Here is a 131,745-nt window from a genome sequence, read left to right as displayed (position 1 = left end):
TCAAATGTTAAGACCAGAATTTCTGTGAAGTAACATCTCAAGTGTGTCTTTTCATTATTTTAATTTCCTGGATTAACACATGAATGATCAGGAGATGCTTGAGGCATTTAGAAGCCAGAAATAAACTGAAATGTACAGCAGTTTGTTCTGATCATCACTTTCCTACTGCCACCCCTTGCTTTCTGTCTCTCTCACTTCCAACTCGCTGTTCCTTAAAACTGCTTTTCCTCATTGTGATCATGTCACAGTCCTTCACTGATTATACAAGACAGTTCCTATGCATGGTTTCTGATTCTATCATTTTTCCTGAATCCTCATTTCTGATTCTACCATTTCTCCTGATTTCTCACTAGCCTTTAATGAAAGTGATATTTCTCCTAGCCTCAGGATTTCCTGCTTGAAATAAATTCTCAAGTAGCATGTGTGTATTAGCCAGGCTGAGTGAAGACAGAGGAACTATGACAACTGGGAGGCCTTTTAATGAATATTTTCAATATAAAAGGATTCATTTTAAAGGACTCTGAAAACAAGACATTAGCAAATCAAAAATTAAATCCCATAGACATAATTTTTAAAAGTTTTTACTTAGTTTAGTAGAATCTCTTTGGTTCTCTTTCTTAGGAGTGCTGTGAACTTTTGTTTTTCCTATTTCTTCTTGGCTCACTGTTTGTATTCTGATATTACTTTGCACAGAAAAAGATTGCCTCTTGCAGAGTTCAGTTACATGTGCTGTTCAAGTGATCCTGACAAAGATGAATGGTAATAAAAATTGTTCATCTTTTGAATGTGATTTGGATTACACTGCAGAAATTGTATATCAATATTGGATAGAGCTGTAAGGGGGCTATACACAAGAAATATAGGGTTATATCTGGACATGATTTGTCATTCCCTTCTTGACACCACTCATTCTACATGCGTGTTCTTTATTTATAGGCAAGAAGCATGCTGACATTTCAATATTCCTTCAACTCAGCAGCTCAGAGTACAATCACAACAAGAAAAGCAACATGTGTACCCACGAATAGCCAGAGATTAATTTCACTGGATTTTCCAAGTATTGAAGGGTAAGCCACAATGCTAATTTTATAGACTTTTGATAAGGAGAGGTGAAATTTTAGGATTAAAAAAAGAAAATACATTTGAATAGCATTCATAAGATAATGAAGATATTGGGAAAACAGCACACAAAATTCCCTTTACATTTTAGTAGTAACTACAGGAGAAAACAGATGCTGTCCTGTCATGCAACATAATGTTTTATTTTATTTAGTTCTGGGCTTTAATTGCATTACTAGGGACAAAAGTCAATCTTAGTTTATTTCTGTAAATTATGTCTTCATTACTGACAGAAACAGTAATGATTATGTGTAAACAAACAGATGCAAAAGACACAAATAAAAGTCATGCTATTGTAATTAGAAGGATGAAAAAGTGTATTAATTGAATTAGGCTTCAGTTAATTTAATTAACATGCCAAGGTATTGTGATCATGAGCACATTAGAGACATCTTAACAGGATGATTTTCCATCTCTCATGCCCTCTTCAAATATATATTTTGTCATACATATGAAAAGTGTGAAATGTGAAAATTCATAGTTATTCCCTGAAAGTCTTGACCAAGTAATGATGCAGAATGAACGCAATACTTCTGCTGATAGAAGACTAAGAATGTTGAAGAATTTCAGAATATCTAAGATGAAGATTACATCTTGCAAAAGCAAGATATTTTAGTATTTCAAGCTAACAAGAACCTTTGCACTCTTAAAAAATTTCACTTCCCAGGGAGAACAGGAAGTGTAATCAGGCCAGTAAATTTTCAGAAGCCTTGAACAAATTCCAAAAAAAGACTCAGAATAGAAACATTCAGGCATATAACTTTTCCTGGTTTTAACATACCAGTTGTAATGTTGGCATATGTGAACCTGTATAGAACTAAGCAGTGACTTTTTTTTCCCAACAAGATATTTTTCATCAAGAAACAAAAATAAAGATCCTACTAGATTCAGCAATCTCTGGTTCAGCCAACATTATGTCAATATTATTTGGCTTCAGTTGCTAACAACTTGCAAGCTGGAGAATTAATAACTGGACTTCAGTTGCCACCATTCGCTAATGAGGCTGGAACGTGACCTGTACACCTAACCAGCTGTGAATAAAACAGAAAAAGCACAAGCTCACTTACAACTGTCAAACCTAGGCATTTTCTTTAGTGCTAATGCAAAGATGGATGAGCCCTAGTGCTGCAGCAGTATATCAACATTCAGCCAGTGTAAGCACCAGAGTAAAACAAGACACTGTTTACTCCAGAAGTTCTCAATATATTTTTTTCTTTTTGCTGTGAGCATTTCCTATGTTTTGCTCTGGGACTGGATTATAAACCCATATTAATCCCCTTGGAAGATTGTACTTACTGTAATTGTGTGAGATGGACCAAGGTCTTATCTGCATATTTTATATTGTCCTTTTGCAAATTTTTGCATTCCTTTCTCAGTTTTAAATCATTGCTTTCCCAACAGTAATTGTGTATGCCAGAGCTATAAAAGTAGAAAATGCCATATGTTGCTGCATAGATAAAATACAGACAAGAGAATATCTCAAACCTACCTACTTTATATGCACCTCTCCAACCTGAGCAAAAGAGAGGGTGGTCTATGTAGATTGCATAGTTGAATCCTAGATCAAAAACTGTGTTTTAATTATATGTTCAGTTCAGTCAGAACATCACACTTGCCTTCTCTCATCTTGAAGGAAGTCAGAAATTGTTTGTCCAGGTACAAATTTGGTGCATGACCACATCATTGACTTTCAGAATACAAAAGCTTTCTTAGAATCCTGAAGGTTTGTGGAATAAAGTTGTGACTGAGAAAGCTGCTTCAGGACTGATAGTTTGTTCCTGGCTCCAGCACAGTGCTGAACACATGGCTTTTGTAAAAGCATCCCAGAAACTCCTTCTAACACTCTCTTCCTTATTTTCCAGACCATTGAACTCTTACTGATCGGGAATTGAACACTGTAGAGATCCTTTAAACAACTTCTGGCGTTTAGACAGCATTGGGAGGAGGGGAGTTCACAGTAGACATGAAAGAGTTTTTCTGTGAAGCAGTTCATGAATTGATAAAGTTATCCTGAGATAAGCATTTAGGGAATTTTGTCAATAAAGACAATTTACTTTGTAAATGGGAACAACCATAAAGAGTGCAGAAAGCACAGGTGGGTGTATCTGGAATTCTTTTTTGCCCTACTAATTCCTGGATACCACTTCCTGTCCTTAGAAACAAGAAAAACCCATGTAAATTGGAGTGAGGCCTTTTTTTGGAGAGAGGAATGCCAATACTTTCTTCCATGGGGTAAAATCCCAAGAAATACTACACAGGCTTTTCTCTGCTTTTCATGCTTTCCGTACTCCTAAAGCTTTCTACTCAGAAGCCCCTTGAAGAATGTGGCATTTCCTTTGATCTAATGAAATTGCAACAAGCAGCTGTAAGATTTGGAGTATATAAGGTGTTTTTCTGTAAGGAAAGAGTCCATTTTCTTTATGGGTAAAGGACTAAACACTGTGAAAAATAAACAATATAAGTAGCTGTAGCCAAGGAAGACAGAAGTTTGGGACAGGCTAGAGGAGTTACGATACATCCACATTGGGGAAGAGTAGGAGAGACAAAGTGCCGCAGAAAAGAAGATGTGAGGGAAGTCTAAAAAAATTTGAAAATTATTTTCCCTAAGGGAAAAATGCAAGTTGCTTCAGTTTTCAGGTGAGAAATGTTGTATAGAGAGCTCACACAGAAACCAGCTACTGTGAAGCTCTGATTCAAGGTGTGAGTTTGCTGTGAGAAATTTTCCATCCTTGTCAGGATTTTGCCAACTGCATCTTGCAAAAATGCTGCTTCATCAATCCAGACCTACTGGGAGCTCCAGAAGTTTGGTAAATATTAGGATTTCGCTTCACTGAATCACAAAAGAGTTAGAAGAGAGCTCTGGACATCATCTAGTTCAGCACCCTGCCGAGGCAGGGGTACCTAAAACAGGTGACACTGGAACATTTCCAGGTGGGTTTGGAATGTCTCCAGAGAGGGAGATTCCACGGCCTCCCTGTTCCAGTGCTCTGCCACCCTCAACATAAAAACTTCCTCATGTGGAGATAGAAATTCTTGTGGTTTGGTTTATGGCCATCGCTCCTTGTTCTGTCGCTGGGTACCACTGAAAAGAGTCAGGCACCATCCACTTCCATGACTAAACCAGGAAATTTGGTTACTGCTCTATTATCACATTATGAACTTTAGCTTTGTATTTTTTTAATCATATGAACCCTTTTCTTTTGAATGATGCAATCCTATGATCACAACTTGGTGAAAACAGAAAAGATGCTGAACCCAGTGAATGTGTATATGTATACGCAAAGTAATTGGGAGACAGAAAAAAACAGGATAAGGCCTCCTTTCTTGCTATACTGCTAAGAAAACTCAACATTGACGAATTTAGCAAGAGGTCATTGATACCAAAAACACCAGATTGTTTTGTAGTAGCAATGTATGAATAACATGCAACTGTTTCTGGGAATCAGAAAAAGGAATAGTTCTGGAGCTCAGTTTTTCATCTATCTAAATAGTATGGATATGCCTTTGGAAGTTGTCACCTCAGAAACTATAGTTGTTTAAATAAATATTTTAACTGGAGTGAAGGACCCCTAAAAGCCTAGCTAAAGGGATTCTTGCAAGCATGAGTGTGAAATACACAAACCCTTTATTTGATGTCAAGTCTTAGGCCTCTTTAAAGCTACTATGGAGGCCCTGATGATGAGGACGCTTGTCATCATCTATTCCTCTACTGACATTTGGTGATTAGAGTAAGGGTTGTGGTGTAAAATTGAAAAAGACAGGAGTGACACTATCTTGTATGTTTATTTTTCTTTTCCCTTTAATTGATACTGAGATATGCAGGTCCTTGCTTCTTACCAAACAAATTGAAAAATAAACCCTGTTATATCTTACATCATGTTTGGCTGTCTGGCTTAAAATAAGCAGGTGTCATCCACAATTTGTCAGAGGTCCTAGCCAAATACTAGGCTAAAACCATCAAACTGGTTTTTCACTCAACTTTTAATAAAACAAAATTGTTCTAAGAAGTTGTGTATTATTGAATGTATGACTGAAACATAATATCTGAAACAGATCAAAGTGATTTATTTTTAAAGTTGGAAACACATAATATTCTATTTGTCATAGGAAACATAATATCTGAAACAGATCAAAGTGATTTATTTTTAAAGTTGGAAACAACAAAATAATATTCTATTTGTCAGAGTGTATTTTGAATTGTTTTAAAACTTCTACATCAGAAAAGTGTTTTTCCATTAGTAAGCACACATTAATGCATCTAGACAACCTCATTAATATTAAACTTCTGAGCACTGAATTAGTAATTATCATACAAATATTTAATTGCAAAATTATTCTGTTGCTGTATATTAATGTTGCTTTGTGAACACTTCTGTTAAGTGTGAATTCTGTCAGTGTTCAGCACAAGAAAAACATGAGAGAATGCCTAAGTGCCCACAGGTGGTACAGTGGAGGGGAAAAATACCCCAACCCAACCAACTAAACACACACACTTCCAAATAAAGAAAAACAACCAAAACCAGGAGGCTGTAAATTTTAGTATTGAACTGCAAAGATTCTCTACCAGTATGTCATATATATTTCCAGTGTAAGGCAGTTTAGGTGCATTTAATGACAGAAGAACAGAAGAAAACAAAATCAGAACTACTCATACCTTTAGCCCATTTCAGTACCATGAGAAACTCCTAAATTTACTTCTGTTGACAAATTACTGCAATAAACTCCTAAATTTACTGCAAACAACAAATTTATGACCCCATTTCACCTTTTGAAATTTCTTTTAGGACTCTGTTGCTCTCTTCCGTAAGTTTTTCCCTCATCAGCTCTTTGCACTGAAGTGCAAGCTGCAGCAGGAAATCTGCTGGACTCTCTCCTGGGGCTAGCATTGTATGTTCTTAGGTATTAGACTCACGTGTGTCCAATGTGGTAATACTTCTTACATCATGCTGCTGCCAGCTCGCTCAGCACTACATCAGCTTTGTCCTCTGATAACTCTGTGGTTATGGAGCAAACATGAGCATATTTCAGCACTCAAACTGTGAATCAATTTGGCTTTGTCAGCCTCTCATTCTAAGAAGTATTGACCTCTGAACCAGCTCTTTTCCCTTCCACATTTTCTCACTTTTTTCTACTTCTTTTTCTTAGTCTCTCTAATCATGAAGGCAGTAGAAACAAATTTATTTATTACCCCACAAATGGGGTAAATTAATAAAGGGGAATTATACTTAAGAAATATGTTTGTTGACAGGACAGGAAAGGGTTCTTTTAGCCTACAAAATCTGGAAAACAGCAAAAGTAACAAAAATTATTTGTAAAAGTAATATTTAAAACTGAAAACTGTAAGAATCTTTCTCTGAATAGGTTTTCCCCCCCCTTGACTGCCAATTTTTGGTCTTTTGAAATTATTTGATTTGCTGCTTTCATGCAGAGAAATCCTACTCATTTTTTGAGAGCAGTCTCAAAATTCCTAGTTTTGCATCAAGGTGATTTTCCAGGGTTTCAGTAAGAAAGGTCCTTATTCATGGAAAAAAATACTCTTTTCTTTTAATTATCTTCATTCATCACAAAACCACTTACCTTTAGACTGTCATCATGCTGATATGCTAGGAGCCACAAGTAGTTGTAAAAAATGCAAGGAAAACCGGCATTTAGCTGGAGACATTTCAGGAAGCCTGCAGGCTCCTGATATGTCATTCTCCAGCTACACTAGAACTCATTGGATCAGCTGAACACAAATGGAGATCAAATTATCAGATCTTGGCCCTCACCAATGTCAGCTTCCTACACTGGCTGTATCGCTAACGTCATTCGTCTATTGAACGAGACCCTTGCTATTTTTACCCAGAACAAAAATAATGTTGTCATGTCCAAGGGCTACATTTTCCCCTTTGAAAATACTCTTTTTCATCCTTTGCATTTTTAAAAAATCTTTTGTCTGCATTCTTTTGTGGTCTGAGGCTCCTGTATCTCAGCCAAACACTGATACATTCATTGCAGGCTTCAGCTGCTTTGCAGAGCCTAAATAGACGTTGAGGCTACATGGGCGACTTCAATTAAGTAGTTCCATAGAACTGACATTTTTGTTGAAAAACAGTGTCTTTTTGCAGGGCCAAACAAAGTGGCAATTCCAAAGATGCAAATCAGAACAAAATACTTATAAAATAATAACCACCAAGGCAACTAATTGTAAGCATTCAGCAGATGACAAAGTTGCATTTACCCAGTTATTTCCTTCTTTTACTCTACCATTGTGAAATTACAAGTATGTGCATTACAGCCAAGATGCATATGAGAAAGTAAAATTTCAGTGAGAAATTTCCAGATTTTAATAACCAAATAGCAGGCTTTTTGAGACAATAAACTTCTTTTACTTTGAGAAGTGTAGCTATGAAAATATACAAAAGCCTTTTATTCCTACGCACATGTATGCAGCAGAGATTCTCACTGAAAGAGAAGAATGCAATTATTTTTCCTTCATCCTGCTTGTAAGACACAAACACACAGTACTTCATGAAATGCCTTAGAGGAACATATATGCTAACGTTTTCCTTTTTAACCACCTTAGACTACAGCAAGTGTTTTCCTTCTTTTTCAGCTCTTTTTTTTTAAAAAATTCAACTTCTGCGACTTGCATCTATACCAACCACCTTAGACTACAGCAAGTGTTTTCCTTCTTTTTCAGTTCTTTTTTTTTTTTAATTCAGCTTCTGCAACTTGCATCTATATGTACTTTCTCTTCCCGTTTTGGTTTTTTTATAATTTCTATTGGTTTATTTGCTGAAAAGTAAAAGAGGTGCTTGGTTTCTTGACTTTCTGAAGAGAATTTCCCACATTTAATTTCTTATGCACTTGAAATTTGGTCCAATTCATTCTCCCCTCCTCTTTGTTTCCTACTTCCCTTGGGCCCATCAAGCAAGCAGCAGAAGTCTGTGTGTGTGTGTGTGTGTGTGTGTGTATTCTGATCTGAGCCAAATGATCACAAATTACTCTGTCTGGCCTAAGCTATTATTAGACTTGCCAGCAACTGTGGCTCTTTTGATAATTTCAACAGCTGGTTTTGTTGCTTGTCTAAAGATGCAAAAGCACAGCTCTCTCCTCCCTGTAGAAACTGCTTACCTGAATAAAGGGCTGTGTCAGGATCTGTTCCAAGACTGCTAAGGTAGATCTGCCCAATATTGCTGCTCAATCTACCTCCTGCAGACTTGTTAAAGCCTACCTCCCTTCCTAGGTACCTCGATTATTTACACACCTTTATCAGGTATCAAGCCAGTGATGTGTGGCATTTGGCAAAAAAACCTAAAGCTGTTTATCACGTGAAAATACCAACATAAACTAGAAGTGAATCAAAGCTCACAGACAGAGCATGGATGAATGCATCTGGTAAGCACTCACTAGGAAAGAATTACTTGCAAGTAATGGAGGCATTTAAAACCTAAAAACCACTTCCAAGATTGAGTGCTTGTGGCATTCCTCAGGGGTTCGTATGGGAACTCATGCTGTTTAACATCACTGATGTGGACAGTGGTACCCAGTGAGTTCAGCAATGACACCAAGCTCTGTGGTGTGGTTGACAAGCTGGAGGGCAGGGATGCCATCCAAAGGGACCTGGACAGACTTGGGAGGTGGGCCTGTGCAACCTCCTCAAGTTCAACAAGGACAAGTGGGAGGTCCCACACCTGGGCTGGGACAATCTCAAGCGCAAGCACAAGTGAAGAAGCAATACAAGAGAATGGATCAGGACTACCCTTTGGGAGCAGGAAGTGGGAATGTTAGTGGATGAGAAGACTGACATGTCTCAGCAATGTGTGCTTGCAGCCCAGAAACCCAGGCATCTCCTGGGATGCATTAAAAGACAAATGGCCAACAGGTTCAGGAAGGTGATTCTCCCTCAGTACCATGCTCTGGTGAGAGCCCACCTGGAATGCTGCATCTGGCTCTGGGGTCCTCAGCACAAGAAAGACGTGGACCTGTTAGAGAGCGTCTAGAGGGCCACAAAGATAACCCAAAGGCTGAAACACCTCTCCTATGAAGACAGCTGAAAGAGCTGGGGTTGTTCATCCTGACAAAGAGCAGACTTTGGAAGGACCTCACTGTGGCCTTCCAGTACTTTAAAGAGGCTTAAAGAAAGGAGGGAGAAGGACTTTTTAAATAGGCAAATAGTGACAGGACAAGGGGGGATGGCTTTAAGCTGAAAGAGGGTGGGTTTCAATTAGATACTAGAAAGAAATTCTTTAATGAGAAGGTGGTGAGGCACCACAACAGGTTGTCCAGAGAGACTGTGAATGCTCCATCTCTGGAAGTGTACATGGCCAGGCTGGATGGGGCTCAGAATAACCTGGTCTGGGGAAGCAAAGGTGTCCTTGCCCATGGCAGCTGGGTTGGAACTGAATGTCTTTTAAGCTCCCTTCCAACCCAAACTATTTTTTTGTTGTATTACTGGTACACTGGCAGTGTGAGGATGCCTGCAGATAATTACCCTGAAGAATTCTATCTACTAGTAAGCTACCTCCTTTTACGGGGATTGAGCATTATTGAATATTTTTTGCAAAAACTTCAGAAATATGAGTCAAGTACTTCAATGAATGCTGCCTTGCATTTTAATTTTGTTTAAATGTTGTGACATTTCTGTGTTTCCAGGAGTACTGACTGGGAATTGTTTCCAGTACTGTTTACAGTAATATGTTGGTTATTCCTACCTGAATGTTGTATCAACATATGAATTGTATCTTAGTTTGATCTCTTCCTTTCTGGTGAAATCCATCTTCAAACAGTTACAGGCTTTTTTTGAATGGCTCCTCTAGCCCTAAATACAGTCACTGTCCCATGTGCATTTCCAGCTGGCAGAGCTTGATACATGGCCAAGCAGTTGCTTCAGGGACTTTATCACTTTCTGTAATTTGATTATTGCAATCCCATTTTTAAATTGGACTTCCATGGTGATCGCTAAGGAACTCTAGATGATTGTCAATGTTAAACACTCATGATCACACTACACTCTATTATGTGATATTTTTGGGAATGTTTTCTTAGTAATAGCTGGAGCAACTCTGTTCAGCATGATTTTCTTAGGCCTAAATTTTGTCCAAATGTATTTTTCAATTTTATGTGCATGGAAGCCTCTGTGTCGATTTCATCAACAGCAACAAAAAAAGGCTTAATCTAGTTTTTGAGGGCTCTATGGTTTATTTCTGGTTTTTCCTTCTTTAGTAATTTTACATTACACCAAGTTCCCTTTCTGCCAATCAGCAGTAAAACACATAGTATAAAAAGGAGGCATTTGGGAAGTGAAAAGTGGATGGTCCTTGTTCTTTGTGATTAGTGGAATTTAGGAGCTGAATACAGGTGCTGCATTTTGGTTCCACAGTAGAGTACCAGAATACAAACAACACACAGTTTGTTTTACATGGGAGAGTCTCCTCTGTCTCACACACATGCACATATCAACAGCACGTACCTGTGACAGCAGTGCTCCACTGAAGAGTTTTGTATCAGCTCTAGATCACGCACAAGACATCTTGATCTTGCACTGAAATTTTTAATATGATTTCCTTGGACTACCATGCAATCTATCCATGCAGAGGTCATCCAAAGCATGAGGCTTTTGAGAACACGTACCTGTATTGGAAGGTTTCATTTGTCTGTTATACAGTCCTGCTGTACATTCAGTTTTATTCCTGGCTTTACATCTTTTTACAGTATAAAGCCTTATGTTCTTCAAAGAATAACTATTATACCACTTGAACACTAAGAGCTGCAGTGGAAAAAAGCCTCTGTTAAGGAACAATGATTGTAAAGTCAAGCACTGAAATACTAAAAAATGTACAGACAATCATTTGTCTTCATGCATTATATATTTTTCAGTTTTGTGATGACTTTTTCTTCAACCTGTACAATATGGTTTATTCACTGTGAGCATAGAAGGTCCTCAGTGTGTCAGCACAGATATTGCTCAACATTAGGATTACTCACTGTTTAGTTGTACTTTCCTGCTCTAATTTGTGGTCATATACTTTATGGTTTTACTGTTCCTTATTCACTTGCTCTGAAGCTGAATTTATCTTCCTTATATCCTGTATTGGTAGTATCTACAACAGAATAATATGTAAAAACATTTATGATTAGGTTTTACAGCTACCATATGAAGAGAAGAAGCAATATAATTTCTATTTAGATATAGGCAATTGAGGGCCCCAGGAGGGGTGGGGGAGAAATTAGATGTAAAACCACACAGGTGTCTGACTTGAAACGTGGCCATATTTTTCCTATCACTTCAGTGGTGTTAAGTGTGTACCTCGCTGGTTTCAAGTAGGTCCTAAGATAACTTCTTAAGTAGTTCAAACCACAGTAGTGAACTCGGGCCAAGACACACATCCTCCTAGCCACAAACTACAACTACTGCCGGTCAAAAAGCTGCCTGCCCCCAGTCCTCAGCCACTATCAGGGCCACAGTCTGCTGCACCTACAATCCACAGCTCCCGGGGCTCCCGACTTCCCGGACGTGCACAGCAACTGCCCTTCTCACCTCACAGGATCACAGAATTGTTAGGAGGCCATCTAGTTCAACCCCCCTGCCAAGGCAGGGGCACCTAGAGCAGGTGACACTGGAACGTGTCCAGCTGGGTTTTGAGTGTCTCCAGAAAGGGAGACTCCACGACCTCCCTGGACAGCCTGTTCCAGTGCTCTGCCACTCTCAACGTAAAGGAGTTCTTCCTCATGTGGATATGGAACTTCTTGTGTTTTAATTTATGGCCATTGCTCCTTGTTCTGTCGCTGGGTACCACTCCTCTTGGCATCTTTTTGCTCTCGTCACGAAGCGAGGCAGACCCCGCACCCTCTCGCCGTAAGCCCCTTCTCCCCTTCAGCAGGAGGCCGCCCCGGTTCGCACACGCCGCTCGCTGCCGGGCCTCGCCCGCCGGCCCATCCCCGCGCGGTGCCCGGCGGAGCCGCCCGGCGGAGCGCGGCTGCCCAGCGGCGGCAGCCAGGTACCTCCCCCCGCCACCGCCTCCTCCGCCCCCTTTTGTGGCGGTGCCAGGCGGCCGCCGGGTTTCCTGCTGACGCCGGAGAGCCGCGGATGGGCAGGAAAGGCCGCCTCTCCTCCCGCCTCGCCCCGCCAGCAGCAGCGCGGAGCGGTCTCCGGGTGAAGCGCGGCGGAGAGGGCGCAGGTGCGGGGCGGGCCCGGCGGCCGCGAGGGCCGGGCGGCCGCGCCGAGGAGAGGGCGCCGGTCATGGCAGCCCCCGCTTCTTGAATGCTGCCAGCCGCCCCTCCGCCGCCGATGGCCGAAGCCTGGAGGCTGGAGGAGGACGAGGAGGAGCTGCGGGAGCTCGGCAGGAGGCACCGGAGGGTCGCGCTGAGCTCAGCAGCAGGTGAGCGGAGAGGGCGCGGCGGGCCGTGGCGTCGCTTCCTTTGGGCTGGCCCTGGCCCGCTCCCCGTGTCTGGATTCCTGTCGGGGGCAGGGCGGCTTTGGAGGTGCCGCCCCGAGGTGTGCCGGCCCCGGCGGCCTCGCCCCAGGGCAGCTGGGTTCAGCTCAGGTGCATCCGAGCCGCAGGCGTGCGCCCGCGGGCCGGCCCCAGAGCCTGCTCCTGCTCCGAGCTCATCGTAGTCATACAGTGGTTCAAGTTAGAAGGGGACCTAAAGATCACCTTGTTCCAACCTCTCTGCCGTGGGCAAGGACGCTTTCAGCTAGACCAGGAGTCCCATCTAACCTGTCCTTGAGCACGTCCAGGGATAGGGCATCCACAACTTCTCTGGGCAACCTGTTCCACTGTTGCACCACCCTGGAGCTAACACGGGCACGTGCTGACTAGCACAGACATGTCCGGGTGCGCAGGGTGCTCCATCAGGAAATTAGCTGCCCATGTTTTTCAAAGTACCGAGGTAGAGAAACATCTAGATAGCAAAGTTGTTCACATTTAGCCATTTCTGTGTAGGTTTGGACAGCAGGCCCCTGTGAACAGGCAAGAACCAGTGCATGTGAGAAGGAATGGGGCTGGGGAGTGAGCATATTGTCATTGTAGAGAGACCTGGACAACAAGCTTTTGTTTGAAATTATTAACTCGAGTGGGCCCTGGCAGCAGCTGAAATTATTTAATTTGGACATCATTGTTAATTGAGGGTCAACATGCATGTCACTGTCCTGTAGTCACTGAGGTGTGAATGCAGCATTTATTTTTCTATCAGTGTAAAATCCTTTCCAGAATGAATTCATAAGGTCTGTTTCCAGTAAAATCTCAACCATGCTACATAGTTGAATTCCAAATATTTTGATTTTTAATAATTATGGTACAACTGTAATAATATAGCACCCTCTGCAATTAATGTGAGTTTACATCCATTTGAGCAACAAGAAATTGAGTGTCCCTTTTGTAGTTGATAAAAACACAGCAACATGGGGGATCCTAGAGGAAAACTTTCAACAGGCAGGCCCTGTGGCCTTCAGTTGCTCAAGTTATGTCAGTGCCTCTCTGTGCAGGTGCAGGATTAGCTGGATCCTATTGAAACCACTGTGGTTTGGGATGTCCGCAGGGTTTCACGTTGTCTGGGATAGAGTGCAGAAAATCAGTGTTGGTTCCTGTATGGTTTCCTCCACAGCAAAGTGTTCGTGCTGCTGGTTATGATGTCTGTTTTCTAAAGGTTTTTCTTCTCGAGGTTTTTATTAGCGGAAAACAGAATTTGTTCTACAGTTCATATATGTGTATAACCTTTGCCACCTTCTTGTGGAACAAAGCTTGTTCCCAGAATTTGTCTTTGGCGCAGTGCTATTAACCAGTAATGAAAGGTGTTTTTCCAATTTTTACTAGTATTTTTTCCTGACAGCCACCCATTGAAATGGGGCCAGCACTGTTTGTTTACCTCACCGGTGTAAAGTATGTGTGAATGAATAGCATTCTGCTTGAGCAGTCTCGCCTTCTTTCCATCTGTTTGCACATCTCTACACTGGAAAACACCACTAAGGCTCCCAGCGGAGTATTCTTAAGGCATCAGTGAAGAATACCATCCAAAGTGGATGAGTTTGCTGCTCTTCCCTTACTTGACCTTTATTTACATACTTTTATTTATAAACCTTTTGAAAATCCGTGGGGCTTTTTTGCATGTAATGTGCGGTTAGGCTGCCAAAATGGTAATACAAATAGGTGTTAAACAAGCCTGCGAGATATTCCGTTGTAGGTTTAAAAAATGTAGTGGCATCTTAGCAGACTGTCAATTTAAGTATTTCAGTCTGTTAAACTAGTTGTGAATGCAAGCAGCCTGATTTTCTGCTGTGTTCAGCCTGTGCATGGAAGTGCGTAAGAGCAGTTGATCACCTTTGTCCTGCCGGTGGGAGGCATGTGTGCAAAGTGGGAGCTGAAAGGTGAAAGTTCACAAGTGCTTCTGACTTCCTGGAAGCTCAGACTTAGTTAGCAGTGGTTTATTGGAGAAGCAGAGCACAGGAGGCTCTGCAATGAAGAAGTAGTATTTTCCCTTGAAGCAGGTGTGCTGCACCATGGGCTGTAGGATGAAGCCAGCTAGACTAAACTTACAGCTTGCTGCTGCTCTAGAGGTGTGATCTCCTCTGGGGATGTGCACTTCTACTCTTGTGTGTCAGCTCTGCTGCTCATCCAACCTGTTGGTGAGTGAAGTCACTGGAATTGTGATTTGGTGGTAACCTGGGCTGATGTAGTGGGTGGCTGCCTCATTTGGAGCCCCTGTGCTTGCTAGAACCTGCACCAACCTGTTCTGGTGCACTGTCCAAGCAGAGGGATATTTTTCTAGTTCTCTTCAGTGGCTGGGAGTCTTCTGATTCAGCTCACTGTAATGGTTTTGGGTGAATGTTGAAGCTGGCACAAGGGAAAGAATAGGAACATGCAGCCAGAGGGAGGTAAGAGCCTATGCCAGTCAGAAGTTAGTTTGGCTCAGATTGCTGTGAGACTGCATCCTGAGAGCTATTAGAGACCTACTCATGATATGGTTTTTTGGATTTTTTTAAGTTTGATTCACTGGAGGATTGATTTGATTTTTTGCTGTGTTGGGGGCTTTTTTTGCTGGTTTAATGAGCTTGAAGATCCTTTCTTAAGCAGTGGACTGCCAAAGGAGATCTTGGAGCAGGGAAACTTGGAGGAATGAGATAGGCAAAAACCATTTGTGTCCATGGGGTAGTTGTAGATAGCTCAGGTGATGTGTCTGGCTGCCTGTGCCTACCGCACTGCATGTCATGATCCCATGGCATTATTTTCTCTGAATTCAAGAAAGCTTTTATTTTACATAGTCTGGAAAACCTGTGAGAAGATATATTAAATAGAGCAATTTGAAACTCTTCTAAAGAAACTATTTTCCCTTTGAGAAAATGCTGATTGAATTTTATATATATATTTGTTTTTTAGGTTATAGGGAGGAGAACTACAACATATTCTTTAAAAATAGAGAACAATGAAAGTAGGTGCATAGGTTCATTAAAACTGAATCATCTGGTCACCTGCTTTGGGAAAGGAAACCACTTTTATTGGAAAGTTTTAGGGTTTTAAACTGCAATATAAATAATGTGATCAATTTCCGCCTCCCTTGTTGCTTATTTCTGTCACATGCATTATTGTTCTGGGAAGTTACAGAGACCACAGGATCTTTATTGGATTTTTTTTTTTTTTTTAGAATGTTAGTATTTTACTTATTTTGTTTTCAATAAAAAAACCCATATTTTTTGTAAAATAAATAAACTTTTCTGGTAAAATAAATAAACTTTAAAAAAATTCCAAACAAACCAGAACAACCTCACTAAAATGCTATTTCTCCATAGACTTACAGGTTCTCTCCAGTCTAACTCTAAACCTTAATCTGGTGTGCTCTCCTATTTTCACTACCTTTTTATTCTGTGACTACTGACTATCTTGTGGGAAAGTTTATAGTGAATGTAGTAAATTTTAGTTATGAACTGCGTTGCTTGGTTATCTGTCCTTACTGTCACATTAGAGCTGACTACCACAATATTCCAATATTGTCTAAAGCATGCAAGAAATTTTTAACATATTCAGTATCTGCATTATTTCTCTTTGATTTCTGGCCAGTGTTCCCTGAGAAAGAATAGCCCATTATAGATGTGGCAGAAATTTCCTTACTTAAAAATAAAATGAAATGATCAGGTATGGAACCCAGTAAGGAAATTTACTTGAGTTGATAATGAAGACCTATGTGATTTTTACTTTAATGTGTGGTCAAGGCTTTGGTTTAATTTACTATTACTGTGTTTTACTTATCACAAATGCTTGTCTGTGATTTGCTCTCACACAATGGCTGTAAATTTTGCACATGAGTTTAGCTGTGCTGATTGAAACATCTCTGGGTTGAGTTTTGTTGGATTTTTTTCCCCTACCCCTATTTCTGTTTCTCCATAGTAGTTCAGGTGTTTCCTGGAACTTTTTCAACACTAATGAGCAGTTTTGGATTATGGGTGAAATCATCTGGTTTTGATTGGTTGATTGACTGAGTGCTTTGGGGTTTTTTATGCCAAAACAAGATTTAGTTCAGAGTTGGATCAATTCATTACACTCCCACAACTCCCACATCAAACTAGCACTGACTTGTTTTTGAAGCTGAGAACAATGAGCTGTATCCAGTAAAACAAATTAAGGTTGAACTTTTCACTGCTCAACATGCTGAGAGGTTGTGGGGGTACATTTCTGTGGTGTGTCTGACAAAGTTCAGTGAACACTACTTTGCATGGACTTTCTACAGATAAATGAAGAATTCAGTACAACAATACTCAGCAGTTGTCCCCATGTTAATGCAAAATTATGTATCTGGCCTCAAGAAGTATAGAATAAGATGGTCTGAAATTCTTCTCTGAGGCTGTTTTGGTGGTGATGTCCTTTAGGGTTCACTGGATCATAACAAGGACAGCTCAAGCTTAGTCCTTCCCAAGAGGTGCCAGCGACCCTGGAGCTAGGAGAAAGCATGGTTAGGAAAAGGGTAATTCGAAGACTTAGTTGCTTAACTGACTCTTATATTTAGGAAGTGGAAGGATTGGCATCTTGCAGAAGAGAAGTCAGGATTGCCTGTGTCCTTCAGTGCTGATCTGGAAATTGTTCTCTTGTCCATACCAAGTGTAACCATTTATTGAGAGGAGAGAAGAGGTCTCCATCAAGTAGATAACGTGTTTTAAATAAATTAATCTACCTATGATCTGCTGGTCTGCCTGTGTATACAGAGGAAGCTCTTAAAAAGAGGACTAAGAGGAGCATTCAGGGTAGGGGAGTGAGTGCCACTCTTTTAATAATTTCTTTGTTTCATCAGTTAGCTCACAAATTCAAGAAGTGGTGGAGTTGATGGCCAGCTGAACATCACTTCCCTCTTTTCCCTGGAATTCAGTCTGTTTTGTTTTTTGTTTCGTAGTCCTGATGCAGATTTAGGAGCTTCACTTTTAATAACTGCTTCAGGCACCACCACAGTAAAACACTTGACATCCAAAGAGCACAAATAATGTAATTCTCCTGTAATAATCTCTGACTGATGCTGGTATGTTGTATCTTTGAAGTATTAAGAAGATTATATGATTAGGCATTTTTCACAGCCCATTGAAGTTACTGGGCACATTTCTACTATATTTCATAGTCTTTGACTGTAGCTTGCTTGAGGTAAATACAAATAGTAACTAAAGCTTTTCTGGAAGTTAGATAATATAGCCTATACATGGACATTCTCCAACATATCTTGAGATTCAGGTTAGTGGCAAGAAAAAAACCTGCTTGTGGTTACTTGGCCAGGAGTATAGACTGAACCCCAAAGAGTGTTGTACCCTCGGAAGAAACAATGCTTCTAAAAATGAAGGCTGGTCTTACGAAAATAATTAAACAACTTCTGGTAGTCAGTGGGGTGATTTCCTGACCAAAAACTGTAGAAGGACCAAATGATAATAAGTATTATTATTAAGTTATTAAATGGACCTACTTCATTTAGGTTAGAGCCAAAGCAAGGCACAGAAGTATATAATTGCTTAAGGAGAGATGAGTTTGTAGCCAGAGAATGACCCATAGAACTGTGATTGTACAAAGACCTTGCAGTTACCTGTGTTGTAATCAATCATTTCCTGTTGGGACAACAAATGATAAGTTTGGGTTGTTGCATAAAGAATGGGGATAGACAGCAAAGCATAAAATGAGTCATAACCTCATGGCAAGAAGCTTTTACCAAAGTGGTTGTTGTTTAGAGATGGAAAAAATTGTAGTATTTGTAAATAAATCTGCTAATATTTGCTATTGAGAGTATAGCCTTTGCTGTCCCAAAATGGGTTCCTTCACCCAGTGTGCAAGAGGCCAGTCCATATAGAGTTGAGGTATTTGATGTATTTAGTTCAGCTCAGAAAAGGGTCCTAGCTGGCAAATTCACAAAGCCAGTACACCAATTATCAAAACTTTTCATTAGTTATACATTTTGACAAGCAAAGGCATTCATGTTTATCAGCTATAATTTATACAGTTCTCTTGTTAATTAGTATTTTTTTTTCTGTTAGTTAAATTACTTTCTTCTTCTGCTAATCAGCCCACATGCTCACTCTTTTGATTATGTGGGTTTCTTGAGTTGGTGGCTGTGAGTCAGTGGTTGTGGTCTTCCCCTGCCAGAGTTGCCTTTTACCTAGTTAGTGCATTAGTTTGATGAGTTGGCTTTGTTTATTCCTCCTAATCTGGTTCCTGCCAGCCTTATCGTGGACATTCTGCCCAGTGTCCTTGCAGTCTATCAGTTCAGCATTCTGCTGTGATGCTGTTTTTCAAATTTTGTACTCTGAAGTTCTCTCTTTTTTTCCTTTCTCTATAGCTGAAGTCACTGAGGCACGTTAAGCTGCAATTACTGAGACATTAAATGTAATTTATCTATTTGGAAGCAATGCATCACCTTGATTTAAAATCTGGAAACAGCAGGGTAGTGGCGTTGATGCTCTCCATTAAAAGCTTATGTAGTTCTGTGTGTTTTGTTTCAATAAGCATCTCACACAATATGTACCATATGAAATTTTATTTTGATAGCACTAAAGTAATTTGCTGTGAACTTCTTTCTGATGGTTATTATCTATATACAATGCTTTAGCATTCTTTAGTCTCTTTGCTATGCTGACTTTGTTTGTGGCCATGGAAGTGTGGTCTGGAAGAGAGCTCTGGGGTCACTTAGTCCAGCTTCCTTGAAGCAGGCCTATTGCCAAGGCTGGATCCGTCCAGCGTAGGCTTTGTATAGCCTTGGAAAGTCTCCTGAAAGAGAGGGATTTACCGCCTCTGCAGGCAACCTCTTTCAGTGCTTTACTTATTTCTAATGGAAGAACTTTTGCTCACCTACAACCTGAACCTCCCAAGCTACATTTGTGACCATTGCCCCATTCCATATTGTCCACTAACACCAGGAAGAGTTTGCATTTGTGATCATTGTTGCTACCCTACAGGTAGCTGTGTGCTGTGGTTAAGTAGCTTCTTTGCCTTCTCTTTTCTAGGATAGAGGAGTCTTGCCCCTTCAGCCTTCTTATTGCACTGCTTGCTTATTCAGGTCCTCTGACTGTACAGAAAAAATGTAGTGGAAGTGTTGTTTTCATTGCTGGCAAAGATTTTTTACTTTGCTGTTGAAAAACAGTATGCACAAAAGGCACTGAAGCATTCCAACAGCAGATTTGGGAACACAGTATATCATCTGTTGATCTGTGGTTTATGCTTGGCAAGCATCCTTCTCTTTAGTGAAGGACGAAAATAAGTTTTGTGGGAAGGCATGGATTTAGTGGTTGATGGCACATACCAAGAAAAATTCCTGGTTTTCCCCTCGACTTTGTATTTTGACAGACACAGGATTTTATGTATATCAGTGTTTTTAAATTGACCACTTGATGTAGTGCTGTTACACTAATTGCTTCAGGTGTTTTAAATCTGTAGAAATTTGTATAGATTTAATGTGTTATTCTAAAAACATCAATTTGACATTCTGACTTGAGAATTTAGAATCTTATAACAAAAGTTAATGGAATGCTAAATAAGATGCTTCAAAGATGAACTTAATTGGTTTAGAAATTCTTGCATGTGTTACAAAACAAATCTGTCCTTGCTTTCCTGCTTTCTATGGCTGTATTTGGGTCCAGCATGAAGGGCTGCATGACAGCAAGGCTGAAAAAGTTCACATTTGAGTAAAAGCTGAATGAAACAAATTTTACTGTTCATTTTTTCTTTTCCCTAAGCTTTTAAAGAGGTCGTAGCATTTATTTTGTGTGTATGTGTTGCTACCTCATCTTGTTCAGGCTTTTGAAGAAAATATGATTGGATCAGAACATGCTAAAGATTTCAAATGACTGACATTGTTACTCCTGTGGTTAATAGTGGGCATGCCGTCAGCCTTTCAGAGCTGTGATAGTAGCTCGTGTGTCACAGCACACAAACTGGAAAAACAAATGTCTTCAGGAAAGTATGCAAGAAACACCTCCCAGGGTTCAATTTTTACTTCCAAGAGAAATTCCTTCCTCTCTGCAGTCAATTTCTTAGCAACTTCTGGGAGGCCACATATGAAAGGCCCTGCTAAATTGCTGCCAATGGATTTATCTTTCATTAATTCAATTCCTTTTTTTAATCCACTTAGACTTTTAGTCTTCAAATCTTGCATGGTAGTAAGGAACACAGTCATTATGTGAAATCAGTTACTGCCTTTTGCATACTGGTCGGTATTTCTGCTGGATAATCACTGGTTCTTGAATTATGATGATAAATTTCTTATCTGTATTCTGCTTTTTAATATGGTCTTGATCATGGTGATTTACTTCCTTAAAAGCTTAGGTAAATTTTCAAGCACTGTGTTTACTACAAAAGGCTTTCTAGTCCATTCTTCTTCTAGACAGAATATTGTATGTATAAAAGAAGCTGTTTGATGGTTTTCTTCAGTTATAGCATTTAGATTCTGTTTATAAAAGATAAGCTAAAATTAATATAATTTGTTTTCTCAAGGTGATAATTTTGTATTCATCATTAATTCCTTCTTGCATTAAAAACTGAGTTCTCAGTATCACAGAATTGAAAATTGATTCAGGTTGTGCACATCTGTGCTAAATAATTTTAAATAATTTTTGAGTGTACAGTGTGTTGTGGTCTTATTTGTTATTAAAATGTTCATTTATCCTGTTGGAGAGATGGGACATAAATATCTGGAAACAAGCTCAGCATTTCAATAACTTTCTCATATTAAATTACTCCATTGGTGTGCTGTATCCATTTTATAGCTGCACGTTAAGGTTAGGGTACAAAACTAATAGAAATGTGGGACTTGGGATCAAAGTAGAAACTTCCTAAGAAGTCTCTCTCCTTCTACCTGGTACTTGAAGAACAGCATTGTCAGGTACCACAGTTCAGCTGATGCCAAATGCTGTAAACTTTGTCATTTGTCTTAAGTTTACCATTCTTGCAACATCCAGCGAACTCCAAACTGGCATGATGAAATTCACCTGAGAATGGAGTTCCTGAGGCTCAACACCTGCCACGTCCTACCTGGACAGTTTACCACATCCAGTGTTTAAGCAGGTCAACTCCGTGCTTGGATGAGCATCACTGCCAGCATGGAACAAGTATCACTGAATGATGAGATGGGATAATGCTGCAGACCTCATGTATTCAGCGCTTATCAGCTTAACTTTATGAAAAAAAAAGAGCTTTTTCTGTTCTAGTCTGCAAAGCTTGCTGCAGATGACCAATATTATCTCTGGGAAATACATGATAGCAGCTGCCATGACATTAGGCACATTTCATTTGTGTAATTGCTGTCCACTAGCTTGATGTTTGTGGATCCATTATCAAGAACTATTTGAAGTGTATCATTATGGTATTTTGGCACTATAGCAATGTAGAGGTACTTATTAGTATGTTTACAGAGGCCAAATGCCTCTGACAGGATCTGTAGGCCTTTTTGGTGAGTGCACAGAACTGGGGAGAGGTCTGGTAATACATGGGAGGGTAGTTATTTCCTCCAAGGTACCAAACAATTGGAACTGTTTCTGCCAGCATTACCCATGTCCAGAAAAGCTGTGTTTATCTTTGGTAAGCACAGGATTCTTTGTTTTGAGGGTTTTTGAATGCTTAATAACTTTGCCGTCCTTTTTCTTGGTCAAAGCAGATTTTTAAAGCCTTTCATAGACTGCAGGTGAAACTGCTTTGTGTTGCCATGAGTAGCACCTGAATGGATGAAATTTGAATTTAGAAGACTGAGAACAGGATGCAATAGCCTTATGTAGGGTAGAACAGGTAAAGAATTAATTTTATAACAGCTGCACAAGGTGACGTCACGGTGCAGGGAATCCAGCTGTGCATAGTGACTACTGGTCAGGATGGTCTTCCAGGACCCAAGGGCACACGTATGCAGATTTCCATGCACACGTTAGGCCAGTAATGAAGGACTCTGAGGTACCTTAAAGGGGATTTGGTAGATGTTTAACACCTTGGAGTAGATGTGGATAAATTCAGTGCACACCTCAGTAAAATGTCTTCAGAATGCCAGGTGATTCACGTCTTTAAAAACTGGATGCCGATCACTACATTATTGAATAATATGCATTGAAACATTACTTGCTTTAATAACAGCAAAGTGCTGGGCTTCCTGTTCTGCAGAATAGTGGCAGGGAGTTGCACAACTTTTAAGCATGTGCTCAAAGCTGATGGATGAGGGTTATCTCAGGGTACAACAATTTATTCATATATGCCACCATCATTAAATAAATCAATTTTTTGCACTTTCACATTAATCCCTTTTATGATGTGTCTAGGTCTTGTAGTCTTTGATGATAAAGTGCAAGAGCCCTTTTTGGGAATAATCCATTTTATGGTACTTCAGAAGAATCGTGTGCACATGAGAAGCAATTGTTACATTCAGTTTCCTAGAATTTTTTTATTTCTGTGTTGGGCAGAATTGCCAATGTCCCTGGAGGGAAAATATTTTGTTAATAAGCTGATTTTGAATGCACTTCCCTAGGAAGTTAGGATTGTAAAAAAATCAGTGATATTTAAGACTGTTCTCATTAGATGAACTGGGTAAACAGCTTGGGGATTCTTTAATCATAAATAGTGACAAAGGACCATAAAATATTCCAAGAACAAGCTACTGAGTATTTCAGCAGTATCTTAAGAGAAATAAATACTTCCATTTACCTGGTACATTTCTTCTATTTTTAGAGATACTGCTTTTTTTGTGGTTGAGTGTATTATAGTCCTTTCTTTTCATACATTATTTTCTTTCTCTCTGTGTCATTTCATCTCCCCAGTCTCCAAATTCCTCCCACAGTGCAGACCTATGCACTTACTTGCATTCACTATCATGTCTGATATCTAAATTGAAAGCACTGTCACCTTTATTCTGTCAGTGGCTCCACAGGATAAAATAGTCAAGTAGGAAATTTTCTTGTTTGTTTTAAAGCCAAATTAGTTTCCTGATGTACAGAAGGGGGAATATCTTCTGAATTGCTATTCAGCACTTTATTGTGAATCCATGTCTTGCCCACATTGAATATGATTTAGCTTCCAAGTGCTTAATCTGTAAGATTACACTGGGGACTTTAGTTGTTGAGGTTTGCCACCTCAGCAGTATGTTGTGACATGTGCATGAACCTACACAGAGGTGTTCAAAGCTGGAGGTGCTTTAGGTGCTGGATATTCTGGTTCTCAAGCAGGACAAACCCCTGAGAGGAAAATAATGGAATAAATTTGGATCTTGCATATTGTGTATGAATGCTTATAAGATAGTCTGTTAATACAGTGTCAGAAGGACAAGTTTATTCACACATCTAACTATTGCATTTTTTGTATGTGTATCAGCACCCTTTGACAGGCAGACATAGGTAGGACTGGGTGAGCTCTGTGGTCTAGCTGAGGAATATGCAGAATCTCTGCAGGCATGCTAAATCTCTGATTCAAGAAAAAAAAGGTAGTACAGTGCTCTTGAAAGATAATTTCCTTTTAATGGCAATGCTAGCAACATCAGAGTATTATTTTTCAGAAATGTGGATTTAACATTTCAGAAGTGCCTAGAGAGAAAAGCATTTTGTGGTTATAAGTCTTTTGTTCATCAAAATGTTGAGTCAATTGATACTTTCCTTATGAAAGTATAAAAAAAATTAAGTAGTAGGGCTCATCTAGAGTAGCTCCCACTGTGATTCTGGTGGTGTACTGATACCTGTATCTAGTTACACCTGAAGTACATAATCTAAGAATTACATTGCACTGATCAGCTATGGTGTCTTTTATGAAGATGCAGGGATTTGCACTTTCAGGAGTTGCTAATTTTTTGGAAAAAAAAAGCTTTACAAGGAGCTGTGTCCTAAATTTCCTTCTTAAACAACTGTGGTAGAAGGCAAAAATGTGGTAACATATGTATGTAGTGGGTGTATTTGATTGTTTATATTCTTTGTTTATCATTTATGGCTTAAGAACAAGCCCAGTTCCCAGTGCTGAGTTTAGTCTAGGTTCTTACAGCATGAACCTTTTAGAGAAATGGTGAGAGCTTACACAGTCTGTTTCCTTTCTCTTTTGTTTTCTGCATCAGCCCCCTCTTTTGCTGGCACATATGTTCACACTGATGCACACACACTTTTGCTGTTGTGGTGCAGGAGAAATGTAGGAGCAAGAATGAGGGGGTGGAACTTCAGAGTCACAAAAACAAATCAAGAGCATGTGTAGCATTGGCAAATGTGGCCTCTGCTGTCCAGTAAAGTCCTTTTTCACTTATATGCTGTGCACTTAAAAGTGCACTAAAGGCTTTAAAGATGATTATAGTTTATTTTTAACCTTTTTTGCAAGGTAAAGATACTATAACTAAAAGTCTTGGGATAATTACACGCTTTATGATGGTCAGTAGGTTTCAAAATTAAATACTCGACTGCAGAGGTTCATTGTGTTCTCAGCTGTGTGCTGGGGTCCATCCCCAGCTATCTATCAGTTGTGTTTAAGAGTGGGGGGAAAAAAGCATTATCCAAGTATAAAAAAACTGCAGGAATGCTTTGTGCTTACAGACTCAGTTACTGTTTAGCACTAAAACTGACAGACTACTATAATTTCATTGTGGGGGATGTTATAATATTGTTTTCTTCCTGGCAGTACTGCTCTGGAAGTCAACAGCATACTGTAGAATTTAAATTGAGTATAAAAACTGTCTGCCTTTAACAGTTAAAAACTCCGAGCATGTCCTGATTTTGTAGCCTTTTGCAGTAAAGGGAAAGCTATACGCAAAGTAAATTTTAAAAGTTTCTTCCAAGCCTCTCATTAATCTGTGCTTGAGCCTTCTGCCTTTTAAACAACTGATAAGGGACTCTGCTGTTAAAATATTAAAATACACAAACAAATGTTCTGTCTTACGGGTTTTGCGGTATGACAGTTCCTAACAAAATTGACCAAAATTTACAGTAGATTCTACACAGTGGAATCAATTTGCGTTGTTCTGATTCCTTACCTGTGGGAAGTGCTGAAAAGAAGGAAGAGTGGCTTTGAGCCACAATATGCCTTAAGAAACAGAGGCAAAAAGGTGGCAGTATCAGTGGCAGTTACTGCTTGTTTCAGTGCAAATAAAGCAACTAGCATTGAAAATCCTGCACAAATGCAGGTCTTCTTCCCAGAAAATGTGTGATTCCTTTGAGTGTGGGCCCCCTCTACACTGGCAATTGGAAATGAAAATTTGGGGGTTTTGACTCAGTTGTCTGGCAGGGACCGGTGCACCATTTAGCTATGGTCACTGGGTCTAGATGTATATGACTGAAATAGTGGCATCACATTTCTGCACGATGCCTTGTAAAGCTGCTGTGTTGGTCTTAGTGTCTGCCTTTGTTAAGGTCTGACAGCCTTCAAAGCTCATTGGGGATTGATGCATTCAGGTGCATCATAAGGATGAAAGTTGTACAGCCTCTTCCAATAATTTTCTTATCCTGAAAACATCACTTCTCTCTATATTTTGGTGGTGCCAGCACTGCTTAAAAGCGCGTGGTTTCCATTGCTTGGTTTGTCTAGAGGTTTGCCATTGTTACAGTGTTGTGCTTGCTTTCCTTGTGAAACCACTGCTGGGCCATTGAGGGCTAAAAACTGCTGGGATGGAGACTGCTGGTTGCTCTGACTGTGTCTTCCAGAAGAGTGTTAGTGTCCTGCCTCTTTTGCTGACTGGTCAAATTCAACAGGCATAGTTAAACTAAGATACAGTAATTCCCAGAAATGGGTATGTGCCCCCTTTTCTCATTCAGCTTTTAAGAGATCAAGCTGTGGAATGGGGTTAAAAGTGGGAAGTTACCAGCCTCGGGGGGTAATTGCATTGGAGGTTCCCCAGCAGCTTTGCAGTTTGATGCGGCAGAATGTGTGTTAACTTAACTTCCCACTCATTTCTCAACAACATTTTGTGTTTATACTTGAATTTTTTTCTAGTGAGAGCAAACTTTTCAGTTGAAGTCACTCTTAGCAACAAGATGCTTTGAAGAAGCTTGCAAAATAAACAGAGGAAAATAATGGCTCTACTGAGTGTGAGTTGCCTTTTTCCTTTTCTTTGCTTGTCTTCCAGAAGCAAGAGTGATTGCCTTAAAAGATACGGTTTTCTGCATTGGTGGTCTTTTTTGGCAAAAACTTAGGCTATTTCGGGTTTTTGGAACAACTGAAATGATGTTGACCCAGTTATTTTTCTCCCAATGATTATATTTACGTTTTTCTTGAAGAAAAACTTTTCTGTCATATTAAAAGCAAACAACAAAAGAAGCTAATTTTCCCAAACTTGGAGTGTAAGAGAATCACCTTTTTTTCTGAAAGCAAGTGGAACATGGCATTTCTGTCTCTCACTCAGCCTTTGCATGTTGAAAAAAGGCATAAGGAGTCCATGCTGCTGCTGAAATACCCAGAGCATGATTTTGTAAAGAAACACTAGATTTGTCAGACAATTGCGGTATGAAGAGTAGATTTTTATGTCTTAATGTTTTCCTGGATTCTTCTGCTCTGCTTAGAACTGGGCAACAGTCTTCCCAACTTCAGCCAGGAGACCCTGACTTCTTCCACCTTGTCTGCTCCACCTGCTAGCTGCTTGGCTTCTCGCACTGTGTCCTGCTTCTAATATATTTCTCTTGTATGGCCATAATATTATGAGGGCAACAAAGGTTTTGTAAATAGTAGGTGTGAGTATGAAGTGGAGAAAATCTCAAGTACAGTCAGCAGGAGGTTGGAGCATGGTCGGTTCTTACAGATTGAGAGACTGCAGATCTCTGGCTATGCAAATTGTGGATTGGAGGACAGGCAGAAAGGACTTCATTAACTAAAATAAACTTAGGATCGTACAGTCCGGTTCTGTAGCTCGTGAGTACTAGCTGCTTGTAAATTCCTAGCATATTTTACTACAGCTATATACACAATGAAGAATTTTATTACTTTTGGCAACAGAAGGATAGGGAGGACAGTACTGGTGTCTTGTGTCTGGAAGGTAGTATCTGTCACTAAAAATGGCATTTTTTCCTGTGCATTTCCTATGCCAGAGTGCAGACAGGCTTGTTTGTTCATTGTAAATGCTAGTCCAGCAGCATTCAGTGTTTGCTCTGATCTGACACACAGTCTTGGCTTCCAGAGTTTAGAATTGAAGAATATACAGTTTTCTGCTAGAAGGACATAATGTCCTGTAATGTTTTACAGTAATTTATATCTTTGATATAGAGGAAAATCTGTAGTGCAGGATTTAATTTTCAGATATTTGTAACTATACAGTCTTCTTGCTTATTTCTGTTAGAAAAGATTACGAAGGCATCTCTCTGCTATTGAGGTAGCATATATAGAGAAAAGAGAATCAGTTGTGAGCATGCACTTTTGAGACTCAGCTTTTTTTCAAGTCAAGGATTTGCCTACAGAATGGAGAGGCAAGATCTCTGTGTGTGTGTGTGTATGTTAAAAAAAATTGCCTGTTTTTTCTAGGCTTTCATATTCTAGTGTTTGTAGAGGTGTGTCATTATTTGAAGTGATGCTTGTACCTAATGCCAAAACACCATTTAGAATTGCAAAATTTACAACCTAAATTGTAAATCAATTAGGTTGGAAAAGGCTTCTGAGATTGAGTCCAGCCTTTGAGTTCACCACCTTGTCAGTCAGACCATGGCACCAAGTGCCATGTCCAGTCATTCCTTAAGCACCTTCTGGTGCAGTGACTTCACCACCTAATTGATCCCAAGCACATAACTGAAAGATTGAGCTCTTTGAGTCTCTCATTATGCTTGAAACTAAAACAAATTTGAAAGGCTAAGGTCACAGCAAACTTAATGAGGTGGAGGTTTTAGTTCTATTTTAAAATGTCAGCTCTTTGCTTGTGGGATTACAATTTCTTCTTTTCAGGAAGATCAATATGCATGTAGGTGATACACTCTCACTAAGTTTATCAGAAAATAAAATGTGCAAAACCAAATGTAGTATTGAAATGCTGAAACAGGAATGAAAATAAAAGGGGAAAGGGAATCACATTGATTTCCTGAATGAGCAGGTTGCAGCGGTGTGGCAGGCTGTGGTGGATCTGCTGGCTGGCCATGGCTGTGTGGGAGAGCTCCCAGACGCTGTGCTTACATGTGCTGCGGCTCGGTTCCTTGCTTTGCACTGGTTCATTCACACGCTCGTTTCAGCAGTGGGGGGACTGTGTCTGAGTACTGTTAGACTGTGGCTGCTTACAGAGCGGGAGACGCTTTCAGCAAGCAACAGATGGCAAGCAGATTTCAGTAGGAAGTCCGGTCTCATTTTGTTCAGTGCTCCCAGGTAAGGAGGTTCCATGGTAAGAATGGAAGGAGTGTGTTTGTAGGGCTGCTGCTGCAGCTTTGGTTTGAGCTATTCCAGAGCTATACCATGCTGCTTCTGCTAGCAGAGTTGCACACAGTGTGGTGAAATGGAGATCGCTGTGAGTCAGGAAGACAATAAATTATAACTGTGTGGCTATGACAGCTCAGTAGGAGCACCTATGGATGGAAAAAGCATTACATACTTTTAAGCACTGTTGACATGAGATAATTTTTTTACTGTAATGAAAGCTTAGTCAAATGAACACATAAAGCTTGGAGAGGAAAATATTTCTTTTACACAGGAAATAAAACTTCACAAACAAATATGTACTGTTAATAGAGTAAATTTTATTTCAAATGCAGAGCTTTAAGATTGAAAATACAATCTGTGAGCGTGAAATTTTTTTTAGGAAGACTCTTCTGTATAGACAAGCTTTTCAGTAAAGTGTTTATTAACGCACGAAAAATAGCTTTCTGTTTAAAATACACAGAGATCAAATGAGAAGCAAAATCACCATGGTCAGCGGAGATTATGTGCAGCTGTAGGAATGAACTTCTGCTTGTATAGTGGATCTTTCTGCATTAAAATTTTAAACCCCTCCTCTAATTTTAGAATATATGCATTTTAGGTGGACAGCAATCTCAGCTTTTCAGTTCATAAGTCATGCAGTAAAAGATACTCTGGACTTAAAATATAAATGACAATACATGAATTCTAATATCATAGCAGGCAGTTAATTTATAATGCTTGTACAGTAATCATAACTCTTGAGAGAAATATTTTATACTTTTGGTGCATACTGGAGCTTTATGTGTAGATTTTTATGGGTCAATTTCATTAGTCCAGATAAGCTACTTGAAATACTTACAGGATAAACAAAACCCTTTCTAAAAACCGCAGGAAAATTCAGTATTTGGAACTCCCAGAAGCTGAAGAGTTAATGGTGGGGTTGCACTGGATTCAGTGTATTTGCAGATGTTGCTGCGACCAACTGCTGATTTTTCTCCCATCCTGTCAGGGAACTCTGCCAGCCATGATTCATGGAATGATTTTTTTGCGCTGAGTAATCTGTGGTTTTTCTTTTTTCCTCTTCCCTCTCCCTTATTTTTATCCTGAACTAAAGCACTGTTCATTTCAGCTGAAGGGAGGAGAAGCTTCCAAAGCATTAATACAAAACAATAAATACACTGTGTTTTGAGTGGAGGAATTGTAACAAATGTTAAACTTGCAGTAATTTTACTTGGTCTTAGACAGTCTAGTCTGGTGTGGGAAAACAGTTTTAGAACAGAATCAGCTTTTGGTTTTGCTAGTCATATGGTTTCATAGTTCTCTTAAGACTTCTGTACTAGTATTGCTAAAGAGCATCCAACTTCTGTGCTGATATTATGCCTCCTTTCTCACAGATCGCTCAGAAAGAAATAAACCAGACTGCCGCTCTTCAGGGTAAGAACTGTATTTCTCTATTTATTCTTCCCTTCTCTTTCTTTTTTTTTATCCTAATTTTTTCCTTTTATTGGGTGAACTAGGAAATTGGCCAGAAATATAAAAATGTCATTCTTCTACTTCTCTGTTTTGGTAACAGTAATGTAATACCAAAATAAGTTTGTGTTAAATATAATTGTTTTATATTCTTTATGGGCAAAGGTTGGGGTTTTTTTAAGAAATTAATAGGACTTGCTACATTGTGATTGTGCACACTGAAACTCTAAATGCTTGTTTATGTGTCATGCACAGGGTTGTTTGGTAAAACCGTGGTTTAAAACAAGAAGCCCCTCATGTCTTTTACTACTTTGAACTTTTTGCTTCTATAGCAAGGGAAATAATTCTTGGTTCAGTCAAAAATAGCAACACTTTATTATTTATTCCATTAACTCTGATCCCATCATACCCAAGGTTTCACAAGAACGAAAGTGTTTTAAACAAAGCCCATGCACACACACACCCAACACATTGTGTTTATTTAGAATTTCCATCAGGACTTGTCATGAACTTCTAGGCTATTGATTTGCAAGGCCATATTTTCCCTTAAGCTTATAAATATTCTGTAGTGCTTCTTATCCTCTGATTTTTAAATAATCTCTTTCCCTGTTGCCTCATTTTCAAACTGTCTTTCAGTTCTCTACTGGGAAATAGGATTTTGTCCATGTCATGTGGTTGATAGTGGAATTTTAATGAACCAAAGTGATAGGGCAGACCAGCGAACCCTGGCTCTCCCATTCCTTTGTGAAAAGTCTTTCCAAAATATTCTCCTGGCGTCCAGGCTTTTGACATGACCTGACTTTTTAATTTGATTTTTACAGTCTACATTTTCTTTCCTTTTTGGTACATTTTTGCAGTACAGTGGGCTAGGATTTATCGCTGGAATAAGAGTGTAGCATTTTCCTACAGCACACTTGATGTGTTGTATCTGCTGTGTGATGTGATGGGAGAGGATGTTTTTCCCTTCCCTCCCCCATCTGCCACAGCCCTGTAGCCGATTCCAGCAGCGTGTTTAAGTTGCAGGGTGGTATTGCCTTTGTCTTTGAATACTTTTATCTGCTTAAAAGCTCAATCACTGCATGTGCTGATTTCCTTTAATACTTAAAAATACTGAACTTTTTTCTTCTCTTAAAATTTTGTAGTTACAGTCCAAATGTTAGAACTTTCATTAGATCATGTCATATTACAATAATGTCAAACAAATCCAAATCATTATCCAAAGGAAGCCTTATTTTATCAAAATGTTTAGTTTAAGGTTGAAATAGCTTCAATCTCTTCCCCTTTCTTCTCCCTAGTCATTCTCACCAGTATGTTTTTGCTCTGGAGTGTGTTTTGCTAGTTTGAATTCAGACCAATAGCAAAGTAAAACTTGGAATTTTTTTCCATGAAATTGAAAAGTCAAATGTGAACCAGCCTTGGAATAAAACACTGCCCTAAGTTGCCTGGACTGCCATCTCCAAATTCTCATGTGGAAAGCAGAGAGTAATTAACAGTATCATGTAGATTGGTCATAATGTTGAGAGAAATGCAGCTTTCAGTAGTCTTTCATTCCTGTTGGTAGTGCATGTGCTTTCTGACCATATCTGTGTATCTTCTACCCCCTTCTCAGTCTCACTGGCCATTGTGTCATAAGCTGCGAGGAAGAAAAGCCACCATTTAAAAGGGTAGTGTTGTTTTGTGCACGTCTCACTGCTGTTTGTAGACTGGAGCAGGAGCAGCCTGCCTTACTTAAATGATGTACTCTGCTAATTGATATTGCTACACTCAGTGGTTCATGTCTCATCATAATTAGAAGCATTATTCTGTGGTGAGACAAATTGCTGGGTAAGATTCTTATCCCAAGTCCGGCCATATCATGCCCTGGAAAAGAGCTGCAGTTGCATCGGGGCCAGAGCCCCTTGATAGAAGACCTGAGGGAAAACTAAATTGTGAAGTATGCACAGCTGAAACTGAAGTGCAAAGCACTCTTCTCTTGTAACATAGGCAGCATTTCCAAGCTGTTTGAATGTTACTGGGGATAGTTTTATTCCATTTTATGATGAGCTACTGCACTTTGGACACTGTCCTCTCTGGGACCAGTTCATGACAAGGGAAGAAGAAAGTACAGTGGTTCAGAGGCATCTTGGCTACTTATTCCTTCAACTGCATGTTGAGGGATGCATAGCTTAAACACACAAGATAGTACCCCTCTCATGGTCTCAAGTGGAACAAAAATGACACTGCAGGTCTTGAACTCAAGGTCTGGAAACAAGAGTTTCTGCACTAGAATTACTATGAAATGTTGAATGTGGGTAGACCTGCTGACAACGTGAAGGAATAAGCAGTGAGCCTTAAGAAAGGTAGATAACTTAAGATGAAATAGCAGATGTAGACGTTTCCAAGAGAGATCCAGAGAAGTAGTTTATTGTTTCAAGCAAAACTCTGATGAGATCTTGCCCAGAAGTCTGTCAAGTCTAAGTACAAATGTGGAACACTGGGATAAGAAGCGACCAAACAAAGGCCCAGATATCCACCACCAACTCTTCCTCATGCATTGTAAGGTTAGGTGGTGGTCTGGAACATGATCATCGTAACAAAAAGGTCACATAACAACATTTCTTGTGATTTCAAGGTTCTAAAACTTGCCCTTTCCAGTCTCCTGTTCTTATATATGTCTCTGCCTCTGTATTTCTAGATGTATTTGAAGCTTGTGCTTGAGTCTTTGCAGTATTAGGGATGAAGAGTTTATATACAGTGAGACAGGATCAGTTTTAAAACATATGTTTGGACATAATTAATTTGCAGTGAAAGACATTTAAAAACCTGTTCTAGGTGGAACAGTATATAAATGGCCAATAATATAGTACTTTATTATAGGGTGATGCCATTTAGAAGAATTTTCACAGCAGTATCAGGAGCTCTGACAAATGTTCTGGTTTGGTTATTAGCCTGTCAGATGTTTAGCGTGGGAGAAAGCTGCAGAAAGAGGGAGCATTCTGAGAGTGATACAGGGATCTAGCATGGCATGGGGAAGAAATCTGGAGAGAGTGGATGAACCAAAGACCACAGATAATGATTTAAAGGGAGGGAAGCAGGTAACCTTTACAAAATGTGCATTATTGCATTATCTTCTGCCTCTTTTGGTGATTAGCAACCATCTGACACTCAGGAGAGTTTAGATAAAGCAAGGAGTAGCAGAACAGGGCCTGTGTATCTGTTTTGTGTACTGCTCTGCACTGATTTTTTGTTAAATATAGCACATTAGTAAGATCAAACAAATGTTCACTGAATCCAGATAATACCTATTGCTATCTTAAATTTTAATAAAGAGACATTTCGTTTCATGGCCTAATAGCCACCCTTTAATTGTTACATTTCAGACAGTATGAAAATATACCTCTACTGGTAACAGTGGTCTGTAATTATGATTCTTGATTTTACTGTCAGGTCATGCTTGTACTGTTGTCTCTGATAGCTTCAGGTCATGCACTGCTGTAACACAGGTCAATTAGGTCAAAAGAAATAGGTCTTTATTCCTCTAAATGTTTTCAAACTGAAAATTATATGATAGTAATAGAAGATTTGAGGCATCTACATATTTGTAGTTAATCCCTGAACATGAATAAAGCTTGTAGAAGGAACTGGATTTTTCTTCTTCTTTTGGTTAAGGATTATGGATCAAAAAATCCTGAAACATATTCCTATAATTTGGTATAATTCATTGTAGTTGCCTTGACCTTGGAGATGAGCAGATGAAGGTAGCTAAGAACTGTAGCAATTTACTGAGAGATTTAGTAGAGTATCAATCACTTGAAGTCAAGTCAGAAATATCAGTGTCTACTGTGAAAAATGGGGAGGGGGATGAAAATAATTAGTTCATTTCTAGAAATAGATCCTAGGTTTTACTGCATGTAGTCTGCTTGGTGACTATAATGTGTTTAAGTTCTTTTACAGCTGGTTGCCTTCATCTGATTGCAGTAAATTGAGCTTTTTTATTTAAAATGCATCAAGTCAACAATACAAATAGACAAAAGTCGTCTTTTGTTCCATTATAAACAAGCACTTGTAGTGGCTGATCAAAGGGGCTACTGATCCCTTTAGTGAAGCTCTGCTAAATCAAGTGATCGTTTTTATGAATGGTATTTTGTATCTGACTTTGCGTTTAGTTGTTTGGGGTTTTTTTAAATGTAGCAGAATTCCATCAGTGAAAGCTTCTCTGCATTTCTATTTCCTCTGCTATATAATGCTGATTTTTTGGAACTGTGTTTAAGAAATACTACAGTAACAGCGGGACTATATCTTAAAAATGTGTCTTCCCAGATCATCTGTGAAACCTGCAAAGACACCCTTTAATGAAGATCTTAAGCTTTTAACAGGGAATGAAGGGAATCCTAAAGCATTGGCTTGAGAATGTGGTGGAACTGTCCCCTCTTTATAGTTAAAATAAGGTGGTTTTGCAAATCAGTATGCTTTTGAGGTCTTGAGAAAACAGACAGTAACAGGTTTTTCAGTGTTGTAACCATTACAGTCAGTCATTTAATAGTTTCACTGGATCATGGCATATCCTGAGTTGGAAAGTACCCACAAGAGTCATTGAAATTCAACTCCTGGCCCTGGACAGAACCATCCCCAAGAGTCATACCATTGGCCTAAGAGCATTGTCCAGATGATTCTTGAGCTCTGTCAGGTTTGGAGCTGTGACCACTTCCCTTGGGAGCTGTTCCAGTGCCCAGCCACCCTCTGGGTGAACAACCTTTTCCTGATAGCCAACCTAAACTGCCCCTGACCAGAGCTTCAGGCCATTCCCTCGGGTCCTGTCAGTGTCACCACAGAGAGATCAGTGTCTGTCCCTCCTCTTCCCCTCAGCAGGGAGCTGTAACTGCAGTGGGGTTTCCCCTCAGTCTGCTCTGCTCCAGGCTGAACAGACCGAGTGGCCTCAGCCACTCCTCACACGCTTCCCCTCAAGGCCCTTTGCCGTCCTTGTTGCTCCTCTGGACTCTCTCTGACAGCTCAGTGTCTCTCTTTTGTTGCAGCACCCAGAGCTGCCCCAGCAGTGGAGGTGAGGCTGCCCCAGAGCAGAGCAGAGCAGGACAATCCCCTCCCTCGCCTGGCTGTGCCTGCTGTCCCCCAGGACAGGGCTGACCCTGCTGGCTGCCAGGGCTCAGTGACTCACATTCAGTGCCACGGACCTGGGCCCCCAGCTCCCTTTCTGCAGCGCTCATTCCCCAGTCTGTATGTACATTCAAGGTTGCCCTGTCTGAGGTATAGAATCTGGCAGTTGTCTTTGTTAAACTTTATATTGTTGGTGAATGCTCTGTCTTAGTCAAAGGGACAGTGTGGAGAGACTTCTGCTGCTTCTGTATTGAGAAATCACAGAATGGTGGGAAGGTCAGGCAGGTCACATAATCAAGCATGGTGCTCGTAGTGGGAAGATGCTGATGCTAAATCAGCCCTGTGATGGCTTTTTTATAGCCAACATTTGAAAATCTCCCAGGAGCAAGAAGTTGAGCCTACATACTTTCAGCCCACTGTGAGGCTGCTTGTCTGTCATTGACTAACTTTATTTCCAAATGATAGTGCTGTGGGAAACACTAGTAAAAGAAACAGTCTAAACACTGGACTACTTCATATCCCAAAGGACTGAATTAATTCACACAAACATCCTGAAGTACAGCTTTTCATCACTGTTGTTTAAAACCCTTGTGTTGTCTACTGGTAATGTCTGGACAGCCTTGTCATTGCTTCTGTTTTACACAAGAAAATTTCAGGCTTTTGCCCATCCAGCCAGTATAACAGACTGTAATACACATCTGAAGTTTGAGACTTTGAACCTTGCTGGCACTCCATCTGAATGGGAAGGGTTGTGTGCAGAAGAAAGAATGAATGTTGGGCGATATTTTACTGTGATATTTTTATTCATTACATTTAGCTTTTGCAATTTTTAAGGCTAGGGAGTATCACGTTACTCTTGCTCTAGGCATGCTTTTAGGCTGTGAAAATAGAAATGTCCTGCTTTTGTACCCTCTCAGTAGGTCAGATGTTGGGGTAGTTCTAAAAAGTATCTAGTCTCCTTTCCAAATCCTTGGGTTGCAGTTTCACAATTGCCCTGAGCTGAGCTAAGCCTGTGTTGCTCCAAGAAGGAAAGGTCTCATTCTCTCCTTTGGGTTGCTGTCAGTGCTCATGTGGTTAGTTGGATCACAAGGCTGACCTCCAGGGGAAAAAAAAATAGCTGTGTCTCTGCAGATTAAGCAGGTTCAGTGTAGGGGGGCAGAGTGATTTTTTGCAAGTTCCACAATCAGTCAATGGTAGAACTGGAAACAGGGGCTCTGAATTGTGACTTTTCTTGTTATCTTAAAAGTAGGCTCATATGACTCCTTTATTTTCAGTCTTAGAGATAAATTTTGGACTCACTCAGTGCAGTCCCACACGTTAAATATAGATCTAAAGTGGTGCAATTTGAGACTGGAATCTACTTATGTGTCTTTGTTTTGTTTATCACATGTTTCTCATCAGCACGTGCTTTCACCTTGGAGCTGTTGCTTCTGGGAGTAGAATAGGCTGGAGCAATTCTGTGCAGCTTTCTTTTTTGGTAGCTTCTTTGCCACAATAAATCATTATGTTTAATTCTTAATTTGCAATGTTAATTTTACTCTGCTCAGTTTATACTTATCCGTAAATGAGGAAAAAAAGAATCACAGGTAGAGCTGAGGCATAAATGGCAAATGGATTCAGCATAGTTTCTGGCAGTTAGGGATCACAAGAGTATCTAGAGCCTGTTCCTGGGGGTGTTTGTTTTAATGTTGGCAATTTATCACTGTTGTGTTGGGGATTTTTGCCTATTCATCTCACAGATAGCAAGCAGTAAAGAGTTATTGTGAAGGGTGTATCCTAGCCAGCCTCCTAGATCCCTTATTCCTAAACAGAGAAGAGGGATTTGTTTTAATAAAAAGAGTGCTCTGTTCCTGATTTCTGCAAAGGGAATTCTGAAGGACTGTTTGCTCTGGTGCCCTGAACAACTCTTTCCGTTGTCTGGGCTGCTCTCCAGTGCTTATTCTAATTCATAATGGAAAATAACGCTGCAAATGAGACGGTTGTTGAAAGAATAAAGAGAAAAAGGCTCACCCTCTGTCTTCGCTGAAGGAATCTCAATGCTTCTTTGGGCATCTTGTGTACATGAGCAAGTTTCACCATCCCATCATCTTTCAGAATAGACTTCTGTAGAAAGTGCAGAGGACCATTCAGACACATGGCCACACTCTTTGTGCATTAGGAGAATTATCTGGGGCATGAACAACCATGATAGACATTAGTTCTAAGAAAGGTGGTTTCAGGAAGAACACAAGTGCACATTTTTAAAGCCAAATTAATCAGTCATTGTTATAATTTTGCTTCTTTCCTCCCCAAGACGTTTCAGTGATGAACAGCAGATGAAGTTTATGTGGTAGCTGGGAGGGAGGGCAGGGAGAGAATTCTTTCCAAACGTATTTATAATATTCTCAAAGAAAACAGAAAATGAGGAGGAGCTGCTAAGAGAAGCCTATATGATAGGTGTCAGGGCTGAAGAGGCAGAGTCAGCAGGCTGTAAACTTACAACACAGAGGTAGTAATCATGAGGTTGTCTCTGAAAGAATTTCATGTTGATATTTTAAGAGTGTTGGAGCTTTCATTTATTTCCCTAAAGATATATGTAGGTTTCTGTCTAGGCTCAGTATCTAGATTTTATTTTGCCTCTGGAATTTGAGTGGGAGAGCTCAGTTTGCAGTTATATTGTATTCGTTTCTATGGCCTCTTACTCTGATGTGCACAAAAGAGAAGAGATTGTTATTTCATTCTTTTTTGTTGTTCTCTTTTAATGTACTGCTCACCTACTTTGTAATTTCATTGTAAGTTATTTCTTTGGTGTCTTTGTTCTTTATTCTAGTGTAGGGAATCAGTTACCTTAAGTACCAGCGTCTGATTTGGCAGGTTGAACATTGAAATGATTGATCAAGTACTCCTTTAAAGCATGTTACAGTTGCATTCTTACTACATCATGGCAGTAAAGTATTCCTAGTGAGGCCTGTCACATTGATAATTTCTTCCTCTTAAATGTATTTTAGTATAATGTACAGTGTAATAGGCAGTTTGCACAGCTGTACTTTTGACTCTGATCCTTTTGCTTGTGAGATTGCATTTCTGATTTTTCTACAAAATTTCTCTGTTCAAAAGTGATATTTTGCTTAGTGCAGACACCGCCGTTTGAATTTAAGCCATGTTTGCATACTGCGTTTGTCCTAGTTTTGGCCATCTGTGACAAATCACAGGCTCAACTGTGCTGGTATTAGCCCCTAGTATAGACAAGGGTGAGCTGCTTTTTCATCTGTTCCAGCTGCTTCATTTTTAAGAAGAGAACTAAGATCCAGTGATACAAAGCATCATGTTGCCTGCTCCCTTGGAGGCTTACAACCAGGGCAGGTTGCCAGCAGGTGTCATGCTCCAGGAAGGTCCCCTGCTGCAGAGGACTGTAGTTAGACCATGCAACCCTAAATATGGAAAGCATTCATAGAACTATGGTCTTTATAAGTATGCATAGCTGCATCTTAATCTTGGGAACATTGTTACAAGAGGCTTGTGGTCTGACTGTGGTGGACATTGCCATCTCCTGAGGCTTGAGGCAAAGGTTGGCTTCTAATTAAAGAGAAGGTCCAAATCTAATCAGGGTGTTCCAACCACAAGCAGTAATTACTGTGTTAAATCTCTCTTTTGATCTGTAGCATAATAATCTGGTTGAAGCAAAAGAACTACCTCAGTGATATCACGTTTTTATTAGGCAATACTGCTTGGAATAAATGTGTAGTAAAAAGAAACAGCTTTGGTTTTACTCTTATAATTCTTCTGTTTCATTTCATTGGACTTCTGCTTCTCCATCCCCTCACACACCAGTATCTGGTATCTAGTATTAGAACCTGAAAGGAGGTTGGAGAAGTGAGGAGAAGTGAAAGGACTAGAGGAAATGGCCTTAAGTTGAGACAGGGGAAATTGAGATTAGATATTATTAAAAAAAAAAAAATCACTGTTATGGCAGTTAGGCATTGGAATAGGTTGTTCAGGGAGGTTGTGGAGTCACCCTCTCTGGAGGTGGTCAAGAGACATCTGGATCTGGTGCTGGATGATACAATTTAATGGTTTAGTGGTTCAGGGGTTACAGTGGTAGTGCTCGGTCGTCAGTTGAACTTAATGATCTTAAAGGTCTCTTCCAACCTTGATGATTTTATGATTCCAATGAATACAGTATTAGTTCAAACAATCCTGATAGTGTTTTGTGATTGGGCCAGGTCAGGAAGTTTCACAGTTTCTTTGGACAGCTGTTTTTAAAACCACTGAGTTGTTTCATTGCCTTTTTTCCACAGCCCCTTCTAAAATAATAGGTCCATGAATAGCTGAAACCATGTAGTGCTCCTGACAGGTGAAGGCTGGACATCTAGGAGGAAAGAGAACAATATGATGGGACCAGGTACATTAATGACAGCTGCAGGAGAGGCTTTCTCACCACACCTTACTGGTGTATAGGACAAAAGATTATTTGCTTTACTATTCATGAATCTGTCTTCTTCCTTCTAAGGTTGTTGACAAGGAAATGAGTTCTGTTAAATTAACTTTTTACAGTGTGAATTGACTAGAAATGCTTTCTGTTAATAACAGCATTTATTTTTTTCACCAAAGACAGATCTGAAATGACAATACAGTTCTCTGGTGCAACTTGAAGCAATTTCCTCTTGTCCTTTTCCTTGTTATTTGGCAGAAGAGAGAGACCCCCTCACCTTGATATAACCTATTTTCATGTGGTTATAGAGAGCAATAAGGTCTGGCACGAGCCTCTTTTCTCCAGGATAAACACCCCCGACACCCTCAGCTGCTTGTTTCAAGATTTGTGCTCCAGACCCTTCACCAGTTCTGTTGCCCTTCTTTGGACACTCACAGCACCTCAGTGTCCATCTGGTAGTGAGGGACCCAAAACTAAATACAGAATTCAAGGTTTGGCCCCAGTAGGGCTGAGTACATAGCGACAGTCACTGTGCTGGTCCTGCTGGCCACACTGTTTCTGAGACAGGCCTGGAAGGCCACCTGAATGTGTTCTGGCTCATGTTCAAACATTATCAACAGCATCCCCAGGCCCTTTTCCACCAGGCAGTTTTCCAACCATTCTTCCCTCAGCCTGTAGCAGTGCCTGGGGTTGTTGTGACCCGGGTGAAGGACCCTGCTCAAGCAGGGTGATGCTAGAGCATATTGCAGGGATTGTGTCCAGATGCTTCTTGAGTATCTCCAGTGAGAGAGACTCCAGAACCTCTCTGGACAATTTGGCACAGTCACCTGCACAATAAAAAGTTCTTTCCTATGCTCAGTGGAACTTCCTGTGCATCAGCTTCTGTCCCTTCTCTCTTGTCCTCTTGCTTGACACCACTGAGCAGAGCCTGGCTCTATTCTTTTGTCATCCTCCCTGCAGATACTGCGACATTTATGAGGTCCCCTCTCAGTTTTCTCAAGGCTGAATCAGGCTCAATTCTTTCAGCCTGTTATTTTAAGGGGGATACTCCAGTCTTACCATCATCTTTGTTGCCCTCTCTGGACATGCTCCAGGAGCACATTGTCTCTACTGTGATGAGGAGCCCAGAACTGGACAGCACTCCAGATGTGCCTCACCAGAGCTGAGCAGAGGGGCAGGATCACCCCCCTTGCCCTGCTGGTATTGCTCTCTGAGAGAAGTGATATTTTGTATTCATTAGCCAACAGTAGGTTTTCATTAGGGTTTTCTTGAATTCATCCACACTTTAGCACCTACTGTATGGCAAGCAGTGCCAAAGCTTAACCTCACATTGCATATTGAAAAGTCTCTTTTGCTCTTTTGAGCTTGGTGTCTGCTAGTTTTGTATAATGATTTCTGTGTTGTGTAGTGTAAGAGACTGAGCTGTCATTCCCTACAGCATTGCTGCTTCTTGAGAAAGTTAACATGGTGTTGTTTTGCTTTTAAGTAGATCATGTTAATCAATGAGGTAGTCTTAAGGAAAAGGTCACTATTACTTTTGGAGGCCTAGAGGCATGTTAGCAATAGGCAAGAAGGTTGACTGATATGAGAAAAAGTACAGGAATTATTTACTGCCTTTGGAATTAAGGGCATCACTGAGAGTGAAGATTAGAGAAATTATATGCTTTCAGGTAATTCAAGGCCTTTAAGTTGAACTGGAGATTAAAAAAAAAGTAATATTTATTTTCTACACCTGTCCCTGTAAAAATTATGGATCAAGGGTTAAAGGTCAGAGATGAGGAGGTCCTTGTAAGAGAAGGGTAACCCCACTGGTCACTGGTTTTTCTGGGTTTTTTTCAGTTGCTGGAGTTGGCTGATACTTTGTGGCTCTTTTTAATTTCCTCTGCCTAATTAATCTGATGACATGTGGCACATTGATTGAAGTGCATGGTGGAGCATGTGATAGAGCCGTTGTTTGGGGAATACTTACAGGTGAGGGAAGGGCATTGATATCTGTGGCTGTGAAATATTTTGGAGACGTATTTTTTATGGCTGTGGCTCTGACAAGGTCTGGTTCAATCTGTTCTACAAGGTGTTTGTTTCTGAAGCTAAATTTAGTTGGGTGGCAAAAAATGATAGTGATTATTTCTTCCAAGTTGTAATCATCCATTAGAGGCTGCAGTATTTACTGTCTTGCCATATAATTTGAGGTCCATGATGTTGTAAGACAGCCAGGATATATGATTGAGGGTGGAGGGAGTTCCTTTTGTCTTGTAGTATGTTTGCATGGTGACTTGCTCAAAGATGAGATCTCTGGAGAAATGTCCCCAGAGGTTAAAAGCCTTCTCTCGGTTGTTGAGGTAGGTATTTTGTTCTTACAGCAAATTCAGTGCTGTTCCCACCTATCAGGATTTTGCAGTGGGATAGGTGCAGGTTTTGTAGGCATCAGAATGATTTTAGAAATGTCTTTGGCTCTGTGGGTCGATGCTTCTATTTCACTCTTGGAAAATAATTTCAGTATGTATAAACTTGAATGCTTTTCTCCAGCTTGGGCTTGCAAAGGTGTTAACTTTACCTATACACTATACCTTACCAGCCTTCTTATAGAATCAGAATTAAAAATATTTGAAAAATAATCTTTTATGCATATATTTTTGGAGTTGACCTTAAACTCAGAGTTGCTGGGTCACTGTGAATGTATAAAAAGGACTGAAGTTTAAGGTCGTGTTTAAACTCAGAGGTAAACATTGCATTCCTACAGATATGTGACTGTAATACAGATATGTGACTGGTTCGTTGTTGTGTAGTGCAAATTTCTGGTGAATCATTTTCTGTATTTTGTAACCAAAAGCTTTATGAATATCTGTGGCATAGAAGAAAAGGAAGCATTTCAAGAAGGGCAGGAGAAAAGTGTTCAGGAAAACATGCCATTTCTCTGACTGAGCTGCATGCAGGGTACCTTCTGGAAAGACAGGCCCAATGAAGGGTGTGGTTATGAGATTTTATTTGACAGTTTCTGTGCACTGTGCATTCTGCACTGTTAAAAGTTCATGGATCTCATACTGTAGGGTGTAACTGCGTGAATCAGCAGTACATTGCAAGGAGATGTGATCATGCATGAAGATAGTTTTACTTTTGTGAGATTTTAATGTAAGAGGGCTGAAAATTAGTGTTTCTGCTCCTTGTTAAATTACTTGTTTATAAGTACAAATGGCCTATTTGAAACCAGTATGTTTCTTTATATGGATGACCTTGGAGTATTCTTAAACACATCTTTTGGCTGTTGGTTCGCATTTATGTTGTACAAGAGGTTTTGGGGTTTTTTTGGTTCTCATTTTAAGCACTCAGTTAAAGCTTCACTGTGTTTTGTGCATATGTATTAATATTTCTGTCATGTGGGCTGGTCCTTCACAACAAATGCCTTTACTCTCAACACACCTCTATAATTAAAACAATGAGGAAATTCCCTTTGTTTCCTCACTCAACTAAAGGTTAAACTCCAGCACATTTCATGCTGCTTGTTTGACTCAGCTGGCTTACAAAGAAGTTGAATTAGGCTGAAGGAGCACAGAAATCCTATGACATGGGACTTTTCATAGAACTTGGCATTGGCAGTTTGTTGTACTTTGAAATTCTCAAAGGCGTTAAACTGATTTTTTGGCACTGAGGTCACCCCAGTACTGAATGCTTCTTGTAATCCCAGTTCTGTGGGTTAGGTTGAACTTTACATTTTAGATCCCAAACATCTGTCTTTTATATTGCAGTGCTGGAATTTGTGCTGCTAATCTTTGACTAGGCAAGATCCAGATACTATTTTGACTGCTGAGTATAGAACCTATTTAGTAGTGTTCCTGGGAAGTGAGACTCAATGATTCACCTGTCAGAGGCCTCAGTTGCCTCAAGATTCCCCAGGAACTCCTTCCTTATTACTGTAGTTTCCTCTCAAAGGATGCACAGTAATTGAAGCAAGTGGGCATATCTTTTACAGATTTTTACACAGGAAACAAACATACCTAGGCAAAATCAACCTTTGCCTTGGTCTGATTACTGCTGTGATGTCTTTGAAGTCTGTATACTTGCAAGCACCTGAGCTTTCTCCACTGGATTCCTCACCTCTAGCATATGCATCATCTGGGTCTCGCTGAGTTCTTGCCCTTGCAGTCAACACCCTTTTGTTCTTGCTTGTTCTTCTCTGGAGCAATGTTCTTTTGTGTTTCTATTCTGAAGTTCCTCTGTTTTCAAAAGTCCAGCTGAAATAGACCCATCTTTTAATTTATTTGGGAGATTTCCCCACCCATTCCCTATTGCTTTCTCTTTGCTGATCTGCAGATAAATGATTTAGTAGGGATTTAAGATACTCACTGCTATAAAAGTAGTGTTACCTATTTTATTACAGTCATTAGTAGTGTTTCTAGTCAGATGAGAACATTGACATACCACTTTTTCCCTTTACAATAGTTTAAAGATAATCTTACCACTATACTCATATGTTCTATGAAATATAGAAACTATTTGAAGGAAATCTAATATTCATGCTTTATAACAGTTAAAGCCCTGTAAAGACATCTTGAATCCTGTGGATCCAGATTTACTGGTTTTCTTTATGCCTTTGTCCTGTTCATCCTTCATGATTAAACCAGGTTTTATTCATCTGTGATGTCAGTTACAAAGGTTCTGGAGCTCATTTAGCCACCAGGTTATATTTGATGTACAGAGATGTATGAAGCAAGCAGAATGTCCCCATCAGTGGCTAGAGAAGGCTTTGATTTACTGACTGAAATGCAACTGCAAATAGTTGAATCAAAAAACCATTCTTCAGAAATAGGCTTTGTTTTGTACTCTTGAACTGTAAAAGTAGGGCACTGTCATCTTTCCTCATGTGCAAATGCAGAAGCTCTGTAGACTTTAATGGTAAAGTATTTCCATCAGCAGAAGCTGCATTTTATATCTAAATTCTTCTGTTTGAAAGCGCTGGTTCTTTCTTTCTGTTTTTTAACTGTTACTTTTGTGTCTGAGTGTAATCCTGGCTGGGCCCAAATATCCTGTCCCTATCACTATAACAATTCAGTGATACTTTAATTTACATTTATAGTGCTGCACTGCTGTTATGTTATTTTTAAAATTATAGGTGTTTTCTACTGCTAAAATTATTTACTACCGAGATTAAATTGCCATTAATCATAAATACTTTTTACTAATTTTAATCAAAACATACTAGCTGGCTTATCATAACAATGAGTGTGATATGTTGATAGATGGCATAGTGGGGAGCCTTTTTAGCTGTTACGGGAGGGCCAATGTCTTCTTGTAGCATACATTTTATTGGGAGCTGAAACCAGTCAATACGCGATGAAGACTGAGAATGACTAGAATCATACTCTAGGCATTTGCCTTTCTGGAATGGCTGTGTTTATACAGTCACCTTGGGGTTAGGGGCAGTTCAGTTTGGGTTGTTGACTGAAAGAAAATGCTGTAGGAAATTTATCTAGAATGTCTGTAGCTCAGGATCAGGAAAGAGTTAGCTCAGGGTGCACACAAACCAGGTGACTCAGATTCACAAAAAATTTGCAAGGTGTTTCAGCTTCAGGGTTTAAGCTGGACGTTATTAAATGTGGAAGCGGTTGTAACCTCATGACTTGTAGGCTGCTGTGAGAATTGAAGTGTGAAATGTTATCATCTGCTGCCATGATTTGCTTTGACTTCCTGCCTGTGTTCTGCCTTAAAATTGAAGGTTTTGTTGCTAAAATACGATCCCAAAGTATGACAGTGACAAGCACATGAATATGTAATAAGTAGTTGAAGAAACAGCTAGAGAGCAATTCCTGAAAGGATTTCCCTATGCTGATCAATTTGAGCTGTTTTAATTAGCTGAGCAGCTGGATTTTAGCTGCTGCTTAACTACATCCTCACTTGTCCAGACAGTGGGAAGTCACAGTTGTAGCATTCATTAAGTGATGCAGAAGCAGACATCCTCAGCATACTGATGAGGATTGAATTGTTGCTGGACTTAATTACTGGTTCAGGATTTCTTGCTTGTGGGGCTGAACCCAAGAGAGAAGTAAAGTTGTGCAGGGATAAGTCTTAATTTCTAGATGACCTATCTATACTATTAAGCAGGTAATTTCTTAGGTGACTAGATCTTTTCCAGCCTCCTGTACCTGCAGGGACAGGACAATGATCTAGCAGAGAACATGCAAATGTTCATTTTACAGAAAGACTGTGGGGACAGGCTGCTGCCAACAGGCTGCTGTGTTTGTTCTGGTGCTTGTCTGATCTCCTAGTGAGCTAATATGGATGATCAGCACTAACAGGAAAAAAAAATATAAAGAGTGGATCAGCTGATACTGAAGGATGAGAAGAGCAGCTGACATGAGGTATAGCCAACATTTGGTGATTTACTGTCAGATTAGTGGCAGAGTTATGGACTTAAGGTTTGTTTTGTCAGTGGAGGTTGAACTGCTTACCCCAAGGACTGCTGCTGGCCTCCCCGTCCACTCCCGTTGCTTCTCTGGTGCCACCCTCATGCTCATGTGGCTCTGCAGCCAGCTGGAGCAGTTGGCCTGTCTGGCTGAAAATTAATCAGGATATTTGGGATGGGATTCTTTGTTGTTAACAAAACCACATGGCTGATCCAGCAGACTTGTGACCGTGCCAGCACCAACACAAGAAATGGTGAGCGTGGGGAATGCTGTGCACGGTCTGCTTCTCTGACACTGATGGGGAAAGTGCACCTGGACTCCATGTGCCATGTCAGCTAGTTTACACCATCAGCTGGAGGACTGGGGCTCCTCACCAATGGAGGCATTGAAGCAGCTGACCACTGTGGGTGCATTTTCAGTGTGAATTGACTTCCACAGGATTAATACAATTCTGTCTACTGCACCCACATCATGAATTTGGGATACCTGTGAGTCTTCTGTTTTAGCTTTAGGAACTTTTTGGTAGAACTAGTAAGTCTGTCTTTGGCCTGCAGGTGGTGGTAAATCTATCTTTTGCACCACCCCTAATTTAGCTATTAAGTTATTAACATCTTTATGTAATTCAGTTTGCAGTGAAATATTTTAGGTGACATTTAAAACATTTTGTGCTTGGAGTAATGTCTTCTAATAAGTTTTTAGAATGTTGTACTGTAGTACACTGGCTGTTACAAAGATGGCATGATTTCTAAAGTAACTGTGAGGAATATATGATGCTTTTTATTAAACCAGTGTTTTGCCTTACAGTAATTTCAGCATGAGCTATTTTAAAATTCTTGGCTCACATTCCAAGAAGTCACAAGACATTAAAAATAGCAACATTTTAATTATTTTTACTCTGTGTGTGGGTATAAAGCAGGGTCAATAACCATCACAATGTACGTTTCTTTTACATGGGTGTGTGAACCTAAGGACTGATACTTTATGAAAAGCTTGATATGACTTGACAAAAGGATAAATTTCTAGATGTTGGAATAGATGCTTGAGAATACTAATTTTTTAGAACAAGTGATCATTCTTTTTCATTATTTTTGTTGGCTTTTTTCCCCTTTAGGCTTTTATGTATGTCTAGAGTGATGTATGAAAAAAGTGCAGTCAGTTTTCCTGTAGAATATTCATTGTTATGTCAGTTTAGATAAATAAACTGAAGGTCCCGGTTCTGATAAAGAGAGCAGGCAATGTGAAGGGCTGCTCATTTCCTGCTGAGAATCCAGTGCAGGCTAATAGGAGGGTGTGTAAGTAGATGACAAAGAGAGGCTGGGACAGGCTAGTAGGTTGGGATGTCTTCTGTGTCCCAAGCAGTATCACAATCTTTAGAGCAGAAGGCTGTAGATAGCCAGGGGAGACCCTCCCTAGATGGCTATGGGTAGGCTCAAAGGCAGGACGGGGACAGTCACAAGCCAGTCCTGCTTGTGATCTCCAGAGGCAAGTAAAATCCATCAGTCCTCTGCCTACTCAACAGCCAAGCAGACTCACTGTCAGGCAGCTTGTGGGAATGTGCTCATGAGGTGACCTCCACTGGACTGGAGACTCTGCTGCTCCTGAACCAGCTAAAGGACCAGGTGGGTGAAAGATAGCCCAGAATCTCCAGGCCTCTTGGCTTAGGTAGCTGTCCTGCTCTGGGCAGACACAGCTCCCTGCCTGCTCCCTTGGAGATGGCTGTGTGATTTGAGCTGTATTCCACTTAAACAGCACCTCCTTCTCTGCTCTGTGGGGACTGCTGAGGTGAGTGATGCTCACACAGTCACTGTGTTGGGTCAGGTGTCACTCTGCAGGAGCAGCCTTCTGAGAAACCTGGTAGCTACACTGAAATTGTGTTTGAAGAGAGACAGTGGTCAGTCAAGGAAGTGTTGAAGCAGAGCCCCGCATGAGGGAGAAACTATGGTTTATACACAGTACGTGCACTTACTCCACTGAACAGTTTACAGCTCTTTGCCCAGTCTACCTTGTGGCAATTTTATTTCCTTAATGCATAGATCTGAAATATGCTTTGGAAACATTTTTCTCAAGTATTTATGTTTAGAAAACCTGTTCTTGAAACCCAGAGTAGAGCCTGCCAGAAAGAGTGAGTAGGTGTTTAACAACTTGAAACACACCACTCCAGGTTCTTTATCTTTCAGAAATGGTGACCCGTAGGACCCTTTTCATATTGCTGCCGACTTGAAGTACCCAACTGCTTTCAGCATAGCAGGCACAGCAACTTACAGATCCCCTCTGAACTTACTGAGTGGGTTTTTCTGGGTTCAGTGTGGGTTTTGAGGAGCTGGCAGGGGATGCTCATCAAAGCTGTTGCCTTAGCTGGAAATGAAACAAAGTTTGTGATTTAAATCAACGGTTAGCAAGGTCTAGGATAAATGTCAGATGTCAGAGGAGTTGCTCTGGTTGTTCAGTCCTTCCTGCTAGAAGATGAGGGGGTGGGTTGGATGGCTAGTTTGCATTTTTACTTACTCCATATTAGATACGACTCTGGTGTTGTTGCTAATGTTTATGAGATTCTTTAATACTTTGGAACTTCCTGCTGTCTGCACGGTTTTCTTCCAGCAATAAGAGTTTGAACTTTGCTTGTGTACATTGCAGGGTGGCACAGGAGCTAGTGCCCTACAGCTAGTTATTGTCACACTGTCCCCTCGGGTGTTCTCATGTAGTTGTGGGGGGAGTTGCATTATGGATGGATTAATATTTCCTTGCCATGTACATTTGTGAGGATTTTTTTTCCTGACTTCTGGTTCATTGCTGTGCCTTATGAACAGGAGGAGGAGGTGGGAAAGAGGCAAGAGCCATGCAGTACAGTAATTGCTGCAGCTCCTACCTCATCAAATAGGAGAATTAAATTTGATTTGGTTATGTTAATTATTTGAATGGCTTGAGAGAAAACATGTCATTAACTGTGGAGCAGAGGAGGTTATTAGTAACCTTATCACTTCTCTCTTTGCAACACAGAATAAGAGACCAGGAATTGCTTCCTATGGAGCAGGGATGGGTAGGCTCAGCATAAGGTATGGGTAAAATCACCAGCTGCCCCAAGAACAGCATCTTATTTCAATTACTGGGGTTTAGTATATAACAAAGTTATGGAGTTTGCAGTTCCTTTACAGGACTTCACGGGGAAAAAAAAATGTGTCTACTGTCATTTCCATATTTTTAAAGGGCTTAAATAATTGTAAGCTAGATGTGAATCAGACTCTCCTGGGGGTAGGAAATGTAGTGCTTTGCCAAAAGGTTGTTGATGAGTGACCTGTTAATGGAAAGTGGAAAAGAAAAACTGTCTTCTAACAGCTTGTTTTGCCTGTGAGCTCATAAATTTTCTAATAGAACCATGTTATCGTGGGTTCTAAATTACAGATAGTTGTACATTTGGGCTGTCTTGCTGCCCTTGATATATCCATTCTTTAACTTCACTAGGTAGGTTTCATGAGAGATTTTACTTCTTTGTTCTTTACATTTTCATTTTAAAAATGTTTTTATGTATCCTTTTGGTCCTCATGCCATATGGAAAGCTTGAACTTGTGTCTGCATGACAACTCCTATGACTTCCAGCCAAAAGTATTTGCTTTTATATGAAAGTGTTTATCAGATTCTGAGGCAAATTGCAATGGGTCAAAGAGCTTTTACCAGTGGAAGAAAGAACTTGTTTCTTTTAGTTCTTACTGATACTTGAATGCGTGTACCTCATAGATTTTCTAATTTCTGCCAATAAAACTTAAGTAAATCCTGAATTCTTAGTATGGAAAGTTACTGCTGCTCCAGGAGAATTCAGATTTTATGTTACCAGACTTCAGTCTCCTTCCTGTCTGATAATAAATACGATTAAAACCCTAAAGAATGTAGATATTCAGAGAAATGAAAGCAAAATTAAAGCTTCAAAAATGAACATCCAAAAGAAAGAGACTTGAAATATGAGGAGCTAAGGAAAGAGTCTGGGGTACATATGTAAGGAACACACAACTAAAAGTGTTTCTTAAAGATAAGGCTGTATTTTGATGGGACACTTTGAAGGAAAACTAGAACCCTTTTCTGCTAAAAATGCACAGTGAAATATGACTGTTAGAAATGTTTTCTAAAGCAGCTTTGCAAGCAGTGTGGATTGGGGCCAAGCCACATTTGAACTGTTTCTGAAACCAGACAAATAGGCATTGTTTATCCTAGACTAGCCAGACTGTTTCAGAAAACAGTTCAGTCAGAGCAACGTTCATTTCTAGTCTTAATTAGTTTCCAGAATGTCTGTAGCGGGAGGACGTTTTCATCCACATCCTTTTTGACTCTCTTTCTTCTCTCCTCCAAATCTCCCCACTCTTCATCACACTGAGGAATTGCAGCCATCATGTGCATGTGGAGCTAAACTGAGCCCTGACAGAGTTGGTGTGGTGCACAAGAGCAGACTTAAAATGCTAATGCACTCCCTGTACTAACATTCTTGCTGATTGAGTCTGGTGTTGGAACGTTTCTGGAAAAGGCTTGATTAGTATACCTTTGTTTTGTTGTTAAGATGTTGTATTAATTTGAACCAGACATAGTCTATTTATTTTCAGCCTTTAAAAAGTCCATTCAGCTCTTCCAGAGGCTTCTCGCCAATAAATATTCTTTATCTCTTGCATTTAAAAGAGAGAAAAAACCTTTCTCTTCTGAATTGGTTGGTTGGTTTGTTTGTTTGTGTTATTTTAATTCCTCTGCAGCTTAGCACGAAGTGGAAGAATATTAATACCATGTTATTCAAATTGCAACATTTCTGAAAGTGGTAATCCCAAATTGGATTTGATTTTTACCTGCAGAAATAGTAGGGGCTGCTGTATCTCTTAAATAGAACATTCAGAGGAGAGGCATCAGAAATCTTAGTCTTACTAAGAAAACAGATGAGTTGGCAAAAGGAAACATTTTTCTGTCCCTGCGTATCAACAAATATTTGGTCATGTTGTCTTCCTAACCCCACCCACCAAGTTATTACTGAAAAATGTTATCTCAACTGGAAGGGAAGACAAGTTGTTAAGTAATTGTTAAAAATATTTAGCAAAGGTTTGTAGGTTTTTACTTCACAGTGTAAATTTTATTTATTTATGAGAATATAATTCATTAAATACTTGCAATCTGCGAATATGCACGCCCACATGAGACAGAATGTGAACTTCTAGACAGAATTGAGAGACATAATGGATTTAATAATTGGCTTTCTATCTTTGCAGAGTTTTGAAGCCAAGCTGTAACCTGGTTTTCATTAAAAGGGGTTGGGTATGGTTTTATAGTGCAGCAGTTTTGGACAAATTTCTGTAAGATAACAATGCAGCGGAAAAAACAGGCTTGGCAAATCCTTTACGTTATATGGGAAATTTTTGCTTGGTGCTACTTAATTGTTTTCTCTTTGAGACATTAACCATGTTTTAATAATTCTTTTTTCTTCCATAAGCCAAGGACCCTTGTCATCCATAAGAGCTGCAATCAAGAGATGTAAGTTTGCTTTTCCTTTTTGAGAACTGTAATGTTGTAAGATTGCTACATCTTTATTTTTAGTAACTGTTTAACTTGGTATGCAAAAACAAAGTAGCTGTAAATAAGTAAGCAGTAAGCTTAGGGGCTGTAATTTCTTTCTCTTTCTTTTTAGACCATCTTTTTGTTCCTTCTTTCCAGTTGCTAACATTTTCTTATTTATGCACTAATGCATCCGTGCACAGATGTGATCTTTCTCTGAAGAGCTTGGTTAGATATGCCCAATTTTTAGTTCATTTGACAAAATAGAAGATTGTTTCATTTTAGTAAAAATCTCCAGCAACTGCTTATTCACTGTACTGGGGACAATTAGACTCTTGTACTGGGCTTGTTTTGGAAAATAAAAGATTGTTTATAAATCTTGAATGAAAGTCCAAACTCGTCTTCCCTGATTTCAGCATTTCTTTTCCCCTTTCCCTGCTCATGATGTTTCCAGGCAGACAGTTTATTTAGATGCATCTTGCAAAGTATTTTATGCTGTTACTTTCTTCCCCTTTTCAGTTTTATTTCTTTTCTATAAATGACTTTAATTTCATATTAATGAAACAACCCTCAGGATTCTGCTATGGGGAAAATAAATTAGTGTATGTAGTACTGATTTGTTTCTCCTGGACCTATTAGTCAGGGACTCATTAGTGTGGATTAGATTGGAGGTAGTGAAAGGCCATCGTGAAAGCTTTACTCAATGCTAGTCTGCATGATGCTGTCCTTAAAATGCAGCACTTTATTTGTGCTGTTGCTGCCACAGATGGAAACTGGAAAACAGAGAGCACCAGATCACAGAGGGCCTTTTGAGTTGAAGTCAGAAATTGATTCAGACTGCCTAAGCCCCAGTACCTTGCCAAACTGAGAAATCATCTACGATATCATTAAGCATTTGATATCTGTTTTTGAAAATGCAGTAGCAAGTGATTCTTTGTTTTGAGGCATAATCACATAAAAATCCAGTCAAGAAGCTGTGGCTTATGGTACTTACTTATCAACATGTGAATAACTATGATGAAATATAAGTACCATGTGAATTATTCAGATAATAAGCTAGCAAAATAATATCCATGTACATAGCAAGGCATTGTATATGAAACTATAGTTTTTTGTATGCCGTTACCCAGTGCTGTTAGGATGGACCTAGATTACAATGGACACTGAATAATTCCTAACTCCCCTTGCCATTAATCTGGAAAAAGTATGATATTCTCTGGACAAGTGTATTTCCCTAACAGAGTAGAAATCTGTCTGTCCTGATTCTTTGGGCTCTTACTCTCAAATTTTGAAGAAACATGCTAAGTATGTACAGGGTTTCAACTTACCCACCTGTGGACAATGCTGTATGTCATTTTGTTTTGATAAGTCTCTCCATTTCTTGTGACCAGAGAGAAAGGTTTATTTTCCTTTGGTGCCCTGACTACAACTCCAGGCAGAAACATGGTGTCATTTTCAGTTCTTTCACTGCTCCATATGATTCAGAAAAGTGAGCCTCACATAACCTGAAGGAAGCAAGCATGTGAACATGAGATTTGCTCAGGAGTAATCTTTTGATCTCAACTCTTCAGAAGTTACCCCAGGATCTTTAATGATGGTCTCAGGCCTGGACACACCACTCCTATCCAGCTCCCCCTGAAGTCAGTGAAGCTGTTTCCATCGATGCCAGCACAGCAACGTGCACAAAGAATGGCAAAGAAAGGGGAAAGAGGCAAGCCATATGCTGTAGTGAGACAAAGGGGGAACAGTATTTTCACTCACTTCTCCACTCTTCCAGTCCAGTCTGTTGTTGGGAAGCAGGGCTACAGAAGCAAGTCTCTTATCCTAAAATGTTGGAAGAACCTGTGGGCTTGTTCTATCCTCATTCTGTCCTAATTAAATACATGGCTGAATGAAGGATGTGTAACAGCTTGTATGCACTCTGAAGCTGTGGCTTTCCATTTGGCAGTTTTGCAGCCATTTTTGGCTGTGGGTTTTGTTTGTTTTTCATTTTGTTTGTTTTGCTTGGGGGCTTCCTAGGTTCTTTTGGCTCCCACTTTTTTCCAACCAGATCAATTCCGTGACCTCATTCTCTTCCCCATCTGCACAAACATTTGGGCTGGCACAATGCAGGGAATGGTGCAGAGGCAGGAACACACAGCCCAAGGAAAGGTGTAGGAAGGAGTGAAGTGCCTTCATAAATCATGATTGTCAAATTTGAGTAAAACTATGGACTTGCTCTAAGGATGTAGTTACAATGATTTTATTCAGCAGCAGTGTCAGCCTCTATGGTGCCTAACAGATCAGCTATGAGAAAGGTATAGAGGACTACCCTGGGGGTGGGAAGAAGAATCCCTGTAACCCCCCTAGTGTATTATTCTGTCAGTTCCCTCACTGAAGTTGCACAGAGAAGCGCTGGAGCCAGGAAACAGAGGCAGGAAAGAGACTCCTGTTGGGGGTGGCATGTTCCTTCCCGTGTGCTGCTGGTGGTCTGAGCCCAAGGTAAGCAGATTCAGGGAGGTAAAGTGAGACAAAAACTTAGACAGTGGTAATTTTTTTTATCACTGTGAACTGGCTGTGGAGTCACATGAGTGCTAACGTTCACTCAAGAGGAATTAAAAACCATGTTTGGAAGGGGAATTGGGCATCACCATCCCTTTAGCTATGTTCAGGCATTAAGTCAGCCCAGTTGTAGTGTCAGACAATCTAATATTTCCTTGAGGTGCCTGGAAACAGAACCAGAAAAGGAGCAAGACCTCCCCCTTGTGCCAAGAAACAGTTTGGGAGAAAACTCTCTTATTGCAGAGATGCATGAAAAATTCCAATTAGTTTGAACCTCCGCATCTTTTCTTCACAACAACCATTTCATACAGAAATAGTCTAATCAGATGTTGGGTGAAATCAAGGCTCTTTTTTCTGGTGTTGGCTTGAGGATTATCTGATCATTTTAGTGTTCCCTGAAGAGGGATCTCTGCAGTCATGTAACACCTTTGATATTTCAAAAACCGCAAGTGTGGCCTCTTCCATGGGAACATTCTGTCAGTTCTTCAAACTGCATTACTTTGTAGGTAAGGGATGGAATTTGTCCGCTCTTGAGGCTTTCCCTGAAATACTGTAATGAATAACCTTTATTCCTAATCATCTATATAGTGGAACAAATGACTTCTTAGTCTAATAGTCTCCATATTTCATAGGTTTGGAAGAAATGTCTAACATGGTTTTAGAAAGCTTTGAAAGAAGGTGTGTTTTTAAATATTAGCACATGTCCTTGTTGCAGAAAGGCTTGGTCTGTTTGAGGCTATCTTTCCAATTTTTAATGCAAAATTAAACTTGCTTTTAAAACACTCTGCAATGACAAAACTGTTCAGTGTTTCATACAGTTTTACTAATGGAAGCACACAAATATTGTTATGCAGTGTGTACATTGTGGAAGCACTCAGTGCCCACAACAGAACCTTATCTCTTACCAGATCCTTGATAACTTCAGTTGTCTTTGTATTGCCTTAAAAGGTTTCCCAAAAGACTGTAATTTCTAGCCCAGCTGTCTTCTAAAGGCTCAAATGTACATGTCAGACTTCTGTTGCCACCATCTTGTCTGTAGCATCGAAGTTTATGGGTTTGAGATGTCATAGTGGTTGTACTTACACAGGCATTTTGATCCCAAACCTTAAAATGCCCCCTGCACCATATGTATGTATTTAAAATACAAATTACATATTAAGTACGCTTGAAAAGTAGGGCCCTGGGAAGAAACAGTCGAGAAAAAATTTGAATCATAAGTATGCAGCACAAATAGGATACCCTCTGCCTCCACATGTTTAAAAAGAATAGGAAAAAGACTACTAAATAGTTCTTCTAAGAACTATGTACAAAAGAGGAATCTGTACGTCACCGATCTGCCCTCCATTTACAGTATTACCATTAACACTTTATTCTGTAAAAGGTTAAACACATTTAGATGCCTCATTGACACTGGCCAATAAAGTGCCTCATTGACACTAATAGAAATAAACCATACTGACAATGGTATGAGTTGGTTTGATTTTTTTTCCCCTCACAAGACCAATAAAGTTAGAAGATTAAAAAGTGAGGTTTTTATGCACTGATATTTTCCTCTCCTTCCCCTTCTGAAGCTACTTTGCTTGTTTTACTTACATACCTCTAAGCATAAGCTTCTGGAAATGTTAGTGATTCTCACCCTGAGCATTTCTTATTGTTAAAGCTGAGAAACCAACTGTTTTCAGTTGTCAGTGTATAAAGCAGCGCTGAAATACATTTCCATTGACTCCCCTGATGGAAGAGAGGTTTTTAAAATCTGAAAACTGTCCTAATTTGAAATCTTTATTTTTCTGATGGAAAAAATTAATAGTATGCTTTTTCAAGACAATCCCCAAAGGGAAAGAAGAATGGACTTAAAGGCTCAAAAGACCACAAGGTTAGAAAAATGGCTGCACATTTTTTTCTTGTGTTTTTTTTTTTTAAGTCAGGTATATACTATATTTTAACAATTCATGTATTTTTTCATGCACTTTTTAATTAAAATTAATATCTTAAAAAATAGTGAAGGAATAAAAGCTGTGCAAGTCTGGGGACAAGGATTATTTAGAAAGTTTGTATTTTTTTTTTTCCCTAGCATTTGTGAAACACCTGAGACCAGAAGATGCAGTAGCTTTTATCTCTGTTTCTACTGTGGATTTAAGTCTTCTCAAGAGCTTCCAAAACAAAATATGTTCTAAAAGTATGGTTGTAAAATAATATGACAGTAAAAGTAGAGGAGATGTTGACAGAAGAGAAGGCCTTTATCAGTGTCATTAAAAAATAAATGTTTATATTAAATGTTTATGCACATGGAAGTAACTTGATTCCATTAATACTTGAGAGATATTTTTTTCCAGAAAAATGAGTACATTCTGAAAATATATATGATGGCTTGGGCATTAGTCCTTTTAAGGAGACGTGTTTATATATCAGCTAGGAAAGTTATTTTTGTATAAATATTTTCAATGTGTTGTTTTCAAGAGAGTTGATTTGTTTACTTGAATTTTGGAGCTTGATAGATTACATAGATACCTCACTGGATTTTTTTCTTGCTTATGTTAAGAAAGGAAAAAGGTCTTTCAGGCTTTTTTTAGGTTTTTCCTGTTTAATAACTTTGATAAATAGAAGCACATTTAGAGTCTCACAGGAAGAAAGGGCTTGTATAATTTATCCAGAAATTAAGGAATAGTGAAGTTGAGGTGACAGGTTTATTAATTCAGTTTTACCTTCCCCATTAATTAGCTTTTGCTTCTCCTGCCTTTATCATTGGAATTGGGCTATACCCCAAGCAGGTGTATTGACCACATTTACCAAAAAGACACTTTCTTCCATCATCTTTGCAAAAGTAATCTTGGATTTGATTAGTTTTGGGGTTTTTTCCTCTAACGTGTGTGTTAGATCAGTGCTATGCTGAGATCTCTGAAGAGAGAAGTGAACGTGAGGTGTTTATTTACTTAGTCAGTTTTTACAGAACTGATTTAGATGTGAAATAGTTTGAGGTATGCCTCTTGCTAGGACCAATCTGCCTGCCTGTACCTCTGTGGTAGGGGATCCCAACTTCTTTGCATCTGTATCAAGTCATCAGTGTAAATTACTATTTTTGAAGGGGAGAAAAGGCAGACCCAAATAAAGGACAATTTTAAACTAGAAAAAGCATTCAAAGAGATTTGATTTCCCTCTCCACATTCCCACTGTGTTTACTTGTTGAGCCATACAGTGGACATTTCCATGTTCAGTTTTATTCTTCACGGTTAATTTATTGCAAGGAAAGCTTCTAAACAGCCACTGTTAAAATTGGCATGCGACTAGAAATAAAATGTACTTTTATTTTCATTTTTTAGGAAATAAAAAAGTTAAATAAATAGTGTTGTGAATAGACATTACAGTTATCCCTTTACAACACTGGCACATGCACTATCCTTGCATGACTAACCCGTTTGATCGTGGCTTCTGGCACTCTGAAGCCTTGGTTTGTTCTCCTTTACCTCCTCTTTGTCTTCTGTAACCCCTTCTTTTTTTCCTCTAGCACTCATGAATAGTGCACATCCAAAATGCCCTGTCGAAGAGGTATGTCTGACACAACACTCTGCAACTCTCCAATCAAGTATGCTTTGCTGGTTTTGGCTAATGATGCTGTGATGTTGCACAATAAGATGCTACCACTCCCTTAAATTGCACTTGCTGTGCAAAAAAAATTTTCCTTGGATAATTTGTTTTTCTCTCTAAAGAAATGCAAATGAAAATGCAATGTGGCCATTGAAAAAAAATATTTGAATGTAAATATGGCAAAACCAGAAAAATTAAGAGGTCAGGATTTGCTTATTTTATGTAACTTAAAACATGTGGTTTGAAAAAAAAAGTTTCTGACTTTTAATCCACAAGTGATTTAAACTTTAGCAAATATCTAGCTAGGAACATTTAGTATTTTCTTTTTACATGAAGGAGAGTGAAATATCTTTTTAGGTTCTGTGCCTTAGTACTTTTCCCTTCTATAAAACAAACAGAAAGAGACATTAAATAAGATTGAAGAGCACATCTCAGAAATTATTCATCAAAATGAAAAGCCTGATATGTTTAACACTTCCTTTTGTTTAATCCATGTATCATTTTAATGAAAGGAAAAGAAGTTTCAGCTCTTGGGTCCCCACAATGCAGAATATAGGAAGGTGTGGAAATGAAGACAGGGGAAAGGACCATCCTTTGGTGGTAACTTGGACATAGAGAGACTTTAAATGATTATGAAACTCCACTCTGACTATTTTTAAAACTTCTTATATTTAGTACAAATATTTTTTTTAACCTTGGCCAGTCTTAAAATCTGGGATTTAGGATCTGATGCTCTATGTTCTGCATTTCATTGTTAGTGTATTGGTAAGGGCTCTGCTATTATTCTCATATTGCTGTGACAGTATATTTTAACCTCTTCAAAACTTTTTTTTCCTTTCTTTAAATAGCTTCTCGGACCTCTAGCCATAGTGATCAACAGAGGGATAGAAGGTATGATGCTCTTATTTATATTGCAATTAGGTGTTACTGTAAAACTTGTTACTGTAAAACTTGTTAGATTTTGTCACAGTATTACTTTTTATGGCTTTCTCCTCTAGTTTATTTTTTTCCTTGTCTCTATCCTTAGTATGTTTATAGAGTAGACTTGGAAAAAAGTAGAAATACTTTGATTTTTAAGCACGATAGGTTAAGAGTTTGAGGAGTTCTCTCATCAACTTTTGTATGTGTCCTCAAAAGGAGAATGCAACCAACCATCAAACCTCTGCAGAGCTGTTTTATTTTCCTGACATCTATGTACGGGATCACTTCACAACGAAAATAAGCGCACTTTTATGCCTCCTTTCAGTTTCTCAAAGGATATTGAGAAAGGAGGTCACCAACCTGGATGGCTGGTGAACTGAGTCTGCCATTATTTTAGATGTGAAGGAACTGTACCCTTCTTTTTTTAAATTGTTTTTAAAATAGTTTTAGAAGTTATGCTTCTGCAGCTTTATTTCTGTCAGCAGACAGAAGCTTCTGTAAGCAGATGCTTTATCTGCTCACAAAAGTCCCTTTTCAAAGTGGAAGTTTTGTGAGATTCTGGATGGATCAGTGGTGCTGCAGGGACCATGGCCTGGGAGCACAGGCCAGCCCTGCAGCTGATGCTCTGAAAGAGCAGGTGCAGTGATAAACCAGGATATAAACCTGTGGGTCCTTCGCTGTGATGGAAGTCTCTGTAGTACTGGGTGATGTTAGCAGACAGGCCCTGTCCCAAAGGCCTTGTGGGGCTTGCTTTGCCCCACTTCAGCACCCTGGGAGGTTTCCCTTGAGGTCTGAGGATAGACAAGTTTTTAGGTATCCAGCCAAGAAGCAGTTTTAACCGCCCTGCTGTTTTCAGATTGTAGCTGGCTAAGGGCAAACACATGATTACTTCTCATTATCCTGTGAAGACTAAGACTTCTGCCATCTGATTGAGTTACACTTGTGTTTAAGGACTTTAAGCATTTAAATTATTTCACTGAAGCCAGTAAACCTACTTTTTGGCTAAGGCATTTAATTAGGAGCTTTGAATGGAAGCCTAAGTGTTTGTTAGAAAGGTCAGGTAAGTTGCTTTGAGATCATGGGAAGAGACCTTTAGTTAAATCAAAAAGATCTGAGATATTTTTATTTCCTGTTCCAGGAAAAACTTGGGCTGTTATACTTTAAAATAATTATTTGTAAATGTTTAGGTAATTATTCCCCTTTGCCTCCGTTTCCAGGCGTCCTGAAATTACAATAGTTGCTGCTGAACCCCTCCGGGCATCCTCCTGGTTTCCAGGTGCAAGTCCTGTCACTCCTCAAGGATTAGGATTCCCTTCTGCTTCATCTCATGCTCAGTGGAGGAGAAATGAGCATCTTCCAGCTGAGGTGAGCATGAATTTACATGAGGTACTGTTTGATTTACAAAGGTAAAAAGCTCATTAGGTTAGACAACAACAATCTTTGCTTGCTCAGACTTTCATCACATTGAATATGACAGTGTTCTTTTCCTCTGTATATGTTAATTTAGTATTTTTTAATTCATATGCCAATTTTTTTTTTAAGTATCATATCTGGATGTACCTTAATATTTATCTCTCTATTTTGTAGCTTCCGCCATCGTACGAGCAGGTGATAAAAGAAATCAATCAAGTGCAAGTCAATACCACAAATAACAATAATGCTGCTGCTCCTAGACATACCACTACTTCTGCAACACAAACTGACTTTCCAGAGGAACTAATCAGCCATTTGCCAGGAAGTAATGTAAAAACTAGTGTGCCTCCACACTGGGAATCTGCAGGCTGTCGAGGTGAGGCTGTTTTGGATTTCTCTGTGATGAAATTCTTACTCTGTCTTCTGAAGATGCACTTTATTGTTGGTCTGTGCAGCATTTCATATGAATAACAGTTAAATTTCTGTGAATTATTACTACTGTAAATTTCTGTAAAAATCCTTTCTTCTGAAAAGCTGCTATTGAATTCAGAGTATTGTTAAATCTTGAACGTTTTGTTCAATTCGGCCAAAATGACAGACAGAACGTTGGGGCCGTAGGAGCTCGGATATCTTATCAAAATAGCAGCACTTCATACATTTAGACTGAAAAGTGTGCTAACCAAGTTGGGGAAGCTGCTGTACTCTTCTTTGGTATAGATTTTGTTTGCATGCGTCTCAATGCTGCAAGTTAACAGGAGCTTTTGAACTCAACTTGTAGATACCGTGCATTTCAGCAATCTTCAGCTTATTCCTAAAGTTTGTATATTTTTCCATTTATCTTTTTAGGAACAGAACTGTATTTTTACAAGCATTAGCAGAGTTCTCAATGAAAGCCATCATGTTTACCATCCTGATGGCAGTCAAAAAATAACACAAATTAAATGTTCTGGGACAAATAAGTAAAACCTTTTATTTTCTGTTAGCAGGGCAGAGTCCTCTTAAACCTCCTAGGCCTCCTGCAACTCTTCTAAGTAAGTCTCCTGCAGAAAATGAGAATCATTTAATAGTCTTTGAAAATCCTGAAGGTCAGAGGAGCCATGAAAATCCCAATGCTGTGATATGTCCTGTGCCAAAGCCAAGATCAAGAAGCAATCTCAGACCTGTGGTCAAAAGTACTGAAAGTAAGATAGACAGTGGAGAAGAAGTGAACCAGTCCAATGCAAAACAGCAGCAACCTGCAATTCAGCAGTCACCTCTTCTAGATGAAGACAGCTTACTAGACAATCACTTGGTGATGGACAGCATGAGTACAGAAAGGAGCCAAAATAATATTGTTTCAAGGATCAAAGTATTTGAATCCCAAGGCACTAGTGATACCTCAGGGTTATCAAAAAAGCCAGAAATTGCCCCTCGTTCATTTGTTCCAAGATCTGTTGCCACGAAGAAGCTGGTGATTGCTCCAAAGCCAGGGCTAGGCAGAGTTTCAGAAGAGTGGGATGCATGGACCGAAAGCAAATCAACAGCTTCCAAGGAATTGCAGCCTCAGCCTGAAATAGTTGGGAGCAGTGTTGTAACCAAACCTGAACTGCCAAAGAAGCCAAAACCCAGCCTTGTTAAAAGTAGCAGTAGTGATTTTCTTGATGCAAGGTGTGGATCAGTTGCAGAAAACAGCGATGGACAAAAGAGATTTCCTGTTCCTGCTCCAAGGCCTCTTGTTCCTAAAAAGTCATGTTACTCAGAAAATCCTGCCCTTTCTTTGGCCTCACTAAAACCGGTTTCTGCTCCTCCACGGCCTTCTGTATCTGCCCAAGACAAGGTTTTAAAGTCTATGGGGGAATTGTCCCCTACAGCCAACTCCTCAGCACCTGCTTTGCAAAATAAATTAGATGTGGAAGGAGATCTGATCAGTTTTGATGATGATGTTTTGCCCCTGAGTCCAGCCTGTGTAGTTAAAGATAGCATCAGTTCTGAAGCAGCAGCAGGTAAGAAAAGTTTTTAAAACTGTCACTATGGTTATTCTTTGCAGGTGTATCCTGCAAAGAATAACCATACCTGTCTTGTTGGGGTTTATGTGTGTGCAAGAAACTTTTGGCTTTCTGTTATGCCAAGATCACTGTAAAATTACATGGATTTTAAGACTTAGGAGGTTTCAAGGCTATATATATCTCAGAACTTCTCTGCTGGATATATTATGTGATTACTAAAATAATGATAAAAGAGTTGATCTTATATGCTAGATGTCACCTCCTGAATGTGTAACAGCTCTCTTTGGGGAACTTGTGACAGCGTATCTCTGACCACCTAATGTGACTAATTTATGTGAGTGCCTCAAGTTCTGTGGTAGAAACCTAGTCATCTGAAGAAGGAGCAGTGTTTGTGGCATATAGGAGCACTCATGATCAGACATACTGGGTGGTCTGTCCATCTCACCAATGCCTACTTATTTTCTCTGTCCTATCTTTCTGTCTGGCCCTGTCATGTGACAGCATTCTTATCACACAGTTTCAGCTTCATAGTTTTTTTAATAAATGAAAATAATTAATGCATGTGGACAGGTCAATTACTAAAAATACATTCCTCTCTTAAACATTGTTTGATACTATTAGACACTTGGGGTCAATTTTTTTAGTGCTGTTTTTAGGTAGTTTAAGACACAGGTGGGTGTTGGGCTTTCATTACATTTTATAGCAATAGGTTTTGCCGTCTTAATATTCAGTATGTCTGAATATTAAGAGAGCTCCATTGCAATCCAGGGAGAGTTCTGTTTTAAAGCAGAGGGTGTGTCATACAAAAGGCTCATTTAAGGAAGTGGCTATGACTTCCAGGTTTTTTTTTTTTATTAGCCTCATCTAATTTTGATCATCATTTGATATTGGGGGGGCTACAGGATGCCTTATCTGAGAAGCTGCCAGAAGCTTCCCCCATGTCTGACAGGGTGGGAGGGATCCCATGCTGAAGTAGGGGAAGAGTGTGGGAAGTCCTCCACTGAAGAGGAAGGAGTGGCAGAGACAACATGTGATGAACTGACCACAGCCCCTGTTTTCATCACCCTGTGCTGCTTCAGGGAGGAGATGAGAACATTGCAAGTGGAGCCGAGACTGGGAAGAAGGGAGGGGTGGGAGTAGGTGTTGTTAAGATTTGTATTTATTTCTCATTACCCTTCTCTGATTTGACTGGTAATAAAGTCAAGTAATGTTTCCCCAAGACAAATCTGTTTTGCCATGATGGCAGCTGGTGAGTGATCTCTCCCTGCTCTTATCTTGACCCAAGAGCATTTTGTTGCATTTTCTCTCCCTGTTCATTGGAGTAGTGGAATGATAGAGTAGCTTTGGGGGGCACCTGACATCCAGTCAGGGTTAACCCACCACACATCATTTATCATCTTAACTTTCACAAAAGAGAGGTGTAGATGCTGTGTAGTTGTGATGGTAAATCAATATTAATGATTATTATCAAATGCAATTTCTTCACAGTTCGTGAATTGTATTGTCAGATGAAGTTCCAATTTGTTATTGTTTCTCCTCTCTATTGTCATAAAAGGCCCAAGGCAGATGTAGAAAGTTCTCTTGAAGTTTTAAGTTGTTAAGATTGGTATATACAGACATACAGTTCTCAGGAGAACTTAAGTAAGCAACGAAAATAAGGCAACAAAAGATCCTGCAGGAGAGGTGAATATTTGAACAAGTCCATTTTTTCTTGGGCTGACAGATTCCAGGAACTTGGCAGAAATGTCACCAAAACTGAAAGGAGGCAGTAGTACAGGGTGACTGGAGAGGTATTTTGTACTTATGTCAAGAAAATATATGGCTGATGGTGTCTAAGGAACAGAGGCATGATCATTGTGTCTGGAGACTGGAGTCATGGAATAGACACTGTACATGTGGATGGTTTTAGAGGAAAAGCCATTCAGGGTAAAAGTTTTGTAGTTTCAGTCATTTTCTTTTGATTAATAGAGGTAGCAAATAGAAGGAAAATGTACCTGTTCTAAGTTGTAGGCAAGAAAAGAGAATAATTACATTTTGAAAATGTATAAAAAGGAAAATCATGTTTTAGCTATGTACACTAAAAGACAGACTTGCCCACAGCCTAGAAAAAATATAAAACCTTAATTCTTCCATTAAATCAGAGATTGAGTGATCACAAAGGAAAATCACCTGAGAAAAACAGCTTTCATGATGAAGTGGTAAGAGTGTTGTTATTACTCTTTCTGGTTGGTGCCCTACATGTTATTCTTCATTTAATTAAGAAGAAAATGCTTTTCATCCTGGTGGTTAACAGAGGAATTATTCATAGAATAGTTTCCTGACTTCTTAAGTCACCCACCCGTGATTTTATTAATTCAATAAAATGTCACCTGTGTTGCAATCCCTTCTTGTCTGCTAAAGAAAAAAAGGTATGGCAGCATTACCACTTTATTACACTGCAAAATTAGGACTAATTCCAGATTTCTGCTGGCATTTTTGAGCTCAAGATCATATCCTGTACCCTGGATAACTAATACTCTGCAGTGTCCTGACAGAGCGTCCGCAAGAACAACACTGGCTCTCTGAAAATGAGGCAACACAGAGCACTAACACTAGCTATTTCTCATGTTCCCATAGGAACAGCTTAGGGATTTGCAAGATGAATCCATGGTAAAATGTTTTGTGAAGGCAGGAAGAGAAGCTCTAATCTTGCTCCCAGTTCCCCAGACCTTTGCATTTCTTAGATATTTGTCATTGTCATTACTTAGCAAAATGACAGTGCTCTGCTTGTTGTTATGGCAACCCCAGGAAAGGAGGAAGGCTTTTATGCAGTGGCATTGGAAGCCAAGCACCAGCATCTTGTTTGTCAGAGAGCAGCATTGCATTGCATATTGCAGTGTTACCAGAGCTTCATTTTGTCTGGAGCAGCACAGCTGCGTGAGGCCAATGTGAACAGAACTGCAGGGATCAATCCCTGCTGCTGCTGGCTCCTGCTGTCAAAGGAGCAACGGGAAGGGTTCAGGGACTGCGTGATGAGGAGGGCACAGAAGGCAAAAGTTGAAATGAGCATATGAATGAAAAGGTGAAATAGGCAAAACAGAGTATCCACAGCAGTTTAGGTGGCTGATGTAAGACTCAGCTTCCTCTATTCATCAGCTACCACCGCCACAGTAAATGAAAGATATTTGAATACTGTATATGTGCTAAGATAACAGTGTTGGCAGCAAACCACTTTAGTAGTTCACCTGTCTAAATGTCAGTGTTTAACTGGTAGTTCAACTACCAAAACTAGCTGAATGATTCAAGTTTACCTCAAGCAATCCTGTGAGTTTTGTCAGTGTTTGACAGCATCTCCAGCAACACAGCTATTACTTGAGTGAGTTCACCCTTATCCAAAAATCAGTAATTTTATCCTTGTCCAGCTGTGCATGAAGATGGGAATCATTCAGGTGCAAATAGAGACTCTGGATACGGAGATTTCTTTTAAAGCTTTCAGCATCCACTCAAACTTGAAGACTGTGGAAGCTTTGGAAGCTTCAAAATCCAGAGGTGAATTGTGACAGAATCTTGCAGCCAACTCACGATGCTGGCCCAAGGGAAGTGCTAGGAGGGAGAAGTCAGGAATGACAAAATCTGTAGAACTGCATTGTCATCAGCTAAAACAGTTTTAAGTGCCATAATTTTGGACTCAAAGGCTAATGTTCAAGGCCATTTGTATCCTAATGAAATTACTTCTATTTAAGTGAGTCATTTAGAATGTGAAGGCATGTGTTTGGGACTCTACACCTTTTGGTTCTAATGCTTTGATGATAGTTTTGGTATTTTGGATCATCTGGGTTATTTCTGCATTTCTTTTATGGCTGGTAACAGGAACTTGTGCAGTTCCTGGTGGTTAAAAATTTTGGTAATCTGTCAGGTGGGCTCAGTTCTCACCCATTTATACAAGGCTTGCAAATTAAATCCTAGCGCAAGTTTAACTGTGTAAAAATCACAGCTTCAGAAGACTCACATTTTTTACTTCTAACTTGTATTAGTTGCTATGTCTAAGCGTGTAGCGTGCCTGCTTGCTAGAAGTTATGAGAATATACGTTTTGAACAAAGAAGATCAGGTTATGGTGTATTTGGAGCACACATTTAAAATACAACTTGGAGGTGATATTGCTGCAATATTTTTATTCCTTTTCACATGTGGAGAGCTCTTCTTCTCTCTGGAACAGCATATAATTCACTGATTGCTCTGTGCCTGACATAGCAGAACTCAATTTAAACCTGGTGCTTTGAAAAGTAGTTCAGAGAGTGCCTTACCTTGCCAGCAGGAGACAGCTCTCATTTTGATATCTTCATTACCTTCAGGTCCAACAGTAGTGAGACCACTGCATTTCTTAATTGTCTTGTCTGTCTGTCTGTCTAACTACTTTATCTTACTCTAAAGGTTCATTTCTGTCTCTGCTGAGAGAAAATATCCAACTAAAGCAATGCTGCTATTCATTTATATGTATTGTTGCTTCTTGTGGCGTGAATGGTGGCATTTGTATGACATTATAGACAATTCAGAAAAACTGCTGCTTGAGTAACTCCAGATTTGTCTGCTATGGGGATATTGCCCAGCTGCTTGATTTTAATTGCTTCCTCAGGATGGAAAATAAAACAAGAAAAAAGAAAAAAAAAAAAGGAAGTACTTCTAACTGGTAGATTAGTCCAGACAGATCATCAAAATAATGCAGCTTTTCTCAAGGTTCAGCAGTGTTTCTGATGACTCTTATTGTGGTTATTTTCAAGACACCTGTCTCCTTTTTTACTTACTGACAAATTATCACCCCAGAAAAGAATGAGCTGTCTCATCCATTTTAATCTGCTCTTTGGCATAAACCCTGTAAAAACAGTTTTATCTGAGAACGTGCTGCTGTTGGAGACTGGGGGCTGTACTGTGTCCTGTTGGTTGTGCTGCAAGGTTGACAGTGTCCAGGAAAAGTGATAACAAGCAGCCATTAACTCTTCAGTCACTACAGATGCTTGCTTAGTGGATATAAATTGGAGCCTTCGAGGACCTTGAAAGTTGGCACAGGAGAGGGCCTTATATCTAGGCTCAGGAAACAAATAAGGTTTTTAAATCATAGCTACAGAATAGATGAGCCCTTTAGGTTGTCAAATGCAAATTAATTTTGTTTGAGTTCCAGATCTATAGATGCTGTGAAGTAACACACAAGTAATAATGTTCTTAATAAGATCTGTCTTCTCTGATAATTAAATCTGTTTATTTTACAATATTTAAAATGCAGATATCCTTTGTTCGCAAAGTTTGTCAAAGAACAACAAAATGCTTATTTAAAAGAAAATGTTTATTAAAAACTCCTTTTTTTTTTTTCTGAAAGCATGTGAGATTCTTGCAAGAACGTAGATAAGTATTTTAAACAACGTCATAAATTACCTTGTCCTTCACATTTTCAATTTAAAAAAAAAAAAAAGATTTTGTATGTCTGACTGCTTTCCATTACCTGTTTTGGAAATTTCCAGCTTGCCTGTTTTGGGGCACTTCAATCTCCTGGCAATAGGAAATAATTCATTCACCTGGCAGGAACAGACAAGGCTGTCTTTCTTAATCTTCAGGGCAATTTGGGGGTATATTTTCTTGGTCACCCATTGTATGTCCAAATACCCTCCGGCATCTAATTTTTGAAATCAGACCAGGTTACACAACCAATTTCTAGCAACATGCCCTCACAGCTGACCTGTTCTGGGCAGGAGGTTTGATCTGAGACCTCCTGAAGGCTCTTGTTCTCTGAACTATCCTGGTCTTACTTCAACTAGCAAACTAGATCCGTGGGAGAGGAGTAGCCTCCAAACTCTGCCATAATAGCTCATGCTGGTATGCGCAGTATTTTTGTGCCAAAGGCAGTGTAATTTCCATCACCTTTACTAGGACAGATGAAAAATGAACCAAATGGTTATGCTTTTAGATACACACAGGTGCAAAGTGTGGGCATTCCCCCACTTCCAGAGAGGAAAAAGCTCAGAAAAGGTCCATCTATATCTCTGTATGTACAAGTAGTATGTGTGTCGTTTTCTACCCCATGAATGCTTTTATTGCCATTAAGTGTTACAAAAGTCCAAGAAGTTTTGCTATTCTAATAGTAGAATTATTTTATCTGCTCTCTGGCTTTCTGACTACATGGATGAGATGTCATTGCTCAGTTAAGGACAGCTTGCATTTTCAGCAAGTACATTTAAGTAAAATCTTCTGTGGCATGTCTTGACAAATTTTTTCTATACTTTACAGAGAATACAAAACTCTATGTAGTTCTTGGTCTTTGTGCGCCTTTGTCACACTGATGGCTAGGCTCTTTCTGCGAAGCAGATTTGCTTGCCTCTCCTCCAGTTTTAAGTCTGAAGCAGTACTAAGTCTCCTACCAAATGATGCTGTATTCCTTTTATTTGAATGAGCTGGTCTAGTCTCCTAGCATTAAGAGAATACCAAGAAGCCTGAGTGTCACCTGAACTTACTTTCAGGCTGGGCACAGATCAGATGCTGAAAGAACATGCATTCCATTGTTTCTCTCTCTCTTTTTTTTTTTTTTTTTTTTTTTTTAATTTTCCAGTCTCTTAAAAGTCACAGTCATGGGCAGATCATGACAGTGTTCTGTGCAGAGGGAGCTGCAAATTGCATATTTTGTGAAAGGTGGTGTAGTCCATATTATTCTCTCTGTGTCAGAAATCCATTTCTGAAAACAGCGAACTGTTAATTTTCTTGATGAAAAATACGGTGGAAGGCAGATTGGTAAAATCACTGATGCTGGAATTTAGATACCATACCTGTCTAATACATCTCTTTATTGTTGTAAAGAGGTTGAGATTTGAAATGTCTGAATGAACATCAAACTTTTGACATTTCACAGTGTTTCCTGAGCATGAGCTCCTTTCTTTGAGGTGTTAGCTGTCAGGTTTCCATTGACTCTCTGGCTGTATTACTAGGAGGGGCCTGTTGCTGAGAATCTTCCCCCAAATATGGGTTGATTATGCTTCTATGAACACTAGAGTGCTTATGGAACAGGGCTAGGTTTTAATAAATGGGGCTAGGTTTTAATAAAACCATTTGTTGATGAGGTCTGTTCCTGTTCTCTGTTCCTCGAAGGCTCTGGTGATAATACTGTTCTGTGTGAAGGGAATGTGGGAGTTCTGATTTAGTTTTTTTTAATTAAACCTTGAAAGTAGACACAGTTGCATACTTCTGTAGTGACAAATATAATATCAGCATCCACACCTTTGTACTCCATTGTTCTCATGTGTGCTGAGTACTTCTTGCAGGACTGAGCATCTTCACAACAGGTACGACTACCTGGGCTTTTAGCCTTCCATTTACTATTTGTTTGGAGATTTCCCCTTATTGCTGCTGAGGTATCTGTTACCATCTTACCACCTCTCACTTAAAGACTATCAGTAAATATTTCAGGAAGATGCTCATCTATCCTTCTTGCATGGGCAAAACCTACTGCTTCTTCTGTAACCTCATTTTTAATTTTAAACAAGGATGGTGTATGTCAGTGGGAGGTAGAAGGTTGTTTCTCCAAAACTGTTAAAAGAAAGGAGATACGAATGGTTTATTTGAATACACAGCTTGCATTTGTCTTTTCTGCCAACAAGCACAGTAATATATGTTATCACATAACCTTTTGAAACAGAAGCTCTAGAAAAAGGAGACTAGGGAAGTCACAGATTTTAAGCATTGTTGTAAAACTTTAATAAAAAAATCAATAGAAGTCTGTTGATTTGCCTTTATGAAAAATTACTTGCAGATTAATTTCCTTGAGCTGAGAAGCTTTAAATGAGTACATTAACAATTCTGTTTTCACACCTCCATGAATTATGCTCAAATGATGCCCAATTGTTGTTAAACAACATAAAAATTTGATATGTTGTCAGTCCCATTGCACAAAGCAGCACAGTCATTTTCTCAGCCAATTTCTGCTGCAAGCCCAGCACTGGGGAGTGGAATAACACAAACAAGGTAATGAGTTTTAAACTAATTATGAGGTGACAACAGTATAATTGAACATAAGATAATGAGTGGAAAGCTAACGTTCATCAAATGGTTTTCTCAGCCTTAGAAATTGCTTTTCTCAGACAAAAATTGTCAGATGTATTGATGTAGAGACCTCTGCCAACTGCTGAATGGTCAAGAAAACTGTTTCTATGTATAGCAGTGATTAACAGCTGACAAACAGCAATTTTTTATCATTTAAAATCTTCTTTAAATTTACAGGACTACAGAACTGTGACTGTTTGGGATATTTAGAGCATTACCGCTTGCTCTCTCAGTGTCTGTATTTTCATAAGATGGAGGCTTTGGAAAATTGTTTCCTTGTTTTTCATGCAGAACTTCCTTCACCTTTGCAGAACCTTACCCTGAGAGGTGCTCTGTGTGCCAGAGTGTTCCTTATGGTCATGCTGTGTCAAGGAGCCCGTGACTTAGCCCTGCTCACCTTTCCTCTGCTCATCCTAGAGCAGAGCTGTGTCTAGCTGTGTCTCCACTTCCCTATAGGCAAATGCAGCTTTGAGGCCTTGATGCCTCCCCAGGGTCACTCCTCAAGTCTGATGTAGAGTTGCTAGATAACTAAAAGAGAGAGCAAAGCCCAGTTTCAGGGTTTGGGGGTTTTTTTCAGCTGCGCTTAAGGTCACTTTAAACACCAGCACAAAAGTTAAGATTTGATAAATCTCTTCAGGGTTTTTTTAATGCAATTCAAGTGTTAGCATTGTAGCTAGCAGATGATGGAGGTATAAAATAGTAAAAGAATATTGCAGGCTTGCTCCAATGGTGGGATTTTGATTCCTTGTAATGACTGTACTTCCAGAATGCTTCTACCCCATTTGTGGTCTGTGTTTTAAAGTCCTCTACAAAAACTCTTGATGTGATGCAGCTTTCACTGAAGAGACCTGAACCCTCTACCCTCATGTGCTAGTCCATAACTTGAACAAAATGTTGTTTCACCCTTGCATTCTAAAGCATTGTGGGTTGCCTGTACCTAATTTCCAGATGCAGTGAAAAGCTTTGGGCACAAAGATGGAGTCATCTTTTGTCTAGATGGCAACAGAGTTTATTTTTAACTGTAGCCTATATACCTTTATCTGTAGACAAATTGCTGACCTGCCATGATCCTTTGTACCTGAATGTACACTCCCAGCTGTTGTACAAGCAGCCTGACAGAAGGAATTGATTTGCTTGATTCCTGATTAAAATGAGATCTGAAGGTAGCCAGGTGGTTTCTGGGGAACCTGTATGTTGGCTTTAAGAGAGGCCGTGGCACAAATCCACACAGCACAGCCATACGGGATGGGTCTGCCTGTGAAGAAAGCCTTAAGCAGGGGGCTGGTGGGAGGTGGACATCTGAGCAGGGTGAGCATGCATGGGCCCTGTGGCATGTTGTCCCTGCTGTTGTGACAGCTGCACGCTGGCAGCAGGAGCTGGGGACACTGCCAGAGGGGGCTGATGGCAGATGCACTGGCAAGGGGGAGCTGTGGCCACCGAGTCGTGTGCATGTGGGTGGGCATGAGGTTGTTCATAAATAAATACTGCATTTCTGGACTTTCTTAAATCTTCTGTGAATTGCCAGGCACAGATATATAGTGCCTTGCTTGGATTGGATTGGATTGGATTGTTCAGAATTGTCCATATGAAATCATGACTTCATATGACATTTTTTTCTAAGTGTTGAAGATAAAATTTTATCAAACACAGATTTTTCCAATTTTGTCAGGAAGTGTGGCTGTAGTTTTGGGAAAGGGCATGCTTTTATTAAAGTCATGAGGAATTCAAAGAGATGCCCTGCATATTTCTTCTCTTGGGCTATGACACTCCATAAATAACACTTCATTGAGCTACACATCTGAAAAGGCCAGCAGAAGAGATCAGACTCGGTTGTTGTGGCTATGAATATGTGTCAGATTTATCACCCAGAGTCCTTCTCCAGCTTCTACTCTACACTTTTATTATACTGTTAAGCATTGCCATTTTACTGCAGAATTTGATAATGTCTGACAAAAAAGTAGCAGTTGTTAAGAAGAAAGAAGTATTGCTCTTTGACATGAAGGTATACTTGAGAAAGAACACATTAATTTGGTCTTTATTTATGTACTAGTATATTTACAGCTGCCTTCTACATGTGACTATGTTCCCATGCCTGTTAATAAGAGACCAGTGTTTAAGGTAATGAAGCATGGGAAACATTGCTCCTGTCTTACCAGTGGAATTCTTGGGCAGGCTTGTAGAGGAATGAGTGATATAGGCAGGGGCAGAGCTCAGGCACAACTCTGCTTGGTCTGAACCAGTTCCTCCATGTCACCAGGTTTATAACCAACAAAATTATGCAGAATTTTCAAAAGAATTAGTTGTTCTACAGCAAGGACCTTTTGTAATCAGTAATACTTAAGTGTTTTGTATGTTTCAGTAGGTATTTTATCTGCTGCAGTGCTGATTGTTTAGCTTTGACAAGATTGTATTCATTAAAAGTTTTCAGTGAATGTTTTCACAGCTATGTCAGTGCATTAGATCAAGTGCTTTGTCAACACTTCCCTAAAGCCATTCTGATTTCAGGTCCCTATTACCAAGCAATGCAGTTCCACTTGTTCAGTGGCTCATATAATCCCAGAAGGTATCTGGAGCATGTTTATGTTAAATCAGCTATAAAAGCAGATGTACAAAGAAGAGCTGTTACTTACAAAGAGCTGGGTATGCTAGTTGCATCAGCCTAATCTCTCTATTTTTATTACTGTATTGAGTGTGAAATATAAATACCCTTAATAATGAAAGCAATACTTGGTAAGATTTGTGTTTAGCAAATAAGTATTAAAGGTGTTGGGTTTTTTCCTCCTTCTAGATCCGTTTCAGTTCCTTACCAAAAGTGAACCTGCCAAGGAACAGACGGCTCAACCAGCTGTGGCTCGGAAACCCACTGTAATCCGAATCCCCGCTAAACCCGGGAAACGTGAGTTCTTCTCCCACATGTCTGAGAAATGTGTTAGAAAACCATTTCATTTGGGGCTTAACTGATTTGCTGTTTAGTGGCTAATATCAGCTGCCAGGGGAATCCCATGGTATGGTTTGACAAGTCAGAGGAGCCAGCCTGAGGGCTGTGGTGGGAGGCAGAGGTAGATGAGCTCCGTGTGCTGCTCTCCCTGCTGCCCGCTGCCTCACTGGGCTCCCTCCCCTGAGTCTGATGTCTCTCAAACCTGATGGAGCCGATGCATATCAGAGGTGAAACGGTGTGTAAGGGGCAGGTCTGAAGGCTGGAAAGGAAGACTTGGAGGAGACCCCTGCAGCAGAAGCAAGCTTGTTTTGTCTGCTAAATGATATTCTGGAGCTGAACCTTTGGCCAAACTGACTTTGGTGCTGACCTGAGCTGAGGTTTAGTGCTGCTCCCAAGCTTCCTTGTCAAAAGAAAAACATTGGTGCATTCAACTTTGCTTCACATACATCTTGGTTGGGATGTTTAGCATAGTTTTCATAGTTTAAATCAAAAAGTTCCCTTGATCCTTGCTAGTTTTGAAATCTGTGGCCATTTAAGCAAGAATGTTTAGGTAGCAGTTTGAGGGAATACAAAAAGGCATGTGGGAACTAGGATGCAAAAACCGTATGTGTTCTATTTTATGTCAGGGTCTTGACTATAGTTTTCTGAGTTGCTGTATTCCTAAAGCCTGCCACCTCTAATCCTTTACAGCCTTACAAATGACACTGACAGTGTCTCCGAGTGGAAATCTATCAATGAGCCACAAGGTCTTTGTGTTGGGCTTTGTATGCTGGAGTGTGTACTTGCAGAATTCTGTTTGGCCTTATCTTTGATCCTCAGAGCTTAGGGAAAAATGTCAAAAGATAGCTCTTAAAACTCATGTTTCAAAATCATGTTTTGACACATTTAGTAGGTGTACAGTCAGCTTGTGGTAACTGTGTGGCCAGGTGGTATTTCTCCTAGGAGTTTCACTCATTATTTCCCATCTCCCCCCATCACCAACCCACTGTTAAAATACTCAATTTTCTTTTCCCCCGCATATGTAAGAAATGCGGTGGAAATGATTAAAAATGCAGAGAAGACTGAAGATAAAGCTGTGAGGAAAAGTCTTTCTGTTAATACCTGATTAAAAAGAAAAGTTTTTTTCAATTTGAAGAACATGTTTATGAAGTAGTGTAAAGAAACTGTGACATAATTCTGCTCTATAAAGGAAATTTTAATTACAATTAAAAATAAAATTAAACAAAAAGCCAACCAACTACCTGACTTTTTTTTCTTTTCTTTTTTTTTTTTTTTTTTTTGGAGATGGATACCCTTTTGAACTTGCAGATAACTAGGCTCTTGCTGCTCTCTAGTGGCAATTGAAATTTCCACAAAGGACTACCAGTCCTGTACTGAGCTACAAGCAGCAGGAGGTTCTGAAGGACTGCCTTGCCTGCCTTATGGGAATCAGTGGTTGGAAGATGATTAATGGGATAGGGAGGAACAGAAGCATATTCCAAGAAAGCAGAGAACCCTTTTGTCAAATAGGAGCTGCTGTAGAAATGTAACCTGTTAAAAGTTAAAAGAGGAGAACAGTAAAACTGGGTCAAAGTAAAAATGGATACAGTAGGGTTTCCATTGTAAAGGGGCTCAGTACAGGGGAGTCTTTTGCCATCTTGTTTTTTGAGGAGATAAATTCTGTCAGGAACAAGGAAAAACTGAAAGCCCCAGTAAACAAACAAAACAAAATAACACAAATTTTTTAAAACCCCTAAAAACAGCCCACCCAGCACTACCAAAAAGGGGACAGAACTCTTAAGAATTTGAACTCCAGTGAAGTTTTCAGTTAGGACTAACATTTTTGTTGAGATGTGGTTAGAAAGGAAGCATCAAAATTCCACTTCAGTTATTACACTTAGAAATCACTGAAAAGAACACCTGACTTAGAGTTCTCGGGGATTATTTTTTTTTGCTTGTTTCTCTAGTTCCTTTAATTCTGACCTTAAATAGAGTAAGGGAGAGGAAATTAGGCCATCTGTGTATATAGCAAGATTGGAATTGGTAAATAAATATTTTATGCTTTTTTATCAGTAAGACATGATTAAAAAAGATTTCTTGTGGAATTACTGCCTTATTGTATTGTTTTTACTTTTCATCCATTGCAGTACCTTAGAAAAGTGATGAACTTCTCAACTTTTTTCTCCCATGCCTGGTCACTGCCAACACAGTAACTGTGAGCTTCTCCTGAGAATTGAACTGATCCATTGAACTGATCCATTTTAAACATCACAGCAGTGTTTTACATAATAGTAATGCAATAAAGGTGTTGAAAATAAACAACACTGCTCCTTCCTATGTTTCTCTGCTGAGAGTAATTTTTGTAAAATGAGCAGCTGAAAGGTTTGTTTTGAATAGCATCTCTCCTCTTTTTTTTTTGTCATCCATCTATAAATGTCCAGGCTATCTACACATATTTTTATGTAACTCCAAGTTCAGCTGGAAGTCAGAAGAGCTTAAGTGTCTGTAGTTCTTTCTATGAAGTTAATTTTCTTGTTATACAAACAGGTGTAAAATAGATGACATGGTTCCAGTATATAAAGACAAAATGTTTGGTAAATATGCTGGTAAAACCTGTCCAAGTACTTCCCAGGTTTCAACGGCAGAGACATTGAAAGCAAATTGAAATTGAAAGAGAAATTGAAAGGAAAAAATATTTAGAAGGGTTTTCTATTCTTTATTGAGCATGAGGACATCATCACTCTTCCCTAGTAAGATCTGTAATGTTTCCTCTTCCATGTCCTAAACTTGCTTTTCTCCTTAAAGACTGCCTGGCAACTTCCATCTCTGTTTTCTGTCATCCTGAATTTTGTAGCAGGCAATAATTTATTTTCTTGCCTTTACCTTTCTGGAGATTCTTCCGTCCAAGTCTCCTGATCTTTCAAGGTTGCTTGAAATAACCCTCAGCTGTTTTCCAGCCTGAAGGATATTCCAGGAGCTGACAGCTGAAGAAAAAAGTGAGCCAGTTTAGAAATGTGGTGATGGCGTTTCAGGGTATCCAGTAATGAATCTGACATTCCAAAGGGTAGAAACTCTTCTACTTGTCTAATATTATATCACCAAATATTGCAGCTAAAACCCTGGAATTCTGAAATGACTTGCTGGTGTCATTAGAGTAAAGTGAAGATCCATTATGCAGGATGGGAAGTACTCCTGAATTCAACCTCAGAGTTACAATGTTCCCCTCATGTCCCTTGTCCCTTGACTGCTCTTTAAGTGGTTCTTCCCTTTGGCTGCTCCAGCTTTGAGGAAGGAAGTTGCATTCACACAAAAAATGCCCCAAACAAAAGTGAATTCCTTTACCTATTGTTGATCCACATGAGGAGGGTATTAATTAGACTTTAATTTGGGATTTTTTTTGTTTTTTACAGCTTTAAATGACAACCCACATAGCCCTCCACCACTTCCTGCTGAAAAGCCTATTGGGAACACATCCAATATCACAGTGGGAAAACCCAGCAGTGGTGACCTAGTGAAAAAAGGGGTAAGTTAGAACTGTTTTCCTGTATTACAGCTTTGTCTGCTTTGGTTAAAAGATCTCTTGTGATCCTCATGCATTTGTAAAGTTGTTTGAAGGACCAGAAGATGAAAACAACTACTCAGAAATATAAGGCTTTTTTCTTTTAATCCTGTTCTCTAATTAATTTGGTAATTTAGACTGCTGTCAGTTTTTGAAAAATACTCTGGTGATTTTACTAAGCTTTGATCACATCTGTCTTCAATTTTCTGTATTCATCATGTGAAATCACAGTATTCTACAACTGAGTGTCAAAAGCATTGCAAAGTGGCTCAAAGTCCAGTGGGATTTACATGGTGAAACATTGTCAGTGTTGTGCTTTAGAAATGTATTATTTTACCTTCATGCACACAATTTCTCTTGGTGTCTGTGCTAATTTGCAGGCAGAGGAAACTTTTCTGTGAAGAATGAAGCTTGCTTTTTTTTCCAGTTCTTTCCTTCTAATTCTTTCTGCTGGGTAGAACCACCTATTTCGGGAAGTAAGGTTCTGCTCCTTGCTCCAGGGCACGTACATAGTAATGGTAGGCATTGTAGCTAAATGACATTTGACACAGATTTTCAAAAGGGAATTAAACTAGAAAATGACAGTAAAATTTACAAATACTGAGTTTTCTGATGACAAGAATGGCAGAGAATCTTGTAAAAGCCACAGGCAGAAAAGATCAAATCAAATTAAGGGCCCTTACTAGGTGGATGCTGCCAACAAATGCCTTTGTAGCTACCTCTACTATTAAGATAAAGGGTATTAAAATGTTGTCATTGAAAAGGCTGTTCAGAGAGGTTCCACCTTTTCTGGATAACGCTGAAAAAAATAATTTACGAAACAAGACATTAAATGACATTATATGCAGTGGAACTCCAAAACTTTTACAGTGTCATCCAGGTTATTGTGACAAGCATGTATAAGCTTCATAGGATGCTTTTAAAAAAACCCATTGTATTGAATCCAGTGGAACATTGAAATCCTATATTTGGAAAGGTAAGATCGGTGCTTCTAAAACTAGTATTGTTTGTCAGGGGAAGTGATTAAACAGGAGCAGCAAAAATTGTTTACCATAAGCAGCAGTTGGCACAGATTTCTTCCTTTTCACACAGAAGAGGAAAATTTTTGATATGAGGATAGCATCCTCATCTGAAAGTGGCAGGTTGTTTTCTTTCTAATAGGGTCATTTAATCAGAACATTAAATTTGGGGACTCAATCAAGGGTCAGATTTTGTCACAAAATATATCTGGGTGTTTTCTAGATGAGAAAAATCACAGAAATTGTTTATGAGTTTCAGGCACATTCAAGCACCTAATTAAGTAAACAAGACTGTTCAGACCAGTCCAGAAGTACTGGTTCAGAAAGGGTTCTTTTGAACCCAGATTCAGCACTCTGATGTATGATGCTGTTCCAGAAGCAGCTGTGCTTGTTCCGCAGAGCTGGCAGAACTTTCTGGCACTGGGATGAAAACGAGCAGCAGGAGGCAGTAAGGATGGTCACTTGTTAATCCATCTCTCTGGTCCATGCCCTTCAGACATGGCACATGTCCTCCTCTCTGACTGCTGTACGGGGGTAATCTCTGCCAGGGCCAGCATGGGCAGCTGGGAGCAGTGATGCCTTAATCTGCCAAAGCAAGATTCACTGGGATTTGTCTGTTAGATCTCTAGCAAACATATTTTGATGCTTTCCTTAATGGGAGCTAATGTTGTTTGCAGGAGACACTGTCCTGTGTGAGTTGAATTAATGTCATGTTTTCTGCTTTAAGCCTGTTCAAAGTGTTCCATGTGTCGAGGTTAAATCCAAGTTGATAATGCAAATCCCTGTGGACAGTGTAATTGTACATTTGTGTGACTCTCCTGGAATTGGCTCTTAAGTCCTTACTGCCATGTAGTAGGAAGGGAGGGGCTGGGTCATATTTAATGCACAATTTAAGCTGTGTTTCAGGTGGTAAATCAAGTCATTTGCCCTCCATATTTTCCTACGTGTTCAACAACACTTCAAAATAGCAGAATCACACCATAATTCTTACTGCTTTACTCCCAGACCTCCAGAAACTCTTGTTTTTCATGTCCATAGGATATAATATAAGAATTATATCATTTAAACAAGATTTGTTATTTTCCTTAGGCTTAAAGAAATATCTTTTTTCTTTTGAATGGTTGTAGGAGTTGGATCCCTCAGAACAAGCTGGAGTGCCTCAGCTAGAGCCTCTACTACCCCCAAGGTGAGTGTGGTTCTCCAAAAGCCCTTAAAAGTGCTGTTTCTAAATTAATTTGCATAGTCTCAGTGTAGACACTACTGACTCCAGCCATAGCTCAGTAGTCTTGGCTGGGCACTATGCTCACTAATAAATAGGCAGGACCAAGTTGGTAGCTGTTTAATACTTGTTTGTACAGTATGGTATGAGCAAGGAGATTACAGGAGAGCAGCTGTTTGACTTTTCAGCTAATGTACAGTGGCTGCTGACAGTCATTCCTTTCTGAATCTTTAACCTTTTCACCCACAGCACTTGCACTTGTGGTGGGATTTGGGTGGTGAAGGAATGGAGGTGGCAGATGATGCCAGCCTGAAAAGGGCAGATGCTGGGCCAGCAGCTTCCCAGAAGCCAGACTGGCTAGTCTGTACACTTTGGACCAAACATGCAGGTGCAGGATCAGTGATAACCTTGGGGTTTTTTATTCTTGTGAACCAAAAAGAAGGAATGTCTGCAAGGGCAGAAGTTACTGGACCAGCCTTTAATTCATGTCCATCAATGCCAGAGACAGAGTGATGGAGATCTGGCAATGACTAGCCAGCCCACTGTGGGTATCTCAGTGCTTGCATCTAAACCTGTGGGTTTAAACTTGAGTTTGCTCTGTTGTGTTAGGACAAGAGAATTTTTCTGTTCTTGAAATGTGTCTGTCCAATAATAATAAGTATTAATGAACAAGAAAGAATGTGCCACAAGAAAGCACCTCATTATTGCTCCTTACTGGCTTGTTACTTCCCCACATTAGTTTAGCATTCCCGATTCTTATGAGGGTGTCTGGTACTGCAGTAAATATTTTGTCCTTTCACTCTTCTGCTCAAATGGATGTTTAATTTCTTTTTTTTAAGTAAGCAGTAATTATTCACTTAATTTCTTGTTAGGATCTTTTTTAGTTAAGTTGCTTTAAAAATGTGTGAGGTGGGTTGGTCTGTTTACAGATTTAAGACACTTTAACTTGAAATATCTCTTTTTGTCAATATTAAAAATGCTTGGTTTAAGATGAGGCCCAGAAAAGGGAGAGATGGATGATGAAGAGAACTGGAAAATTTTTTTGACATTTAGAAATTGTTCCATACTCAAACAGTAACAGAGAACTCTTATCAGGAGCATTAGTAGAGCACTAGTATCTTCTCAAGTAACGGGTGACACTCATAAAATGTGTTAGAAAGATACTTCAAAGATCCACCAGTGCACACTTGTTGGGGTTAATAAATTTTTGCAGACCCATAAGGATTGTACATGAGCAAATAATTATGCTGAATGACATTGTATGAAACAAAAAAGCAGTTGTAGAAGAAACTTGCAATAACTGGTTGAAGGTATCCCAATAACAATCAAATGATACTGTAATTTTGGAATATTACTAGTAATATTAATTGCTAGCAAATATTACTACTGTCACTTGCTATTCTCTGATTTTTAGAGCAGCTTAGAAACTGCTCATCTGCTAACAGGAGTGTGGGACCTCTAGCATTGCCAGAGAACTGGAGTGTTTTCACCACTGTTTTCTTTCTGTGGTAGACATCTGTTGCATAAAAAATGGTAAATTCTGCTGTTGATGGCAATGTGCAAAGAGGTGCAATACGAGTTTCATCAGAGTCACTTCAGGTAAGTGACATTCCAAGGAATGAGCTAGGTTGATTCCTGAAGACCAGCTTTCACAAAGGCTCTCCAATAGCAGAGCTGCATCCTGCAGCAGTTAAAAGAAAGCTCTTTCTAGAGGTGGATTGCTGAAACAAATCCTGCTTATTTAGTGGGCTCCCCAGAAAGCTGGCAGGCTGTTGGTGAGCAGACTTGGAAGTATGTAGTCAAAGGATCTGTCTAAGGACTTGATCATCTGGTCCCAGTCAATATCTGAAGAGTTCATGTGTTCCTGGAAAGCTTCAGACACTACACACTGCACAGCCCAGGTCATGACAAGTCTTGTTTCCTTACTGCACACTCTGTATCTAGGATGAGGTGGCAGGCTTATTAATATGCCTATTTCTCTAATGTTTTGCACAATTTTTAGGCCTGTGGATGGAAAAATTATACCTGCTCGACCTCCCCCACCTAAAAGTGTTCCTGGAAGGCCACCTCCACCAAAATTCTCTGCAGCCAAGACCTCCTCCCAGAAGGATGTTCTTTCGCGATCTAGTTCTGACATCGCCTCTGATAAAAAAAACAAGTTCAGGTTGGGACCCAAGAGAGCAAAAAGTGCAGTCTTTAAAAATCCAGATCCAGCATTACCTCCTAGACCTAAACCAGGTCATCCTCTCTACAATAAATATATGGTAAGAGTTGAGATATTCTGTCTGAGTACATTGTTTTTATAAAACAGTGTTAGTTAAAATAGTTGAAAAAAAAGGTAGTTAAAACTATTAAAGTAGGTTAGTAATATGTGGCTTTCAAAATGCATCTATCAGCATAATCTTCCCTAGAAAATGCTAGTAGATAAATAGTAAAAAGTCCTGTAAGGCAATACTGGAGCAAGCAATAAATACATATAAAAAGTATTATAGACCTGTGTGGTGTATCTTTGTGCATATATGTAATTATATTATCTTTAATGCATAGCTCTTGGGGCTTCTTTTTCCAGTCACTGATTCTGAATTGTCTTTCAGTAAAATGATGCTGAATAATTGCATTTGTATATTGGTTCACCCATACATATCAAAATGCTTAGGGAAATTGGGGAAGCATTGGAACTTATAAAGTAGTTGATCTTACTTAAGCTTGCAAGGAGTGAGGAATGTAACATTGCAAATCTTATATTTTCATCCTTTTGATGCCATCCTGTTTCATTATAAAAATGGGTTTGGTATTGTATGTGTTATTAGGGAATTTTAAATACAAATGGATCGACACTGCAAATAAAAACAAAGGTGGTCTTTCCTCAGAAACTTGAAACAGGTCAGGTGATAGAGCTGGTGGCTGCTTGAACTGGTGCTGTTGTCAGAAAAAGCAGACACGCAGCCATGGCATGAACAGCATCAAAATTCCATCAGCATGAAGTGGAAACTTTCTGTTGCCACCTTTTTGATATTTCACTTTTGCACTTAGAGTTTTGTGTATGAGATTTTTTTTCTGTAGGAGGTCAGTAGTAATTCTCTGCCCTGAAGTCTTACTGTCAATGGAAATCTCCTCCCACGGTGTTTTTCTAGTGCCCTCCATGACAAATTAATATGTTTCTGCATCAGAGTGTCTTTCTGAATATCTTGTAGTGCGTGGTGTGATACCTGTTAGGTGTCTTAAGTAGGTGTGACACCACTTGAGTTTCTCAGAGTGGCAGTTCATATCATGTCAGTCTGCTCTGAATGCCTTCCAGAGGAACCTGTCCTCTTCCACTGGATGCCTAGTTACCTGTAGTGGGAGGTTTAAATAGCTCAATCATCTGACTGTTGTCACTTGAAGTGAAAATCTGAGATGCTTAGAAGTGAAAAAAACTTTTCCATTTGCCTCTGTTTCTCTTCAAGCTGCCTGTGCCTCATGGACTTGCCAAGGAAGATTGTCTTCCCAGGAACGCTGGAGAACTGTCCTGTAAGGTATGGTGTTTCTTTTCTGCTGGCTTAAATATTCAATGAACAAGACTCCTGTTGCAGTAAAGTATCAAATGTTTTAATCTTCAGAGGTTACACTGAGACATGTAATAATGATTTATTAAATCCTTGTGTTTCTGTAATCAAAACAAAACAACTGCCAAAACAAAACCCAATAATGGCGATTTGCCTCATAGCACAGGGACATTCAGCTTATGGAACAGAGCAAGAGTAATTACTTGCAGTGCCAGAAGAGAAAGGAAACTGGTAAAGTTCCTCCATCTCATAGGAAAAAAACCACTCTCTTGGCTGAGTGTCTGAGAATTGAGCAAAAGATAAGTGAGTACTTTATGGAGTGCTATACATGATACATCAGCAAATTGGCTTTGACATAAGGACAGTATTTTCTCTCTGCTTCTACAGATCCTGACTTAGTTTTAGGGCATGACCCTATTAATATCAAATAGCTAGTGGAAATTAGAGCAATGAGCAGCCTTTTTGACTATTATCAAAAGCCTACATAGCTGAAACAGATTTCTGTGCAGTATGTTGTTGTCTGTTGTAATTCAGGTCTTATCTTTGTCTACGTTGGGGTTTTTTTGGTTGGTTTTTGTTTTTGTTTTTGTTTTTTTTTGTACACAGTGAATTACTTTGTATATAATTCACACATCACTGTCATCAGTACAGCCTAAAAATTCCTAGTGGGTGGGACAGAAAAGGTGGCTCAGCATTTTGAATGTAACTTCTCTTTATGAAGATGCCACAACAAAACTGTCAGCTCCCCTCAGTGTTACCTTAGTGTAAGCAAAGGCAAAGTGGCTTCCTTGCTCCTCTTGGAATGTTTGCTGGCACATGTGCTGTCCCTGCTGAGTGTGCTGGGGGAGAGTTGGGTTGGGTGTTCTCTCGAGCAAGGACGAGTGACTGGTGGCACTCGTAAGTACCAAGCACCAGAAAATTTGTCCACAGCCCTTGCCATGAGTGTTGCTATCAGTGCTACAGATTTCTGGCCCACAGAGATAGCTGAGGCTTTTTTCTATACTTGGAAAAGTTGCATGCCTTCCCTTCCTTTCACTGGCTCAGAAGTAGATTTTGGTGAAATGTATTCTTGTTTACACTGGCAAAAGGCATACAGAACTCAGACCCATAGTTGTGTGACCAATAACCATTTCCTTCTGCAATACCAGAACAACTCTGTGTCCAAAGTCAGAAAATGAATTCAGGAGTACATGACAGAGAATCTGTTAGTATCTTCCATGATTTATAAACTATTTGGATTTATTTGTTGTTGTCAGGATTCAAACCACCCTCCAAAGGTTTCTGACACAAGTGCACCTCATGCTGTAGTCCTGCATGATTTTCCTGCAGGTAAGTAAATGTGAATATTCTGGAAGCACATTTTACTCCAAGACTTTCAAATGGAAATTTTCTTAGAAATTAGAGCTTAAAAATGGTGTGGAAGCTCAGTCTGCAAGGTCTGCATATAGAGTTGTTCAAATCAGTGGGTTTAGCTGTAGATGGGTCAGTCTTTCAGTTAAAGCTAATTGATTTATCAGGTAAAATTAAGACTTTTTTAAAACTGATTCTGGTCTTGTCTGTATTAAGAGGGTTTTACTTAGAGAAAATCAGTGAGTGTGACAAGTACTGTTAACTGAAATGATCTTGTCTTACAGAGCATGCTGATGACTTGGACCTTCATTCTGGAGACACTGTTTATCTTTTGGAGAAAATTGATGCGGAGTGGTACAGAGGAAAATGTGGGAATCGCACAGGGATATTTCCTGCCAACTTTGTTAAAGTGCTTGTATGTAAGCTTTGTATACATTGCTACTTAAGATCCTGTTGCATTTGTTTTCTGGTTCTATTTTACTAAAGCTCCCGTGTGTTTGACTCCATTATGTGTTCAGATAATCTCTTAACCCACTGGCAGCACAGAAGACTCATCAACTTGTTTGTGTGGTATTAGAAAGATGCTTGATTTGGCACAGCCAGCTTGTGTTATGGGGAATAATTTGCTGTCAATTTAAAGCCAAGTGAGAAAATCATTGCACTTACCAGATTCTCTTTGGAAACGTGCATAGTTTCTCAGGGTTCTCAAAGCAGATTATTTTTTGACAGCTGCATGTCAGAATCAACACTCGGTAAAAGATGGTTGATTTTTGTGCCTCCCTGCAGTTCCCCATCTTCTGTCATTTTCTCATCCCTTGAACTTTGCTGGAATCACCACTTTTTTAGCCATGTAATGAACTAGGTCAGAGTAGCAATTTGAAACCATGCTGGGTTTTTTTTTCTTCCTAGAGTACTGTTTTTTTCCAACAGGATCAATTTGCCTAAGTGGTTTTCTGAGTGGCTGCACAAATGGTTGTGCTGGCACAGTGCAAGGAGATTGTGTTGTTGCAAATGAGCAGCTTAAAGCAATCCTCTTCCTCAGTGTGATGCTTGACAGTGAGTGGAAGGCAAGAGACAGGTGCTCTTTTGGAGTCCAATGGTAATTAATTTACAAGGGATACGGTATGGTTCCCTGCAGACAAATGCTGGGTCAAACCTATTGCAAGCCTGAGTCTGAGACTGAAGTCCATTTTGTGACAATGGAAAGGGCACTGGGCTGTCCACACCAGCCATATGGACATGGAGGAATGCCAGAGTGACACCACGATGCTGGGAAGGTGCATGGTTGGCACTGAAGACAGGAGGTGTCTGTGGCAACACTGCCTGGGCCAGCACAGCTGGCAGAGTGAGCCCTGCTGCTGCACGGGCCATACCAAGGATTTGGTGGACATCAGAGAGGGTGGGGCATCTGTTTAGTTTGTAATGGTGGCAGTGGAGAAAAATTTCAAGATCTGAGAAGTCCTGAAGAATAAAAACTAAAGTCATAGTTAGTAGTAATGGAACCATGCTTGATTCACTTTCACAAGATTTGTTAGCTAAATTGATTGGCTGCTTCTGCACAGACCAACAGTTCCATTTAAAAGCTCTTGCTTCTACTGATAGCTAGTGAAGAAAAGATTTCATGTTAAAGCCGTGGAGTGAGTATTTTGGGTCAAATTCAGCATTGATAGAGACAGATACAACTTCATAAAAGCTAGGGAAGATGCATTTCTATTTTAGTTGTAAAAGGTGATTATTCTTTGAGGGCAAAAATCTTTTGTTTGAGAATTTGGGGTTTTTTAAAAAGAAAAAAGAATACAGTACATGAGGCTAATTTACTTGAGTGAATTCTCCTGTTAATTCATGTCAGATTTCATCTTGATACAAGGTCTCCATACAAACACTACAATGTGTTTTACAGTATTGAGCTGGGTAGTAGTTTGGATCTGGACACCTAACAATAATACATAGTTATGGCTTCCCACAGAACCTTCAGAGCACCACAGATACCAGCTCCTTCAGCAAGAGCAATGCAGAGATGATTTGTCCTAAAAGGCATTGTGATTTCCTCCAGTGCTTCACACAAGCTATGGAACATTCCTGTTGATTTTATGGGAACTGGCTGGTATAACAGTGAGCTGTAACCCAAAGCTCCTCACCAGGGCCTCTCAGCTCATAGCCCTGTACATCTCACAGATCATCCTTCATGTCACCCCAAAAATACAGTTGAAATCCTCCTGTGATAAAGGACTTGAATGTTGGGTGTTTGATATACCAGTGTATTGATTTTTTAAGTTGTATTTCTCCAATTCAAGTGAGATTTGTGAGATGTGTTTTTGTTTGGAGAGCAGTTGGCTACCAAAGCACAGAAGGGATAAGTATAAACAGTAGTTTTGTCTATTGTGGTGTACTGTGCTAGTAAATAATTGAGAGCAATTAGCAGTTGAGAATTGGGATCTAAATTCAACAACATGTAGTAGCATCTAGTCACGTATTCTGTCAATCAGTCATGCTGCAAGTAGAAACAATAAACCAGCTTCATAAAACAAAACATTAAATATTGCTCCTTGTTTGCATAAGATTAAAAAATGAGAAAACAGGCATAAATTTACATTAATGTGGTCATATATCAGAGCATGCCAGGAATTACAGAGTGTCACACATCTGAAAAACAGATTATTTTAACCTGTTTCAAGTTTATTGTGGTTAGTTGCCATGAGCTTATAATGGAAGATATAATTTATTTTGTCTTATTAGATTGATGTTCCAGAAGAAGCCAACAAGAAAAAAATACCCTCTTCATCACGATGTATCAAGTGAGTCAGATGAATCTTACTTGCTTTCTCATGTTGATTTATGAGGAATGAAAAAGAAATATTAACTTTGAAGCAGGAGCTCTCTACACTGAGGTTAATAGGGTTAACAATTTATTCACCAAAATATATTTTAAAAATTACATTATATGTTTTAAAAACCTGAATGTTTATGATGTTTTATAAAGACTCATATTTAGTTTCAAAAAGCCTAAAACCATTCTTTCATGAAAACTGGTTCCAGAAACCATGGACCAATCTAATTAACTTCAGCAGCATTGTACACTCCTCTCTTTGTTCCTGGCCTTGCTGCTTTCTTCCATTGTCCTCACAAGATGGAACACGGTAGGGCTCCTACTCATGTGAAGGAACAAGATACAATGGAACAGAATGTAGAGGTACTTTAAGCAGGGAAATCTGTCTGTCCCTAAGATGTGCAGATGTATGGGTAGATCCAAAGTTCCCCCCAAATTATCAAGTGACTTGCCAGCACTTTAATTTCTGATTTTCAGACAACTTGTACTAATATTTGTGGGCAAGAAATGATTTTTCATGTTATTTATTTCTCAGTGATGTTTATTGGATTTCATAATCATTCATTCTAAGAATTAAAGCAAATACATGCAGAGGCAGGAGCAACTAGTGTCAGTGGGATAATGTATTTGTTCTTTATAGGAAGCTTGGTTTGTCAGGAAGAAAACTTAATTTTAAAAAGTTGCTTGAGCAGCTAAGAAAGAAACAGAAAGTTCTAGCTCTGTCCTGAAAGAAACACCTTTGCAAAGATACTTGGTCGGGGACAGGGGTGGGAATTTTTTTTGTTTGTGTGCTATGAATATATAGAAAGAATTAAAGCCTATTACTTTTTTCCGGCATGGCATTTCTGATAAACCAAAAAATTTTCTTAGGTTATTTTCTTAAATTTAATTTATTAGGTTCTTAAATAATGAAATCAGTTTAAGTCTGGGGGAAAAATAATTAGGATTTTTTTCAGTGCTGTGCCAAAGTATGTAAAATTTATCAGATGCATTGAAGTTTCTTTCTTTGATAGGTAAGCTTTTTCCCTATGAGATTATAGGGATGGATTTTACAGAATAAAGTATTTTAAAGTAGATAAAAACTAGTTTCTTCCTATGAAACCTCCATGTATTTGGGACAAATACACAGCACTCACCCCCCACCCATGTTTGAGTGCATCTAAATGGGATGCTAGCTCGAAAAATAGTCAAACTCTTAACAAAAGTGTATTAGGACACTTGATTGGATATTGGAAATTGGACAGGTGACCAAGAAACAAGGAGGTTTATTGTTGCTTGGAAGGGAAATAGGGTCTTTTGCAAAATACTGTAATAGCCAGCAGTTGGGATGCAGAAATTCCATCTGATTTCTCCAGACTCCATACTCATTCTCCTCAGAAAGCAGAGATTAGAACCAGGGCTGGCCCCCAATTTTCCACCTGTCCTATCTTCAGTGCATTTTTTATCATTTTAATTAAAATAGCAATCCGTATATTGCACACAATGCTGTCCTATTATTAAATAGACAGTAATAATAAAGAAGCAAAATAATTTTCTCTTTTGTTTGTGCAGAGGTCCAAGGTGTGTAGCACGATTTGAATACATTGGAGATCAGAAAGATGAGCTCAGTTTTTCAGAAGGTGAAACTATTATCCTGAAAGAATATGTAAATGAAGAGTGGGCCAAAGGAGAGCTCAGAGGCACGTCTGGAATTTTCCCCTTGAACTTTGTGGAAGTAATTGAAGATCTACCTGGAACAGGTATGAATATGTTTGCAAAAATCTTCAAGAGCATGGTTTTGTACTTAATGCAAATAGGCAGCATATAGGAGAAAATTCCAAAAGGACAGTGATTGCAGAATGGAGGTAAAAAGAGAGGGAAGACTGATAAAAAACCCCCTCAGAATTAACAGTAGGACTTCTTAAGAAGCTATTCTTAATAATTACTTCAAATATCTAAAATCGCTGTCATTAGTAACATTCTGAATAGACACTGCTCCTGTTCTTAAGTTGTGCTTTACTTATGTAGGTACAGAAACAGCACTGAAGAATAAGGTGGAGGTTTCATCTTCCCTTCCTCAGGTAATAAAACTTTATAGGTGAGGGCCAGAGTTTATGTACAGATTTACAGAGACGATTATAATGTGAGAGTAACTGCAGAACGTGACACCGCTCCCACAACACACAATGCTGCAGTCACAGCCTCAGTTCTGACACGAGGCCTAAGCTGATTGAGTTCAGAGCTTCTGACAAATTTACATTGGTAAATTTTTGTCCTTTGTGCTGAAGGAGATTCTTGTTAGCTCTATTTAAAGTATTGCTGCAGTGATCTAATTTTGAATTTATTAATCCTTTCTCCTGCCACCAGAGATAAAAAGGAATGTGGCTGAGCCTGGATGAAATTCTGTGGTGCTAATTGCTCAAATGCCATTCTAGTCTGCATCTGCAGCACTGTTGTACTGGGAGGGTGTCAGGACAGCCATGTGCTGTACAGCTGCTTTCAGCAGCATCCGTCAGTTTGCGGGCTCCATTCACACTTCTGAAATGAATGCATCTCTTCTGTTAACTTGAACAGAGCAACAGACGCTCACTAGAGTGGTGTGAAGCGCTTCATGATTTCACAGCAGAAACCAAAGATGATCTGTCCTTCAGAAAGGGAGACTACATCCAAATACTGGAACAAGTAGATTTGGAGTGGTATAGAGGAAGATTGAATGGAAAGGAAGGGATTTTCCCAGCAGTTTTTGTTCAGACCTGCTCAGGTACAGTGCTCCTACTAGATGGCAATTCATTATTCCTTGGGTTGTGCCAGTCGTGACAGCTGTGGGAGAACACAACGGCATCAGCTGCATCAGCAAGTCACACACCACCAGTGTCTTCAGTTTTCTAAAGCTAAACTTAAGTCTTGAACCTACCTCTCTCTAATAATGGCAATATAATGTTCTAATCAGTAAGTAATCTGTGAGTTTACACAGACTCTGGGATGTTTTCCAGTGTGGTTTGGGCACAGGCAAAACAGCCACCTTTCAGGAGTAATTCAGGAGTATTGATGCTGCTTCATCTTAGAGCAGAAGGAGGGAAGGTCAGTGTTTATGTATCACCATTGGGAGGTTCAAGTGAGTTTTAAATTTAGTCTGCTTAGAAGCAGAACTGTGAGACTGTTTCATACTATAAAATGGACTGGTGGCAGTAGAGTTTTTTATTCCAGTAGGACAGTGAATCTGGTACAGCAGTAGCAATAACATTTGGACAACCTGTAGTACAATAGCAGGGAGAAAACAAGAGAATGAGAGGAAACTTCTCCAGAAACAGAGATTTATTTCACTCCCATGCAAATAACTTCTCTTGTCCATGTTCTGTAGCCAGGGTAGAGCTGTCACAGCCTGGAGGAGGGAAGAAAGGAAAAGCCAAAGCTCTTTATGATTTTCATGGAGAAAATGAAGATGAGCTTTCTTTCAAAGTAAGTACCTCTCTTGGACCGATTTCCAAGAGGTCTCATGCTCCTAAGGAGTGCTAAAAAATAAGGTTCATCCCCTGTGAATGTAGGCTTTAGACAAGAAGGATGAAGCCCATAGATACTAACATAGATATTAATATGCATAGACATTAGCACATTTGATACGTGGTCTCTCTAAAAAACATTTTTTCCTTTATCACTCCTGTTACCTCTCAGCAAAAATCTTCATTAAAGACACTGAAAAGAGCTCAGGAGTTGCAGAATTCGTAACTTCTCTGATCTGGTTAACATGACAAGATAAACAAACTTTATTTTGCAGTACATTCAGTTCCTGATTGGTTGATGTGGTCAAGGGAGCCTCTCTTTGACTAGAAAGAAAACTCTGAGTAGGAGGTAGTGGTGAGAGAGCCAATACTACAGCAGCCAGGCCTCTGAGGGAAACCTGGCACAGCAAAATCTTGAACTGGCAACACAGTACAGAGTTGCCATGGGAACAAGGGAAAAAATTAAATACATGCTGGAGGCCCAGATCGTATTAAGCATGAACAAGAAACAGAGTGCCCGTGATATTCAAAGTCATGATTTAGGTTAACCGTGTTCTCAAAAGCGAATTTCTGAGAAACAGAAGACTTTCACAGGAGCTGAAACACAACACACAGTATTTTCTCTTCTAAAACTAGCAAAATACTTTTAGCATTAGCAGCTTGCAATGCTGAAAGGATACATGATTCTTTAAAGCAGAAAAGGGAATTAGAGGTACTGAAAGAAAGGCCAGTACTTCAGATGAAGGGTGTGGCATGGGACAGTGAGAACAAGAACCAGTACCAAACACAGGACCTGCAATGCAGTGCTCCTCTGTCCCTCCAAAGGTGGTGATTTTTCAGCATAGACAAGTATTTAGCCTAAGAGAAGCTTCAGCTGGTTTTGGCAAACCATCTCCCAAGAGATGTAACCAACAGAAGAGACTGGCCACATCTTAGTCCTCTTCTCTTTGATTGATATTAATCACTTGTGAATGGGCTCAGCTCTGCATGCATTAACATTGCTCAGTAGGACTGCACGGGAAGCTGTACTGACTGACACTGCTCCTTCTCTTACAGGCAGGGGACATGATAACAGAGCTGGAATCTGTAGACGACGACTGGATGAGTGGAGAGATACTAGGGAAGTCTGGGATATTTCCCAAGAACTTTGTTCAGATTTTAAAAACACCATGAAGTGTTGCCTTTCTACTACTCCCTGTGTGTGGGAGAGAATGTTTTCTACCCTAAAGGCACAGCAAAGACATCAACGAGTGTTGATTATCAATGTTTTGCACTACTTTTTCTAGACAGTCATAGTAGTATCTTGAAGTCAGATAAGAAAATTTGAGTCTTTTGTGACAGTGTATGTAATCATGTTTCATGAATGCTCAGAGAGCAAAACAAGCAGGCTTTTTAGCCATTTCCAACTAGGGAAATACTGTGGTGCAACACCATTTTAACTTATATAGCATTCTAGTATGTTTACTCTCTGGTATTATATTTATCATGCACAAAGTCTGCATAACATAAGCTGCTTTGGCTTTCTTTGAACTTCTTAAGATCCAAACTTTAAAAATTGTTTTAATATATAATTACAGCACTCAGTATGTAGATGAGGTTTGATATTCAGGTTTCATTACTGCTTGAGTTCCACATTAGCAGTAGAATCCACTTGTTTTATGACTTAGAGGTTAAGAAAAATAACTGGTATTTCGTAGTAGAAAGGTATCAAATCTAATACTGGTAAGAGGGGAAATGGAGAAATAAATCCTTTTGTAGTATCCTTCTATTCTTAGTGCAAGCTGCTCATACAGCAAGATCACAAAAGTAAAATGTTTAAGTATTTTGCCTCTTAATGAATTCTGTTTAAATTGGTATGAATCATCTTAGACCTTCCTTGTTTTCCCCAAAATACTTTGCAAGTACAGGTTTAGTTTTTCCTACCGCCCACTGTTCTTTGAGCACCATCATACCCTTCTTTCCCAGCTGAAGTAAGTGACAGACAGTGTTTATTGAGCTTTCTCAGATCCCAGCCATGGAGTGGCTGCACTATTCCAACTATTTGCCCCTCCACTCCCCTCATGGAAGTGGAAAGCCAGTGTTCACCCAGTCTGCATTTTATGTGTCACTCAAGCACTGGAACATACTTCAGTAACACCATTCCTCTCCTTAACATGAAGGATATTATACAGCCTTGGGTTTAGTTTTCAGCAGACGTGGGATTAGTTTCCAGTTTGTTGCCACGTACCAGATACACTGAGCATCCTTATAAATGGTCTGTCGAGGCCCTAAGGAAAACACGCCTGGCAAGAGGTTACTCCAGACAGCTCTAACCAAGGCACTTGGTAAAGAGCAGCAGGGTAGCTTGCCTGACCAAGTAAGATGGATGTGGCTGAGGTAGTTTCACATTATAGGAACTTCTGGTAGGCAGTTCCTTTTTCTGACAGCAAGGAATGGGCATCCAGTCCCCGTGGCAGACTGGAGCTCACCTGAAGCAAGCCTGAGGGACCTGCAGTGCAGACAGGAGGGCCTCGGTGCCATTCACCCAGCAGTCACTGCCAGGCCCCCCTTTGTGTTCCGCTGTGTTTAAACTACACCAGTTCCCTTCACACAGCCGGGGGATGAAGACCCACAAAGTTTTAATGAGCTGAGGAACTGGACTTCTACTTCCAATAGGGATTAACATAAGCAGAATGCTGAATTACATCTGGAAGGTTGGAAATGCAACAAAGGCTACAGGTGTTACTCAGTTTTAGCACCCCCAGCAAGCCTGCCCAGATCTCCTGTGGAATCACATGGCAGCCCACAGCCAAGGACAATCCTTCCCTCTCCCAAGTCTTCCTGCTAGGAGATTCTACAGGTTCTTTTTTATTCCAAAAAACCAGTCATCTCCTAAAGAAATCCAAGGTCCTTCAAAGACACACCGCACCAGTGGTGGTAGATGAGGCTGAAGTGTATGATGTTTACTTACTGTTTGTCTGGCAGTTTTCTAAGGTTTTGATACAAGTCTCAAAAGTAGAACCGATTTTTTTATATTTTTTTTTCAATTTCCTCTTTCCCATTTTTATAACTGTTTTAACCAGTTGTTTTTGTAACTTCACTGAATGTTTAAAGTCAGTGCCTGTTCAGTGACAAGACCACTCTGCTGTATGTAATCTCCTCCTCCCTGTGGGGCAGGGCAGGAGTAGCAGCAAGGCCTTTTACTCAGAGCTCCGAGTGCCATCTAAGGGCTGCTCGCGTGGCTGCAGGCAGCTCAAACGGCGGCTGTGTGAACGCTGAAGGGAGATGCTCGGCTTTTACAGGGCACGGTTTTCCTAAGACAATGCCCAACACCACCATAAGACCACATACAGATCACGACAGAGAATTCCTAAGGTACAGAAAAGCCGAGAATGAGGTGGAGTGCAACTCTTAACTGCAGCGTAGTAGCAAATTCCAGCTGTAACCTTGAAATCCAGCTAGATCTCCATGCTTTAGAATAAAAGCCTCACTTACCGAAATATTTTGTTTGACCCATCCTCTAGAAATATCTTCAGGAAGATTATCTTTGTTCTGTGTACAATGAAGTGTCCTAAATAAACCTTTGTTAAGTCCAGTAAGTTTGTTATGGTACACCTCTGTAAATTAAGAATGTATTTAACCAATAAAATTTTTATAATTAAGTCATGATGGCATTTTCATTGTCTGATGCTGTGGAAAGCTGAGCTTTCCACTTGACAGTTGGAGAGATCTCATTCTGCAGCGTAACACCTCACCCCCAGACTAGTCCAAACCCCTCGGAGATGTGGATGATTTTAACAGGTTATTCAAGCCTTTGCACTTGGTATGCCTCAGGCTCAGCACCTACAGAACCTATCGCATTTTGCTACCTGCAGCAAGCAGCTGTCTCCACAGGGCATCACACACACTGCTGCTCACTGTGACAACGCTGCGAGCAAGACACAGGCTGGTCCTGCATTTAGGTGTGCTCTGCTGATTGCTGCTTTCATACTCCATGATTTTTCAGCTGGTATTTGAGGAGAAAATACAGAGTATGATGCATAGTGTTTGCCTTCCTGCTTTTCCCCAACCTGAAATCACATTACAAAGCATACATTTACCCAGAATGCCTACATGGCAATGCACTGCTCCTAACAATACATTTTAAAGCCTGAAAAAATCCCAAATTCTTGTTCTTTCCCCCAATCCTCTTGGACTAACCTTTGGCAACATACAGTCCCTCAGATATGCGAGTAAGAAATAAAACCTATGGCTTCGTAAATGTGGCTGGCTGGGATTCCTGAAGGCAGGAGACACCTGCCTCAGGAGTACAGATGGAAAGAGCAAAGCAGCATTCCCTGCCCCTGTTCCAAGGCTCTGAGTGTTGAGCACTCACTACTCTTCCTTCCAGTACACAGAGTAGAAAAACCAGAACATTAAAACTGTAACTTGGAATCACAAGACAAAATCACATCACCTGCAGCGTTCTGAAGTAAGTTCAAAAGCATTCTTCTCAATTTTGCCTAACACTTGGTCTAAACCAGAATTATCAACTATGAAAATGTGAAAATCCCTGGCAGGGAACAGTACAGCCTGCATGGGCAGCAGAGCCCCTCATTTTCTCCAGTAGCTCTGTTGGAGCAGTAACATTTTCACTGTTTTCCTTTATTTCTTGTCCTAAGCTCGGTGACAACCAATTGCAAGAGCCACCACTCTCAGCGAATTCCACGTTTTGCTCTCAGCTTTTAAATCATTGACTTACCAACAATTTAATAGGACTAACTTTAGGTTTGTTGCCCTAAACAAAACACACTGATAGTGCAAAAACTCACTTTAGCCAGAAAGAGCACTCTGGCACTTACAAGCCAACCCAAGTTGAACAAGAAGCAAAAATGCTGTTAGATAGAAGAGTCTTAAAACTACTCAGCAAAACGTGCTTTGTTCTCAAAACACACACCATTGCCTCTTTACAGAATTTTTTCCCCTGAAGTTCCACAGGTCTTCCATTACAGTCATCCCTCAGCTCTGACAGGTTAAAATCCAACACCCAGCTCCACTGCCTGAGCACATTCTGGATTTCTCAGTGCTCAAAATTAACACTGCTTCCATCACCATAATTACAACCTTAACACCTTCAAACACCTTCTGACCACCGGAGACCACACCTATCCCATGAGAGCCTGTATTAAATTAGCAAGGAATTTAAACATAGGCACATTATTCTGAAGCAAGTCATCTGGAAAAAACTGTAAGGCTTCCCAGTAGTACCAAATTCTGACACAGGTTTCCCTGTGCAATTTCTGCCTTTCCTGTACTGTGTGAGGCACTTCTCACCAATACAATCTCTGCACACATTCACAAGGGTTTTCTTGTGAGGACTAAAATTACTGGGTAAAACCTACATAGAGAATCCACAGGAAGGACAACCCACCTTCTTCCACCCATCTCCACAACACAACTGGAGAAGTACATGAGTACTTCTTTATTTTTTTTTAAACCAAGGCCGTAGGTTTACCTTACTGAAAACTCATCCACACATCCAGTACCAATACTGTCCAGCAGCAATACAGGCAGCCAACCAAGCATTAGTTCTGTATATTAAAACCTTTTATTTTCCACCAATTTTTAGTTTCACACAGACTCTTGCACGGGCGGCTCATATCCATCAGCTCGCTCAACCTTGGTGCCTGCCTCATCCCCAGAGGGCTTTCCAGCACCACCACCTTCACCATGCAGCTCCATCAGCTTGCCCACTAAAAAGAAGCAGTGACAGAAAGAGTGAGAGATGGACCTGTCTGAACAGTTTTAAATTACTCCATTACTCATCACACACAAATGAAACCAGCAGAACGTTTCCTGTAGGCAGCTCAGGCACAGAGATGCTGCTGCAGTCAGACAGATCAAGCAGTGAAATAAGGCTATGTAATCAAACTGCAAATGACACCTTTTCCTAAAAGGATCTGGACTCAAGCACCTACTGCTGCATTACGTGGGAATGTCAGAAATTGGGGAAATGGAATCATTCCACATCATCTGGGACCGAAACATTTTGTCATCATTCATTCCCAAAGCAAAGCTTTTGAACGTTCAGCAGCAGTTCCAGGTGAGGTTTCAAGAAGCTCTGGACTGGATGCTCACTGCTTGGCTTTCAATCCTGGAAGCCACACATCAGGACAAGGACACGCTTTCCCCTCTACAACTACTAAAGCTGACTGAAGCTGCTGTAACATCTTCATCCAAAAGCAAACACATTTGCACTCCCTCCTTTCCACAGCCTCCCCCAAATGTCTGCAGGGACAGACTTACATTCAAACTTGGGCTTCTTGAGCATCTTCACCTTGCGGACGTAGACGTCGTGCAGAGGGTAAATGGACTGACAGGCCTTCTCGATGTCCTTGCCAATGCTGTCTGGGATCCTGAGGAATCACACAGCACCACAATGCTAAAAGCTCTGCCTGCTTCTGCAGCAGCAACACAGCCTTAAAAGAATCCTTAATACAAAATATCCTACAGAAGTTTACACCATCGCACTGACAACTTTCTTCAAGTACATTTAGAGTCTAAGACACCTCCCCTGCAATGTCAGCAGGGACACGGTGCAAGTGTGCTCATTTTGAGAGCAAATCTGCAAACTTCTGGAAGCAATCAGCACACTCAGAAACTCTCCTATCAGAAGAGCTCAGAGCATTCCCAGCCCCAGCAGATCAGAATTACAACTTTAGTCTGCAGAAACGCGAGCCACAAATCTTCTGGAAAGCGATTTTACATTTATGCAAATGTGACAGTGGATTCAGGTCAGACGGGCTGCAGACGAGGAGAAGCCATTTGCAGAAAAGGCTGATTGGCTTTTCCACACGAGGGGCTCCTTGCCTGGTCTGACACCAGCTCGGGATGCACCAGCGCTCCCCGGGCACTCGGCAACAACCAACCCCCAAACTAGGATTAAACTGTAGGGGAGAAGAAAAGAACATGGCCAAAGCTTACAGCTTATTGACAACTTCCTTCAGGTCATTGGTCTGCACCTCCCGGGTCATGATCTCCATCATTTTCTTGCGGATCTGCCGGACCTGCTGGTGCTGGGCATAGGAAGTCTTGCGGATTTGGTTGTTGCGCTTCTTGGTGAAGCCCACGCAGAAGAGGCGCAGCAGGTACCCGTCCGTGGTTTTGACGTCCACGTGGGCCTCGATCATGGTCTGGAAGAGGAAGCAGCGAGCATTCAGCACAGGCTCTGCCAGGAACCGGCGCTTCCCTCCCTCCCTCCCTCCCTGAGGCAGCACACCTTGCTTCTCACGCACCTGCCATTTTTTGACCATGGAGCACATTTTGTCCCGTGTGAGGTCCATCCCATGGAAGTTGGTCAGGCAGTTTTTGCCCTGAACATCCTCAGTGATCAGTTTAAATTTGCGGAAGGCAACCTCATCGTTCTGCAGATCAGCCAGGCTCACTTCAAACACGCGGCCCTTCAGCCCGTCGGAGGCAATTTCTGTGCGATGGAACACAATCAAACACCTTAGGCTAAACACCAGAAGCACATCCTGCAAATCAGACACTGAATTCCCTCTGAATCCTGCTCTCTGACGTTTTTTAATAGCGATCACAGAGCCAGCAAGGCTGGAAATGTCTCCCTTTGGGAGGAATCTTTTCAAGGCAATAGCACCAGGTGTGGGATACGAGCAGCAGCACACAGCAGATTCCACCACGTGTAATAATTTGGTTTGTTTCAAGCATAAAGGGGCTACAGAGTGTTTGGAAATGATGAACACTAACGAGGAAAGCGAACATAAAAAGCCACAAGTGCTCAGCAGAGATGAAGCAGCAATGACCAGCCCAGTACAATCACTTCACAGCTGCTCCTCCAGCGCTGGCTGCCTCACACTTCGTTTGGCAGTGACCCTCATTTCATTTGTTTCACGAGTTACAGCTCAAAGGAACAATCACCATCCCCGCTTTGAGAGCAGCCAGCAGAGTACCACAAAGCTATTTAGCCACTCCGCATGGCTAAGCTTCCAAAAATAGGGTTACCTCTATCCAGACTCCTCTGCATTCCTAACAGAGGTCTCCTCTTCCTGAGGTGTGCCACATGATATAAAACCAAATTTACCCTCCTGTGATACATCAGACGTCAGTGCTCACATTAAGTCAGCAATTCTGGCACTGATCTTTAACCAAAACCTTTAAATTTCAGGTATTTCAGTATCTTCATGTGGTGGTTGCTATGATGCTATTAGGACTAAGGTCTCCTGTGACAATCACAACTACTGCTTACTTCCTGAACTTCTCCCAGCTTGCCAGGTTACCACAGGAGGAGCTCCTTAGAAACTTCAGGCCCTTCCTTCCGTGGTCTGGCATTCTCGTACACACAAGAGCCCAATACACGAACTTCCTGCAGCTAAGCTCATTTATCCAAACAACTCCATCAACTCAAAAAAAAAAAAAAATCCACTCAAATCACCCAACTATTTTAGCTTCCGAGCCCGTAACAGCACAAGCAAAACCCGTTTTCCAGCAGCCTTTTATCCATGAAGTTCTTTAACCGCTCGGAGCCAGCACATGGAGCAAACACAATCCCCGGCACTGCACCAAGCCCAGGTACTCACTAGTTCCTTGAGTCCTGGTGACAAGCGTCTTCCCGATGTTGCGGATATTGAACATCGCCGGCGCTTTCACATCGTACCAGTCCTTCTTGGAGAAAGGGTCGACCCTTAAATCAAATGAACATTTGTTAAGCGACTTTCTCAGGCCACGCCGGGCTGCAGCAAGGCTTTCCCCTCCGACCGCCGCCGCTGCTCCCGCCCCGCCGGGCCCGCGCCCGCCCGCCCGCCGCCATGACAGCACCGGCCCTGCTCCGGCCGGGCCGCCGCCGCCATCCGCCCCGCATCCCCGCCATCCCGCCGCCGCGGCGCCCTCCCGGCGCCCCCGGGCACCGCCCGCCCGCGCCCCGGCGGCGCTCACACTTTCTTCTTGGCGCCCTTCTTGCCGCCCTTGGTGAGGCGCTTGTTCTTCCCCACCGCCATGGTCCGGCCCGCGCCGCGGAAAGGGCGGGCCGCGCGCGCTCCCGCGAGATTATACGAGAGCGGCTCTCGCGCGAGACCTGCGAGAACGGGACCGCCTCCAGCGCCGGGGGCGGGGGCGGGAGCGAGAGCGGCCCGCCCGGGACCTACCACGGCTGGACGGAACCAACGGCGCGGGGGGGGCGGGGGGAGCCTCGGCACGTGAGCGCCCCCGCCTGGAGCCCCGCGGAACGGCCGGCTCTCCCGGTCCCGATCCCCGCGGAACGCCCGGCCCGGCTCTCCCGATCCCCCAGGGACGCCCGGCCCGGCTCTCCCGATCCCCCAGGGACGCCCGGCCCGGCTCTCCCGATCCCCCAGGGACGCCCGGCCCGGCTCTCCCGGTCCCGATCCCCGGAAATGGGGCCGCTGTGCAGAGCCACGGGGACGGGTTCGGTGCACCGACTGTACCCCGGCAAAAGGCAGGTGCCACCCCCTGCCCATTCTGATGTCTTCAAGCCGAATCATCTGTCCCCAGGCTCAATCTTGTCACCTTTTGTAAAAGTAACTGGTGTTCTCTGGTATTTTCTGCAATGGAATTGCTTAATGAAGAACTTTGTATTTCAAGCATCACCTAAGAGTTCTGTCATACAAATAAGTATACATACAGATGAGGAATATGCATTAGACAGGGGGGCTCATGTAAATTTTACTGTATAAAAGATGTTACTTGTTACCCCACGGTGTGTTTGATTTGTCAAACCACCTCCTTGCATCCTGCACAGAATAAATCTCTTTTCTAAACTGGACTCTGTGTTTAGAGAGCTCCTGAAATCAGCAGCTTTCCCAGGCCTTGGGGCACCGAGGGGACAGCCAGAAGTCGGTGGTCTGGGCTGCCCCTGATGCCCCGGCCGATGGCTCCTCTCCCCAGCGCACAGGGCAGGAGCAGGCTCCACACAGCCCTCCTGCATGGGCAGGGATGCCACATGGAAAAGCCGTGCCTAGGATAGCGCCAGGCAGTTGGGATCCCCCTGGAGAAGAGGTGACCACAGGCTGTGGCTCACCAGTGAGCCTCACAGCAGCCTCTGGCAAGGACATGCCTGGGGCTGTGCCGGATAGATGGGATCCAGCACGGGTACCTGCACCATGCCTGCTAGAGACAGCCCGCTGCCAAGCATCCAGGCTTGTTCCTCCTCCTGTGGGCACCATCAGCAGGACTGTGGAAAGCAGAGTGTCCAAGGGGTCATGGTGAGAGTCCCCATCCTGCTTCCATGCCCACGAGCAGGGTACTGAGAGTCAGCAGGAGGCTGTGCTGACCTTCCATGCCTTTGAGGTTTTGGCCAGGTGCCTGAGCTGTTCCCGCTGTAGGGAATGTGTACCTTTGAGGGTTTCTTCAGAGGCTGTAGAAATGCCACCAGAGCCCAGGGCAGGACCCTCTGCACCTTCGCTGTGGCCAGTCTTGGAAGTGTTGCAGCTCTTTTGGGACAGGTGCTGCCCAGCACCTCATTTTCTCTTTGCCACTTCCCATCAGAGTCTCTCTGATGTCTTTGAAGAGGAGGATGGAGACCACTTGCACTCACTCGTGACAGCCTCTCCTGGGCACTGCATGCCTCTCCCCCTGGAGGGGACACGCTTTCCTTGGGGCTCCGTTACGATGGTCAAGGGAAAGGAGTGTTTGGTGGGCTCAGGCTTGCTCCTGGCTCTTCGCTTGTCTCTGCATCAATGGAGCAGCTGGGAGCATGGGAGGCAGCAGTGAGGAAAATACATCCTGGCACTTCCCAGGAGTATGAATTTGCCTGCAAGGGAATACAGGGGAAAGGAACACATAGGCCCCTTAGCACTGCAGAGGAGCCATGGATGTGCCACATCATTCAAGGGTTGTAGGAACACCTGCCAGCTGCCCCAGAGGTGATGGTGACATCCTGCCCGCCACCAGGGTACCACGTATCTTGTCCTGCCACCCAAAAGGACCCAGGCATCCTGCCTTTCGTGGGACAGGTGGCCAAGGCCAGAGTGGGCAGGGGCCACCCAAGGGGATGTACGCAGACAGTCACGTGGTTCGTTAATGACTGCCTAATGACCTTGGGGCCATGAGGGTGAGCGGGGCCTCCTGGACACCTGGCTTCCTCCAGATGTCCACTGGACTTTGCTCTTTACCCTGCCCCTCCTCCTGGCTCCTTGCCCATTGGGCACAGCTGGGGCCAGTATAAAAGAGGTGCAGAGGAGTGGGAGGGATCCTGGAGACCCTGAGGCCATAAGGGAAACTGAGGCGCGCACACAGGTGCGGGTGAAGGGTGCATCGGGACCAGAATGTTTGTGGGAGGGGTCTGTGAGGAACCCAAGCATCCAGTGGGGAAGGGAGGCTGTGTATGGCATCCGGGTGTGGGGGCACGGGGTGGGTCTGTAGGGGAGCCAGGGTCTGAGGAGCAGCTGGGGGTGTTCCGTGGGGGCCTGAGGCTTCTGGGGGGTGCATAACTTTATGGACCCATGCATCCAGGTGAATCCACAGATAGCCCAGCTGTCCAGAGATGGGCCCCCAGGCACTGGGAGGGGATTTGTATGGGACCCAGGGATCTGGGAGGGGGAAGCTGTAGAATAACCAAGCACCCAGGGTGGGATTTCCAGCTGGGGGTCCAGATGGCATTCTCGTACCACCCCACCTTCCCCAGGTGTCCATGGCGGGCTGGGTGCTGTGCATGACCCTGGTGCTGGCAGCACTGGCGGGGGCGGCGGCGGGCGAGACCCGCTACGACAAGTTCCTGCGGCAGCACGTGGACAACCCGCGGACGTCCACGCTGGCGGCGCATCGCTACTGCGAGACCATGCTGGCGCGGCGGCGCGTGACGGCCCCGGGCAGGCCCTGCAAGCCCTCCAACACCTTCGTGCACGCCCCGGCCGCGGAGCTGGTGGCCGCCTGCTCCCAGGCGCCCGACCCCGCCACGGGGTTCCACAGCACGGCCAGCGCCCTGAGCCTCACGGCCTGCCGCCTGCGCGGCGGGGACACGCGGCCGCCCTGCGCCTACCGCGCCCGCCAGGCGCAGCAGCACGTGCGCGTGGCCTGCCGCGACGGGCTGCCCGTGCACCTGGCGGGCACCTACACGGCCCCGCCGTGAGGCCGGCGTGGCGCTCCCGTGGGCCCCCGGCGCCGATCCTCCCTCCCTCCTTCCAGGGGCTCTGTTAGTGCTGGTAATAAAGGACGTGTCAGAGGCCTGGGCTCCAGCATCGGCTTCTGGGGGGACCATGCGATCATACCCCTCCCTGAGTGCCCCCTGAGCCCCCAGGTGACCCCAACCCTGTCCAAGCTGTATTTGGCCCCCATGTGCCTTATAAATCCCCGGGTTTTTCCAGCCTCCTGGGTGTCCCGTTGCCCCCTGGGGTGTCTCTGCCCTCTCCCCTTTCTTGGGTGTCCCACAGCTCCCACAGGTGCCCCATAACCACCACCACCCTCCCAGCCCAAGGCCCACCAATCTCCTGGATGTGCACCCAGCCCTCTTCCCAGGGTCCTGACCCTTTGGGTGTCACACTGCTTTCCTGGATAGCCCATAACTCTCACAGGGTTTCCCTAGCTCCCACATGCCTTATGACCCCCCTGGGTACCTCCAAATCCCCCCATGTCCGCCCCATAAACTGTCAGATGCTGCATCTCCCACATGCCTCTGACCCCATCTGTGACCTCTCTGGGGCTCAAGCACCTCCCCCTTGGGCCCCCACAGGACCAAGCCCTGGCTGGGCCACACAGAGCCCTGAGCCACCGTCCCACACACACTGAACACAACACACAGTGCACACAAAAACCTGCACTGGGCACGCAGCGTGCGGCCACACTCACAACACAAAGCATTCAACACTCACAGCCCTGCTCCTAGCACAGCACACAGCATTAGCACACACAGGACACACATGCCAGCACATACACACAGTATGCACACACGTACAGAAGTTGTGTTCCTGAGTCTCGACGGGATTTCACAATTTCAGCTGGTGTTCATCACCTCTTGTCCTTCATTCTCCCTGTCAGTACTTAGCAGTACACTTAAAAGCTCCCCCTGTCTGAGCCTTCTCTTCTCCAGGCTGAACAGTCCCTGCTCTCTCAGCTTTTGCTCTGGTCAGGCTTGCTCCACTCCCTTCATCATCATCATCATCAATTCCTTGCTGGACTCTCTCCAGTATGTCCATGTCTCTCATGTACTGGGGAGTCCACCACTGGATCCAGCACTCCAGGTGTGTCTCAGTGGTGCTGAGCAGAGGAGCAGGATCACCTCCCTGCACGTGCTGGCAGCACTCTGCCCAATGCAGCCCAGTGGGCTGGGGGACCCCTTTGCTCTGGTCCTATTGCTGTGGGAACCCTGAGAAGTCCCATGGGACTGCTGACATCCAGGAGCTGTGCTGCTACAAAAAGGCAGCCCAAATGCATCCAGAAAGTGTAGCTGAGGAGGAAAAGGAGTGCAGAAATTGGTCTTCCCAATCCTTTTCCTCTCTCCCCAGGATACCTCTTGCTCATGTGCCCCAAGTAACTCAGGTGCTCCTTTTCTGAAATTCAGGTGAAAGGCATTTTGAGGGCCATCCCTGGACTGGTGAGCTCCACCAAGGCCCAGTGAGGGGAGCACTACTCTTAGTGCACTGGGAAGGAATTGGGGTATTTCAAAGGTATTTGGGGCATTTCTGGACCAGCAACTTACAGCACACTCACTTCTCCACCCTGCTCACTCCTGGCCATGGGAGGAGCTCAGGAGGGAATACCTGGGGTCTCTGCAAGTACAAAGGTTTGATCTCTGCTTCTTGCTATCTTGGTTCTTCAGGACTTGCAGGAGGATTCCATCTCTCCACTTGTTCTCTGGTAGCTGAGATCATCCTGGCAGTGATAGAGAAAAATATCATCACTGTGATTTACCCCGCAAGCTTTGCACTACAGTGCATGGGAGAGGTGGCACCCATCCTAGGGACACAGCTCTGAGCTGCAGTCCCAAAACAGCAATGCCCTTTCTGGGATGCCCAGCACACTGCAGCTACCTGAGTCTGCTGGAAAGTCTGGATGATTCCTGGCATCTCCCATTTGATGGCAGGGCAGCTCCACCACTTCAGCACATCCCATCCCATTATTGCACTGTTGGTTCACTCCTCTGCTGTGTTTTCTCCTAAGACACAGTTTCTCCAGCATATGTTTGTGTCTGTTCTTTGTGAAGGCTAAAGGGAAAAAAATAGCCACAAAGGAATCAGGATATCCAGAGGGTGTTGTGCCCTTTGCCACAAGCAGCAGCGGACCATTTACAGGCAGTGGTCAGCAAATTTGTAATGGTAGCAAGCAGCAAAAAGCCAGGGAGCAACTGCTGCCTGAAAATAAAGGAAGGAATTTTGCAATATTATGTTTTAATAAATCAGTGCATTTATTTCCTAATTGGTTCCTCATTTAGGTACTTTCATGTCCTGCCTAACACAGTCAAACGTAAAGTTGTGAGGTTTGTGGTTGATTCTGCTTTGTAACACAGAAACTGATCTCTGCTTTGTGGGTGGGAGTTAAGCAGCTTTCCTAAGGTCACAGAGAAGTCTGAGAGAGGAGCTCAGTTCAGACCTCCTCAGCCCTATTTATCAGCCTCCCTTCCCATTTATGTGCTTTTTTTTTTTTCTGAAGAAAAAAAAAAGATGAGACCAAAAATGTTTCAAGAACAGCACTATATGCCTAAAATTGTCTCTGAGTCATATCTGCTTGACTTTCATGCCCAGACTTTGCTTTGACAGTGGTCAGCCTGCTCTGCTCACTCACTCTATTGTCAAACAATTAATTCCTTCACCAGAAACTGGCTGTTGCTTGTTTAGCACAGGGAAATGAAACAAATAATGCTGAATCACGCACTTCTTTATGGCTCACAAGCCCAGCCTTTGATGATATAAGATGAGAGGCATGAGCAGTGTGTCAATATTTCCAGTGCTACTGTGGAAATTTGTTCCTGCTCCTTGAAAAGCAAGAGCATTTTTTTCAGAACCATAGCAGAGAGTTGCTTAAGCAGGCACTGCAAAGACCTTCAGAAGTATTTACTCAGCAAAGTCATATATCAGCTCCATGGGTTTGGCAGAACAAGTCCTGTGAAACCAGGCTGTTGCTGCATGCCATGCATGCCAAAATTGACATGGAAAAAGCCTCTTTCCAGCGTATTGCTTGCTCTAAAATACACCCTGCACAAATACAGCAAAATAAAAAGACAGTTTCTGTGCAGCACATGCACCTTTCTTGTGTGCTTGGACCACAGGGAAGGGCGCTGCCAGGCTGCCTGGGGGCAGCACGAGTCTAGCAAACCCCCCTTTCCCCCTCCAGCAGTACCTCTGAGATCCCGGGGTGTGTGCTGCTCCTCCAGTCACTGCTCCTCAGCACTGTCCCTCTGGCACACGGACCTCAAGCTGAGTTCCCAATCAGATGTATCCTGCAATCCTCCTCCCCCTGACTGGGTGACACATCCGTGTCCCCTGCCACCCAGGGAATGATCCATCCCCTCCAATATTCTTGCAGAGGTTCCTGGGCAAGGGGACAAGAATGCCTCCTAGGAAAACGGGAGCTGCTGCTCATGGCATGGTGGGGACAGCAAAGATAAGGAGGGCATAAGACAGCAAAGTCCTCAAATTCAGCTGTGGCACTCAGCTGAGGCTTAGGTGTCACTTTCCCCACAACAGCTACACATCAGAAATCCTAAGGCACTTCTCCAGTTCAAGCATTGGCCCCAAGACCTAAAACCTAGGCTGGAGAAGAAGCATGAGCTACCACAGGGGAAGTAACAGGAAAGCTGGGAGCTAAGAATTTCTGTTTTTATGAGACCAAGAGGCCACCCACCCAATCTAAAAAAAAAATATAGCTGAAAAATACTATTGTTGGCCTCTGGTCTGCTGGGAATGCTGCTGCAAGGTGCCAAGACCAACACCAGAATCAGACTCAAGAGCTCAAACTCAAAGTAAAGAGTTTTGATCAAGTTAACATCTCACACCATGCAGGCCCTTTGCCGACACCTGTAAGAGTGTTTGTCACTGAAATGAAACTCAGCATGCAAAATGGATCCAGTCTCATGTTTTGTGGGCTGGTTGAATGTTTGGCTACCTCTTGAGTCCCACTGAGCATCCAGCTAAAGGTTTGCAAGCCACTTGCCTTGCAAATTACCTCCCCCTTGCCAGCACAACATGGATCTGTCATGGCCGGTCCCTGTATCCTTCAGTGCTCTCCTGCAGGGCTGCCACCCTCTTCCCTACATTCATGCTTAGAAACTGAGTCATCTCTTCATCTTATCACAGAAAAACATGCTGGGCTCCTTCAGACAGGTTCTCCAGCTCTTTCATCACTCTGCTGGCCCATGTGAGACCACAGGCAGCAAGTCAGAGCCAGACCTTCCAGAGTGCTGTGATGATGATCCAGGATGATCCATGGGATGGACAGTGGCTCCCAAGCCAGAGAGCTCCTGCTACCTGTACCAGAGGGAAGTGGACCCAAAAGTCAGATGCAGAAAAGCCAATGTGTAAAAAATTCCCAGCGGTCGCAGTTGGAGCCATCCCACATTCTTCCAGCAGGCAGGGACGTGCACAGCCTCCTCCCTAAGGGGATCAGGGGAAATTCATTGCAAATGGGTGCCCAGCCAAGGAACTATCCCCTCCCATCAGCAGCAACCATAGCCAAACAGATTTAAAAAAAGAAAGATCCAGGTGAGAAGCCTGGAAAGGATTCACAGAAAGTACATAAAGTGTCAAGAAAACCTGGGGAATTAAAATTCCCCAAAAGACCAGGCTGTGTCTGGAAGTGAATCAAGGCTGGAGGAAGGTGTTCATGATAGCTCAGCTAGTGACACCCTGTCTCAGATAAGCTGATGCTGGGCTCTCTCCAAATATCCCAAACTTACTGCTTCTCCAAGGGCTGCAGAACTGATGTCAGGAGCAGGGCACTCATCTCTGCCTCACGTTGGGGTGGAAAAGTAAAAGCTCACAACTGCTGAAAAAATCTTTTTTTTTTTTCCTCAGCAGCACCACCTCTCTCCCAATCTGAGTGTCTGCTCTATGTCTGGATGGAGGGAAAGGGGCTGAAGGGAGCCAGGCCAGTTTCTCCACCTTTCATTGTGCTGCTCCTGCATCCCATCTGTTGGAGAAATGTGTTTGCAATGCACCCAGCCCTATGCATTCCTAATTCAAAGACCAGCAGCAATAAGACCTTGCCGGCCTGCAGTGGCCCCAGCCTTTCACGTGCCAGCTCATCTCTCGATAAAGGAGTTAAATAAATGTTAGACAGAAGGGACAGGTGAATCAGCAGGCAAAGGGAGGGAACTAGAGAGACAGGGAAAGCAAAGCAACCTGGCCCTGACTTTCCCCCCAAGGCCTTGGAGGTGATTTGGGGATTTTCCATTTCATTAGCTTTACAAGGGGTAATTCCCAGCATCATTCTCATGAACAGACCCACCCTGAGCTCCCTCTCACCCCTTCACATCCAACAGTGGTGTTCCACTACAGCTGCACCATTACACAGGAAAGCCAGGCTGTATTAGTATCTAATTTAGTAACAGGCAGCTGATACTGAACTGCCCACAGAGAAAAAAAGAACTGATACACAGAAACAAGCAGTAATTTTTGTTTTGAAAGGGAAAAGCAAAATGGATGCCAAAACTTACAAAAGATGTGAATTTGAAAGGCCCGGGTTCTCCCTTGCAAAGGGAGAACTGTGAACTGCCCTTGCTCCTGAAGAGAACCAGCCACCCATTCATCCCTGCTTCCCACTCTAGAGGGTGGTGTTGTTCCCGGGCAAAAAGGCTCTGATGCTTTGGGAGAGGTGGGGATCAGAGGACTGTCCCATAGGCACAGAAATCTACTCGGTACAGTGAGTTCATTAGAAACATGCACACACGCAGGCAGGAGTTTATTAGTCCACATTTACCATACCAAAAAAACAAAAATCCCCCAAAATAGGGGTAGGTTCCCAGTTCTGCCTGCTCATAAACTAACAGTGCTGAGGATACTAAACATGCCGTGTGCACTCTGACTGGAGTGCAGGGCAGGAGCTGAATGTGCATTTGCAGCTGAGCTTCCAACCTCTCACATATGAAAGGGCTGTGTACCTTTAGCCACGAGGCAGTCAGGAGCCCTCAGCTGCCTCCGAGACACATCGAAGGTCAGAGCAGCTGCAGCAGTTTCAATGTGTGCAAGAGGGAGGTTGGCTCAGCAGATGCTAAGTACTGGCAGCACAGCCAGTCCTCCAGTTCAACGCTCCGCTCCGTGTCCACGGCCCTCTCTGCAAACTTCATCATGAGCAGGGCACGCTTCATGTCCACCCAGTTCTGCAGCACCTGGCGCAGGGTTTCCTCATGGCTGAGGGGCTGCTCCACGAGGTCTTTTCGGGGCCCCCAAAGCAGACACTGCAGCATCCGCTTGGCCTCCGTGATCCGCACACGCTTGATGGGATCTGCTTCCAGCAGTAGGTGGGCCAGCTGCTGGAGTCCCCGGGAGTAGATGGACAGGCTGGGTAGAGCAGGGAGGTCCTCAGGGCTGTACTCCTGCTCCCTGAGGTGCACCTTCTCCTCAAAGGGGTTGGGCTGGTGCAGCAGTTCGTAGATGAGAATACCAGTCTGAAACTCATCAAACTTCTTGTACTGAGAAGCTGACACGATCTCTGGGGCCAGCCGGGCCTGGCTCTTCTTCAGCTTGGAGTCTCCAGTTCCAGTCTTCTGTTTAGCTTTCAAAAAATTGCTGATGATGAGGCGGGGTAAGTGTTTGTCATCTTTGGCTTTCACACAGCTCATGGGGGGCTTGCAGGGCACAAGCAGGAGGTTCTCCAGGCACAGGTCACGATGGATGATGCCATGCTCTTTGAGATGCTCCAAGCCGTTGCAGAGCTGGAGGAGCAGGAAGCAAACGCGACGTTCGTACAGCTCCGGCTTGGCTTGGTGGAGCATCACCGAGTCCCTCACGAAGTCGGCGGTGGTCTGGCTCGGCACCTCGCGGGTGATGACCACCACACAGTCGTGCTCGCTGGCAGTGCGGGAGGGGTGGAAGCCATCTCCAGGCAGGCTTTTCCCCACATCTGAGGCCAGCAGCATGCTGGAGGGGACGGAGGCCACAAAATGCCCACAGTCCTGCTGGATGTTGAAGTGAACTGGCACTGCAGGGCTGCAGTATGAAGCAGCTACCTTGGACTCCTGGGTTTTACAAATCTGTGAAGAGAGACCAAAAGAAAAGTCTCATCAGCCAGTGACAGAGACAGGGCAGAGACCAGAAGTTGAGAGGTGGGATGCTAAACTGTGATTTGCAGATGCTCCAGAAGACAGCAGCAGAAGCAGGTCTGTGCATTGGTCCCTTAAGCACTTTAAAATATCTCCTGATTTGAGGATTGTTTTTGTCCTGCAACAGCCCAACCTCAGCCACCAGATGTCCGGGTTGCATTTCTGGGTGCGCCTCCTTTGCCAGGCAATGCCCAGTAACTGCAGGAAAGGAGGACAGTAGTCCTACCATGAATAACTTCTGAAGATTTTGTTTCACTGCCAACAGAAGCAACATATCTTTTACATCACAGATATCATTGAGATAAAACTCCTGCAAGCCAAGAGACATTCCTGGAGGGAGAAAAGCAGAGCTTGTGGCAGAAGACATGCTGCCTCGATCTCTGGAGACAGTTAACACTCCTGGATGAGACCCAATTCAATGTGAGGTCACTGCGAGCAACAGTGCTTTTTTGTGGTGAGGGGTGGACAGAAGCCGCCACCACTTTCTTGCTACCTGATCCTTCTCTGGTCCCAAGCCCTGGAGCCACTTTCACATCCTCCTCAACCATTCCACTTTTGTGTGTCAGCAACTGCTCTCAAGCTCCTGATCAATGGCTGAGGGAAACCAGCAATAAACTGTACTCCTCGGCACAGGCAAAAAAAAAAAACAACACCAAAGAGAAAATGGGAGCTTACAACAGGCCTAGAAAGAAGTGAAAGTGCAGCAAACTCTAGGGAGAAAAATGCATTTTATAATCCAGATTCTCTTTAACCTACATGACTTCTATCTTCATTTTCTTCCCTATTTTAGCTTTATTCTGCATTAGAGACTCAAAGCCAGGTTTATTATAGGAGTATCCATTAGCCTATGGGGCCTTCTGGCATTTCTATTATACTTTTTTCCCCTTTATTTAGCGATGTGTTTATATGTCATCCACAGGAGAAAGCAACAGGCTGAAACTGAAGCATAAAAGGTTTCAAAGCCTGGAGCATGCCAGTGCCAGTCACAGCATGCGTGCAAAACCGGACGAGAAATCAATTTCGCCTCTGAGTTAAAATATTCACAAGAATAGAGAGGAGCTGAAGAAGAGGGCTGCTTTTGTATTCCTCTAGCAAGGGTTTGAATTTAGGCATTTACAGATAATTCACTCAGATGAGACAAAACTGTGGAGATGGGGCATTTCAAATCCCTATTGTCCTCTCTTTTCTTAACAAAAATACCCTGCCCTGGCTTATTTGTGGAAAGACAAGCTTTGGAGAGCTAGGCAGAATGCAGATGAATGCAGTGGGACCCAGGATGATGCAGGAGGTCCCCAAATGCAGAGCAGGCCTTCCAGCCCTCTGGCTAACAAACCTGCTTGTTCCTCTCCCAAAGGAAAGTCATGTAAGGCATAGGAAAAGGGGGGGAATTCCTGGCAAGAGAGAAGTCTCTGGAAGAACAACTACAGCCAAAGAAATACAGGGAAATCTTCCCCATCCAGCCATTCTTCTTGACTTTGGCTGCACCAGAGGCATCCTCCCTGCTGAAAGTCCAAGTAGGAGTCTGGGCTGGCTTAGTCACACACCTCTAGTGGAGAAAGAAGCCAAGGCATGGAGCATATCTTGGCTTAATTCCTCTAAAGCCATTTCCAAACTGTTTCATACATAATCATGTCTGTCTGTGCACAGCTCAGACTCTGGCTTCTGCTTCTCAATAGGTTCCTTGGCTCAAGTCTGATCCTCTGCCCATTTTGAGCTCTCCAAGTCTAATTTTAACTTCAGGTCTGTGATCTCTTTCATGTCAAAAAATCTATACCAGATGCCAGGAGGGGCAGCTAGGGATCAGCCAACTGAATTGTTTCACAATTATTCATTCCCTCCTTTGGCTGCCAAAGGGATGGTGGCACACAGGAATCGTATCCATGCACATGGATAAACACATACACAACATCACTATGCTGGCACAGAGTATGGCCTTGTTGCAGTGGCTTTGACTTTGCAGTCAGGTGCTCTGCAGTGTACCTAAGGCACAGAGTAAGCCCACTTCACACAAGGGACACGAGTGCAGTCCTGTCAAGAGGCTGAAATGTGCTGTTTCTGCCTTGGCAGGAATTCATGCACTACAGCCACAGAGCTGAGCTACTGAACCCCACCTAGCACGGCAGGCAAAAGCAAAGGTGTGGGTGTGCCACAGGGAACTGCAGATTGAAAAGGAGCACAACAGTTCTTAAGCTTCAGGAAGAAAGTTCTGATGGATTTGGATATAACACACAAGAAAAGCTGTGGCTCTGAGTGCTGGACTAAGGGTATTGGTGCAAGATCTCGTCTAATTTGATTCTGGTTATTTACAGCCCCCCTGTTGGGTTGACCATACTTCCTTTAGGATATGAACTGGCTTTTAAGCTACCACTTAACTAGAACATCCCTTAGGGGTGTTTTAAAACATTCTAAAACAACCCTTAGAATTCATAATGGTGGAAACTATTCAGCAGAGATTTTTTTTCTTTTTTATTCCTTCCTTAATGCATCTCTGACAGCGCTTTTTTGGGAATTACTTTAGGCTTTGAAAACAACCTGAGGAATAAGCAGCAGTGAGATGTCCCCAGTGTTAAGTCAGAAGGGAAATTAAAACCTCTGTATTCAAGTAGCAACATCGATCAAGAACCCAAAATCCACAGGATGTCCATGGAACCGGTTGGATAAGCTTACTTATCCAGGTTTCAAAGAGCTGAACTATTGCACCTCAAGTTTCCATTTCAAGACATGTATTCCATGGAGTTACAGGAAAATATTTCAGACCTGACCTTACACAGCATGTCTGGGTCAGCCTCGCATTGTTTAATTGGGATCTGCAAAATCTTACTGTCTGTAGTTTCAAGATCATATAAGCACTCAGTATCTGGGTCAGAGCTTCCACTTAAAAGGCAGGCAGAGGCAAAAATGCTGTCTTTTGAGCAGCCTTTCATCAGCTTGTGTCATCAGAGGCGAATGCCTCTGAGTTTACAACAGAGTATTTGCACAAAGATGTTTTCAGAGAGAGAAAATTGCTGGGTTTCAGACCCCTTCAGCAATAAACTAAATCTGACTGGCATTTGTTACAATGAAAACTCCTTCTCCAAATTAACCTTCGCAAGCAGTAAGGGGAAAGGGGCAATTTTGGAAGGGGTTTTGCTTGCCTAACTTCACCAGTGAGAAATACAAGCAGAGAAAACAAGACATTGTATGAGACACCATGTGCTGCTAGTGCACACATCTCCACCTAGAAGATGGAGATAAGCCTGGACACCTGCTGGCTGTGGACTTACCTTCACAGCATAGGTAGTAGAAGGGTCCTTGGAGCAAGTGGCACAGTAATAAATGGCGTCCCCCGAGTCGCAGCAGGGCTTGTTGCACGTCAGCTTGAAGAGCGACCAGTTGTTCTCGCTGAAGTGCAGCTCGTTCTTCTGCTCCCGCATGAAGCAGTCCTCGCACTTGGCGACCAGGCGGCGCAGGGACTCGGCGTACAGGGCCCCCAGCTTGCTGTACACCCCCTCCTTGCTGTCGATGTTGCTCAGGAGGTTGTGGAGGCTGGAGGCCGAGGACACCTGGCTGGACACACTGAGCTGCGAGGAGGAGAGGGACTGGAGGTTTCTGCTGGGCCCGCAAGCCCCTGTGCTCTTACCAGTGCTTGAGCCCCAGTAGCTGTTTCCTTTGGAGCTTTTCTCCAGGGACTCGGAGGAGGAGAAGGCACCGGGGCGGCCCCCCAAGCTGGCTGGGTGGATGAAGGGAGGCTCCTCTCGGAGGCACATATTGCTCTCAGAATGGCTGACATTCAGCCTGGGGCTGGCAGCACCAGCTGCTTTGCCTGAAGATGCCTGTCCCCCAAAAAAGCCATCGGGAGAAGACACAGTTCTGATCACTGTCTTCTTCTGGGGCAGAGGGGGCGGGCAGCTGGGGGCAGAGGAGGGACCATCCTCAGTGGAGACAGGAAGGAAAGGGACAGAGGGAAACACTTGGCTGTCAGCTGGAGGGGGTGAGTGGTTCAGCTCAGATGAGTGTCCTAGGAGATAGCAACACACAAGAAGATGCCATGAGTGACCCTTGCAGGCTGAGAGCACAGGTCCTTCTCCATATCCCTGCCACCCCCAGGGCCCTGGCTGGGAAGAAAAGCAGCAAGCAAAGCCAAGTTACGTCTGAACCCAGTTCATAGTCTTCAGCTATTCACAACTGCAAAGTTTCACCGGAGGGGTCAGGAATTTAATACAGTTTAATAGAGCAGGTTTGCAAAGCAGGCTGCAACCAGCCATCCAGAGAAATGCACTTCCCCACCCTTGAAACCACTCCCCTATGAACTGCATATACAGTAGTAAAAAGGTAGTAGAGGGTAAATATTTAAGCTGTGATGTCATCCACTGGGAGGTAAGAATGAAGCACTTGATACAAGGACAATCTTTTAAACACAGCCCCTCTCACCTGGGAGCTGCCACCCAGTGCTTCGGCAGCAGGGCACGATAAGGACAGAGTGACTCATGGCACACAGCTCCAGCCCTCTGGCTGCACTGGAGCACTCCAAGTACATGGAACCTTTCTCTCTGCTTCACACTGGGGAAGGGCTGCTGAGCAAGCCTGGGACTTTGGCAATTTCCATCTTGCTGAAAAAAATCTGGCCTTCCCCCCACGGCCTGTTTCCCAGCTTATTCTTTGCAGAGAGGGCAGGCTGGCCCCACTACATAGCACTAAACCCCAAGCAGCTTCACATGCCAACTGCACATGGATCGGGTTGGGATGGCTGGCTCATTTTGGGCAGCCATAGCAGCTGCTTTCCTACCCAAGCCAGACTGGAGATGGGTAATACACTTACATGCCATGAAAGAAGTGGGACATTAAAAAAAGGTGATCTGATATTGAAATAAAAAGCAATAATTTCAGGTCATAGAAACAGAACACATGAGGAGTGGAGGGGAAATTAAAAGAACAGAGACAATAATTCAAGGGAATTTATCTATGCCACTTGAATGAGAAACTGGACTCTGCTAACAACTCGCATGCAAGTGTAAACCTTGAAAGGTGAAAGGTGGGGTTTTGCTCCAAGCAAATAGCAAATAGTTTAGCAGATAGCAGGATCTATTGCTTTCTTTAAATCTATCTTCCAAAGCTGCAGAGTGGTAGCAAACGATCCTTTCTCCTCACAAAGCTGCTGCTGAGGGTTCAGCTGCCAGCAGGCACTTCCTCACAGCGGCTTTCTGCCTGCTCCAGAGGAATGCCCTGGGGCACTTTCCGTGCCAGCCCGCAGAAGGCACTTGCCTCCTCACAGCCCAAGTGACTCACCAGCAATCACGTACAACTTCCAAGTGCAGGGACTCAGGTCCCTGAGCTCCCAGCCTGTCCTGGCGTGTCACTTGCAGGCTTGCACCAGCTGTGCTAGAGCAGCAATCCCTGTTAGCTGTTCCACCACCTGAGACCACATGAGGAGAGGGCACATTCCCTTGTTCTCAGCTACCAGAGTGGATGCTGGCACCATCTGGCCCTATCGCTCCTCACCAGACTGTGGTAGCACTGGTCAATTTTCATTTGTCTCCTCCAGTGCCAAGGCTCTCTGTATGTGCCTCCTGTAATCTATCCCATCACACCAACATCACCGAGAGATACCTCAGGAATGAGCAGCACTGATTTCAGCTTCTGCAGGTTTGTCTCCCATGTCAAGCTGTTTCAACAGCCCATTTCTGACAACATGCTCAGAAACAGCTCTGTAGGAAATGTGAATCAGCACATGTCTCTTTTGCCCCAGTGCTTGGGTGCCAAGCTATGTGACTCCTGTTGGACCCTTGCCCCAGGTGTGTGCCTGTATTGTACACCCAGTTGCCCAGCAAGTGACTGCTCTCCAGTTTCAGCTAAGAAATACCTGCCTTAAGAATTAAGATTCATGCCCCAAGCTTTAGTGAAAACCCACACATCTGCATCATACTCTAATGGGTCCACAGGAAAGATTCTCTCTATTAAAACCTTGCCATAAGCTACAGGCAGGGATCATTCAGCATGGCACCGCTTGTGACTTCCATCCATGGGGCTTTGACAGAGGATAGAGCCAAGAGAAATTCTTCAGTGTGCAGTCCATGAGTACCTCACCAGAGGCATCTCTGCCAGGACATGCAGCTGAATCCCTGTTTCAAGAGACAAGATTTACTTGAGAGAGTCTTAGGAAACAAACGTCAGCACCAGAATCTTTGGCAACCGGTCCACATGCCTTGCCCACAAATGCAAAACTCCTCTTAAGTTTTTTTTATATGCTGCTGAGCTCTGCCCCAAGCAGAGGGTAGTGAATTAACCTCTTTCACAGCTCTCCTAACAGTGCTTTGCACCTGCAGCATGGAGTCCTTCTGTGTGTCAAGGGCTTAAAAGCTCCCCTCCACTTCATATTTTAACATCTGACAGCATAGCCAATTAATTTGAGCTCACCTCACTCAGTGACTAACTGCAAAGCTTCTTGCTTGCATCAGCAAGACAAACTGCATTTGAGTGTTCATTTAAAAACTCATCTTTCCCATGATGAGTTTAAACAGTTGCTTCTGTTAGTGAAGGCAGAGAAATCCTCTTGTTCCTATCATTTTTGACAGCAAAATGCTTCTGTGCCTAGCAAGTAAAGATCCAACATATGTGAGTTTTTCTTACCCCTGTACAATTTCCTGGCAAGGTCTCACTTTCAGACTCCAAGTTAGTGGTGGAAAAACAGAGTTTCCAGAGCTCTGGCTCTTAATTTTATTGCTGCACGTTGTTGCTCTTGGAAAGACAGAACTTCCACTACTTGAAAGTTGCTCTTGCTAAGGAAATACTTTCTGAGCTGCTGAACACGTTAGTGCATGTCTAAGTTACACACTGATGAAAAAAAGTGACTTCATAGTAAGTATTTTTTAATCTCAGTTAAACGAGTGCAGGCAGATTTTTTCCCCTAAAGAAATAACTGGGAACACAATGCGAGGGAGAGATCATGTCTAGCACAAAATTCCTTCTGGTACTCCTCAAATCTATGTAGGACTTCCTATTGCAGGGCTTCTTGTGACATCGTGAAATGCATGAAGCACAAGCAGGATGGTTTTTATATGGAGATTTTATCTAAACCAGAGGAGATCTACAGGGTGAATGATACTGGCACTTGCTGAATGAAAGAGGAAAAAGTCTGTGATGTTGGTCTGACTCTGCCACATTCATCTGAAGTGCATCAAGAGGCAGAAGGATAGGAGAAGTGGGAAGATGAAGGGTCACTGGGGGAGCTGGGGACTGCACCCTCGTGACCCCTGGCCTGAGGATGCTGTCCCAGCAGTGGGTCTCAGGTACAATGCTACCAGGTACAATGCCCCAGGTCACTTACTGCCATCACTGCCGGTCTGTGTGTCCGAGTCGAGGCTGTCGCTGGAGCCGGCTGTGAAGCTGACGTGGCCGCTCCTGAAGGGTGGGCTGAGGCTCTCTGCAGAGCTGTTGCTGACTCTCTCCAACTCAGTGTTACTTGGGTTCATTTTCAGAGCGTGCCTAGAGAGAGTGAAAGAGAAGTCAGGAGACAGATGGCAAAAGGATACCCTGCCAGCACTTGTGCATGGAGATTCAAGCTGAGAGCAGCCTTAGTTTGGTCTCTGCCTATCCATACACTGCACAGTCTGTTATCACACCAAACTACCTCATTCCTGTACACTTTTCTTCTTTCTCCAGTACCTGGGGAATTGCATCCCACAGACTGTGAGCAGGTTATAGGCTTGCAGTCCCCAAGCCAAACCAGCTGTGCTTGAGCAGAGAGGGAAAGCCGGCGAGCCAGGAGCATTCAGCCAAAGTCTGCACCTCCTTTGCCTAGAACATGTGAGGTCCTGGACCACATCCTATATTGGCCACGGCCACTCAGAAGTGGGGACTCACCAGTGTTTGCCTTCAACAAAGTTCTCAAAGGAAGGAAGTAACATCACTCCTCCCATTTTACAGAAGGCAAGTCAAGGCTGGGTGCGTGAGCCCCATTCCTGCATGACAGAGGCATAGGTAGCAGAAGAGTCCATCATCTTCAACCATGCATCACAGTTAACAACCAACACTTAAAAAAGAAGAAGCATCTCTGCAGAAAACATGAGTCTGCCAAGCTCAGAACCTACCACACGGTTTTTAATGTAAGACCTGCAGTTTTCCATGCAGCTTCCACTTAAAAAATAAATAAACTAACTATAAACTGGGCTTATAACCTGCTAGGTCATAGTTTAAGTGACCAGTTTAGGCAAGCAGGATTTTTTGCTAAGATAAAGAATTTCCCCTGCATTTTCTTCATGTTTCTGCCTTGGAAAACAGCAGAAACTGTTGAAATCAGGCAGCACAGAAGAACAGAAACACTCTTAGCATTGGTACAGTTCCCACTCTGTCAGCCAGAACACAAAGGTTATCAGTCCACATTTTTAAAATAAAACTGCCAATCTGCTGATAAAATTCAACACATTGATTAAGAATGTAAAAAGGTTAGGAGCAGACTCGTACAGAAGTAAAAGGACTTCCCCAGCTATCTTGCTGGAAGGTATCCGGTGTTTCCTAATCAGACGACTGAATGGCTGCTGAGAAAGACAAACAAAAGACAGGCACGACCGTTTTCTTGTGGCACCCTGGTCACATGCAGGGGACCCCTCCTCATCCAAAACTCCCAAGCACAGCAGACACAGACTTTTATTTGAAGATTGAGAAATGTTTCATTCCCAATCCAGACAAAGCACTTACTCTTGTGTCCACACCACCACATGGAGAGCAGAGTGTATGAGAAGCCCGGAAGAAACTTCTGCCAGACTTCCTCATTTGCCTGAGCAGCCTTGGTCTAAAAATACTCAAGGGCTGATGAAAATAAGGCTGTAAAAACCACTTCAGGTATACTTCAGCAGAGACACTGGTCTTCCACCAGTGATGAATTTATCACAGCAAGCCTCTTGGGGAAAATTTACGAAACTTCACAATGCACCACACAAGTCACAGTTTAAAAAATGAGAGAGGGAGAAAGAGAGAGAGAGACACACAGAGAGTTTGAGGGGTTTAGGTCTGTTATGACTAATGCTATTGAAAGCAACCGACTGCACTTAAATATTTTTTTTTTTTTTACTATAAAGATGCAACTTTATCCTATAAGTTTCTTAGATGCTTAACATTTAGTAATTTGAGTGGAAAAACGCAAGGGTGCACACCCATGCTGGTACACTGCCTGACCTGGCAAGAATCAAAGAAGCATTTGAATCCATCAGAAAAGAAGATTTAGCAAGACATCCTGTCTTGATTCACAGAGATGAGCTGTTTTCTAACACATTCCTTCCCCCAGCCCCCCCGAAACCTTGGTGCATTTCTGTTTCTTTCCCATCACTAAACACAAACTCACGGAGCTGCCTTACCATTCCCGCACTCAGAGAGAGATGAGACTTTGCTCGGCGCGGTCCAAGGTCCGCCGTGCAGGGCCACACCTATTCCTCCTCCGAGCAACCTGGGCGCAGCGCGGGCCGGCCAGAGCCGTGCTGCCTGCTGCCCTTGCTGTGCTCAGCATGGGTGAAGTCAGATGCCGAGAGAGCCCCGTTTCCTCCCCGCAGTGCCGTGACTGATGTAAAGCGCAGTTCCTGAACAGGCGCACCGAAATAGAAATTGTTTGCCGCTTAAACGACATCCTGCTCTTGTTTCAGATGTTACAGCCGGGCCAGCTAATACCTCCTGGAATTACCTCTGCCTTACATCTCCCTCTTTTCCTATGAGCTGCTTGAAGCCCAGGGTGCAGCCTGCACAGGTCAAAATTCAGTAGAATTACTACTGAAAATTGATAGGGTCAAACTCTCTCATTTCAGTAAAATTCCACCCCAAGAGCTGAACAGCTCATCGCTGCAACAGCCTGTGGGACCCTGATTTACAGCTACCCCAAACATCCCCTGCTTTGCAAGTATTCCTTCCACCTCACCTGAGTACAAGGGCATAGGTGGCTTTTTCTGTCTTGCCCTTTTCACCCACTAAAGGATATTGGAAATTACCAAAGGATGCTGGAAAATCAAGAGCACAATGCATCTAAAACCTAAAGAAAACACTGGGTTTGTGCCCTGCAGCACTGACTTGTAAACATCTGTGGGCTACACTCCTCATCAGAAAGATTTAACAGTAGTTAATTTACATCAATTTAAAAATGCCTGCTCAGCACCTAAAACACAACCAGCAACCTCAAGAGCAGCACCAGAGCTATCATCGTGTGCCTGTGCATAAAGAACAGGTCACCAGAGTCAGCTCTCCCAATCAAATAACCTAAACCCACAGGATTTCACAGATTTTCAGCTCTCAAACTATTCTGGTAGCTTTAAATACACTCCAGTTACTCAACATCCTCCATGCAACACCCTGGCATATTCAGGCAACCCTTCCAGTTCCCTATTTCCAAGCTTTCCCTTCATAAACAATTTCATCCAGCTGACTTTCCACATGATTCTCACAGCCCTGCCTAAAACAATTCAAGATTGAAAAGAGTGCTCTTGTAAAAAAGTGCACCAAAACAAAACACAACCCCCCCCCCACCCCCCCCCCCCCCCCCCCCCCCCCCACCCCCCTGACAGTCTGGAGTTCCCTTAACACTGAAAAGGGACCTGGCTCATTTCCCTTGTCTCAGGTTGCGCCTCTAGCCAGGGCCTGCTTCATCTTTCCTGTGTCTGTTTGACCAGTAGCCATGTGTATAATTTCACATTTCTCCACAGATCAGGGTTCCACCTAATGCTGCCGTGGGACTCCGGCATCACCAACTGCATGCTTTGCACTTCTCAGAGAGACAGTGGAGATGGCCCCAAAGCTTGGCTCCCCTAACCGCAGAAGACCCACACGCCATGGATATTGCCCCAGGAATCCCTGGACTTTGGACATACCTTCCTCTTGAATTTCTTGTCTGAGATTTGACACGGAGATCTGGTTACTTTCCACAAGTGCAATGGGCAGGTTTTGAGAGGAGGAGGCCCCTCAGGCAAAAAAGCTGCCAGGCTCCTGCTCGCTCCTTTCCTGCAGCCACCCCACGAGCAGCCTGCTGGCAGCGCTGGGGGATGTGCAAGGCACCTCTGCCCTGCACAGAGCCACGGTCACTCTGCAGTGCCATCACGGGGCTCTCCCAGCCTTGCTGGGCCAGCAGGAGGGGGACACTGCTCCTCAGCACAGATGACAGGACTGAACAGATAACAGAGATGCTGAGCTTTATAAATCATGTGAGAAAGGAACGAGGAGAGGAGAACAGAGAACACGCACAGATCACCACAGAGCAAACTGCACTCCAGGAGGTGTTTGGTGATAATGTCAACAAGACACCCCCTCCCAGTATAAAATAATGGAACTAATGCACAGAAGAGAGAAAAGCCAGACTGCATTACAGCACCAAACATAACATATGGCTAGGCATAATTATTACACAAGAGGAAGCACCATTGTACCATATGCTTGTCTATCATGAAACGCGAATAATTATATCTTCCACCTCTTGCCACTTGCTGTTTCTTCCCGCATCTTCCCCTGGTTGCAGAGGGAAATTAAAATCCAGCATACAGGAGCTTACAACATTTGAAGCTTAGATTTGTACTTATCCTTCTGCTATCAGGTGGCAAATGTGGAGAAACCAAAACTGAGGTAAGGAAAAGGATTTTGAAGAGCTAGCTTTGTTCAGAGGGATACGCTGCTCCTCCCTGTACTAGAAGGGTTTTATGTAGCATGAGTTAAGTAGAAACAAGGGTTTGGAGTCTGGAGATGCACAGGAAAATTCAGATAGGGTACAGAATTAAGATGGTATGTGGGTCGAAAATTAAATCACTGCATACTCTAATGTGGTGAAGAAGGTAAAGAATGTCATTTCAATTTCCAACTCTGTACTTTTTTAAGTGGTAAGACAGGAAACACACAGAAGAGTGAATTACTTTAATTTTAAAAGAAACAAACTCTCCTAAAAGATAAGCTGATAGATCACAATCTTTTCAGCCAGCCCATTTTGTCACTGGGGTACACCCTGACACTGAGCTCCAAGGAGAAATGGGTGCCTTAGGAATGGTAAGAAAAGAGGAATATTCTGCCTCAGATACAGCTGCTGCTCCGTCACAGCCTGATTCCTTGCAAGAACACACAGCACAGCCCCACCAGCCAGCACCACCTCCCCAGTGAGGAACAAACCTGGCTCTTTTCCTGGCAATCCTATTCCCAACACCTGGCTCTTCTCCTGTGATCCAATTCCCAGCATTGCAGCTTTTCTGTAACACTCCTGTGCTCTGCTCCCTCCGGCAGCAAGCAGTGGCAGCAGCACCGGAACAGGCAATCTTGGCACTCCTCAGGCTCTTTCTCCCTGGCTGTGCTCAGCAATGACAGGTGTGGGGAAGTGCTGTGCTGCACCTTTGCTACCCCATGCCAGCGCACTCAGCAAATTTCAGAAGCTTTTTTTGCCACTGTCTTTTGAAGGTGGCATTAATTGTGATGAAAGGAGCTCAAGATGCAAAACAGCAATACTGTTTTCTTTCTTTAAGAGGCACACAAAATAAATTAGCCATCAAGGTTTTGGAAACTAGAAGAAACCACGAGGATCTTTTAAGTCTGATCCTCTGCATAAGAGAGACATAAATTTCAGCAAAGATTAATTCCTCGTGCCAAGAAACTGAAAGCCATACTAGAGTGTTTTACACCAAAGAACCTTTAAATCATCATTGCACGTACATGTCCTGGGGATCCTAGTTTCCCTGGTGAGCTCCTTCTCTAGCCAACTACCTTCCCAGCTTTTGGAAGAAGACCAGCCCCCATCTTCCCTTTCCAGCCTTTTCCCCCTTGTAATTATACTTATTTGTCATTCTGTTTCTTATCTTTCTTATTTCTTATCTGTCATTCTAGACCAAGCAAACATCAAATATCTGTAATCTTTCAAAGCAGAAAAAGAGGATTGTACGAAGAAACAGTTGCAAGAGATCCAGAGTAGCTTTATATAGGATCAAAACCAGGCACATATTAATTTTCCTTTTTTTGTAACAACTTTTAAACCCCCTCGAAACTGCTCCTTCTGCCATCCTAACTTCCAAACCAGAGCTTCCTCAGTCTCTGGAAGGAATTTACCCTGTAAAAAAATGTTTCCCTTTTAATTGTTAAAGCCAAGATGAACAAAAACAAAATCTACAGACTCATTTTTTCTTTCTCTGCTTTTTAACTATTCAAACACACATGCAAGTTTTCCTTAAAACAAGCAATTAAATTTCATTTGGAAAGTCAAACAGGTAAACTTAATTTTCCAGCATGAAATCAAATGCCTTGCTGGAGGTTGAGATTTAGAAGGAAAAAGGACGGTTACGTGCCTTTCCTGCAGCTGAGATGAACCCTGATCTGCCAAGCCCCCAGCCCCAAGCCTGTGCCACAACCAGGTCTACACTGGCTTCAACTCCATCCCTCAAAGGAGCTTTTGCAGCTGAGCCACCAGGGAATGTCCTGGGCCGAGGCGCTCTCTCAGTGTGAGGAGAACATAAGCCTAACAGAAGGATCAGTGGTTCTTCCATCAGGGACAAGCACACGTTCACAGGCGGCCCAGCACTAGGAGAGCATGGATGTGCCTCAGAGTCATCTTTGTGATTCTGCTTCTTCAGGTATTTGGCTGCAGCCCAGGACGAACAGAGCCCAGGACCAACATGGCCCGAAGCTGCAGCAACTGCCCAGGGTGACACAATGGCACCACGGTGATTTCACCAGCTGTGCATGCAGCTAGCCCTCCCACCACCCTGGTTCCTGCATTGACACGCTCAGAGCAGCCACAGTTTTGCTTGAGACAAAACCCAAGCACCCTCAAAGCAAAGAAACAAAGCAGGGCTTGCAAAACCTGAGTCTGATCAGATCACTCCTTACTGCTCCTCAGCTGGCTGGGCTCCCTGGGCTCCAGCTTCCATAGCTGGAGGCAGGACTAAGCTCTTTTGAGTAAGGTGCCCCAGGGCTCAGCTACAGGCATCAAGGCCCTTGGGAGACAAATACCTGTAGCACAACCTTCCCTGCAGCCACACAGGGTAACCAACACCTTCCTCAGCCACCTGGCAGGGTTTACAGCGCTACCAGAGATCCAAGCCATGGATGCCACGTGTTCCCTCACCTCAGTGTCCCTGCCTGCTTTCACACAGGCTTTCTGGCACACAGATGCTTTCATCAGGATGACTCAAAAGCAACTGTTAGAACTGGCACAGCCCAATCTCACCAGAAGCATGAAATAGCCCCTCAAAGGGGCAGAAAATGCTCCACACCCCTCTGGTGTCAAAACACCACACAGAGGACAAGAGCAAATACATCTGTGTGCTCATTTGCTTGTGGACCTTTGGTTTCCTCTGACTCCAGTAGGCATGTGGCATCACAGCAGGAAACCCAGCATTAAGGAGAACTAAAGCCACTTTTTCATCTCTTCCCTTCCCTTCAGAAACCTCATTTGTTCATCTCTTGGCCAATTTAAAACACTAGTTCTCAGGGTTAGCCAATCCCAAAACACACCAAAATTTCACAGTCCCAACCTGGAGGTCAGTGATGCCTACACATAAGCTTGACCATGGACCCCAAGGCCAAGTACTCCTCCAAACACCCATCCCTTCTTCTCTTGACTTTTAAATCAAGGAGCCGGACTCAAATCTGTTGTGCAATGCACAGTTGCAGGTAGCAAAACTGCCACACACAATAAAGCAAATATGGGACATCTGCAAAAGGCAAAAGTATACTTCCCCGGTATATTCACACAATATAATTAACGGAGAGAAAAACAAACTTTCCTCCTCCATTTGACCTTTGTTTTATTTATTTTTCCCTCTTTTCCCTTTTTTTTTTTTTTTTTTTTTTTTTTTGGTGATGCACACAGCTGCAGATACTAAATGCACACTAAGTATTGTAAGCCTGTTTTTTTTAGTTGCTTAGCAGGGCTATTTCCTTCCCAGATGGATAGCTCTCCTCCCTCACTTTTGTTTGGGACCTGCAGTTGCCCTGCCTGCAAACCTGACTTGCAGGAAAGTGGAGAGCAGAAGGTTGCCTGAAGCCAGGTGGCTCCCACACATAACAAGCCCACGTAGGGCAAGCTCCAATTACCTGCTTGCAGGCAAGGAGCCCTCCCTGGGAAACTGCAGCTTTGAAAGTTCACCTTGAAAGCAGAAAGTCATTAGAGCCAAACTGAAAATGTTGATTTTGGAGGCCCATGTTATTAGCATCAAGAAAAGGTGCTCAGTCCCACCTACAAAAGAAGACTGCAACCAGGTTTTCTGTGCTATTCAACATCAAGGAACTGCCAAGACAGAATGCAGCTGACCTGGGAAACACCAGCCATCCCAAGCATGGACCTTTTTCTCACTTGCATATTGGGACTTAAAGCCGTATCTTGCAGCCCTGAAGGGCTTTTACAAGTGCATGTGACATTCAAACCAAGACTTACAAAGATCAGACAGCTTTTCAGAGTACAAAGATAAATAGCTTTTCAACTGTGCAGTCATCCCCCATGATCCTGAAAGCCCATCTTTGGACAGAAAAGGAGGAAAAAAGAATGGGAAGCACCTCCTAGTCAATGAACTCCTGCAGCAACCATCCCAATTGCAAAGGATTAATAGACCACCACACACACACTCACGCGGCTGTACCTAGACTGCTTTTTCGGCGGCGGCGGCGGCGGTGCAAACTCCACACCATTGCTCCTGTCTTTAGGGAAATCAAAGGAGAAAGAAGAAGATTTGGTCATTCCAGTCTGGCTCTCCAGTATCGGGCTGTCATCCACAAAGTCAGCACCAGCTCTTCCACTCTCAGCTCCTACTGTCCATGGGTGGTTTGAGACCTCCTGCTCCTCCTCCTGCTCCTCCTCCTCCTCGATTCGGCCCTGCTTGCTCCATGTTGGGTTATAGTATTTCTGCCTCCTGTCATAGGACGAGCCTGCCAGGCCTCTACTGGACTCCTCCACAGAAACCCCATTCCCAGGAGTGCAGGGGGAAGGGGTCACCCCAAAGGCACCTGTGTCAGTACAGCTCCTCAGCGGCAGCTGAGCACCAGCTCCATCGTGGCTGTTGTCATCACCAAACCTTCCCATGTGGGAGCTCACTGGGGGCACACGGCTCCCCTCACTGCCTGGCTGGCTGTTTTTGGACATCTTTGGGGGGATGGCTGGACTCTCAGTAAGTGAGGTCTTGACAGGAGCTGCCAGATGAAATCTTGTGCTGTTTTCACATCCAGATGCTTGAAAAATCTGTCCAGACTCAATAGCAGGTGATGAAGTCCCAAAATCAGAGTGGGAAGTGGGGCTGATACATGGCCACTGAACTCCTACCGCTGAGTCAGGGCTGCTGAGGAATATTGTCTTGTGATCATCCTCAGTGTGTGCTGTCATTATAGTTATCTTTGCTGCCACCTGGCCAGTGGAGTCCTGGTGTTCCTTCTCACCTCCCAGAGCCCAGCCACCATCCCGCCACAACCCATCAGCTTTCTCCTTGGCAGTGCCGTGGGCCAGCTTCTCTGCTTTTGCCTGGCTGCCAACAGCCTTCAGCTGTGCCTTCCTCCTCTTGGTGCTCTCGGCATAGATGGGATCACCATGGGCTGGCTCGGTGAGGCGAGGGCGCTGTGGCTCCACCAGAGCCTGCTGAGGGGTGCTTGAACCCTCAGTGCAGGACCCTCCAGCGACAGAGGGCTCCCCAGGGAGAGGTAACTCCTCATCCTCCCGGGACACAGCAAGGGCAGCCACCTTGCAGCTCCCCGTGGTCTCAGGGAGGGTGGCAGGCTCAGTGTGGAGAGCCAGGTTTTTCCTGTCTGAACACAGGGCATAGGGAAGAGGATCACTCTGGTCTTTCGTGATGCAAAAGGCCACGTTCACAGCTCTGCGCTCCTCTTCGCTGAATTTGACTGCCCGGCCACTTGGCCTTGGAATCTCAGGAGCATCCCGCTGCCTCCACCCGCTGGGAGTGTGGCTCTCCTTCTCACACTGTGCAGCCTTTTCCTCTGAGCAACATGGCTCCCATGGGAGAGGGTGCTCTTTGTGGCAGTTTGTGATTGAACAGTACTCGCCCCCTTCGCTTTCCAAGACAGAGGAGATGTGACCACAGTCATGCCCCAAAGGGAATGCTGCTCCTTCTCTGGTTTGGGAAGAAGTGTTTCTGCTGGAGTTGGTGGTGCTTCTGTCCCCCAAGGCAGACGGATTAGGGCAGGGGACCTGATAAGGCAGGGCAAACTTGTCCTTAACTCTGTCGTCCTGCTTGCCCACCTCACCCACAAGTACCAGGCTGTGGATGGAGACGTTCCTCTCCACTCGACTCTCCAGGCCACGCAGACCCACCATGGAGTAGCTGGGAGGACAGCAAGACAAGCAGTTGCTGGGCTGGTTGTGAAGGAAAGGCTTTCTCACACCACCATTGCTAAAATTGTCAAGGCAGATGCGCTGTGCTTCTCCTGATTTCAGGAGGAGTTGCTTGCCAGAAATCACGCCCCAACTGACCTGCATGGGTCAAAGAGACAAATTCCCTGTCAGAACATGCATATGCAAAAGGAAAGACAAATAAAATTTAAGCAAACCCACAAACTGGAAAAACAAAAGCCCAGCTCTGCAGAACAGCACTCTGGAATTCACCATCTATTTTGCTGTGCTCACCTCACCACTAATTTCCACAAACCTTTCCAGGTAAAACTACACTTGTCATATTTCCTGGACCATTTGTAATCCTTGCATTACCAACAATGGCAATGCACTGGAATAAGACATTCTCCTTTCTCTTCCTATGGGTTTGCTGCCAGAAACATGTCCAACCTGTCATCCTGTCTGTGAATCACTGTGCAATTAAAGATTCAGAGAGCGAAAGAATATTTGCACCTCTCTCTGCTTATTTTCATTTCATTTCACACTGCTCCAGAGTGTGTGACTCCAGAACACAGACACAGACTATCATGGGTTATCCTGGGATAGCAGCTTGGCCATGCTCAGAAGTAGGGATTGAGGAGCAGGCATGCCAAATCTGCATGCACAAATCAAACACCACCAACAATGGCAGCTCGAACTCGTGTGCCCTTCACCCCTTAGAAGAAAAGAAAGGGACAGCAGTGGGAGGCTAAGAGAGCTGGTGAGCCCTGACTATCCTCTGGGCCATGGGGAAACAGGAGCACACCTATGCCACAGGCAGTGGGGCAGCAGCCTGTGCGTCACTCTGCTGAGGCACTGCTGGTATCAATTGGTCAGGGTGAGGAGATACACCCACAGGGCATTACTGCTCTGGCAAAGATTGGTAGGAAGAAGTAGGAAGGCAGGGCACTTTCTTCCTCACCCACAGAGACCACAGATCCAGTCAGCACTGACTGCAACCAGACAAAACATCTTTTCAGTAAAACTTCCCAGAAAAATAACCCGCATCCTCATTTTAAACCGGAAGTTCCTAAACAAACAATGTATTTTTAAGCTCCTCTGCACATAGCTTGTGAGCAGTTCATCCAGCTTCACCCAAAGATACACTGAGAAACCAATATATAGCTTAAAAACCTGAGTCAAGACCAGAAGAAAAAACAAAGGGAAGGAAGCATTTGTAACAGATATTCCTAGCACTCTGAGGATAGGTAAGTAACGGGAAGTCATGCTTTGACTGGATTAATCATTACCTGTGACAGATCTGCATTCATATTCACATCCGCCCACGCGTCAGAAACATCCGAGTTTATCATTGTTGGCTTCACAGCAATTGTTGGCTTTGAGAAGGGGGAAGTAGTTATACCTTCGTCTTCCAACACGAGGCTCTCGGGCTTGGTCCCAGCTCCATCCGGGAGCACGCCACAAGCTCCCACGTCTGGGGGTGTTTGCAGCCGATGGGAACTCTTCGGGTTGAAGCAGTTTTTGCAGGAGCCGGGCTTCCAAACGTGTTCTACAAAGTCACTGCACGCAGACATCTTCAAATCCTCGTGGGTCAGACTGAGAGCCCACTGCGTCTCCTGCACTGCCCTCCACTGCTCATTTTGCATTTGCTCCCCGAGCCACTCGAAAGCATCACCTAGACATCTGGAAAAGCACAACACTGTCTGATTAGCTTGATTATGCCCCCAGACTGGAAGATTTTTAATAGGACAGGTGATAATTACACTTACTCTGCCTTCATCACAAAGGCATATTGTTTAAAAGGCTTTTTTCACAGCTTAGCTAAAGCCCACACAATCACTTGAAAAGTCTCAACTTCTAAGCATAGCTCTGTAATAGAGAAGACATCAAGCGAGCAGCATTCCTATGTGATTTAATTCCCTGCTTAATCAGCATGTATAACCAGCCTCATGCAAGGTTTAGATCAAGGGTAAAGAAAAGGGGTCTTGGAAATAGCTGTTCACAGCCCCACAAGCAGAGGAAAAATTTCTTCTCCGAAGTGGCATCCTCTCTCAGGAAAATAAAAAGGCCTGGAGACACAAGGACCAGAATCAGCGACTGTGTAGCCAAGGGGACCAACAACAACCTTCCTTCACCCAGAAGCACCAGTGTGATTACTGCCGTGGTACACAAAGGCTTCTCTCCCACCCAGTGAAAGGCAATCAGCAGGGCTGGGGCTGGCACTGATTTGAGCAAGTGTCTGGCAGAATGCTCTTATCTCGTTTGCCAAGAGCCACAAATAACAGTGTCAGCTCGCTGAAACGATTCATTGTCTGCAAGGGGAGAAACGTTTTGCTCTTGGATTACTTACAGACAAGGATTCCTTCCCATCTTCCTTCCCCAGGAGGGAAATGCTCCAGGAACAAGACATTCCTGCTGCATTCCTGTGTCCCTGTCCCCACCACCCCCCTTCTGGCCAGGTCTGATTGCACTCTAGCCAGTAGCTAGATACCTGGAACTAAGAACTTTGGAGATACTTCCGAGGAGGACTCCTGCAAAACTCAGCGGATTAGGAAAGATCTGACAGAGAACGCAGCCGGCTGCTATGGGTGTCAGGACACACAATTTCCGCACGTGGCTCTATAGAGTCTTTCCTCATCTAACCAAGTTTAGGTCATCATCCCCCGGCCAACTGATCCCCAGGCAAACTGAGGGCCCTTTCCTGAGGGTCTCCAAGTGAACAGGCACTTTTACACTCCAATCCTGGCGGCACACGAGCAGAATTTACCAGCCTGATCCTTAAGCACTTCCTCCACGCAGGCACAGTGGAACACCACCAGAGCTAAACCAGCTTGCACTGCAGTAAAGATTCTTGCCTCTGGACTCAGAGATGCCCTGGCCAGTCCCTCTAACAGCCACCCACACTACATGGCATAAAGAAAGACAACTAATGACAGCCTGGGTGGGACAAAGTGACGCAGAAGAGAGCCACTGACCTGCAAACATCACCGAATTCAAGTGCCATCTATGGGAAGGGAGTCTTTGATCGGCTAAACCATTAGCACCTGCAGACTCCTGTCTGGCAGGCTAATAAATTAGGATCTGTTTCTTGGAAAAGCAGGAAAAAAGGAGAATATCGGTGGGATTCACTAATCAGATTGCGTGTCTCTTTTTAGGGAAGACACTGCTCTAGACAGGCTTTTTCATGGACTTCATAGAGTCTGAATTAACCAAAGGGCAGCGAATCACTCTCAGGCATATTCCACCACCTTCAGTGAGGTTAATGGTATTTGCAGGGATAACAGCTTTAAAAATATTTTATCCTTTGTTTCCTTTTAGATCTAGCACGCAGTGTCCAGCATTGCCCAAAGTTGAACAAGTGTCCTGATGAGAGCCAGCAAATTAAAAAGAAAAATCAAAGGAAGGGAAGCAGGCACCAAAGCCAGAAAAAACTCTTCACTTCTGCTTTAATATTCGGCGCTGCCAAATGCCTGTTAAAGAGCAGGGTTTCCCTGTCTCCAGCCGCCGTTTCTCGCTGCCCAGATCCCGGGGCGGGCCCGTGTCCGCACGCCGGCTGGGCACCAGGGACCCACCCGCACCAACCCACGCGGCGCCGCGCGGGGAAACAGGCCGGGATCGGCGGGGGATAAGGGACCTGGCTCTGTCCCCAGGCAAGCCGAAAGCCAGGACCTGGGTCTGAGGCATTCCCGAAGCCCCTGTGCGTCCCGGGGCACCGGCGAGGACCCGATGTAACGGCTACCTGTTCCCTAGGACAGAGATTCCAGGCTGCGGCGCAAGGATGCTCCGGCGCAAAGAAAAGCCCCAAACCCCCAGCCCAAGTAGCTCTGGCTGCCAGACCCTCAGAGGCGTCGGGCGCCCACCAGGACCGGGAAAAGTTTACCGGGCAGAGCCCGCCGGGGCTCCCGGGGCGGGCGTCGATGCCTGTCCGGACCGGAGCGCTCCCCGAGCCGGCTACAGACCCCCGAGCCGGCCCTCCGCCCGCATGCTCGGTGGGCAGCGGCACAGCCCCACCGCCCCGGCCCCCGGGCAGCCCCGCCCCGGCCCCGAGTGGCGGCGCCGGGGTCCCTCCCAGCCCGGCTTTGTCCCGGGAGGCGGAGGCCCGGTCCCGCCCCTCGGGCACGGCGTGGGCACGGCGCGGCACGGGCGGGAGCGGCGCCCCCCGCACAAAGCGCTCTGCCCGCTCCGCACAAAGCGCTCTGCCCGCGCCCCGCCAGGCGAACGCGGCTCGCAGCCGCATCCCCACAGCACCCCCGCCCCGGCAGCGCTCCCGCAGACAGGCTCTGTCTCAGGGACATCCCCGCGGGCATCAGCCCCCGGGCATGCAGACACCCATACACCCAGCCACTCCGCGCCGATCCCACAGGGTCCTGCGCACGAACCCACCCCGCACCCCGACACCAGCCTTGAAGACGGTAGTGATCCAGCTGGAAGGCACTGGGAGCCAGAGAGTGGGCTCACTCATCTTCATTCATCAGCTTTCCAGACAACGACATGGTGAAGTTCGTCTCGAAGAGATGCTGTGGAAGGGAGAGAAGTTTCAGTAGCTGAAATCAGGATTTGACCTCACTGTGCAAAAACTGCAAACAGCATCTTAGGAAAATCTCAAACCTCTGCTGGTGTGGGAGGCTGGGCTTCATTAAAAGGGAACAGGATGAGATTTTATTCACTGTAGTGTCTGAGCTACGCTTTAGGGCAGGCTAGAAAAGGAGTAGTCTTCACTTACCCGGGTACTTGTTCTGCGGTGTGTAGTTTTGAGCATTTAAATTCTTCGAAATTAGGGAAAACCAAAACAGTTCTCCCCGTGCCCTGGTCAGGGCCTTAGTTTAGTTCTTTGCTTAAGTCACTGCTCCTTTAGTGCAACAAAGCATTCCTGGTCTCATACATAACAGTGGATTAAAAAGGCAAATAGGCTTGCATAATGGAGAATCCAAGCCCCAAATAACAAAACAGAAACTGGAGATATACACAGCACTTATAGAAAAAAAATATTTCTCAGGAACTAAACATCCCAGTAAATTCTTCCCCTTCAGGGAATTTTGGCAGTAGCACAGTTCGCAAACATCCCGGCTGGCTGGTCTTATGCAGTTGTGGCTGTCTGCTCATGTTCTCTCTCTCCTTTTTTGATCAGTTATTAAAGCAGTCGAGAGACCCCAGAACT

The 131,745-nt window shown here is 42.7% G+C and overlaps 4 protein-coding genes and 1 non-coding gene across 8 annotated transcripts; 2 read left to right on the top strand and 3 right to left on the bottom strand.

Annotated features, from left to right (window-relative positions):
* The first annotated feature begins 12,168 nt into the window (after positions 1 to 12,168).
* Positions 12,169 to 93,804, top strand: SH3D19 (SH3 domain containing 19). Of its 4 annotated transcripts, XM_041427936.1 has the most exons (21): positions 12,169 to 12,482; positions 30,251 to 30,290; positions 51,682 to 51,722; positions 57,787 to 57,827; positions 58,715 to 58,757; positions 60,005 to 60,152; positions 60,375 to 60,576; positions 61,184 to 62,182; positions 73,033 to 73,140; positions 76,572 to 76,684; positions 78,867 to 78,925; positions 80,961 to 81,222; positions 82,405 to 82,473; positions 83,760 to 83,832; positions 84,138 to 84,268; positions 86,590 to 86,648; positions 88,232 to 88,419; positions 88,688 to 88,740; positions 89,234 to 89,420; positions 90,021 to 90,118; positions 91,216 to 93,804. In XM_041427936.1, exons 4-21 carry the CDS (start codon positions 57,812 to 57,814, stop codon positions 91,330 to 91,332), a joined length of 2,925 nt encoding a protein of 974 aa, XP_041283870.1. In that variant the 5' UTR covers positions 12,169 to 12,482; positions 30,251 to 30,290; positions 51,682 to 51,722; positions 57,787 to 57,811; the 3' UTR covers positions 91,333 to 93,804. The 4 variants fall into 4 exon arrangements, with proteins under 4 accessions (XP_041283870.1, XP_041283867.1, XP_041283869.1 ...); XM_041427933.1 differs by lacking the exon at positions 57,787 to 57,827; XM_041427935.1 differs by lacking the exon at positions 57,787 to 57,827 and having other exon boundaries at positions 12,170 to 12,482; positions 61,187 to 62,182.
* A 1,902-nt stretch (positions 93,805 to 95,706) lies between these two features.
* Positions 95,707 to 99,229, bottom strand: RPS3A (ribosomal protein S3A). The gene is made up of 6 exons (XM_041427938.1): positions 99,070 to 99,229; positions 98,715 to 98,818; positions 97,413 to 97,600; positions 97,102 to 97,310; positions 96,424 to 96,533; positions 95,707 to 95,870 (listed from the first exon to the last, which is right to left on the bottom strand). Exons 1-6 carry the CDS (start codon positions 99,129 to 99,131, stop codon positions 95,749 to 95,751), a joined length of 795 nt encoding a protein of 264 aa, XP_041283872.1. The 5' UTR covers positions 99,132 to 99,229; the 3' UTR covers positions 95,707 to 95,748.
* On the bottom strand, positions 96,112 to 96,181 carry LOC121331458. Its single transcript, XR_005952026.1, has one exon. It is a non-coding gene; the product is annotated as a small nucleolar RNA SNORD73 (small nucleolar RNA).
* Positions 99,230 to 101,354: 2,125 nt separating the features above from the next.
* Positions 101,355 to 102,258, top strand: LOC121331396 (ribonuclease CL2-like). Its single transcript, XM_041395779.1, has 2 exons — positions 101,355 to 101,385; positions 101,774 to 102,258. The coding sequence occupies exon 2, from the start codon at positions 101,780 to 101,782 to the stop codon at positions 102,215 to 102,217; it is 438 nt and encodes a 145-aa protein (XP_041251713.1). The 5' UTR covers positions 101,355 to 101,385; positions 101,774 to 101,779; the 3' UTR covers positions 102,218 to 102,258.
* Positions 102,259 to 107,951: 5,693 nt separating this feature from the next.
* PRAG1 (PEAK1 related, kinase-activating pseudokinase 1) lies at positions 107,952 to 128,233 on the bottom strand. Its single transcript, XM_041395727.1, has 5 exons — positions 127,877 to 128,233; positions 124,894 to 126,728; positions 116,643 to 116,800; positions 112,603 to 113,336; positions 107,952 to 109,270 (listed from the first exon to the last, which is right to left on the bottom strand). Exons 1-5 carry the CDS (start codon positions 128,231 to 128,233, stop codon positions 108,233 to 108,235), a joined length of 4,122 nt encoding a protein of 1,373 aa, XP_041251661.1. The 3' UTR covers positions 107,952 to 108,232.
* Positions 128,234 to 131,745: the final 3,512 nt, after the last annotated feature.

This window comes from Onychostruthus taczanowskii, unplaced genomic scaffold, assembly GCF_017590055.1.
Source record: "Onychostruthus taczanowskii isolate IOZ18803 unplaced genomic scaffold, ASM1759005v1 scaffold12, whole genome shotgun sequence".
In the NCBI taxonomy this organism is placed as follows: domain Eukaryota; kingdom Metazoa; phylum Chordata; class Aves; order Passeriformes; family Passeridae; genus Onychostruthus; species Onychostruthus taczanowskii.
The sequence above is the reverse complement of the archived record's forward strand: the minus strand, read 5'-3'. Positions and strand labels throughout refer to the sequence as shown.

Coding starts and splice junctions, on each gene's coding strand:
- SH3D19 (XM_041427933.1), top strand. CDS start 12,365: ATGCTGCCAGCCGCCCCTCCGCCGCCGATGGCCGAAGCCTGGAGGCTG. Junction 30,291..51,681: donor CCAGACTGCCGCTCTTCAGG/GTAAGAACTGTA, acceptor TTCTTCCATAAG/CCAAGGACCCTTGTCATCCA. Junction 88,420..88,687: donor TGAAGATCTACCTGGAACAG/GTATGAATATGT, acceptor TTACTTATGTAG/GTACAGAAACAGCACTGAAG.
- RPS3A (XM_041427938.1), bottom strand. CDS start 99,131: ATGGCGGTGGGGAAGAACAAGCGCCTCACCAAGGGCGGCAAGAAGGGC. Junction 98,819..99,069: donor AAGGGCGCCAAGAAGAAAGT/GTGAGCGCCGCC, acceptor ATTTGATTTAAG/GGTCGACCCTTTCTCCAAGA. Junction 95,871..96,423: donor CAAGAAGCCCAAGTTTGAAT/GTAAGTCTGTCC, acceptor GCTTCTTTTTAG/TGGGCAAGCTGATGGAGCTG.
- LOC121331396 (XM_041395779.1), top strand. CDS start 101,780: ATGGCGGGCTGGGTGCTGTGCATGACCCTGGTGCTGGCAGCACTGGCG.
- PRAG1 (XM_041395727.1), bottom strand. CDS start 128,233: ATGCAAAATGAGCAGTGGAGGGCAGTGCAGGAGACGCAGTGGGCTCTC. Junction 126,729..127,876: donor TGAATGCAGATCTGTCACAG/GTAATGATTAAT, acceptor TGACCCATGCAG/GTCAGTTGGGGCGTGATTTC. Junction 113,337..116,642: donor ACAGACCGGCAGTGATGGCA/GTAAGTGACCTG, acceptor GCTATCTCCTAG/GACACTCATCTGAGCTGAAC.